This window comes from Adiantum capillus-veneris, chromosome 3, assembly GCF_014529385.1.
Source record: "Adiantum capillus-veneris isolate H3 chromosome 3, ASM1452938v2, whole genome shotgun sequence".
Classification (NCBI taxonomy): domain Eukaryota; kingdom Viridiplantae; phylum Streptophyta; class Polypodiopsida; order Polypodiales; family Pteridaceae; genus Adiantum; species Adiantum capillus-veneris.
The window spans coordinates 78,562,178-78,687,818 of NC_140933.1; the positions used below are offsets into that span (position 1 = coordinate 78,562,178).

The window sequence follows — 125,641 nt, forward strand, 5'->3', positions numbered from 1 at the left end:
GGGTCGTTGGCAAGATGGAACCCCTTCCCATTGCCACATGCTAAGATCCTTTTGCCATTCCTATATTAACACAACCAATCATTTAACTCGTATTGCACGCACTCACTTTCTTTGTTGTTGTTGCTGCTTCCAAGCATGGCTCCCATGCGGAGCTATACAACCCCTAGAGGCTCTTGCCTCCTCTCACAAGAAAGCATGGCTCTTCTTCTCCTTGTTTTCTTTGCAAGCGCATGTGAGCTTGCTATGGGAGCTCAATACACCGTTGGGGACACTGGATGGGGCTTAGGCAATGACTTCGCAGGCTGGGCTTCCCAATTCAAATTTTATGTGGGCGACGATCTTTGTAAGTGCTCTTCTCCTCTCTTTGTTGTGCATGGTCTCACAAAGTTGGCTCCTTTACAATCCATTTGCCTCTAGGCTACACTCCTATGGGCAGCCTCTTTTTTACTTCCTGAAACACAAACCACTTCTCTTTCTTGACCATCCCACATGTGTACAATGTACATGTACACAAACACAACCACACATGCTCTCTCTCTCTCTCTCTCTCTCTCTCTCTCTCTCTCTCTCTCTCTCTCTCTCACACACACACACACACACAAAACAATCTTTTTTTGTTTTTGCAATACTCACATAAAGTGAGTTAGATTATATTAAAAAAGCAAAAAATCATCATACACATACCATGCACAGACCATGCCTTGGCATCACAACATGACATACTAAACTACATCATCCCGGGAGCTTTTACAGGGAGCTCCCAAACCCGGATACATGAACAACCACAACCACACACACAACAATCTTAAGGAAATGGATCTAGGAGTGTGTCGCATGTGTCGATTTTTGGATGCTTATCAATGGGAATCGCTTTACAAGTATATGAAACACCAAAGCACAACATAATTACTTGGTTAAACCCACCATTAGCTATTCTTTTATGCATTACTTTGTGAGATAGCATTGTTAATTTTATGATAGTGTTTAAACATAACATGTAGAGACCTACAAGCCTTCCCTATTATCTATCAGCATGTGAGGTGTTGTTTCTATGTGTTAGAGAGAGAGAGAGAGAGAGAGAGAGAGAGAGAGAGAGAGAGAGAGAGGAAGGAAGAAGAAGAAGAGAGTTTTAACGTTGTAGGAAACTATCCCGAGAGAGAGAGAGAGAGAGAGAGAGAGAGAGAGAGAGAGAGAGAGAGAGAGAGAGTAACAACAAGATGAAAATCAATCTGATCATCATGTAATTAATTCTAATTAATATATGCCTCTCTCGCTTCAATTGCAGATTTTTCTTATCCTGCTGGGCAACATAGTGTTTTACTTGTAACTGAGGAGGATTACAAAGATTGCAATATAGAAAGACCATTCACATCTGATGATGGAATGGGGGACATGCTTATAACATTGGTGGATGCCCAAACCTACTATTTTATATGTGGGGTCCCTGGCCATTGTGAGCAAGGCTTGCGATTAAAGATTGAGGTTGAGAATGAAACACCTTCAACAAGTAAAGAGCCACCACCCCCTGATGCGACAGTACATGATCCACCACCTCCTGATGTTGAAACACATGAGCCACCACCCCCTGATGTTGAAACACATGAGCCACCGCCTCCTGTTGTTGAAGAACATGATCCACCACCTCCTCATGCACCAGAAGAAGAACGAAGCCCACCACCGCCTGAAGCAAAAGCGGATGATTCAAAATCAAGTCCACCTTATTATAGCCAGTATAACACCTTCCATCGTAACTCATCACCACAACTTTCTATTGGCACCCTAACCTATGTGGCAACAATGTTCTTATCCCTAGCATGCACACTCTCCTTGGTTTAGGCTTGGAAATTGAGCTCTCCCTAGTGTGTCGTGTCCAAAGCATGCCTTCTTTATAACAAAGTTGAGCTCTCCCTAGTGTTTCTTGCCCAAAGCATGCCTTTATTATTATAAGGAGTCTTGAGAAAGCTCCTCTCATTGCCAACATGCCCTCCTAAGATGACAGGTTTAAAGAATACTAAACCTCTCTTAAGATTTGTAATAAAAGGTCAAGTTTGATTGTGTGTATAGTCATACTACTCCACCCCCAAAACAAAAGAGTTGTATTTGTAATCATGCATTGAAGAGATAAAAGGAATGTTTCACGTTGACAATTTGTCTTTCGCGTTACAAGATTATGTATGCAAGTTATGAGTAGCTTCCTGTGTATGCTCTGTGTCACAAGTTGTGTGCACGAAGGAGCTCACAATAGAAGCCACTCGGGCCTGAGAAATTTTAGAGGTTTTTAAAAAATGAAAAAGAGGTAAATTGACTATATTTGAAAGTTTTTACACTAAATTTCTCTCAAAAATGTAGGTTTGCTTACCTTCAGATTTAAAATTTAGAGGTAAATCTCAAGATTTGTAGGTGGCATTACATCAAACCTAGGTTTCTTTAAGCAGCGGGACACATATTCGAGCTCAACAAGACAACAAGCACTCTCATCAAGCCTTACTCGGTACAATCTTTCTTCATTAGAGGGAATCTAGGGAGATACCTCCCATGGATTTTAGGACAAAAAGGGGGGAGATACACGTGGAGAGAAGAAGAAGAGTATTTTAACGTCCTAGGAAACTATCCCAATAGACCTTAAAGATCTATCCAACGAGAAGAGTTGAAATCAAGACGTGACAACATCGTAGGAAACTATCCCAAGAGACGTTAAAGATCTATCTGACGAGGAGAGTTCAACTCAAGACGTGACATGGAAATGGCATAACCAATCTACCATACTTGGGATAATGGAGAGATGGATTCGAGGGAAGTGACACGTTGGTGCTATAGGTAGAACCAAACATTCAAAAATCTAACATATATAATGGAGAGATGGATTCTAGGGAATTGATAAGTGGGTGCTATAGGTAGAACCAAACATTCAAAAACAAAATTAAAACTTTTATTTCAATTAAGTAAAAACGATAACAATGGCAACCGTCGCGTCGACGTGAGGACACAGAGATTAGAGCGACATGAGGTTCCTTCGGCCAACACCCCTCCCTCCCCCCCCCCCCCCCCCCCCCCTCTCTCTCTCTCTCTCTCTCTCTCTCTCTCTCTCTCTCTCTCTCTCTCCAAAGGGTATGAGAGTTGATAATAGAGCGTGCAACGTTGTAGACTAAGCGGTCGTGACGTTGCCCTCAAACACAAGCTTGAGGGATTTTTATATATGCCAAGCTGGCCTGCAATCCCTTGCGCATGGTTTTCATAATGAGGACAAGGAAACCAAGGAAGCAAGCACCTTGCTCTATTCTTCATGGACGTAACAAAGGATATGATTAATGATTAATGTGTTATGTCTGATCTCCTGCAAAAACAAGCATGTTCCAGCTTTTGTGGAGTTCTATTAAGAAAGGCATGTCTCTCTCTCCCATGCGGGCCGCTAGCCGTGCTGAGGTATGAGCATCTCTAGGAGATGCAGCTTCAACTTTGTCTTTCACACCAAAATAATTTTAATTTCTTAGATGGCAAGTTGTTTGCGATTCGGCGATCAACTCGAGACCAGGTCCGTTTTTAACATTCAAGATCAAAGGTAATTGCATCTACTTCCTCGCTTCTCCTTTTACAAGGCACATAACTGATTGCTTTTTGCAATCTCATTGTATTTAGTGTACACTTCACTTCTCTGTCGATGTATGACTTTTTGTTTCTATTCATGCAAGGTGTGTGTTGTCCATAGTTGGCATTGCACTACATGCGTTCAAAAAGTACAGATCCATGTCGATTTACCTTTTGACATCAAACTTTTTTTATCTTTTCTTTATCACCTAATATGATATGAGATCTGCATTCTTAATTGCCGCCTCAAAAACATTGGGATCTCTTTGGTCAGTACTTGCACGAAATCTTCTAAAAGCTGCTTAGTTTTTTAGCGTATAGAAAATCTTCTTTAAAGATACCATATAAGCTGGTAGTGCTTTTAAAAAGTCCTTAGAATGCCTATCAAAAAATAGGACCTACTGGCATACATCATGTTATATTAACCGTATTCTATATATCACCACCAACCCTGTAGCCTACAATGCCTAATTACGTCATTTTCAAAGTTGTCTCCATTAATTCCTTCTCTTCTGTGCCAACTGGCTAATGGATTGCAAGTATGTGTGGTAGCACTTTGTATTATATTTCTTCATCTTGCAGCACCAGTACAAATTCAATCGTTGCAATCATTCTATTACTGGTATACGTCACCCAATTGCCACTGTCAAATCCAAAAGATGGTAATTGACTTCTCTTGCTTTTGCAACCTGCACATTGTAATATACATTGTTGCGGTGAAGCGGATGAGGGCCCTAATTAATTCAATGTCGCCACCTGCACCTTACTCTCTCGCCTCTCCTCTCTCTCTCTCTCTCTCTCTCTCTCTCTCTCTCTCTCTCTCTCTCTCTCTCTCTCTCTCTCTCTCTCTCTCTCTCTATGTTGTGCCATGTTTGGCAAATGAAACATAACAACATACAACGTCATGAAATACCCTACTCTACTCATAGGATAAGTTGCTCGCAGCATATCATGGGTGCAACGTGGAAGTTGACTATGAGGTGCAGGTTCACGGTTATATTGAGATCAAAGCTACTTGCAAGATAGTAACACAAAGCACCAAAGGACATGGAAAGATAGCACCAAGGTCGTTTACAAGGTATGGGTTATCATAGTATTAGAGGATTCTATCAGATAGTGATAGGTGGGAACTTAGGGCTTGGCGAGTATATCAATCATTGATGTTGCACCTCATAGGAAGTTCATGATAGGAACCAGACCCAATAGTACGTACAAGGGTTGTGCATAATTTGAGGGACTAATTGTCAGCCTTAAACTACTCCATGCAAAGCTATCACAAGAGCACTCACAAGTTGATGGCATTGTGGCAACATGTAACCCTTATTAGCCCGTTGGGAAGTAGTGAGTGGGAGGCTGGAGTAATTTACTACTTGCATTAAAATTCTCTCCCATTTTTAAATGTGGAAGAGGTAAATTTAAAGGTGAAGTCTACCACTACAGTGCAGCGCCATATAGATGTGTGATCCAATATACTAAGGCCATAGCATGTGTGATCCAATATACTAAGGCCTCGCTCTGAAAGAAATTGAGAGATTTCTAATGAGAAGGAGAGGGAGACGCGGATATGTAGTAGTTTTATTAACACGCGTGTGCACACACTCATACTGAAGGCTTCTACTCTACTCGCTCTACTTTTAAAAAACTTATTAATTAACGCCGAATATTTGGCTCCACTTACGCGGCCCCTTTGTACCTCCCTCCCCCTGTGCGTTCTGCAGTGCCTCACCCCCTAGCCTCCATCGCTCTCCTTCACTCTCTCTACATAGCCTGTCATGCCTTCCCACTCTTTCTCATTGCTTGCGATTGCTGCACATACGGATTGAGAGAGAGGCGAACTACCTACTCGCACGAGAGAGAAAGAGGCGAACAGCCTCTGCAGAGAGAGAGAGAGAGAGAGAGAGAGAGAGAGAGAGAGAGAGAGAGAGAGAGAGAGAGAAATCTTCCTTCTTCCCTTGGCCCGTCCTCCTCATGTTGCCCTTCAACAACGAAACCCTCTCCATCGAGGAGCGAAAGAGCGCATGCTACAAAGAACTCAATGTAGTCCTCATGCACGAGTTGCAGTTCCACTGGAACTCTTAACTCCAAGAGCTGAGAGTATCTTTGAAGATTCTGTCTCTCATTTCTTTTTGATCACAATGTGTAAACGTACACACACACACAGAGAATATTTTCACGTAGTAGGAAACTATCCTGAGAGAGAGACAGAGAGAGAAAGAGAATGAGTCGCCAGCAGAGCCATGACCTTCGCTTGCTTCGACGAGTGCCCCAACTACTCCTAGCCGCACGTTTTCTGGCCATGGCTCCCCCCCTCCCGCACGCTTTCCAGTTGGACCCTCGCCATGCCGCCAACCACGCTGTCTTAGGTACTTCCTCTATTGAATACGACCCGACACTCATGGCCAGCGTTTTACGCGATGTGCTAACTCCTGACATCAACGTCAAAGGTGAGCATAAGGTTACCTTGAAGCCAACAACAGTCTGGCCGCACCTGTCCATATTCAAAGACAGGGCTGTGGTTCTCTTCTTCACAGGGGAGTTACCTACAATGCAAGATATTGGATATAATATCGACATTGGCTTCAAGAGGGCTGCTGTGGACAAGATATTTTACTCAAGTACAGGATTGTTCGAGATATTGTTTTACAGAAAAAAGGATCAGTTAGCCTTTCTGTCTGTGTCCACCATTGTGCTTTGTGGCTAGATAGTGCACATTATACCTTGGCAGCCATTAAGCAGATTAAAGACGAGCTTCTGACCAAATGCCTAGTTTGGGTTGAATTCGTTGATCTTCCCACCTTCCTGTGGCCTTGTTTAGGGGAGCTGGCTAAATCATTGGGAAAAGTCTTGTTCTCCCCCAGCATCCTTTGGCAAACCGACCACAAGTTTCCCGAGACCCTTGAAATCGATCTCGAGACAGTCGGAAAGTTGGTCATCTATTTGAAGTGGGGTAGTCTTGCATGCTCTTGATTTCATTGCGGTCAGTTGGGCCACTTTTCTAAGAACTGCCCCACAATGCTCTCTCCTACAATAGATCTCATCCCCTCTTACCTTGGAAGCAAAACAATGGTTCCTCGGTAGTAAATCTTTGGGAAAACTCCTCAGACAGAGAGAAATGCTTCTCCGAACCCTGAACCCAATACCCCTATCACCCCCGCCTATGCAAGTGCACCAGGGGCAGCTAAACCCACCAATCCTAGCAACAAATCAGTCAATTTCAAGGGGAAAACAACCCTGTTCAAAACCCCATGTTCCAACTCCCCAGTACCCTCGACATCAGCTAAACCTAGAGGTATTCCGGACAAGGGAAAACGGGTAGCAACAGATAATGAAGGCTTTACTCCATCTAGGAAAACCTTCAAAAGCAGAGGTTTTTCATCAGGTTATACATCCATGAAGTTTTATAATGCCCTCATGGAGGACATGCCATCCCCAGAGACTTTAGCAGTTGTGGATACCATTTTGGTTTAGCACGAGTCCACCAAAAAACAACAAGGCTCCCAAGATAGATCTGCGACTCAACTCGAAGTCAATATGGTGGACACTGATAGCGAAGGAGACACACAAATTGTTCAAAGCTCTCAATGAAATTAGCCACATACAATGTGAAAGGGTTAAATGATCCCTCCAAAATCTACACTTTCAACCGCTGCCTTCTTTCTATGGATTTAGATGTATGTTTGGTACAAGAGCATAAACTTCATCATCAAGCTGGCCAAACCCTGCATTAAAGAGGGTATCAATGTTTCTATGGAGGTCGTTCCTCCTCCTACTCAGGTGTACTGACATGTATAAAAAGCTCTCTGCAACCCATTTGGCTATTAGACCACCCCACTGGTCGCTGCTCTATATTTTCGATCGCATCCCCTTGGGGGCCTTTGACCTTGGTTAATGTATATGCAAACAACAATGCAGGTTCTCGTACCTAGCTATGGCAATGGCTGAAACATTGCGAGCTCTCCCAAGGCCTCTTAGGAGGGGATTTCAATATGGTATGTCACTCTGAGGACACTACTTCTCCTGCTACTATTCTCTCTCAGGCTGAACGGGATTCTTGGGAGGACATGCACTCCCTCTACCTTCTGTCCAATTTGTGGACAGCTACTGGCCACACACCTTAACCCTTCACATTTCACTCTCAGGCCCACTTATCCTCCTGGTCGCGACTCGATCAATTCTACTTCATACTGCAAGATTGGCTGCCATAGTGGATATATAGATGTCCCTTTCTGATCACTTCCCTGTTTTGCTCACATTGGCTGATTATGAACAAATGGATATGTCCGATGTTGGATTCATGCAGCCACTTATGGTTAACAACACATTGCTTGACCATCCCATATTTGTTTCTGATGTAAATTCTCTCATTGATGAAATACGTCAAGGGGAAGTGGATGCGTTATGCGCCTGGAATTGTTTTTGCTCTGGCATGCAAGAATGTATACAACATGTGGGAAAATATGTAGCCAGGCAAAACAAATATAAAGTGCAGCATGCTTTGGTCACTATCCAGAACATTATGCAGACAGATGTTTCTCGTCTCAATATGAGACTGAACTGCATACTCTAGCTGAAGCAAGACAAATTTTTAGAGTGCATGACTCAGACATGGCTAAAAGAGCACGATTTCTTTGTCGTCAAGTAGAGCTCAAGGACACTTCTGGATCCTCCAGGGGTTTCTTCTCTAGACTTAAGCAAAAGCACAAACAGGAATGCATAACTCAATTGATAGCTGACGATGGGAGAACTCTCACTCAACCCAAAGAGTTGATGGCGGAATGTAAAAAGTATTATGAGGGGATTCTAAATCAAGGTCCTGAAACCTCTACAGAAAGACAACAAGCGATGCAATCCTACTTCATAGTGTAGATCCGTGGTTAGCGATGTCGACTCCAAGAGGCTCGAACTGCCCTTTCAAAGAGAAGAGCTGAAATGGGCTCTCGAGAAACTTCCTAATGACAAAACACCAGGAATCTGTGGACTGTCTAAGGAATTTATTGTCAAATTTTGGGACAAGTTGGAATTCATGATCACCTCGCTTATCAACCTCATTTGGTCTAGTCAACACATGGATCCCTCTCTCAAGCAGGGTACCATTAAACTTATACCCAAACAAGCATTATGTACTACTCTAGCTCATTGGAGGCCCATCACTATGATGCCCATACTGTATAAAATTTTGGCTAAAGCCATTGCTACTCAGCTCTCTCCATTTTTGCGAAAATTCATTCACCCTGCACAATCAGGTTTTATCGGTGGCAGATCCATATATGACAACATTCTTATTGTGATGCTAGGCATTGAGACAACTAAGTCCACCAACCAGGGAACCGTTTTACTTCAGCTAGATTATGCCAAGGCATTCGATACGGTACAATGGGATTTTATCTCGCTGGTTATGTTTAAGCCTGGACTTGGGCCCAAAATGGCTAGATGTATATACTTGCTTGGGGAGGGAACTATCTCCAGAATTATCATCAATGGGAAACTTTCAGACAGGCTTGAGATTTGCAGGTCAGTCAAACAAGGCTGCCCTCTAAGCCCCTTGATGTTTGTTGTGGCGACACACCCTCTGTACAGATTTTTACAAATACAAGCTGATGCTGAGAGTATACAAGGTGTAAGGATTGGCACTGAACATTTACTTGCATTGGGGTTTGCTAGTGACACTGTCTCCTTTTTGAAAGCTACTAGTGTCAATCTAGCGAAATGTATGTCATACTTGGGGTTATTCTCCTTTGCTGCAGGATTGAATCTAAATCTTGGGAAATCGTGTCTCATCGACATAAATGCTAAAAAAATTGATCAGATCTGGGCAGGCAAACGAATCCCGAGAGGCACTATATTCAGGCACCTGGGATACCCTCTTGGGGTAGATGTAACCACTGGCCAACAAACCTCTTGGGTCTTACAGAGGGTCCAACACAAGGAGCCTCATGGCATTGTCAAGAATGGCCGATACACGTTCGCCTTCGGATAGTTCAATCTATACTTTTGTCCTACATAATGTTTTTCTTGCTCCTTATTGCGTGGTCAAAAACTTCTTTGGCTGCCTTTAAATCATGTATTTTGATATTTTTTTTTGGCAAATGGCACTCTGCATGGATTGCTTGGTCGCATATTGAACAGCCCGTTGGCCAAGGGAGGCTCAGATCTACACACGCATATGCAGGCTAGGAGAGCCACGATGTTGAAGCATATGCTTTGCAGGGATATTGTCTGGTCCAAAATTATGTGGGTTTTGCTTGAAAAATCTGTAGCATACTATCATGGAACTTGGGATGTACCTTCATGGGATAAACTCTTCACGGCAATTCCTGTCAAACTCCCCTCCAAAACAGCCCAACTACTAGTTAGTAGTTGGAAGCTAGTATGCTCTCACCTTATATGGAATGGTCGTGTGCGCAAAATACTTGCTCAGATGAAAATTGAAGGACAGTCGAGCAGGGAAGCGGACGGTGAATGACAGCTTGCGAAAGGTGGCATCGAGCAGGGCCGCGAGGAGATACTCTCTCTCTCTCTCTCTCTCTCTCTCTCTCTCTCGGTGATCTGCAGAGTGGGCCACGGCTACAGGTGGATGGCATGCGCTGATTGTGTGGCTTATCATGCAGAGCAAGGGAGGAGGCGTCTTGACTGACGTGCTTGCAACAGGGAAACAGGAGCCAGGACAACCGGAGGAAAGAGGACCGACAGTCTCTCCATCGTTTGATGCTACTAGAGGTGATGGCGATACGAAGATAGAAGCATGTGTTCATCTCACGAAGTGTGGCAACTCATGGACATGTTGTACGATCCTCTGCAGGGTGTGTGCGAGCGCACCTTATAGCACCACGCGCGCGTGCGTGTAAGCACCTCAGCACAAGGAGACCTACTCTCAACGATGAAGGCCGCCTGTCCCGATGCAGGCGAGGGGAGGAATATTGTGCAGGGCAACGATCGGACTTGCATTGTGCGTAGGCAGGGTTTTCCCCTTTTTCATTTGAATTGGAGATTCCTTTTGGAATCTTTGTGGCTAATTAATGGTTTCTTGAAAGTAGACCCGGCAGGCGTCATCACTATATGGCACGGCTTTGGTCAAGGGGGATCTAGGGCCCAAATTTGGGGGCGTCAGGCGGCTTTAATCTCGGTCTTTGGATCACGTAGTGAACTTGGGGTAAAAATGACGTCTCAAGTTCACTCCTAGTTCACCCGCTTCGCAAGGTGTGGGTCGAACCTGGGACGTTTCGGTTGCCACACGAATGCCCTACCACCATGCTAGCGCGCATCACTGTCCATGTTGGCATGGCACATGATCATACCTTAGTTTAGGCGTCCCTAGTTCACCCCCAGTTCACCCACCCCTAGCTTACCCGCCCCTAGTCACCGTTAATTCACCCTCAGTTCACTCCCATTTCACCCACCCCTAGTTCACTGTGTGATTCAATGGCGGAGGATAGAGCCGCGTCGCGCCCCCAAATTTGGGCCCTAGATCCCCTCTGACCCGGAGTCGTGCCATATAGTGACGAGGCCCAGTAGGTCTATCACACGTGTCGGCGACAGCAATGGTCATAGACTCATAGGCTGAAGGACTCTCTCTCTCTCTCTCTCTCTCTCTCTCTCTCTCTCTCTCAACAAAGAGAGTTTATAAGAAGGTAGTAAACGGATCATTAGCATTTGCAATATCGTTCTTTGAGTAAATAGATTGTTAGAGCTTGCAATACTGTTCTTCAAGTCAAGTGATAATTTTTACTTTAATGTATGTCTCCTTGTGTTGTGTTAGCGTATGCTCATACAAAAGGATGCATGCAGAAATAATGTACTTTGCACAATGTATTTTTTGATACATGTCCCCCACCTATATCTCTTACTGCACAAACTACTACTTACGAGTTTCAAACGAGTAAAAAGATTGGTCAATGGGGCAGTGTGGACCACTATGCACTTCAAGAGGATATATATGTCCACAAATGACTTATCCTCTTTAAGCCAAGGAAGCTTTGCACAATGTCTAGCCAAGGAAGCCCTGCACAATGTCTAGCCGAGGAAGCCCTCGACTATTTGCGAATAGATGCAACAAGAGGACATCTCTCTCTAGATGCAATCACTTTTATCAGTTCCCTTACTCTGCCAACCATAATGTAGTCATCGAGGCTTGTAGATGGATGAAAACCAAATATATTTTGATATAATGAGGAAAAATATGTCATTTTAGGGAATGAAGAACTCTAAACATGCATTGTCATTTGTTTTAGACTTGTAAGAACGCTTTTGGACAAAGCTATAGCCTCCTCCTCGGTGAAGCTTTAGACCACATGCTTACCATATATTGTTTACCTCTCAAAGCCCAAAAGCTTTAGACCACATGTTTGCCATGTATTGTTTACCTCTCAAAGCCCAAAAACTTTTGGTTCACTTTTTTGCGCAAAATGTGGTCTTTGGGTTGTGGAGCAAGGGATCCTCTCCAAAATCCAAGGGAACGCTCTAAGCTATTTTCATCGGATACAAAAGAAGTACTTCACTTCAGATGTAGTCACCTATGAGCTTGTATCTCAAGTTGTAGCCCTTAGGATGCATTGAATAGAGGATATGTGAAACAAGGACACGATGAGGAAGCGATGGCCTTTTTTGTCAGCAAGGGTTTCTCTTTGGATGCAAACACCTATGGTTTCCTGTCATGCTATAGTCTTTTGGGATGGGTTAACCACAAGATATGTCAGGCAAGGGAAGGAAGAGGAAGCTCTTATCTAAAATGCATTGATTGGAGGAAGGTTTGGGTTGTTTTCATGGGATGCAAAGAAAGGAATTCTCTTCCGATGAGATCGTCTATGAGCTCAACCCTTAGGGTGCTTTGATTTCATGACTTTTCCAACAAGCACACACATACACGTGTGCGTACACACACACACACACACAACATCTTATTCTAAAGAAAACTCTAAGCTTAATGTGAAATTCAAATTTACATTAGTAATTATATTGATATACAAAAAAATCATTGTGCAAATAAAGCCAATAGACAAATTTTGTATGAAAAATGTTCAAATTTCTTGAATTTTTTTTACAAATACATGTAATCAAATATAAAATTTGAAGTATAATAACTATTTACATAGAGTGGATATTGCTAACAAATTATAAAATCTAGATAAATTTAGTGCATGTACACTTAATTATAATAGAAGTTAGAATAGCAGATAGTGGGAGAGGGATCACTCCTCAATCATATCCCCAACTTAGGGGCTATGGCCAACTCCAACCCCCACATGATTTTTTCCCCAATCCTATCCCCAACTTAGGGGCTATATCCAATTCCAACCCCAATGTGCTTTCTCCTCCAAAGTTGCATTTATCCTCCAAACGATACTTGTTTTGTATCTCAAAAAGTGCTCACAACAGCTCTATCCATGTATATGTTAGCCGTTGCTAACATTCCCCCTTCCTAATTTGGTGCACGTCTTCATGTGCCGCTGAAGCAGAGCATGGTGACATGATGGAAGATACATCCTTGGAAGGATTGTTAAGCTATCAATAGATAAAACAAGTAGTAAGTATCAAAGACCAATAAATATAAATAAAACATGAAGTGCAATGAAAGTGAATTTGCTTCCAAAAGATGGGGCTAATCATAACCAAAAACTAAACAACATAAAGGAAAAAAAACGCTTAAACTATTATCCACTAAAAAATCTAGGTTTATGGATGCTAAGTTAACCAATTGTTGGAATTAGGGTTGCACAAAAACACACACAACTTGGAGAAGACAAAAGAAGCTCAAGGCACACAACAGAGAGTGTATTACTTAGTGTGCAACGGAAAGATAAGATAGCCCTAGAGTGATGGGTGTATATACAATGCACGGGGGAAAAAACCTCCAAGTGAGGAAAAAAATGCCACGACGATCCTAAGTGTGTTCATACACATCACTACCACATGTATATGATAACAAATCCCCCTAGGAGTGATGCAATGAACGAAAGCTAGCGCATAGAGTATAGGGAAGGGCCATGTCCTGAGGACATGATCAGTCCACAAAGGGGAGTAAGCCCAAAGCTTTGCGAAAATCTTCAAACTTCTCATGAGACAATGCCTATGTGAAAAGATCTGCAAGGTTGTCCTATGTTGGCACATAAGCCAAGCTTATCTCTCCTGTTGAGAGCTTCTCCCTCACATAGAGGTAATGCACCTCAATGTGCTTTGTGCGAGCATGAAAAATTGGGCTCCTCGCTAAGCCTTCTGCAATTGGTCGTTCCATCGCCCCTTCCCAAATTGATGAGGGCACACACATCTGAACTCGCATGTTGCTGCTTGAAGTGCAGAGACAAACAAGACTTTGTGGTTGTGTAGGAGAGCGAGTGGTTCCACTGCATGAGGCATTGGTTGCAGCAGACACAGAGGGAGAGAGAGAGAGGGAGGGAGAAAAAATAAATAATGAGTCGTGTTGAGCGGCTTTGATGTTGGATGGCGGTGATATCTACAATTGCTACGTCGCAATGGGGAGTCTAGGTTGAGTCAAGAGTGCTGAACACAGAAGCCTTTGAGGTGACAAAAGTGAGCATAAAGTTGGTGATGATGTGCGGCTCTCAAAGTGGATGGCACAAGGAAGTGGTGGATGAGATAGTATGGCAGAGCGGCTACTATGCCTACAAAAGAGGGTAGGGAAACAACGACTGCAGTCATGCAGGTGTGGCCGCAAAATGAGAAGGCCAGTAGTCATTCGTTATCAAGCGGTTGATTGCCATACAAAAAATAAATAAAATGTGTGGTGGTGGGGAGTGTGGATGGCAGAGTGTGTTTGCATCACCAGCGTGGGGGTTGTAAAGGAGAGAGAGTGAGTGAGGTCAACTCAGAGACAGATTAAGTGAGAGTCTTAGGGTTTGTTCTACTCCTAATGAGGGGTGGAGAGAGAAAAACAAAAAAAAGGCTCGAGCGACTGGTCGAAAGAGAGGTAGAGATGTCAACATGTGAGGTTACGCTAGTTGGATGTTTGTAGTTGGGTGGTTGGTCAAGGGTTTCAGAGCCCAAAGGTGTCAAGCGGGTTTGCTGTAGCCAGTTCTGGGAGTTTGGTGCATGGCAGCTCTAGGAGTCGCAGTTGTGGTTTGACGACAATAGGAGGTGTTGGGCGGCTCTAATGAGAGAGAGAGAGAGAGAGAGAGAGAGAGAGAGAGAGAGAGAGAGAGAGAGAGAGAGAGAGAGAGAGAGAGAGAGAGTTTTTGACTGTTGTCATTGGTAGTGTTGCACTACAAGGGCCGCATCTGGATGATAGAGTTAGTTATCATGCAAGTCTTGCACACTAAAGGTCTCCAGCTATGTGTAGTTTATGGGTGTAAAAGGTGCGGTCGTTATGAGTTTCCGACAAGGGACAGAGAGTGAGAGGGGGATGAACGGGTGCATGGGGGGGGGGAGAACGGGTGTAAGTTGGGTAATTCTTGACCGCTCATAGAAAAGGGGGATGGTGGATGACGTGCAGTCTGAGGTGATGCTACAACTGCATGCAATGGCCGATGGGTAGGTTCCAACTGTTGTTGCAGCAGTGATGGGCATTGTTGGGTTTGCAACTAATCTTGAAGTGCATGTTGCGACCGTCTTGTTCTGGTTCAACACTTAACGAAGCTGAGGTCAAGCCCAGCCCAGCATGATGCAAAGTTATGCTGAGAGGCAAAAAAGAATAGATAGTACTGATCTCCGTGCCGCGATCGACTCCCACGATAGTTTGGAGGATGCAAACAAATAATAATAAAAATTTGATGGCTTTATCTTTTCGAACATGAAAATTTCTCTATTTCACCCTTCTGTTGAGGATCTCGATTTCCTCTTCTCGGATGAGAGGTTGTGAGTTGAAACCTTATCTAATTAATCTTAGAAACCGCCCGCGTCAAAACTTCTTTATTTTTCTCCTTCTTTCTCTCCTTCTAATACGATTCTTGCAATGTCCCTTCCGGTGATCCCTATGACAAAAAACATATCCTCTTTTCGCATTCTCCTTTTTCTACAGTCTCTGTCTCTACTTTATTTTAATTTACCTTAGTCGAGATCTTATTTAAGTTAACCATGTTCTAGTTCTATATTACATCATGATCCAAGTGGTTGGGGAAGACAAATCAAACATATAACTTTTGATCAAGAATCAGCTTAATAAAACACATAGAGTAAACACAAAAACTTAGCTATAGTATTTAGTCATCATGAATTGCTTCAAGGCCATGTTTATTGTGCTCATAGGAGCGTATTGCTAGCTCTTCAACAATTGGATGGCATGGAAGGCCTTGTAAAACACTAAAAACCATATACTACAACCATGAAATGCATAAATCTACATACCTGGAAAATCCCTTAGCACATAATCAACGATGTATGCGAACAAAGAGAGATAGAGAGAGGGAGAGAGCACACGGGCGCACCTCCTAGAGCAGAGTGCTACGCCGGCATGGCGAGAGAGAAGAGAGGAGAGCAGAGAAAAGGTACATAGGCACTGGGTGCAATCTCCCTCATGCAAGAGTGACCATTTTCCTCTTGCACATATTTACTTTATAGATTTCTTGAATGATCAAAGTGAGTACAAACTGGCCGGTCGGTCATAAATGGCCAAAGCTCATAAAGAGCACTTGAATAATAAAATGTATTAAATGTATATCTATTCACATAGGCCTTTGCTTGGTTAAGCCTTTTCCACCTGTCAGCAGAGTTGTAGTAAATACCAAAATGTCAATTCAAGTCCATTACACTACATTTGCCTCATTAGAATTTACATTCAAACTTCCACCATTCAAAATAGGCAACAAAGTGTCATAAATGTCCTGTGAGCTTACATTACTGTCTCTAATACATGATAGCAAGGGGCTGAATAGAATCTTCCATAAACACAACATCCCATGTGAGACCAAGATACGCTTTGTTTGCAGATGATACAACCTGCAACCTTTGCTTTTAGCACTATAACCAACAAAAATGCACTTGACATCCTTATCATCCAATTTTCTGTGCTGCATTTGTTGCACCAAAGCATATGCCAAACATCCAAAAACACGCATGTGCTCAATAGAAGGCTTTATATCATGCCATGCTTCATATGGAGTCATAAACTACAACTCTTTTGTAAGACACCTGTTAAGTACATAAGTGGCACACATAATAGCCCCAAGCCAAAACGAATGTGGTAAAGCTTAACTTTTGACCATACATCGTGCCATTTTTGTAAGAGACATGTCCTTTGGAAACTTTGAACTTTGAATCTTACCCAAAATACAGCCTTCACAAACATGTTTGACAGGTGCTTCAAGAAGTGGCAAAGAAGCAACCATATTAGATTTCTACAAACGTAGCAAACTGGAAAAATTTAGATGCCTAAAATGTGCATGCCAAAGTTTTGCATCTGAAATAGCCTTGGAATCCACAACAGCATTTGTAAAAATTTTCCCACACTTGTTGTGCAAAGTGAGCTTATACAGCCCACGACATAAAATGCTAGATGCAACAATTTCATCATCAAAACTGAGATCATGTATTGTACATCTATCATCAACAAATTTGACTACAAGACCAAGTCTAGCAAGTGCAGCTACAGACAAAAGATTCTTCTTGATCCCAGGTATATACAATGCATCAACAAGTGTAAAAGAACTGCAATTTTCACTAGTAAGCACAATCTTTTCAACTCCCTGAACCAGATAAGAGGCATTGATGGCACAAGTGACTAAATTCCCATGAGGACCAAACTCAAGAGAGGTAAATAAATCATGATGTGAGGTAATGTGCTTTGTAGCACCACTGTCAAAATACCACCATGTGAATCTGCAACAATTGACATGCACGTATCATGGACAGAAGGATCATAAGTGCACTCTTCACTAAAAACCCATTCTGCATCAACATCAGCATCACTGTCTCCTTTCACAGAAGACTCAACAATAGCTGCATTTGAAGTGAAACCAACATTTGTAGTGGAACCAACCTCTTTCTTCTTAGCCTCTTTGGCCTTCAACTTAGGACGTTGCTTGATCAAGTGATCGGCAATAGGCTATGTGTTACTCACCTATACAATAAGAAAGTTATGTATGAATCCCATACTTCTCCTTATGCGGGGCATAGAGGGATTCCATAATCTACTCTTTGAGTAATAGAATATATTTAGGATGGCCTACCATGAAAAGTAAACATACCATGAAGTCTTTCAAAATTTGTGGTATGTCGAAAGTCAAAATTTGACTGAGGGAAGCAACATGGATTGTTTCACTTGACAGGCTTAGCAAGAAAACACACTCTATGCCTGTCAAAAAGACTATTAAGGCACATCAAATGGCAACCCTCTTTAGATTTCAAATTTTCAAGTATCATGGCTTTCCAACATCCATAGTGTCGGACAAAAATCCTAGAATGACCAGTAATTTCTAGAAGGGTCTCTTTGAGAATCTAGGAAGTAGATTAAATTTCTCTTTCGGCCTATCATCCACAAATGGATGACCAAAGTGAAATAACTAATCTAACAATTCTTGATCTACTAAAAGCCTATGTCATGGAAGTATATCAATGTTCTCAATGATAGAAGTACCTACCTCTTATAGAGTATGCGTACAATGATATTGTACATACTTCTATGGGGAAAGTACCTTTTGAGGTTAAAGAAGGAAGATCCAAAAGTCCCTTACTACTTAAAGTGAATGGGAAGATATTTGCTACTGATGAATATAGCCGAGACCTATAAGAATCTTTTACAAAGATTAAGGGGGTTAATCCATCTCACAGGAAAGGCAAAAAGGGATGCTGCTAATAAGCACAGAAGAGCCTTAGCCTTTAAGGAAAATGATTGGGTCTTGCTAAAGTTTCTCAAAGCTCATATTGAGGCATACTACGGGCAAGAGTCCTACGGACCACCAAGAGTATGATGCTAAACTAGGAAAAGATACTATGGTCCTTAAAATTCTTCAGCCAGTCAATGAGATGGCTTATCAATTAAAGTTGTCCAACCATTGGCTCATGCACAATGTTTTCCATGAGAACCTACATAAGTCTTACAAAGGAGCACCATCAAAAGAAGTAATAGTTGCAGACCCTCCAAAAATCGAAGAGCAAGAAGAAATACTTCAATCTAAGTCCATCCTATGACATGAAGACAAGGTATTGAAACAATAAGATTATCTGATGATATGTTATTAAGTTAAAGAATTATCCTGTTAAAGATGCTAAATGGATGCAAGGAACCTAGCTTAAGGATAATATGAACCTTGTCAATGCTTACAATGCTGCACTAGAGTAAGCATATGAAACTGCATTTTAAATGAATAATGTTTTTGTCTCATAAGACTATTTCTCTTTTTATTGTGCACAAATTTAAGAAGTATGCATGCTTAGGATCATGTTTGTGGTGATGACGTCTCCCAAACACCAAGTAGAACTTCACTCTACTTTGGAAGTATGATATGGACTAAAGAGCAGACATGCTTGCAGCAGCTATGCGGCAGCTATATCTCCCAAGCACCAAATGGATTAGTCATCCATCTTGGAATGATGTCGTAGGGTAAAAAGGGATCCTCTACCCGCTAAGACAAATTGACTAATGACTATGACTTTATCTCTTTTACCTCATAGTCGAGGACGACTATGATTTCAAGAGAGAGGTAATGTCATTAAATATCAAATATCTAACCAACCCAAATGATTTTCTCATATTAAACTGATCATTTAATGTGGGATAATAAACGGGAACAAGGGTTAGAATATAGACATGTGCTTAGGGATCTATCTCAACACGGGGCCAATGGTAAAGGGGCCCAAATGAGAGATGGTATGTCAAAGAGCAAGGTTAACTAATGGAGATTAAAAGACCTTAGGGTTAGCTTCATTAAAGACCTCCAATGGTTAGTGTTAAAATTCCTTTGACCTTAAGCAAGCTAGAGGTGGGAACCCGACCTAAACTTGTCTTTGACCTTAAGCAAGCTAGGGCTGTGCTTGAGGTGGGAACCCGACCTAAACTTGCCTTTGACCTTAGGCAAGCTAGGGCTGAGCTTGAGGTGGGAACTCCACCTAAGGTGCTTGTCATGCTTGATGACTAAGGTACTTGAGGGACTTGTCATACTTAATGAGGAAGTTTCTTTAGAAGCTTCCTATGCATGGGGGGTAAGATGCTTGAGTCTAAAAGAGACCCTACACACTTAATGAGGAAGTTGCTTGAGAAGCTTCCTATGCATGGGGGGTAAGATGCTTGAGTCAAAAAGAGACCCTACACACTTAATGAGGACGTTTCTTGAGAAGCTTCCTATGCATAAAAGTCCCAAAGTTAGGGGAATTTTGACCTAACCTTCCACTCACCCAAAGGGCACCCCTTTTCTAAAAGGGCACATGGGACACATGTCAGACTCTCACTAATCTTAATCACATGGGGTGCTTGGATGCTATTGGTTGGGCTAAAGAGGGGTCCAATGAGCTTCTACTTTCATCCAACAAATATCTAGATATTTTCAAGATCTCTCTCTCTCTCTCTCTCTCTCTCTCTCTCTCTCTCTCTCAGGGGTAAGGACGACACTTGTCAAAAATCTACCCATGTACTTGACTGCATGTTGCAGGTGATTGGCTAGGGGGAGAGGGGTCCAATAAGATTGAAGCATGTGGAAAAGCTACCACTCACCCAAAGCAAGGAGGGGGGGTGCTAGGGGGATATACTCCACACACACACTCATTTGGAAGGGCATTCTCACTTGGTGAAAGTTGAGGAACACCACCTCCTTCTCCAAGCTTGTGAGAAGTGAGAGCCTACACCAACACTCTTGGCTATTGAATGCAAATCCAACCAAGAGCCATGCTTCAATGCTTAAGCTTGCCATCTTCTCCATCTTCATTACTATGCTATTATGTATGCTAGCAAGAAGAGTGATGATAAGTGAGGAACTATTTCTTTCTCCTATGGAATGTTTCTTCTTCCTCTTCCCTACCCCCATTCCCCGCTAGCTCTCTCCACCTTCGAAGGTGTTTGAGCCCTTGGGACTAAGGCTTGGGATAGTTAATGCTTTCTACAAGTTTATGTTATGCTTGTGATGCATGAAACTTTCCATCTTCATTGCATCACGTAGGCCACAAGGAACACAAAGATTGTATTGTACCAAGTCTCTCTTGATGGGAGAAACTATAATACAAATGCCTATTGGAGGGGGGACCGGCATCCGGTCCTCAACTATTTTCATGTTCTCTAAAATCTCTCTCTTGCAAAAGTATTGTTCATGCTAAGTTAACTAAATACCATGTTTATGTTGCTACCATCAATTAAGTTCACCCGCTATGCTCACAAAGTAATCTCACAAAAGTGCTTTATCTAATTTCCTAATTCCGCTACTCTCAAAGTTCATAGGCCATTTCCATTACACCCCTCCAACTACTTGATTTCTTTTTAGCAGTTATTGAAGTACTTTGCTAATATTCCCAAGTCACTGCTCTTCTTCTTGGACTTTTTAGAGCCCAACTAGTAATGTAGATTCTCTCTCTCTCTCTCTCTCTCTCTCTCTCTCTCTCCCTCTCTCTCTCTCTCTCTCTCTCTCTCAAGTCAAGCACAAACCGAGTGGAAAGCAAGGGATTTGCTAGCCCCGTCATTCTAATTGTTGGCTCCGATCCACAGAAGCATCGTCATTGACCACGTTGAGTACTGGACAAAGAATGAAGGTTGCCCATGGTCCGGACAGTAATTAGGCTGCAATGGGTTGTACATAGCAGGCAGACTCTGTTAGGGCAAAGCTGACCTCGAACTAAGCAGGGGGTAGATAGAGCATGTGGGCACAATGATGATGAGGACCCGTGGGTGGAGGTGGTGCGAAGCCTTGGGAGGACATTAGTGGCACAAAGTACATTGAATTGAGGAGGGGGTAGATAGACACAATGGACAATGATGAGGAGTCGTGGGTGGCGGTGGTGCAAATCCTTGGGAGGACATTAATGGCACAAAGGGGGAGGGTTATCGTGGAGTACGGGCATAGGTAGACTCAATGGATGAGAATAGTTGAATAGTTTAATGGGGACGAGGGTAGTGGGATGGGCTACATAGGTGGTGCAATAGCTTAAGGTAAAATTCTGGCAAGAAAAGTGTCACGTGGAGAGACTTGCCCCTCTAGGAAGTGGCTTTGTTTTTAACAGTTACTGACAATACTTGGCTAGGTCACCGCTCCTCTTCGTGAAATTTTTAATGCGTAACCAGTAGCATATATTCTCTCTCTCTCTCTCTCTCTCTCACACACACACACACACACACACGCACACAAATCGAATGGAAATCAAGGGATCCACAGATGGTTGGATCCTATCCATAAATGCAACCCCCATTGCCCACATTGGGTACTGGACAAAGAACGAAGGTTGCCCATGGTTCAGACAACAATTAGACTTCAATGGGTTGCATACAGCAAGTGAAATGGGGCGAGAGAGCTACCATCCAATTGAGCTAGGGGTAAACAGAGCACGTGGACACAACACACAATGATGAGGAGTCATGGATGGTGGTGGTGCAAACCCTTGAAAGGACATCACTGGCACAAATGGGGAGGATTGTCGCGGAGTACATGCATAGGTAGACCCAATGGGTGAGGATAGTGGAATAGTCTGATGGACGAGGGTAGGGGGATGGTAGGCTACGTAGATGGTGCAACAACTTAAGGTAAATTTCTAGTAAGAAAACTACCACATGGCAAGACTTGCCCCTCCAACTATTGGCTTTAATTTTAATGGTTAGTGAAAATAATTCTCTAATACTGCAAGGTCACCACTCCAACACTTGGACTTTTTACTGCCCAACCACTAGCGTAGATACTCTCTCTATCTCTCTCTCTCTCTCTCTGAAAACTTTTAACATCATAGGAACCATGCCAAGAGACCTCAAAGATCTTTCCAACGAGGATTGAACTCAAGGTTATTCAACTTTCATCTTCTTATTCATAACCCCACAACAAACCCTTGAGAAGAAACTTTTGAAATCGTAGAAACAATTGCAAGAGACCTCAAAGATCTATTCCACGAGTCTTGAATGCAAGACCTATTACTACAACTATGGGTCGATTGCTTTGAGAAACATCACTTATTTCATATGCATATAGCTGGTTTTTGTTGTTTCCTGACATGTGTTTAGCCCTTTGCACCCTACTTTTGCTCGGTAGTATGTCATGCTTACTTGGACAATATTCTATACTATAGTATAATGGCAAAGAGGATGCCCTTTACAGCCAATATGTGCGACTTCCAGGCAAGGAGAATTGTTGGGAGAGTGCAAGTTTGTCCGTTTATATTTGAAGACATAATTTAATTTGGTAAAGTGACCTCTCAAATTAAGATAAGGCTCATGTATTCACGAGAGAGAGAGAGAGAGAGAGAGAGAGAGAGAGAGAGAGAGAGAGAGAGAGAGAGAGAGAGAGAGAGAGAGAGAGAGAGAGAGAGAGAGAGAGAGAGAGAGAGAGAGCTTTTGTAAAATGGGTAAGGGATTCACTAGGTTTTTTTCACGAGTCACCGAATGAGTGCCTCTTGGCATATGCTATCACCTATTTGTGCAACTTGATGGCATGTGGTCATGTGCACAATGATTAAGGGCTAGGTCTCTCGGAAAGAAATGTTGATCTCTATAATGTGTTGGTTGACATGCATGACAAATGTGTGTTACTCTTGAAAGCACATACCATTTTGAAGAGGTTTATGGCTGAGATGTGGTGTCTTAGAATATATTATTTGCATAAGATGTATGGTAGGGCTAGGTAGATAGGAGTGGATTGTTATCCTCAACTGCATAGCGAGATTTTCTTTGTAGACATGCAATATCTTGCACTTTGAAAGCACGTGGAATTATTCAAGTAAGTTAACAGAAAACAAATTCATGACAAGATTGTTCTTAAGGGAATTTTAGAAAATTAAGTTTGGCTACAATTGATTCAATCGACATGTCAAAAGCATAGAAAGTGCTTGAATAACATCATGTCCATGATTGCGCGCCCCACATTTTCCTCCTCCACCATTGATCACATCTGAGCATGCCCGTGTGATATAGTGATGAGGGTTGTCTTCTAAAATGCATAACTTACATGATGTACATCTGTTACCATATACATGTGGTAGTGATGTGTGTGAACACATTTAGGACCGCCGGGGCATTTTTTCCCTCTTCAAGAGGTTTTTTCCCCCCGAGCATTCTATATACGCCCATCACTCTAGGGCTATCTATATCTCCATTGCATACTAAGTAACACACTCTCTATTGTGTGCCTTGAGCTTCCTTCGTCCTCTCCAAGTTGTGTGCGTTTCTCTGCAACCCTAATTCCAACAATTGGTATCAGAGCAGGTTGTGTCCTCCTGGGCTCAGTCGTCAGCTGCTCCAGCACACGCCTGCTCACTTTCTCCGATTACAGTGAGGTTTGGTGAGCGTTCGCAGGTCGACAAATATTTCGGGATAGCTCTTAGAGCTTAGTTTGCTCAGATTTTTTATTTGGGCTCATTTCGGCCTCCGTTTCCACTATAGGCAGTACTGCACAGGCTATTTTGTCATTTTGTGCAGAATTTTTGTTAGTGCCGTTTTTTGCATAACAGGTGCCTTACAGTCTTCTACGGTTTGTGCTATATAGCACGTGTTGTTCCCGCTCTGTTTCTCCTATTTTTAGGCAGTTTTCACATCAGGTGCAGCATTTACCATGGCTGACAACAACAACACAGATGTGTTCAAGATGTTTGTTGCTTAGGACAGGTTGCATGGGGAAAATTACCCTATGTGGGCTTATATGATGCAACACGTTCTTGTGTCAAACAACGTCTGGCATATTGTGCAGGGCATTGATGTACGTCCTGGTTCTGAGGATGTAGGCGATGTTGAGGATGTTGCAGGTCTTGCCGCAAGGATTGCTGCTGTTAGAGTTGTTTTGCCTACGACAGAACAAGCTCGTTGGGATGTTAAGGATGCGCAGGCTCATGCATTGATTGCGTTGTCTGTGAAGCGCACCATTGTTCCTCACATCCGTTCAGCAAAATCTGCAAAACAGGCTTGGGATATTCTAGCAAGTCTTTATGCAAGCCACAATGAGGCTAAAATTGCTTTGCTGCGTAAAGAGCTGGAGTCAAAGATTATGCATGAGGAAGATGATATGGACACTTTCCTTGCTAGTGTCAAGGATATCAATGAGCAACTTATTTCTGCAGGAGAAGTCATTTCAGACAGTTCCCTTGTGCAGACTGTTCTTGATGCCTTACCAGATTCTTACCAGACTTTTGCTAGTACTTGGAGACTTATGACCCAAGGAAATCCAGAAGTTGTCAAGTTTGATGCATTATGCACATTGCTGTTGCAAGAGTCACTTTCTAGAAAAAACAGGACTAGACAGTGTGCAGTTGAACAGGCTTTTATTGCTTCTCAAAGAAAGGGTGGTAACAGCAATGCAGCCACTTCTTATGGTTCTGCTCCCTACGAGTGGCAAAACTTCTGTTCCTAATGCTTCTGATGGCAACACTTCGTCGGGCAATTCTTGTGACAAGGGCAAAAAGAAGATGCGTTTCCATAATTGTAAACCTAATGATCACTTGATCAAGTCGTGTCCTAAGTTGAAGGCCAAAGAGTCTAATAAGAAAGAGGGCGGTTCCACTGCAAATGCTGGTTCCACTACAAATGCAGCCATTGTTGAGTCTTCTGTGAAAGGAGACTGTGATGCTGATGTCGATGCAGAATGGGCTTTTAGCGCAGAGTGCACTTACAATCCTGATGTCCATGATGCATGCTTGTCAGTTGCTGCAGATTCACATGTGTGGTATTTCGACAGTGGTGCTACAAAGCACATTACCTCACATCGTGAATTGTTTACCTCTCTCGAGTCTGTCCCTCATGGGAATTCAGTCACTTGTGCCAACAATGCCTCTTATCCGGTTCAGGGAGTTGGAAAGATTGTGCTTACTGCTGCAAATGGCAGTTCTTTCACACTTGTTGATGCACTTTATGTACCTGGGATCAAGAAGAATCTTTTGTCTGTATCCGCACTTGCTAGACTTGGACTTGTAGTCAAATTTGTGGATGACAGATGTACAGTTCATGATCTCAGTTTTGTGATGAAATTGTTGCATCTGGCCTCTTGTGCTGTGGGCTGTATAAGCTCACTTTGTATGACAAGTGTGGATAAAATTTTGCAAATGCTGTTGCAGATTCAAGGGCTATTTCAGATGCTAAACTTTGGCATGCACGTTTTGGTCATCTGAATTTTTCCAGTTTGCTGCGTTTGTAGAAATCTGATATGGTTGCTTCTTTGCCGCCTCTTGAAGCACCTGTCAAACATGTTTGTGAAGGCAATATTTTGGGTAAGATGCAGCATTCTAAGTTTCCAAAGAATGGTTCAGTTCGGGCCACATGCAGGTTGCAGCTTGTGCATAGTGATGTTTGTGGGCCCATGCAAACTCCATCCTTGGGCAATTACCTTTACTTCGTGACTTTCATTGATGATTACTCCAGGCATGCATGGGTATTTCCGCTTAAAGCGAAGTCCGAAGTTTTTATGTGCTTCAAACAATTTCTGGCTATGGCTGAAAATGTCTCGAAATGTACTATGGGCACCCTCCATTCCAATCGAGGGGGGGGATTATATGTCTCATGAATTTAATGCATTTCTGGCTAGTCGTGGGATAAAACACCAATGTACAGTGCCTTATACACCTCAACAAAATGGTGTTGCTGAGAGGAAAAACAGGTCACTGACGAAAATGGCACGATGTATGGTCAAAAGTCAAGCTTTGCCGCATTCTTTTTGGCTTGAGGCCATCATGTGTGCCACTTATGTACTAAACAGGTGTCCTACAAAAGCTTTGTAGTCTATTAGTCCATATGAAGCATGGCATGATAGAAAGCCTTCTATTGAGCACATGCGTGTTTTTGGCTGTTTGGCATATACTTTGGTGCCACAAGTGCAATGCAGAAAATTGGATGATAAGGCTGTCAAATGTATTTTTGTTGGTTATAGTGTTGAAAGCAAAGGTTACTGGTTGTATCATCCGCAAACAAAATGTATTCTGGTTTCTTGGGATGTAGTGTTTGTGGAAGATTCTGTTCAGCCCTTGTTGTCATGTACTAGAGACAGTAATGTAAGCTAACAGGACATTTATGACACTTTGTTGCCTCTTTTCAGTGGTGGAAATACGAATGTAAGTTCCAATGAGGCAAATGTACAGCCTATGGGGGTTTCTGAAAATGTTTTAGATCAGCCTATTACTGATGCAGATGTACATGATGTACTTGATGAGGAAAGGGCTGAAAATGAGCAGGCTAGAGGTATGCCAAAATGGCTAGTGCACACTTTGCGTGACAGTAAATTGGATGCACCTTTGTCTAGTCGTACTCGTTCAGGCTCTCGCCATGCATCTTATGCATCAGATTGTTATGCTTTGGCTGTGTCTAGCTTACATGATGTTGAGGAGCCTCTGTCTTTTGATGAAGCATAGAATTCAAAAAATTGGATGGCTGCCATGCAATCAGAATATGATGCACTTATAGAAAATGACACATGGACTTTATGTGATTTGGATCCTGGCAAAAAGGCCATTGGTACGAAGTGGGTTTACAAGTTGAAACGCAAGCCAGATGGTGAGATCGATCGCCATAAGGCTGAACTAGTTGCAAAGGGTTATGCACAACAAAATAGCATTGATTATGAAGAGACTTTTGCTCCCACTTGTCGTATGACTACTGTGCGTTTTCTATGTGCATTGGCAGCTCATTTTGGTTGGGATGTACATCAATCAGACATTGTTACTGCTTTCTTGAATGGTGACATATTTGAGGAAGTTTATGTAATGCAACCTCGCGGTTTTGTCATAAAAGGACAAGAGGACAAAGTGTGCAGATGTAAGAAGGCTTTGTATGGGTTGAAGCAATCCCCTCGTACTTGGTATGAGAAAGCTGACACTCATTTGGTGAAACGAGGCTTTCGTAACAGTCCAACAGAAAGCACATTGTATGTAAAGCGTGAGGATGATGTACTTCTCATTGTGGTTCTTTATGTCGATGATTTGTTGATCACTGGACCAAATGAGAGACATATTGCTAAATTTAAGGCTGATTTGAATGCTACTTTCAAGATGAAAGATTTGGGGCTGTTGCATCATTACTTTGGTATACAGTTTAAGCAGTGTGATGGTGGTATTGCCTTGTGTCAGAAAAGTTACATAGAAACACTGCTATGTAAGTTTGGACTTGAGGAATGCAAACCTATTGCCACCTCCATGGAGACAGGTTTGAAGTTGAGTCTACATGATGATGGCGATCCTACTGATGTCACTCTTTACCAAACTGTTGTTGGCTGCCTCATTTATGTATGCAACACGAGGCGAGATATTCAGTTTGCAGTCTCACAGGTTAGCAGATTTATGCATAGCCCAGGGTCTAAGCATTGGCAGGATGTCAAGAGGATTTTCCGCTACCTGAGTGGCACTTTACATCTTGGCTTGTTTTATCCCAAGGGAGGTCATTGTCGCTAGACTTACATGCTTTTTCATACTCAGATTGGGCTGGTTGTTTTGACACGCAAGTGTCCACAAGTGGTTTTTGTTTCATGCTTGGCAGTTCATGTATATCATGGTTGAGCAAGAAGCAACCTACTGTGGCCACTTCGAGTTGTGAGGTTGAGTACAGGGCAGTCTTCACAGCTACGGTTGAGTGTGTATGGCTCAGACGCCCTCTGGCTGATTTGGGTGTTGGACAAGATACTATCAACACTATCTACACTGACAGTCAGAGCGCATTGGTAGTTGTGAGGAACCCAGTTTTTCATGCTCGCACAAAGCACATTGAGGTGCATTACCACTATGTCAGGGAGAGGCTCTCAGCAGGAGATATCAACTTGGCTTATGTGCCAACACAGGACAACCTTGCAAATCTTTTCACAAAGGCATTGTCTCGTGAGAAGCTTGAAGCTTTCCGCAAAGCTTTGGGCTTACTCCCCTTTGTGGACTGATCATGTCCTTAGGGCATGGCACTTCCCTTTACTCATGTGCCATCTCTCGTTCACCACATCACTCCAGGGGGGATTTGTTACCATATATATGTGGTAGTGATGTGTGTGAACACATTTAGGACCGCCGGGGCATTTTTTCTCTCTTTAGGAGGTTTTTTCCCCGAGGATTGTATATACGCCCATCACTCTAGGGCTATCTATCTTTCCATTGCATACTAAGTAACACACTCTCTATTGTGTGCCTTGAGCTTCCTTCGTCCTCTCCAAGCTTTGTGCGTTTCTCTGCAACCCTAATTCCAACAACATCCAATCATTGGGATGAGCTTCCGATCTCAAGGGTTGTTTCTTGCGCATATTTGAGAGCATCTCTAAGATGGGGACAATGCATAGAAACTTAAGGTTATTTTCACTAAATCTAAAGTTGAGCCCCCCTACACGCATTCACTTATTTTTATATCTTGAATATTAGCCATATTATGTAAGGAGTTGACAATTGTCATCTGAATGGTGAGATTAATGTCTTGGCTCTTCAAAAGAAAGGTAGATTTTTTGCAATAGTTTTGGTAATATGTTTCTAGATGCGTTTACTTATGAAGGCAATAAATTTATTTGATGAGTATTCCATCCATAATTTTGTTTCTTAGAATGCCCCAATCATAGGAATATGCCCAAAGGGAAGGACTATATCATATTTGTCTATTTTTGCGGTGGATGCAAACAGATGATTGTTTGTAAATGCAATCATCAAAGCTCAATTTTGTAGGCATGTGGAATCATCAATAAGTTAGCTTGGGTAGTATGGGTGCATTTCATGCATTTGTCTCCACCCTATCTCTCTTTGTATAGAATCCATCGCCGGAGTGGGACATACCAATCGGTGGCTCAGCTTGGACCACTTTTCAATACCCCCCCCCCCCCCCCCCCCCCCCCCCCCCCCCCCCCCCCACCCCCGAACCCCCTCTCTCCCCGACCTTGGAGTGGGACAAACTGGCAGGGAGGTCGATATGGAACACTAGTTATATGAATGACATCTCTATTACCATCCCAAAACAACAAAATAGAATTGTAGTCAAGCCAAAAAATTCAATGGCCCCTGCTCTGGCCCATCCAATTCTCCACGCCTAGTTCACCCCTAGTACGTACTTAAAAAGAACCTCTAATTTGTTCATCAGCAGCATGCGGAGAGAGTTCATGGGCGGGGTGCTACGTTGTAGAGAAGTGCTGGTGTTCGCTGTGTTAACAAGGGCTTTTCTGTTCGCTTTGATCCTTCTATGGACGGTGCTTGGTCGCCATTACGACTCTTCAGCTCTCCTAAACCCACCTTGCCTACTTCCATCTTCTCGAGAGTATGGCCCTCCTCTGCTTCCCAAGCTCAGTGAAATCCTCGAGAAGTTCATCGTTTGGGATGGCGTCTACTACATTCGGATTGCAGAATGTGGTTATGAGTACGAGCAGACCTTTGCCTTCCTCCCAATCTTCCCCCTTGGCATTCGCCTTATTGCTGACACTGGTATATATCCTGTCCATTCATATATATATATATATCTTTTTTTTTTAGTATAAGAGAGAGAGAGAGAGAGAGAGAGAGAGAGAGAGAGAGAGAGAGAGAGAGGAGAAGAGAGTTATAATGTCATAGGAACAATCCCAAGAGACCTCTGATGAGCTTGAGCTCAAATCTGTTATTTAGAGGGAACTTGGATAACCAATCTATCACGCTTGGGTGATAGAAAGGCTCTTCCAGTTTCCTCTTCTTCTTCACACACACACACATACCCATGAGAGAAGAAATTTTAATTTTATATACACACACACATACACAATAAATAAATAAATAAATACATGTATGTAGCTTCTTTTAGTATATGAATATGTGTGTGAGAGAGAGAGAGAGAGAGAGAGAGAGAGAGAGAGAAGAGAAGAGAAGAAGAAGAAGAGAGTTATAATGTCATAGGAAGAATCCCAAGAGACCTCGAAGATCTATTTGATGAGTCTTCAGCTCAAATGTGTTATTTAGAGGGAACTTACACACAACACACACACACACACACACACACACAAATATATACACACACACACACACACATATAGAGAGAGAGGTAGCTATATTATTAACAACTTTTGGAGGCCAAACTCAAACCTGTTGGAATTAGGGTTGCAGAGAAACGCACACATAGCTTGGAGAAGACGAAGGAAGTTCATGCCACACAATAGAGAGTGTGTAACTTAGTGTGCAATGGAAAGATAGATAGCCCTAGAGTGATGGGCGTATATACAATGCTCGGGGAAAAAACCTCCTAAAGAGGGAAAAAATGCCCCGGCGGTCCTAGTGTGTTCACACATCACTACCACATGTATATGGTAACAAATCCCCCCTGGAGTGATGCGGTGAACGAGAGCTGGCACATGAGTAAAGGGAAGTACCATGCCCTAAGGACATGATCAGTCCACAAAGGGGAGTAAGCCCAAAGCTTTGCGGAAAGCTTCAAGCTTCTCACGCGACAATGCCTTTGTGAAAAGATGTGCAAGGTTGTCCTGTGTTGGCACATAAGCCAAGCTGATCTCTCCTGCTGAGAGCCTCTCCCTGACATAGTGGTAATGCACCCCAATGTGCTTTGTGCGAGCATGAAAAACTGGGTTCCTCGCAACTGCCAATGCGCTCTGACTGTCAGTGTAGATAGTGTTGGCAGTGTCTTGTCCAACACCCAAATCAGCCATAAGGCGTCTGAGCCATACACACTCAACCGTAGCTGTGAAGACTGCCCTGTACTCAGCCTCACAACTCGAAGTGGCCACAATAGGTTGCTTCTTGCTCAACCATGATATACATGAACTGCCTAGCATGAAACAAAAACCACTTGTGGACACTCGCGTGTCAAAACAACCAGCCCAATCTGAGTATGAAAAAGCATGTAAGTCTAGCGACAATGACCCCCCCTTGGGATAAAACAAGCCAAGATGTAAAGTGTCACTCAGGTAGCGGAAAATCCTCTTGACAGCCTGCCAATGCTTAGACCCTGGGCTATGCATAAATCTGCTGACCTGTGAGACTGCAAACTGAATATCTGGCCTCGTGTTGCATACATAAATGAGGCAGCCAACAGCAGTTTGGTAAAGAGTGACATCAGCAGGATCGCCAGCATCATGTAAACTCAACTTCAAACCTGTTTCCATGGGAGTGGCAATAGGTTTGCAATCCTCAAGTCCAAACTTACATAGCAATGTCTCTATGTAACTTTTCTGACACAAGGCAATACCACCATCACTGCTTAAACTGTATACCCAAGTAATGATGCAACAACCCCAAATCTTTCATCTTGAAAGTAGCATTCAAATCAGCCTTAAATTCAGCAATATGTCTCTCATTTGGTCCAGTGATCAACAAATCATCAACATAAAGAACCACAATGAGAAGTACATCACCCTCACGCTTTACATACAATGTGCGTTCTATTGGACTGTTACGAAAGCCTTGTTTGACCAATTGAGTGTCAGCTTTCTCATACCAAGTACGAGGAGATTGCTTCAACCCATACAAAGCCTTGTTACATTTGCACACTTTGTCCTCTTGTCCTTTTATGACAAAACCGCGAGGCTGCGTTACATAAACTTCCTCAAATATGTCACCATTTAAGAAAGTAGTAACAATGTCTGATTGATGTACATCCCAACCAAAATGAGCTGCCAATGCACATAGAAAACGCACAGTAGTCATACGACAAGTGGGAGCAAAAGTCTGTTTATAATCAATGCCTTTTTGCTGTGCATAACCCTTTGCAACAAGTCGAGCCTTATGGCGATCGATCTCACCATCCGGCTTGCGTTTTAACTTGTAAACCCACTTCGTACCAATGGCCTTTTTGCCAAGAGGTAAATCACATAAAGTCCATGTGTCATTTTCTATAAGTGCATCATATTCTGATTGCATGGCAGCCATCCAATTTTTTGAATTCTGTGCTTCATCAAAAGACAGAGGCTTCTCAACATCATGTAAGCTAGACACAGCCAAAGCATAACAATCTGATGCATAAGATGCATGGCGAGAGCCTTAACGAGTACGACTAGACAAAGGTGCATCCAATTTACTATCACGCAAAGTGTGCACCAGCCATTTTGGCATACCTCTAGCCTGCTCATTTTCAGCCCTTTCCTCATCAAGTACATCATGTACATCTGCATCAGTAAATAGGCTGATCTAGAACATTTTCAGAAACCCCCATAGGCTGTACATTTGCCTCATTGGAACTTACATTCGTATTTCCACCACTGAAAAGAGATAACAAAGTGTCGTAAATGTCCTGTGAGCTTACATTACTGTCTCTAGTACATGACAGCAAGGGCTGAACAGAATCTTCCACAAACACTACATCCCGTGAAACCAGAATACGTTTTGTTTGCGGATGATACAACTTGTAACCTTTGCTTTCAGCACTATAACCAACAAAAATACATTTGACAGCCTTATCATCCAAGTTTCTGCGCTGCACTTGTGGCACCAAAGCATATGCCAAACAGCCAAAAACATGCATGTGCTCAATAGAAGGCTTTCTATCATGCCATGCTTCATATGGAGTAATAGACTGCAAAGCTTTCGTAGGACACCTGTTAAGTACATAAGTGGCACACATGATGGCCTCAAGCCAAAAAGAATGTGGCAAAGCTTGATTTTTGACCATACATCGTGCCATTTCTGTAAGTGACCTGTTTTCCCTCTCAGCAACACCATTTTGCTGAGGTGTATAAGGCATTGTACATTGGTGTTTTATCCCACGACTAGCCAGAAATACATTAAATTCATGAGACATATACTCCCCCCCTCGATCGGAACGGAGGGTGTCCATAGTACATTTCGAGACATTTTCAGTCATAGCCAGAAATTGTTTGAAGCACATAAAAACTTCGGACTTCGCTATAAGCAGAAATACCCATGCATGCCTGGAGTAATCATCATGGAAAGTCACTAAGTACAGGTAATTGCCCAAGGACGGAGTTTGCACGGGCCCACAAACATCACTATGCACAAGCTGCAACCTGCATGTGGCCCGAACTGAACCATCCTTTGGAAATTTAGAACGTTGCATCTTACCCAAAATACAGCCTTCACAAACATGTTTGATAGGTGCTTCAAGAGGCGGCAAAGAAGCAACCATATCAGATTTCTGCAAACGTAGCAAACTGGCAAAATTCAGATGACCAAAACGTGCATGCCAAAGTTTTACATCTGAAATAGCCCTTGAATCTGCAACAGCATTTGTAAAATTTTGTCCACACTTGTCATACAAAGTGAGCTTATACAACCCACGGCACAAAAGCCCAGATGCAACAATTTCATCACCAAAACTGAGATCATGAACTGTACATCTGTCATCCACAAATTTGACTACAAGTCCAAGTCTAGCAAGTGCGGATACAAACAAGAGATTCTTCTTGATCCCAGGTACATAAAGTGCATCAACAAGTGTGAAAGAACTGCCATTAGCAGCAGTAAGCACAATCTTTCCAACTCCCTGAACCGGATAAGAGGCATTGTTGGCACAAGTGACTGAATTCCCATGAGGGACAGACTCGAGAGAGAGACAATTCACGATGTGAGGTAATGTGCTTTGTAGCACCACTGTCGAAATACCACACCTGTGAATCTACAGCAACTGACAAGCATGCATCATGGACAACAGGACTGTAAGTGCACTCTGCGCTAAAAGCCCATTCTGCATCAACATCAGCAACACAGGCTCCTTTCACAGAAGACTCAACAATGACTGCATTTGTAGTGGAACCAGCATTTGCAGTGGAACCACCCTCTTTCTTCTTAGCCTCTTTGGCCTTCAACTTAGGACACGACTTGATCAAGTGATCATTAGCTTTACAATAATGGCAACGCATCTTCTTTTTTCCCTTGTGACCAGAATTGCCCGACGAAGTGCTGCCATCAGAAGCATTAGGAACAGAAGTTTTGCCACTCGCAAGGAGCAGAACCATAAGAAGTGGCTGCATTGCTGTTACCACCCTTTCTTTGAGAAGCAATAAAAGCCTGTTCAACTGCACGCTGTCTAGTCCTGTTTGTTCTGGAAAGTGACTCTTGCAACGCAATTTGCATAATGCATCAAACTTGACAACTTCTGGATTTCCATGGGTCATAAGTCTCTAAGTACTAGCAAAAGTTTGGTAAGAATCTGGTAAGGCATCAAGAACAGTCTGCACAAGGGAACTGTCTAAAATAACTTCACCTGCAGAAATAAGTTGCTCATTGATATCCTTGACACTAGCAAGGAAAGTGTCCATATCATCTTCCTCATGCATAATCTTTGACTCGAGCTCTTTATGCAGCAAAGCAATTTTAGCCTCATTGCGGCTTGCATAAAGACTTGCTAGAATATCCCAAGCCTGTTTTGCAGATTTTGCTGAACAGATGTGAGGAACAATGGTGCGCTTTACAGACAACGCAATCAATGCATGAGCCTGCGCATCCTTAACATCCCAACGAGCTTGTTCTACCGTAGGCAAAACAACTCTAACAGCTGCAATCCTTGCAGCAAGACCCGATTGACTAACCCCTATTGCAACCATGTCTATTCGAGATCATTCAGACCAAAATGCTGCAGTCATTTCGTCTATCAGTTCCTGCACTTAAAAACAAGTCAAGAACAAATCAGTTTCATATTCAGGAATTCTTTTTCATAAAGTCATACAGCAGAATACTATCTGCTCTCAGTATCCCTGAAGCTCAAAGAGACATCAGTGACTCTAGTATTCTAAAAATCAAGGCATCTGTTGACAAAGGAGCGGAATAACTCCCCTCTTGTGCAACCTACTGCACTAGATCTCCGGCCAAGCTGAATTCTGGGTTCCATTTGGAATAGACTATGCTAAACCAAAAGCTTCAAGGTAAAGTTTCACAATCTGCGGAATATCTGCTAGGTCCTCCTCCTCCATCCAATTCGCATCCAATGCAGGATAGTTCTTGAATTTAACCAAGAACTGCCTTCTGACTTCACCCTTATTCTTTGTGTCCTTATGTGCCAAAATCTGTTCAGGAACAAGGATCTCCTCGTTTTCCTCCACTTCGGGTTGCTCATTGGGCTCCCTATCGTCGGGCACATCACCTTTAAAAGGTTTCAAGAGACTCACATGAAATGCATTGTGAATCCTCAAGCGTCTGGCAGTTTCAGTCGAAAGGAGACATCATTGATCTTTTCGGAGATTTGGAAAGGTCCGTAGTATCTCATACTAAGCTTTGGTAAAAGCCTCTCCTTCTTTCTCAGGCGTGCCTTCTCAAAACGTACGAGCACCCAATCATCCTCCTTCAATGTCAAATCGCGACGATGGCGATCCGCTGCCTTTTTCTGTCTTTCTTGAGATTTCTGCAAAGCCTCGTGGACCTTGGCAAAAGCCGTGTCCAAGTCGCGTGTATACTCATCGGCTTTAAAAATCTTATCTTTCGTGCTTAAGAAGGGTGGAACCTTCGCAACACCTTCAATAATCTCAAATGGCGCCTTCCCTGTCGAAGAGTGTATTGTGTTGTTGTAGGCAAACTCCACCAAAAGTAGATACTTTTCCCATTGAGTCTTTTGATCCGAGATATAAGACATCAATAAATCTAAAACCACCGAATTAGCAATCTCTCAATTGCCCGTCAGTCTGCGTGTGGAAAGATGACGAGAACTGTAACTGCGTGCCAATGTTCTCCCAAATTGCCTTCCAAAACAAACTCGTAAATCTGGGGTCCCTGTCGGAGACAATCGTCTCGAGCATGCCATGTAATCTGAAAATCTGGGCCACAAACAGTCTTCATTGGAATGAAATGAGCCTGCTTGCTCTTGAGTCGCGGCCAAAAGAAGTATCTTTCTACCCCTTTCATGGTGGTAGCAATGCCCTGGTGACCCGTAAAAGGCGGACAGTGTCATTCAGTCATAACCTTTTCCCTCAACGGCTGTGTAACGCACAACATGGTTTTTCTCATCAAGTAGCCATCCCAAATGGAATATCCCGCTACTGTCTCCCCATCCCGTATTCGTGTGAAAAGGTCTGCAAAATCTAGATCTGTGGCATACTGGTCGACCATATCCTCGAAGGTCCTATGATGTATCGCGGAAATAGCCAGAACCAACGGCTTCCGAGACAAAGCATCTGCCACCAAATTCTTCTGTCCCTGCACATGGACAATTTGGAAGTGAAACTGTGACAAGATGTTTGCCCACCGCATCTGCTTTTTCGAAAGCTGCTTTTGTGACAAGAAGTAGCGTAAACTCTGATGGTCTGTAAAGACAGTAAAATTTGCTCCGAGTAGGTAATGCCGCCACTGAGTAAGAGCATGGATAACTGCCAAAAGCTCTTTCTCATAAATCTGTGCTGTCAATTCCGGCCTTGAGAACAATCGGCTCTCGTAAGCAATGACATGGCCTTCTTGCATAAAGACCTTACCCAGACTACGATCACAAGCATCACAATATACTTCAAATGACTTCTGCAAGTCCGGCAAAGTCAACACTGGTCCCGTAGTCAATTTCTCTTTCAATGTCCGAAAGGCAGTCACCTCTGTGGGTCCCCACGAGAAAGGGACTCCTTTCTGTGTCAAGATATGCAAAGGGGAAGCAACCTCTGCAAACTTTTGAATGAACCGCCTGTAGTACGAACACAATCCCAAGAAGCTTCTAACTTCATGGACATTCGGGCCAATCACGGATAGTCTCTATCTTGGCCGGATCCATCTGCACTCCTGCTGCTGTTGACACAATGTGTCCCAAAAAGTGCATCTCTGGTAGGAAAAATTCACTTTTCTTCGCATTAATCACTAACTTGTGATCTCGTAATGCCTGAAAGACTTGAAGCAGATGATCTCTATGTTTTGCCTCATCCTTGGAGAAAACAATGATATCGTGAAAGAAATTGCCAACCAATAGCCTGTACTTTCGAAAAATCCCGTCTATCATCCGATTAAATTTCGCAGGAGCATTGGTTAAGCCAAAAGGAATCACCAAAAACTCAAATAACCCAAAAGGCATCCGAAAGGCTGTCTTGTAGACGTCTCCCGGCGCGATTCGGATATGATGATATTCACTTTTCAAGTCGATCCTGCTAAAGCACGAGGATCCTTGAAGTCTGTCAAGTATATCATTGATTCTAGGAATCGGAAATCTGTTCTTGATGGTTATTTTGTTGAGAGCTGAAACCGGCCTGTTCAATCCAAAAAGGGCGGTAGACTTTACTTTAAACCTTGATTTAGCTTTCACCCATTATTAGTCGTCTATTTTACCTGTACTTTCAAGACACAACAAAGGGGAGAGGGATACAGGCTGCTAGATTGCACCTGTATGAGTAGACAGACACCATATTGGCCCCTAACTTAGGCGCCCCTTTCGGTATTTCTTTATTGTTCAAAAGAGGGAATAAACGCTGTGGTTCCTACAAGCTGCCCCGCACAAACTCGGCTGAATTTCCACTGTTCCAGCCTGATTTCGGCAGCATAACTGTACTAGAACCCTTCACGGTCAGTATTCCCACGCATTGACTAACTTTCCCGACGCATACGGGCACTTTGCAAAACCTGGCGAGAATCTGCAGCACGCTGAATTCTCTGTTTTCAGCCCTGAAAATGCTCCAGATCGCCTGTACAGCGGTCCCCTTGCGTCCCCGAACCTCCTGGGGGTATTAGGGTCCGTTTAGGGCCAAAACCCTAAACCTGCAAAAATACACAGCAGGCTGTAATTCACTGTTTCGGGCTCCGTTTCGCGTGCCGGTCGCATCCCTAGCAAGTCCTCGAGCTCCCGCACCTGTAGGGCTACTTGCCCTTTGAATCGGACGAGATTTCTGGCGTGAAACCTCTCCGAATTCACCTGTACCTGCGGGGGGATTAGCCGCTAGCTAATCCAGTACCTGTGCAAGAGGCTCTTGCCTCGGCAATCGCGCATGAACCCACACAACTGTACATTGGTCAAATGAAGAGCCCACTAGAGGGGCATAACATACTGCCAAAGGGGAGAGAGAGGGCAGTGCGTAGCGTGCAGGGCATCACTCCTGGCACCGCACTGTGCATAAGAGGGAAAGCAAGCACTCCATAGCTCTTAACCTGTGACAGAGACTTGCAAAATGAGCCTCCCAACTATAAATCACGTTTTTGCCTTCTCTATAAGTAGTAAACTGGCCTCAGAGTGCCAAGTGTCACTCATTTGTGCATTTTCCCGCTTTAGACCCTCGGGTCTAAAAATATCTCACCTGCAGCCTCTGTTGACTTGGCCACAGAGTAACAAAATGATCCCCATGTCAAACTGCACGTAATGACGCGAAGACATTTTCAGGTCCCAAAATAGCAGTTCCCTAAATTTTAGGAGATGCTGCCATTGTATCTTTCTAGGTCATCCGACCCTCTTTGTACACTGTGGCCACATCCAAAACTGAAATGTAGCCTCTGTAGCAAAGGATTCCACTTTGGCTAGTCAATGACCCCACTTGGCTAACCATAGTCCTTGTCCAACCTTAGTGCTCTCTTGCCCTCAGGCCTGGACTCCCTCTGGACAGTTCCACACTAGCTATGCAATGCAGGGCAGTTAGATTTCCCGAGGGGTGTTTCCAAAAAGTGAAAGTAAATAGATAATAAGAAAGAAATCAACAAAAAGGATAGATAGTAGTCACACGCTGGTGACATACCCCCCTCTTGAAATCTCAAACGTCCTCGTTTGCATCTATGTCGTCCATGCTTACTGTCAACACTGATGTATTCAACACATGTCGACACATATACGACACATACATGCTCATTGTCAACCCTGGTGTATTCAACACCTCGTCGACTCATGTATTGCCTGCGTGTGAACCCTGTCCCAATGACATAGTGGTAGCTTCGCACTCTGCCATTGCTTTGAGTCACTAACTTTCCAATGACAAAATGGTAGCTGCACATTTTGCCACTGTCTTATAGTACACGTTGGATCCCGTAACACTTTCGAGCATACCCAAACCGACAGTTTAAGAATGCAGTTACACATGTACTCTTCAATAGAAGTAATCACTGTATCCTTGACAAACTGACAAGAAATACTCACTTCTATAGCACTAACCAAACTTTTGGACATTCCATAAGAGCAATTGCCAAACTGACAATCTGTACAGCTCTAACATTCATGTAACAGGTATTTCATTTGAGCTCACTTTAAATACCATGTACATCATTTGTTTCAGAAGCCATTGTCACACTGACAATCCATTTAGCTTTGAAACTCAAGGGGTCAAGGTAGGTTGCAAATCGAAGGCTTCCAGGTAAAGTGATAACACAGTTGGTGACTCTGCAAGTTCACCTTCTTCCATCCACTTAGCATCCATTGGTGGATAGTTTCTGAACTTTACCAAGTAACGCCTAGCAACCTTGCCTTTCACTTTCCTTTCTTTGTGTGCCAAAATCTGTTCAGGGACCAAGATTTCGTCAAGTTCCTCGACTTCCGGCTGATCTTCAGCTGGTATATCTTCTGGCACATCACCCACATAGGGTCTGAGAAGACTCACATGAAACGCATTGTGAATCTTCCAACTGTCAGGCAATTTCAGCCTATATGCAACATCACTGATTATGTCGCATACTTGAAAAGGCCCATAGTAACGCATGCTGAGCTTTGGAAACACTCTTTCCTTGCCCTTCATCTTCTTTAACCTTGCCTTTTCAAACCGTAGAAGCACCCAATCACCAAGTGAATATACCACTTCACGACGGTGACGATCAGCTGCTTTCTTTTGCTTTGCCTGAGTTCTTTCTAAGGCCACTTTGACCTTCTTGTACATTTCATCCATGTCTTGAACATACTTATCTGCTTCAAATATCTTGTCCTTTGTATGCAGTATGGGAGGAATTTTCTTGCCGCCTTCAACTATCTCAAAAGGTGCCTTGCCAGTTGATGAATGCACTGTATTATTGTATGCATACTCCACCAATGGCAAATACTGCTCCCACTTTCCTTTATGCTCTGACACATAGCACTTCAGCAGATCTAGGACAGTAGAATTTGCCTCTTCCGACTGCCCATCTGTTTGAGGATGAAATGACGAAGAGAATTTGAGCGTGGTGCCCATATTCTCAAACAAACCTCTCCAGAACAAACTTGTCATGCGTGGATCACGGTCGCTAACAATCGACTGTGGCATGCCATGATACTTGAAAATATTGCTCATAAACAAGCGTGCCATCTGATCTGGCTTTATCTTCTTCCTGACAGGAATAAAATGAGCCTGTTTGCTGAATCTGCAAATAATGGTCCAAATACCATCATTTCCTGTCTGCGTTCTTGGAAGATCAAAGATAAAATCCATAGCAATACTTTCCCATGGTTTATCTGGAATAGGTAGTGGTTGCAATAACCCTGGTGCCTTTTGCCTGTCAAACTTGACCTTTTGGCATATTAGGCATTCTCGCACAAAGGCATCCACATCCCTTCTCAATGTAGGCCAATAGAAGAATGTCTCAACCGCTTTAACTGTAGCATCGATACCACGATGCCCTGCATACGGTGGGACATGACTCTCTTCCATAACTTTGCGTCGCAATGGCTTTGTGACACACAATCTGCCATGCATCATCATGAACCCGTCTTTAAGAAGATAGTGTTCATGACGTTGTCCATCCATTAGTTGCTCGAAGACCCTTGCAAAATCTTCATCATTTGCATACTGTTCTCTCATATCATCAAGTTCATGATGATAAGGAATCGACACAGCTGAAATTTGTGGCTTCCTTGACAAGGCATCAGCCACAACGTTCTTCTTGCCTTCCACATGCACAATCTGAAAATGGAACATGGACAAGATATTTGCCCATCGCATATGCTTTTCAGATAACTTTGTCTGTGTCAAGAAGTATCGCAAGGTCTGATGATCCGTTTGGACAACGAAGTCTGCACCTAGCAGGTAGTGTTTCCAACTTAAGAGCGCATGAATCACAGCCAGTAACTCTTTCTCATAGACCTGCATGGTCATCTCTGGCCCTTGCAAAATTCTGCTCTCATAGGCTACTACCCTGCCATCTTGCATTAGCACTGCACCAATGCTACTACCGCAGGCATCACACTGGACCACAAATGACTTCCTAAGATCTGGCAACACAATGACTGGATCCGAAGTCATCTTTTCCTTTAAGAGATTAAAAGCTGAAATCTCTTTTTGTGTCCAACTAAAGGTGACTGCCTTCTTTTGAAGAGCATGTAAAGGTGAAGCAATCTCAGCGAAATTTCGGATAAACCTTCTGTAATAGGAGCATAGTCCCAAAAAGCTTCGGACATCATGCACCGTCTTCAAATTTGGCCATGACTTGATCGCTTCAACTTTTGCAGGATCCATTCTGACACCATCCTTTGAGACAATGTGTCCCAGAAAGTGAATCTCTTCCAGAAAAAACTCACTTTTCTTTGCATTGATGAGCAACCTATGACTGCGTAGCTCTTTGAACACAATGGCCAAGTGATGCCTATGCTCCTCTTCATTCTTTGAGTAGACTATCATGTCATCAAAGAATGTACCAACAAACTGCTGGTGTGGACGGAAAATTCTGTCCATCATCCTATTAAACGTAGCAGGAGCATTTGTGAGACCAAAGGGCATCACTAAAAATTCGTAAAGGCCAAACGTTGTTCTAAAAGCAGTCTTGTGCACATCCTCTGATCTAATGCGGATCTGATGATACCCACTCTTTAGATCTATCCTGCTAAACATAGCTGCTCCTTCTAATTTGTCCATAATATCATCAATTCTAGGTATAGGGAACCTATTCTTGATGGTATTCTTGTTCAGTGCACGGTAGTCGATGCACATACGCCATGAGCCATCTTTTTTCTGCACCAACAATACTGGAGAACAGAATGGAGATGAACTGGGCTGAATCAGCCCTTTTTCTAACAGCTCCTGTACTTGGCCCATTATCTCTTTCTGCTGAGCCGCACTAACCCTGTACGGAGGCTTATTTGGTGGGCTACAGCCTGGCACCAAATCTATCGCATGGTCCTCGGGTCTCTCTGGCGGTAGTTGAGACGGTAATGAATCGGAAAAACAGTCACTATACTGTTGTAAAAACATTGACCTTTCTTTATCTAGCACAGATAAATTTGATTCATCACAATCTGACACTTCACGTGCAAAAACCAAGTACGCAGAAAGATGCTTTTTCATTACAGAAGTAATAGCAGAAGCTGATACAGTAGGAATAGACTCCCCTTTAAGCTTTACATCCAGAATGTGAGTCTTTCCCCTGCTCTGTACAGTGATCTTTTTGTTGTAGGCATCCATGATTCCCTGTACACGAAACAACCAAGGAATACCTAACAACACATCACATCCGTCCAGTGGCATGATGTAAAATTCTTCAGCATCTACATAGGACTGGATATGTAGACGCAACTTTCCAATGATGGGTGTCACAGCCTCTGTATGGCCAGGACATGCCAAACCTGCCTCTGCTGTATACCCCATCTCTTCAGGTCTGATTCCCAACTTTGAAGCCAATTCTGGGGAAATAAAGTTGGCTTTGGCACCTGGATCAAAGAAGATAAGCACTGTTTGATCCCTAACCTTTCCCCATGCTCTGCAAAGCTCACTTGCATCTGAATTTGGCTTGTCGCCCACCATATCTGGCACTAGACCAGCCATGGGCTTCTTTCCCTTCCTGTCCTCCTTGTCTTCAGAATCAGCTGGCCTTTTCTTTGTAGGACAGTTGTAAGCAATGTGGCCAGGCTGCTCACATATAAAGCATTTGTTCTCTGTCCTCAGGACCTTCTTTTGCTCTTCTGACTTGCGAGGAAAACGTCTTTTCCATTTCTTTGCTGGTCCTTTTTCTGATTCAGCCGTAGCTTTGTCTTTCCCTGCGTTGGCTGACTCCTGAGTCCCTTTAGGAGCCTCATTGGGAACGTGCTTCTTGGCTGAATTTTTCTTGCCTGATCCTGCCTTGACGCCAGTGTTAAATTCACAATCTTCTCCCTTGAGCAAACCATTGCCAGTGTTTGCTACCTCGATGAGCTGCGTCAAAGTAGTGACTTTTGTCTTCGTGCAGTATTTTCTCAATCCTTTGGGTAGGCCACAACAGTATTTTTCTATCTGTTCTGTCAATGGCACAAACCTATAGGAAGTTACTGGAAGTAGAGCTTTCCAAAACTTCCGATTGTAATCATCCAGATTTCTGCAAGTGGCAGCATTAAGCTGGTGCCATTCTGTCATGACATCTGCTTCGAAATCATCAGATAACCATGCTGCTGCAAAAATCTGCTTGAAGTAAATCCATGTGGACGGAGCTTGCCCTTGAAGCAATAAAGTTGTCCACCATTGTCCCGCATTCCCTGTCAAGAAAGTGGCTGCCTTGCGGACCTTTGAAGCCTCTGTAAAGTTTCCCCCTGCATAGGCCTTGTCAAACTGCTGGAGGAATGAAAGAGCCTTCTTCCTGTCATCAAACCCTGTAAAGGTCGTGAATGACACACCTTTGCCACCTTCTTTGTACGGAGTTGGCCTCTCCAGCGGCGTTAAATTGTCATATGGAAGTGACTGAAACATGGGAACACTAATAGGGTTCATCTGTGTTCCTTGGCCGCTATTAACTTGACCTGGAAATGCCATATTTGGCTGCTGATTTGTAATTCCAGCCATGCCAAAATTTGCTTGTGGCATCCCAAATTGTCCCTGAGTGCTTTGAAACCCTGGTTGCATACCCATGACACTGTACATGGGGTTAGGCATCATCGTTTGAGCACCCGCAAACACTGTTCCTGGCGTATAAAACTGATTTCCAAGTGCATGACCAGCCATGCTCTGAAATACCGATCCACCTCCAAAATAGCCAGGGTGTACTGAAGGTGGTGGGAAGACCTGTTGCATAGCCTGTAGGTTGCTTCCCTGCCCATTAGAACCAGCTATAGGCTGCTGAAAGGTGGCGGGCTGAATTGGTACAGCTTGAAAAACTGGCATCTCAGCCACCTGTTCTTGCACCTTAGGCATACGTTGTGGAGACTGCATGTTCTCCGTCAAGTGTACAGGTGTTTCCATTGACTGTGCGGTATGAATCACCTGTGTTCGAGCCTTAACAGGCTTTTGAATATGATCCAGTGACCCAACTTGCTGAGACGGAACCGGAGGTTGCAGAAAGGCTAAAAACCTCGGATTCTGCATTACTTGTGTGAACATAGCCACAGCAGTAACCAACTGGGTCCTGAATATATCATCATCAGTCTGTGGTGGTCTTGAGGACTCACCCACTTCATGTGTCTGTTGACCCTGTGAAGAGGAAACCTCTTCAGTCACATCATCTGGTCTGTCAGCCATAATTACAATTCCCTGTGTCTCGTCTATGATCCCCTGTGTCTTCAAGTCCAAAACTGACCAAGGCTCACTTCTATGGGAAAAAGTGATTTTATCCCGTCGATGGAACCATGAAACCGGCCTGTTCAATCCAAAAAGGGCGGTAGACTTTACTTTAAACCTTGATTTAGCTTTCACCCATTATTAGTCGTCTATTTTACCTGTACTTTCAAGACACAACAAAGGGGAGAGGGATACAGGCTGCTAGATTGCACCTGTATGAGTAGACAGACACCATATTGGCCCCTAACTTAGGCGCCCCTTTCGGTATTTCTTTATTGTTCAAAAGAGGGAATAAACGCTGTGGTTCCTACAAGCTGCCCCGCACAAACTCGGCTGAATTTCCATTGTTCCAGCCTGATTTCGGCAGCATAACTGTACTAGAACCCTTCACGGTCAGTATTCCCACGCATTGACTAACTTTCCCGACGCATACGGGCACTTTGCAAAACCTGGCGAGAATCTGCAGCACGCTGAATTCTCTGTTTTCAGCCCTGAAAATGCTCCAGATCGCCTGTACAGCGGTCCCCTTGCGTCCCCGAACCTCCTGGGGGTATTAGGGTCCGTTTAGGGCCAAAACCCTAAACCTGCAAAAATACACAGCAGGCTGTAATTCACTGTTTCGGGCTCCGTTTCGCGTGCCGGTCGCATCCCTAGCAAGTCCTCGAGCTCCCGCACCTGTAGGGCTACTTGCCCTTTGAATCGGACGAGATTTCTGGCGTGAAACCTCTCCGAATTCACCTGTACCTGCGGGGGGATTAGCCGCTAGCTAATCCAGTACCTGTGCAAGAGGCTCTTGCCTCGGCAATCGCGCATGAACCCACACAACTGTACATTGGTCAAATGAAGAGCCCACTAGAGGGGCATAACATACTGCCAAAGGGGAGAGAGAGGGCAGTGCGTAGCGTGCAGGGCATCACTCCTGGCACCGCACTGTGCATAAGAGGGAAAGCAAGCACTCCATAGCTCTTAACCTGTGACAGAGACTTGCAAAATGAGCCTCCCAACTATAAATCACGTTTTTGCCTTCTCTATAAGTAGTAAACTGGCCTCAGAGTGCCAAGTGTCACTCATTTGTGCATTTTCCCGCTTTAGACCCTCGGGTCTAAAAATATCTCACCTGCAGCCTCTGTTGACTTGGCCACAGAGTAACAAAATGATCCCCATGTCAAACTGCACGTAATGACGCGAAGACATTTTCAGGTCCCAAAATAGCAGTTCCCTAAATTTTAGGAGATGCTGCCATTGTATCTTTCTAGGTCATCCGACCCTCTTTGTACACTGTGGCCACATCCAAAACTGAAATGTAGCCTCTGTAGCAAAGGATTCCACTTTGGCTAGTCAATGACCCCACTTGGCTAACCATAGTCCTTGTCCAACCTTAGTGCTCTCTTGCCCTCAGGCCTGGACTCCCTCTGGACAGTTCCACACTAGCTATGCAATGCAGGGCAGTTAGATTTCCCGAGGGGTGTTTCCAAAAAGTGAAAGTAAATAGATAATAAGAAAGAAATCAACAAAAAGGATAGATAGTAGTCACACGCTGGTGACATGAGCTCTATAATCTATGCACATTCTCCAAGATCCGTCTTTCTTCAAAACCAACAACACTAGAGAGCAATACGGTGAAGTACTAGGTTGGACAAGACCCTTTTTCAAGAGGTCTTTTACTTTTGCTCATAATCTCTTCGTTTTGGGCTCGGCTCACACGGTTCGGTGGCCGGTTCGGTGGCATGCTTCCAGGAATCAGATCAATAGTATGATCTTCAGGACGAGCGGGTGGTAACTCGCTTGGCAGTCCCTCTGAGAAGCAATCGGCATGAGAGTGGAGAAAATCTTGGCGTTCTTTATCAAGTTCAGACATATTAGTCCTATCCTCATCACTCAACTCTTTCATAAAGATCGAGTAAACAAATAGAGTGGATTTTATTAACTTTGAAATGGCCGAAGCCGATACAATAGGGATAGACTTGCCCTTAAGTTTAATGTCAAGTATAATGGTTCTGCCCTTCTCTGTGGTCAGTGTCGCTTTCCTCGCCCGATAGTCGACCACGGCGTTGTTCTTGTGGTACCAGGGAATTCCCAAGAGAACATCACAACCTTCCAAAGGCATTATGTAAAAGTCCTCATGCCCCAAATTACCCTGACATATAATGGCTACGTCTTTGCCGGGTGCCGCTAGAACTGCCTCTGCAAGCGGTCCCATCTGATTGGGAATGATCTCTAGCCACGCCGCCAATTCGGGTGAAATGAAGTTGGCCTTGGCTCCTCCATCAAAAAAGATCAGGGCTTCTTGGTCTTTCACTTTGCCCCAAGCTCGGCAAAGTTTTGTATTCTCGTCCAACGTGCTGGGATCGGTACCCTCGCAATCTGGAACCAGTCTTGTTTTCATCTTGCCTTTTCTTCCACGTTCCTCAGCTGCTCTCGAACTCTTAGGCCTTTCGTCGTCCTTGTTGTTCTGTTCTTTCTGTGCCTTTTTAGGGCACTTCGCGAAGATTTGTCCAGTTTCCCCACATCCAAAGCACTTTCCTTCCCTGATGTAGCGAGCCTGCTCCTGAGGAGTAAGCTTGGGTTGTGCATCTTTCTTTTCTGGGTTTCTCTTTCTCTTTCTACTTTTATTTGTTGAAGTTTGTTTGGCTCTTTGTGTCATGATCTCATCGGTGGGGTAGGTCAAACTGCCAAAGTAAATAGCAAAACCCCGTTTCGCATGACTCATCAACTCCTAAATGGAAGCTGACTTTTGTTCTAAGCAGTGATCTCGGATCTCTGTAGGAAGACCCAAGGTAAACCGCTCAATCTGTTCCTTGAACAAGATCTTCTTAAATGAAGAGGCAGGTAGAAAAGAGCTCTAGAATCTCTCGCAATAAGCGTCCACTGTATCCTTCTTGGTCATCCGAAGATGGTTCCAAGCAGTTCATCTATCGCGTTCATACTCTGGAGTCAGCCAAGAAGAAATAAAAAGCCTCTTGAATTTCAACCATTTAACTGGCGCAGTCTTGTTTAATAGAAGCGTGGACCACCAAGTTCGAGCATTCCCCGTAAAGTAAGAGGCAGCTCTCCGAATCTTAGAGTGCTCGGAGTAACGCCCTCCCATGAAAGCGATGTCAAACTGCTGTACAAAAGACAAAGCCTTCGAAGCATCTCTATAACCAGAAAACGTGTCAAATTTAATTGACTGTCCACCTTCCTTAAACTCTCGGACTTTCTTGCTTTTGTCTTCCAGAAAGTCATACTGGTTGGCTTTGTAGAAATTCTTCTTCTTTGCATAAAAGCTGCAGTCATTCGAGTCCGAACTAGACGAGTCCTCTGTAGAACTGTCAACCATAGGGCGAGATTTAGACTTCTTTGCCTTTTTCTTGCCCTTTCCGAAGCGTTGCTTTTTGCTTCGCTTTTTACCCTTTCTGTCTTCTTCGCTCGAGTCAGATGAATTAGAAGAACTGTCAGAAGAAGAACTGGGTACCCCTTCAAATCGAACACGCTTCCTCTGCTTTCTTGCCTTCTCAAATGTAGACTGACGACTCAAATAACCTAGGAAGTCAGTGCCTTTCTTCTGCTTTTTACCGTGCTTTTTAGCTTTGTTCTGCGCGTCAAAAAGCTGAGCACTTCGTGCATCAACCACCTCTTCTAATTCTTTCTCTGTAAACTTCTTGGGAGTAGGAGGTTTCTTGAGAGCGGGTTTTCGGGATGGTTTTGTGGTTTTCTGCCACTGCGTGTGCACCTCATCGAAAGAAGTTTGGCTCATATATTTTGCAAATTTCGGGTCCTTCGCAAAATTAAGCATCATCTTTGTTGCATCGCCGATCAATTGACGACGTTCCATCTCCTGACGCTCCGCCTGAGTAGGCCGAGGCGGGCCATACTCCTTGCCTGAATCTTCGTTGTGATCCCTTCCCGCATCTTCGGATGCAGAGGGAGTCGATTGATCTTTGCCTGAAGCCATAAGTGCCGCAAAAAAAAAAGGATCGGATTTCCCGTAGAAGAGAAATCGGCCGTGCTCTGATACCATTGTAGCAGACTTGGACACTCCAAGTCGAGAATCTACCACGACACCACAAATAATCACTTCAAACAATTCACAGTTCACAATTGATTCCACACTGGCCAGGCGGACTTCCGTGCTTAGAGATATTGGCCCCAAAGATTGGCGCCCCTTTCGGTATTTCTTTTTGTATTGATATGTGTTCAAAGTACAAGAGTGCGGGCAGGCGCTCACACTCAGACTCTACGTCCAGATATTCTGAGTTGTGAGTGGCCTTCCCACTTATTTAAAGAGTACAAGGGATGCCAAAAGCAGAGCCCCAAAAGCTGGTCAAATCAAAAAGCCCTCATAAAATTAAGCCAAGGCTCCTTCTCTCTCTTATGCTTTAATAAAGCAAGTTAATCTCTCTCTTGCTGCCTTGCGTGGAATAAAGCAACCTCAGCGTAAGCTTTTCCACCAACGCTAGCAGCTAGCTTAGCCCAAAAAGCAATAAAAAAAACCAACCGCAAAACAGTGCCACGTCATCACTGCCACAAATTGCGGGATTCCATACAATTGCCACGTGTCCCCTGCCGTACACAATCCGCCATGTCAGCAATTCCAGCAGTATTCCTGTCCGGCAGCCAGCAGGGAGTGTATGCGTGTGTACACTGGGCAGCCACGTCACTAGTTTGTGACATGAGGGGTGGTTGCATACATGTAAATATGCATGCATGCACACCGACATACATGCACACGTATGCATATATACATATATATGTCTACAACCTAATATACATGCATGCATGCTTGTATGTGTATTGATGAGGCGTATAAGTAACAACTAGTACGTTAAGTACTAATACCAGTACGCGTATTTATCGTACGGTATGTAAAGAATGATAAATATGAGTTTCGAATGAAACCTTGACCCGGACTATGAGACAAACCATTGTACAACTGTTGTATCTCCTCCACAAAAAAGAAAAGAACTAAATGAAAGCTAGGGTAAAGGAGCCGGTTTAGAGATGCCCAAATTGGGCGAGGAGTTGCAAAGGCTTTGTCTAATGGTTTGGAGCTAGGAGGGGCTTAGTCAAAAGCGTTGTGCTGCAGCATTTGTAGCAAAGACGCCATCGCGATTGTTTGACGGATGACAAAGATTGAGCAGTTCTTCGCATTCTCATGTAACAAAAATAAGTGCCAAAGGGACGACCTCCAAGGGGGGGTTTAAAAGCCAAGTTGTCAACACCTCCATCATCCCAAACAGAAAAGAAAAGATGAATGAAAAATCTAAATAAAAGCTAGGGTAAAGGAGCCGGTTTAGAGATGCCCAAATTGGGTGAGGAGTTGTAAAGGCTTTGTGGAATGGTTCGGAGCTAGGAGGGGCTCAGTCAAAAGCGTTGCGCAACAGGTATTTGCAGCAAAGACGCCATCGCGATCATTTGACAGATGACAAAGATCGAGCAATTCTTTGCATTCTTGTGTAACAAAAATGAGTGCCAAGGGGACGACCTCCAAGGGGTTTTTTTGTCAAAGTCGACTATGCGGAAGCGTAGAGAGAGAGAGAGAGAGAGAGAGAGAGAGAGAGAGGCACGCAACTTAGAGCCAAAAACAGAGAATTACAACTTGTTCTAATTTTTTGCATGTTTAGGGTTTTGGTCACTTTTGATGCCAAAATGTACCGGGAGCTTCTGGGAACCTAGGGAACTGTCATACTGGTGTTTTGGTGCATTTGAGAGGCACACATTGAGAATTCAGCGTGCTGTAATTTCTTGCCAGGTTTATAAAAGTGCGTGCATGGGAAATCACCGTTTACTTGGGTTTTTGTTTGTGGAGACTTCTACTGCTGTTATGCTCCCGAAATTGGGCTAGAGTAGGGGAATTTCAGCTCGATAAAAGTGGGACAGTTTCTATAACTTTATAGGTATTCTCAAATGCAATATGAATAAAGAAAACAGAAAGGTACGCCAACCTTTGGGGCCAACATGGTGTCTTTGTCTACTTGGGAGCACTCTATCTACCAACTCGTGAATTGTTTTGAAGTGGTGAATTCCAATTACATGTTTATTTGTGAAGAAAGGTAATCAGGCAAGTCGGTGGCTTGGAGCTTAAGTGAGGGGCCCAAAAATTTGTTCAAGGACCAAACTCAAGGCCTAGCGCTTGTCCAAGCTGATGTGAAGGCAAAAAAATCCCCCTCCTTCCTCAAGAAGCCCACGAGCCCCCCATAGCTCAAGAGGAGAGAGCTTCTCTCTCTCACAAGACTTAATGATAAACCCTTTCCCATCCTCCTTTTATACCCTTTCCTTTGAGCCACTTTCCCCTAGCATGCACCTGCAATCACTTTCTAAGTTGAGTCTGTGCACTTCGTATGCTCATAATTCATGATGTACAAGTCTGATTCACGAGCTATAAAGCACGGCTGAAAACATTTATTTAAAACCATGTCTTGGGAACTCGAACAACCCAAAACGTCAGCATCCAAGCTTGGCAAAATCACACCTTTGTACATGAATTTTTACATGGTCACTTCCAAAACTTGTTGGGCTATTTACACATATATACATAAGGCTAGTGGGCAAGTTTTTTGGCACGACCTAGTAACTTACAGCTCTCTCAAGCCCACAGCCTCCAGTTGCATGTCTCAAGAGTTGCTGGGTCAGAATCTATGACACAAGTCCTCCCACAGATGCCCACAACTTTGATCCTCTGAAAACAACACTCTGCAACCTGTGGGGCCTCGACTGAGACTATGTGTAACCGACCCTCACCCTGTAGCTTGAAAAACATGGACGGTATCGTCTCTGAGCAAGCCCGAACTGCGATGAGGACCGCGAGTCGCGTGAAGGCCCCCATCCATCTGGGCACTACTGACTTGAGAGATGTAAGCCACTTAGCAGATACTGCCTTTGTGATGTCCTGGCACATGCTCTGTACCCTTCTCATGCCCTGTAGCTGGATGCTCTGAAGCTCCTCTGACAAACCTCAGAACTGTAGCTAGTCACCCAAAGTGCGTGCGGGACCCTCTGCCATGGGACCCCAAGAGACATGAGGCCTACTACCAACCAAGTGGCCTCTCTGAGTGCTGACCATGGGGTTTCAAACAAGGGGCTGTCTCAAGTGCTCCTCCGTGCAAGTAGGCTGGTGCTGCTCCAGGCCTCTCCGCAGTTGCTCCCAGGAACGAAGAAGGCTCAAAGCAAAACGGTCCTCTAGTCTCCTGCTTAGGCCAACTCTACGCATCTCTGTGAAAATCCATCTGGTGGAAGGTCTCCAAGGGCCTCCAGCATGAGGCACTCTAGCTCTAAGCCACTGAAGCAAAAACTCCTTTCAGGGCTCCTCCCCTGGAAGCAGTCCTCTGACAACAAACTTCCCAAGAAGGGCTCTGCTTTGCTGTGCAGGGTCTGTGATCCCCAAACCCCCCCGGAGAACAAGGTAGAGTGATGACCTGTCAAGCCACTTTGGCCCGGGCTATCTGGGTATCGCGCCCTGACCAAAGGAAATTCTTGATCAGCCTCTCTACCTGGCTGATGCAGGAGCTCAAAAAGATCCAACAAGATGTAATGTACCACATAGCAGCCAACAGCACCTGGTTGGCCACTACAACTCTTCTTGCCAAAGAAAGTCATGCCGAGCTCCAATGTAACAGCTTCCTCCTGATGGACAGGAGGAGGGGAGCAATCTGCTGCTCAGGAGACAAGTCCAAGCCAACCTGACAGTGAAACTAACGAACACAGTCCCTGGGGGGATCCATCTGAAACCCTCACCTGGCATCTAATCAGGCGTCGGAGCACTGCCAACCGAGAAAGCCACTGTCTTTCTCCAGTTGATCAGTGCGCTTGATGTATAGCAAAAGGTCTCAAGAGCCTGCTCACACCTTTGTAGGTTGGCCTCCTGGTCCTCCAAGTACAAAGCTGAGTCGTCTGCAAACTGAGCATCCAGTAGCTCATTGCCAAGAATAGGAAGCGCTAAGCCAATTAAACCAACCTACTGTGAAACCAAAAATCTGCTTACTGCCTCAACATAGAACAAAGAGAGGAAGGGGGCAAGAGGGTAGCCCTGTCTGATCCAACGTGTGAGCATGAACCGGTCTCCTCTACCTCCTACCAAAAGCACCTGGGTAAGGTGGAGCGGAATGAATGTTTGAACTTTGCTCAAGATCAGTGTTCGCTTAAAAAACGCTAGTCCTGGGATCTTCTGGCGATGTTGGGTTGGATAAAAAGCACTAGAAGTTGGGGTTGATGGAAAACGCTAGGCTAGGGGAAATCTTGCTTGGAGGGGAAACCACCAAGGGGTTCTTACTTGAGAAGTTGCCTGTTGAGCTTGGGCTTCTGCTGCCTCTTCTACCCATTAGTGCCAGTCTAGGTTTGCTTATATACAAACTTACTCAATTTGCCCTACCTACTTTCCAACAAAAGTCACTTAAAAATAATAAGTGAAAAATGTCAAAAATAGGGAAAATAGGCTAAATGAACTAGAAAATTCCCGTGAAGGATTCTGATGGGAATGCTTATGATCATGCTGTGTGCAACCAGAGGATATGCATCTACACTAAGTGACTGGGCATACACGGTCTGCGAACAGACTCACAAAAGTGCTAGATCACTTCTAAATCTGGACTGACTGAACCCTTGTCATGAGGTAGCTTGTCCACGGACACATAAAGTTGGATGTGTCACGTGACATCCCCTCCTTTTCAAAGTGAGGTACTGGTACTGAACTGTATGGCATCGAGGGAGATCGCCAATAGCATCTGGAATCCTAGAAGGGACTCTTCGTCGGCCCACTCTGATGTGTGGGTCGTGCGGTACTTGAACTTCATAAAGGTTTGCAACGCTTGCTTCTTTGGGCCGCGCCGAAAGCGACACAAAGTCTTCTATGGCTCCTTCGATGCATTAACTTCGTCGAGAGTCATGCTTCTTTCTTCTTAAAGAATCTCCATGGCTGAAAATTCCTGAAACCATTTCTAGCACAAAACCATGAACATACCTATTCCATGTAAAGTGAGTGGAAAAAATCGTGTCGTCCTAATAGACTGTGCATTCAATGTAGATGAACAAAGAGACGGAGTGCCAAACCGTTCCCCACACACACGCAACCAATGAGATCGAATCTTTCTCTTATGATCTAAAGCAATCAACTGTGGCAATTCACAATGGAAATGCCCATGCTTGGTGCTCATACTTTCTTGTGCTCTTTCTACGACCGTGTCATGCCAAGGAAGAGACATGGAATGTGACTTCCTTGAATGCATACTTTTCAGCTTTTCATGAACAATCCGCATACATTCGTGCTCATTCATGAGTGAAACGTGCTCAACGTACAATATGTCATGCATAGGAAAAGGGATCACATAAAGACGTTGACTAAAATAGAGGAAATGATCACGAATGAAACACTCGAACAATGCGTGCGTATCAATCATGCGAACACATAATACTTCTTGTAAGGGTTCTGTGGACCTAGACTCGAGAGCCAAGATCGATCCTTCGTGATTGATCGAATCTGCAACGAGGTTAGCTTCGCTAGAAAAAGCATTCACTAACACATCATCCTTGTGAACAATCACATCATCTTCATGAAAATCCTCATGCTTGTGAGAAATCACAGCTTGATCATCATGGAAGTCATCATGCTTGGCATTGCCAACCAAATCATCATGCACATCATTATCATTCAATTCATCATGCTTCTCATAATGATGCAAATCCTGTGTGTCATGCTTTGGAGAAGAAGAGACTGAGAGAGTCTCCTTCTCCTGAATCCGTTCAATCTTTGCCTGCACAATAGCAAAGAGAGAGGGAGAATGAACAACTTCCTCTCCACGAATGACAATGGGAGAGTCACTTCTTCCGTCCTTAATGAGAGAGTGCAATGATCACGAACAAAGTGAGTGGACACTGTGCGTACAAGTGTATGAGACTGAGAGATAGAGAGACAATTTTTTTTTTACGGAAAGCAGCTTGTTGAACTGTAAACAACACACCAAGACACTCTTTTGTGATGAGAGAGTCCATACCAAGAGCAAAGCCAGAGACCTCGAGAGGAGATTTCTAACTAACCTCTAGGCGGGCTCTCTCAACAAGAGAGGGACTGATCACATCATTCATACTGCCTGGGTCAAACAATATGACAAAACGTTGCCCCGTCATATGACCATAACATTTAATGAGAGACTCATCAATGGGAGGGTCAGGAGAAACTTGGGGCACGCTCGTGTTGTCAGTGATTGCATTGACAGAGGAAGTGGGTTCTGTGGATTCTTTAGATTCATTAGAGTTTAGCTTAGGACATGTTCTTTTTATGTGACCCTTAATGTGACAATGAAAACAACGACCTTTCTTAGAATAAGTGCTTTGCTCTTCCGACGTGATGTATCCTCCTAAAATTCGTTGGGCTACCATTTCATATGGAGTAAGCTTAGGTTTAGCAATTGTGTTAGCCTTACCCTTAGGTTCATTGGAAGAGTTCTTTTCTGAGAGACTGTTGGAAGATTGGTTAGAAGAGTTACCGTTCTTACCATTCTTACCGTTCTGAGGGTTCTGAGAAGTTTGAGAGGTACTTGTGGAAGTCTTGTTCTCCTTAGGCTTTCCTTTGTTGTGCTTCATCTCCTGTGCGAGAGCAATCGCTACCGCCTTGTTGAGATCGATTGGATCAAAGACTTCTACATCAAACTTGATATAGTCGTCTAATCCAAAAAGGAATGTCTCCTTGCGCTCCGCATCCGATTTGCGTAATTGAGTGCCGAGCTGCAAAACACGATTAGAGAAAGACATAACCGGCATACCATTTTGCTTGAGAGAGCGCCAATCGTCCTTCAATCGTGCGAGGTACTAAGGTGGCATAAACCGCACCTTCAGCTTGTCTTGGAAATCAGCCCAATTGAAGGAAAGGGGCGTGAATTCGTCGGTTTTCTCTAGGTGCGCGGCTAACTGTGACTCTTGTCATGCGTGGTACCAATTGATGGCATCGCCGGCAAGGTACATAGCTGCCGTCAAAACCTTGCTATTCCCTGTCTTCTTAGTTGTCACAAAATAAGCATTAAATTGATGCAACCAAGATGAATCACCGTAGCATCCATCTTACCATCATACTTACTGAAAGTCAACTTTTCTGTGACTGGGTTGTTGGAATCCGCATCGTGGCTTGCGCCACTTGAGGAACTCCCACGATCTTTGGTTGGTTCGGACTTCGAGGCAAGTACTTGTCGAACCAATTCTTGAGTGCAGAGGTCTCTTTGAGCCTCACGCTCGGCCTCCAAGGCCGCTCTTTGAGCCTCCCGATCGGCCTTCAAGGCCGCTCGTCTTGCTTCCGCTTCCTCCTTTCTTTGTGCTTTTCTTTCGTTTCGTTCATCGCGCTCGCATTCTAAAGCAATGCGAGTCGCTTCTTGTTGTATTGCATTTCTTTCATTTCGTTCTTCACACTCGCGTTCCAAAGCAATGCGAGTCGCTTCTTGTTGTGCCAGCGCAAGGCGAGTAGCTTCGCGATTCGCTTCTTGTTGTTGAGCCATCATGTCCAACATCAACTTGACCATCGCCTCCATGGAAGTTGGTACAACTCGTGGCGTAGATGGAGAAGAGGGAGGGTCGGAAAAATCTCTTGGTGGGGAGAACTCTTCGTCGCCTCTCTCATGCTCATCACTTGTATGCGAAGTATCCATTCCGCTTCGGGTGATGACCATGCACTATGATCTTTGGTTCTTAAGTTCACGAGGAACTTAGGGTTCTTGAGGTTCTTGAGGGTTTTCTTTCGCTTGCAATCTGTGTTTGAGAAGGATCTTTTCTTCACCCGAGTTCTACTCTTTTCTGCGGGCGCACCCATTGGCGGCCTTGCGCTCACACCAAGGTTGCTTTTTCCCACCTCACATTGATTGGCCGGCCGCTAAGTGCACGGTCCGCTCTCAATGAGTGAAAAGAGGCACAAGGGGAGGCTGAACAAGCCCTTCTTTCTTGGGATTCCTGTCACTCTTCAAAAACACGATTAGGAATCGACACGCCCAAGCGTACTTGGGTTCGTGCGATCGCAACAAGCAAAAAAAAAATCTTGTGATTCTTGTGGTTCTTTCCTTGAGTGATACAGAACACTGCCAAAGCTCTGATACCAATGTAAGATGCGGCGGAATGAATGTTTGAACTTTGCTCTAGATGAGTGTTCGCTTCAAAAACGCTAGTCCTGGGATCTTCTGGCGATGTTGGGTTGGATAAAAAACGCTAGAAGTTGGGGTTGATGGAAAACGCTAGGCTAGGGTAAACCTTGCTTGGAGGGGAAACCACCAAGGGGTTCTTGCTTGAGAAGTTGCCTGTTGAGCCTGGGCTCCTACTGCCTCTTCTACCCATTAGTGCTAGTCTAGGTTTGCTTATATACAAACTTACTCAATTTGCCCTACCTACTTTCCAACAAAAGTCACTTAAAAATAATAAGTGAAAAATGTCAAAAATAGGGAAAATAGGCCAAATGCACTGGAAAATTCCCGTGAAGGATTCTGATGGGAATGCTTATGATCATGTTGTGTGCAACCAGAGGATATGCATCTACACTAAGTGACTGGGCATACACGGTCTGCGAACAGACTCACAAAAGTGCCAGATCACTTCTAAATCTAGACTGACTGGACTGACTGAACCCTTGTCGTGCTGTAGCTTGTCCACGGACACATAGGGTTGGATGTGTCACGTGACAACCTGGCTGTGTGCACGTCTGTAAAGAGTTGACACACCTCTAATCCAGGCATCTGAGACTGACTGGACTGACTGAACCCTTGTCGTGCTGTAGCTTGTCCACGGACACATAGGGTTGGATGTGTCACGTGACAACCTGGCTGTGTGCACGTCTGTAAAGAGCTGACACACCTCTAATCCAGGCATCTGAGAAGCCCATCCTGCGAAGAGTGCCCTCCAAAAAGTCCCAGTCAACTCTATCGTAGGCCTTCTCAAAATTGAGAAGAAGAATCACCAAATACTCCCCACGGAGGCGCGCGAGGGCAGATGCCTCCCAAAAAGTAAAGATGTTGTCAAGGATACTGCGCTTCTTGACAAAACCTGTCTGAGTACCATGTATAATGCTCTCTAGAAGTGGCTGAATCCTCAAACTCAAAGCCTTGGCAAGAATTTTGTATGCTAAGTTAAGGACGGTGATGGGTCGCCATTGCCGAATCTCATCCAAGGAACCACGCTCCTTGGGAATGAGGTAGATCAAACCCTCACTTATGCTGTCAGGCATCTCTCCTGTGTGTAAGATGTATTGAAAAGCGTTGCAAAGGTCTGAGCCAAGCAAGTCCCAGTACTCTAAGAAAAAACTGGGAGTCAAACCATCCTCACATGGACAGCTACCACGGGGAAGTGCTCTGAGGGCCACGTGGAGCTCCTCTAGCTGAAGAGGCAGCTCAAGCCTTTGACGCATCTCCTTAGTCACAGACTCACAAGACAAGGCATCTGTGCCTAAACCAGCTCTCTGCATGCCTCCCGACGCTCCGACTGAGGCTTTGCTGACAACATGTCACGGTAAAAGTTAGTAGCAACTGCACGCATGTCCTCTGGCTCTGAAGCAACTGACCCGTCAAGCCTCCTCAACTGGCTGACACTAACATGCGCATGCCGGGGTCCCAAAGTCTCAAAGAACGCCCTCGTAACTCTGTCACTCACCTGGGTCCACTAAGAAGCTTGTCGATGGAAAGCAAACTCATGACGTCTCTCCTCTGTGCTGGCAAGCTCCTGGCAAGCTTGATGCAACTGCTCCTCCAACCAGGGACTGTCTGGGTGCTGCTCCTGTATCCTCAGCAGGGAAGCAACGCCTCGTCGAAGACGTTGCTCCTCTCTCGCTGCAGCCAGGCGGGCCGTAGACTCCTGAAGAAAGAAACGGCTAAGCTGAGCAAGTCCAGAGGCCACTCTGTCAGCAGGAGAGTTCCGCGTGTCCAAGCCCTTTGTCCAAAGGGCCACCACTCGCTCTTTGAGCTCAGAGTCCAGCAAGATCCTCTCAGGGATGCGTAGCATCGTGCTGCCCCTCCTCTGTCTATCTGTCACTGGTGCATGGTTTGAAAGGGATGTCCCAGCTAGGATGCAAACTGACCCACCCCAGTTACAAATGCGGTCAAGCGATCTATCCTAGATAGATTCACTCCTCCAACTCTGCGATCATAACGGGAGAAAACCAGGCTGTCAGGGGGTCGTACAAAACGTGAGTGTTACCAAACATCAGAAACCCTCATAGTCATACAAAACCGCTCCCAGGCTGCCAGCTCAGCTCCGTGTACCGTGACATGGCCACCTCCAATCCGATCAGAGGGGTCCTCCAACATGTTGAAGTCCCCCCCAACACACCACTGCTTTGCATGCGGCAAAGACTCCACAACCTGAGACCAGAACTCTGCCCGTGCACTTGCCACATTGGGCGCATAAATGTTCATGAAACCCATAAGGCAACCGTGAACCTGCATAGTAATCCAGTGAGCCCTGCCTGGCACAATAATCCCTCTGCCCACAATAGCTTGCTGCAAAGAATTGGCAATAGTCATGCATACCCCTCCCTGGATGCCTCCAGGTCCAAATTGACCAAAACGACTCGTAGGGACCACACAAAATCTGACCACACCGTCTAATGCGGCTCTCACAAAGATGATGCTCCTGTAGCATAAGAATGTCAATCTCACCACCCACAAGACATCTCTAAAGCTCCTGATGCAGCGACACTGAAACTGGGGCCCTCCTAATCCCTGCACATTCCATGAGATGATCCTCATGGAGTCAGTGAGAAGAAGAAGAAGAAGAGAGTTTTAACGTCGTAGGAAACTATCCCAAGAGACCTTAAAGATCTAGCCGACGAGGAGTTGAACTCAAGACCTGTTATTCAAGAGGGAAATGGCATAACCAATCTACCACACTTGGGTGATAGAAAGGTTATACCATTTTCCTCTTTTTATTAGCGCGCACACACACCCACACACACACCCAAGAAGAAGAGAGTTTTAACGTCGTAGGAAACTATCCAAAGAGACCTTAAAGATCTAGCCGACGAGGAGTTGAACTCAAGACCTGTTATTCAAGAGGGAAATGGCATAACCAATCTACCACACTTGGGTGATAGAAAGGTTAGACCATTTTCCTCTTTTTATTAGCACACACACACACACACCCACACACACACCCGAGAAGAAGAGAGTTTTAACGTCGTAGGAAACTATCCCAAGTGAGAGAAAATAGATGTTGCAACAGCAGCCAACCTCGCTATCTTTGAGGCCGGTTTGGATGGGGAGTAATCCACATCCGAACGACCTCTAGAGTGTCTTGCCCAGGCCCAAGCCGAGCGTGTAGCCTGAAGGGCTACATCCTCTGTCCAAGAATCCTCATGTACAAATACATAACAAGGAGGGCTCTGAGTGTCAGCAAACAAATGCACCACAATGTGCGTGCAACCTGCTGCATCCGGAGGCGTCACGCTGAACTTGGCAAGAGGCCAAAGTGTCTGTATCAGATCTGTCACCCCTAAGTCCCCTGTGTGGTGTGAGAACTCAGTAGCGTGAATCAGGAGCCAGTCAAGAACTGTGCAGGGTCCACCCTATGGGATCCGTACCCCACAGCGAAAAGGAGAAAACCCATCGCGCTGTCCAAAGTCTCACTGCCTCTAGCTGCAAGAAAGAGGACGTGGACTCGAAAGCAAACCTCCTCCAAGTCAGGAGAAGAGTCACCCAGGAACCGTGTGAAGTTGTATTCGAAGAAGTCCCAGCGTCTGCGAATGTCAAAGCTAGTCAAACCTCTAGGGACTCCTGCAAAAAGAGAAGTCTGCACCAAAAAAAGGGGCCTCAGATGGGGCTGTCCCTCTCGAGCCACACGGCTCGTAGCGAAAGCACTACCAAGAGATTGCCTCGCGGAAAACACATGTCCAGTCCCCTGCGTCTGAGGAGGAGTGGAGGGGGGGTCAGGAGACGAGGCTGTGGGCTCCACCAGGGAGAGAGAAGGGACGGGAGGTGGAGCGGCAACGTCTGAGGGGGAGGTGGAGGTGGAGAAATTGAAGTGGACGGAGCCTCCTCAAGCGGGTCCTGCTGAAGGGGGTCAAAATGGTTCCCAGTCGGAACCCACTGCTGCTGAGCTACAGAAGGTCGGCCACCAGGGGGAGCCGTGGGGCGAGTGCGCCCTTGTTGGCGGCAGCCAAGCACTTGCTGCCAACCGTCTGCTGTTTAATCACTAGTCTCAGTCCAGGTACCAGCCTGTGCGTCCTGTGTACCTGGCTGCTTGGCATGCTGAGCCTTGGAGGAGTTTGTCTCGCGGCCACCAAAGTGGAAGGTCATTGGTGTCAAGTGAGTCTACAAGATGAAGTACAAATTAGATGGGTCTTTGGACAAGCACAAGGCACGCCTCGTTGCCAATAGCTTTTCTCAAAAACCAGGCATGGATTATGACGAGACCTGTGCATCTTTTGTAGGATGGCGACTATTCGGATAGTTTTTGCTCTAGCAGCCCATCATCGATGGCCTGTATTTCAGATGGATGTGTAAAGTCGGCCTTTCTCAATGGCGACTTAGAGGAGGAAGTGTAGTGGAGCAACCTCTAAGATTCTCAGTTCTAAGTTCGAGCGACAAAGTTTATAGGTTGTGGAAGGTTCTTTATGGCCTGAAGCAAGCTCCTTGAGCGTGGTACCAAAAGATTGGTTTTTTCTTCCTATGACATTCCTTTCATCGTTCTTCTCGAGTTCTAGATTTATATTATTTTAGAGAGAGAGGATTGATGACACTGGTTATCCTCTATGTGAATGATCTTGTGATTATAGGTACCCATGATCCGCATATACATAGTACTATGGATGAAGGTGCAACAGAAGTGAATGTTGTACTTTGCTCAAGATGAGTGCTCCGAACTGTGCTCAAGGGCTCCTTTTACTTATGGAAGGGAGAGCCTTCCGTTCCTTTAGTGAGAAAGTGCAATGGAGACAAACAATGTGGTGAACACTGTGAATGAAGGTGCATGAGACCGAGAGATAGAGAGAGAAGAATACGACACCAGAATGTTGTCAAACCCTCCTCCGAAGGCCCCACTCTCTATGGCGAGACCGGTCTACTATTGATTGCACAAATCTCTACAATGCTTTGGACTTGCCGACGATGTCGACGATGATGAGGACGACGACGAGACGGGCTGAAATCTGAAAATGCTAGTGGCTGAAATCTGCAAATCTTTATCTACTGAATTCTGACTCTATGTCGGTGACGACGATGATGCAATGACGACGCGTTGAAAATGCAGATGCTGAAATCTGCGTTTCCCGGGCTGAATCTGCAAACTACGCTGGGTCTGACCGTGCGGCGAGGATCTGCTGCGGGAAGGTGAGATTTGCGAATTCTGGGGGTTCTGCTGCGGTGTCTTGATGCTGAAAACTGAAAACGCTGGTGCTACTTCTGATTCCATCGCGATGAACTGCAAAACGCTAGGTTGCTTGCTGCTCCAAAAACGCTAGGGCTGAAAACTGTCCTGCTTGTGGAAATCTGCTAACGCTAGGGCTGCTCTGTGGTCTTGCTGTCGCCAGGCTACTGCAATGCAAAAACGTTGGCTGATCTTGGTGCAAAACGCTAGCTTGTTGCTGATGCAAAAACGCTAGGTCTGCTAGATGGGGGTCCTACTGAGAAGGTGCCTGTTGAACGCGAAGTTCCTGCTGCCTCTTCTGCAAGAAAGTGCTAGCGCTAGGGTTTCTTATATACTTGCCAAGTCAAATTGCCCTACCCAGTTCCCAACAAAAGTCACTTAAAAATAATAAGTGAAAAGTGTCAAAAATAGGGAAAATAGGTCTATGCACTGTAAAAATGCTCCTGATGGAAATCTGATGATCATGTTGTGTGCAACCAGAGGATATGCATCTATTCTAATTGTCTGGACATGACGGTTTGCGAACAGACTCACAAAAGTGCCAGATCACTTCCTATTCCTAAGCTGACTGAACCCTTGTCATGAAGTAGCTTGTCCACGTACACATTGGGTTACATGTGCAGGTGACAATGGAGACCTTGGCAAAGGAGTTTGAGATGATGGATCTAGGCTTGCTTCTTTACTTTTTTGGACTTGAGGTATGGCAAACAAAGGGGGGCCATGTTTCTCTCTCAGGAGCGCAATGTCTAAGAGTTGTGGAAGCATTTGGTATGGCCGAGTGCAAACCTGTCTCTTCTCGGATTAATCCCAACCAAAAGTTGTCACGGTATGACCCCTCATATGTAGCTGATGCTACCAAGTATTGAAAGCTGGCCGGTTCTCTTATTTGGTTGTCAACATCAGTTTCATGGTGGGACTTCTGAGTTCATTTATGGAGAGACCCACCAAATCACATATGAAGCATTCTCTTTGAATCATACGGTGTTTGAAGCAGTCACAATCGTTGGGCATATGGTATGTTGTTGGAGGTACAAACATCAGGATTATTCTTTGAGGATAAAGTGATTCTCATTGGGGTGGTTATCTAGATGGACGATGTTTGATTACAAGTTTCACCGTTTCACGTGATATAGGAGCGATTTCATGGAGCAGCAAGAAGCAACCTACAGTTGCCTTATCATTCACATAGGCTGAGTATCAGGCTGTTTGCAGTGCTATATATGAGTTGGCGTGGTTCCAAAGGTTGCCTTTGGATTGGTTTTCCATAGTAGACGATCGCAATTTACTTTGATAATGAGAGTTGTATAGCCATTGCAAGGAACCTAGTTTTCATGTCCGGACCAAGCATATGCCATTTAGAGATACACTATCATTTTGTTCGTGAGAAGACCACTATTCAACTTGAGTAGTGTTCTATGTCAGATACCATGTTGATATCTTCACAAAACCTCTACCACAAGCAACATTATCCCTTCATGCCAAGTCCTTTGGATTGATTCCCCATCTAGGAGATGAGAGGGGGTTGAGTTACATCTTTTGTCCGGTGATGGGACCAATATCTCCCAAGAGCAATTTAGAGAGTGAGGGCTATTTTGTGGATGTGCTCAACGGTATTTGAGGTAGACGCTCCTTTTCCGGCGGTACAAGCCATGTATGTGTCCACCCGGTAGGTTGGCATGAGGCAGGACCCCTGTTCCTAGCGTTCCCCAAGGTCAAAGTCTCTTATTTCTATAGTTTTCCAAGTGTCCGGCCGGGGACTGGATTTGGTCCTCTCGCCAGTTGGCAAGTTTATTGTCCTCTTAGATGATGTGGCATTTTATCTCGGCGCCCCCCATTAATGTGGGTCGTCGGGTATGAGATGTGAGTGAGGCAGATATGTGGGGTCCCTATAAGGACCCTTGCCCCCCCTTGTATCATTCATTCAATCATTTGCCGATTACTAGCGTTCTGAGACTTGACGTTTTCTCTTTCCACCTCTCTCGAGCACTTCTCTTATTGCAAGGTTTCTCCTCTCTCTATCATTTTGCTATTGGCAACATTCTCTCTCTCTCTCTCTCTCTCTCTCTCTCTCTCTCTCTCTCTCTCTCTCTCTCTCTCTCATAACAGATCTTGAGTTCAACTCTCCTCGTCGGATAGATCTTTAAGGTCTCTTGGGATAGTTTCCTATGATGTTAAAACTCTCTTCTTCTTCTTCTCTCTCTGTCTCTCACTTTGCAATCTGACTTCCCTCTATGTAGCGTCCTCTGTAGGTGCTTTGTGTGTAGAGCTTGCATGTGTGTGCTGCCTAGCATAGTTACAGGGAATGGCCAGTTTCAAGTCTCGGTTCCCTTTTCCATTCTAACTTCCCGTTCCGAATCCCTGTGGCGTGTTTTAGACAGTAGGTTTGCTCGCAATTGTAGACTTGATCGCTATCCAATTCACCTTTTCCATTGCACCTTTCTCTTCTTCTCCTCTCTCTCTCTCTCTCTCTCTACACTGTGCTCCCGTGTCACCACACCTTCTGTTGCACTCTGGCATGGTATCAAAGCCTCGGGTCGTCTACGCCAATCTTGCGATAGGGAGTGTGTGAAGGGCGGATTGGGGGGCGTTTCTTCAGCCAGCAGGAAGGCGACTGGTGGCAGCGTTTTCATTAAGGAGACCACCTCCGGGTCTGTGTTATTGCATTTGCGGGGGGGGGGTGACGGTTGTTTGCGTTGGGAAGCTGCTTGCAGCCTTGAAGCCGGTTTGTATCTATCTATGGAGGGTCCCTTTGCGACCTTGGAGTCCCTAGACCATGGCACCGATGAAGGAAGTTGCAGAGAGTTCTCATGATGTGGACGACACAGTCGGTGTGCTTGTTGCAGTGCTGGATTGGACTTTTCATATTCCTTCTTTTCTCTTGGATGGAGGCTCCAGATCTTGGTCTTGTTGTGTACCTAGGATATGAGAGGGGGTGTTGGAGTTTTGGAGGTGATCTCTTGGGTGCTCTGTCTAGACTAGTGAGAGGGATTCTTTGTGGCTGTGCTTGGTCTTGTGAGGCTTTTCTGAAGTCTAGGCATGGTTGGGGACTTTCTAGTTTAGCATTTGTGGGCATTTTTTGCGGGCGCCCTATTTTTATGCAATGACTTCATAATCTGCAGATTAATGGGTCATGGGGTATTTGGCTGGGTCGGGCATTTCATTAGCACCCAGGGCCCCGCGGGGGGGGGGGGGCGGGGGGGGGGTGGCATTAAGGTAGATTGTGCTAGTCTTTTAGTCTCTCTTGCATAGTTTTCCATATGTCAATCGGACTCGGACGGGTACAGAAGTAAGAAATAAGAATCGATCAGACCCCTTGAGGATTCCATACGGCACACTAAACAGAGTAAACATATAATACTCAAAACAATACAAAGGAGCATAAAACCATAGAATACAGTGAAACACCATAGAAACTTTAGAATTTAGCTCAACCCAGGTCAGTCATCATAGTACATAAGAATGATCATCATAACTGAGTCTCATAGTATATAGTGGTTGTTCTTAATTACTGGGTAAGTCTGAAAAACCCAACCATACGTCATCAGACTCGGTGGAGTCCAGTAGTTTGGTTCCTTGGCTCTCTCTATATATCTATATATTGCAATAAGTATAAATGAGCATTCACCAAGTAGAAGGAACAATGTTGTGAAAGGTCATACAAGATCTTTGCATGCAGTTTGACTACAACGGATGATAATCACCCAAAAGTAATGCCTTTGTTTAAATTTCTAATAAAGGTTCTAGAAAAACCTACATTTATTTGCACACTTTACCCTGTAGATGGAGGAGAGCTTAATTTAGCTTTTTGTACTAAATGTGACAGCATTATCTGGATTGATACCGTTCGTTGGCTATAGGGCCACTCTTTTTGTATCAGCCTTTCTTCTCAACATTAGTGTGTTTGTATTGTCTGCACTATTCTTATACAAGTAAGCAGTTTTCTTCTTGGGCTTCTTAGTAACATCTAAAATTTAAATACAAGGCTTGAAGGTGAAGCAAATAATTTCCTTTTGCATGGCAATGCAGAATCTACTCTTGTCTAACCTTTCTAATTGTAAATTGTTTCACAGGGTTTCCTTCATAGTATTGAAAGATGAAAGGATGGCTTATCAGTCAACAGCTCTTTTTTGTCTTAACCCAGCATCTATTTTCTATGCATCAATGTAAGCTAACAAGGATTGTGTTCAATGGTTAAGTAATTTGATGAAGGCTGACTTGGTGCCATTATGATCCAGATACTCAGAGAGCCTTTTTTCGATTCTTACTTTTGCTGGGTTGCTGGAACTTCAGTGTGGTTCTCAATGGAGGTCTGCATGTCTATTTGCCATCTCTGGTGGTGTGAGGTCCAACGGTGTAGTGCATGGAGGCTTCTTTCTCTTCCATGCCATACAAGAATCTTTCAAGGCTTTTTGTCAAAGGCGCTTGAAGGTCTGTTCTAATTTAAACTATCAAGTTTTTGAACACAGAATTGCAATTCTTGCATTGTGTTTGTGTGTGCGTGCACGCGTGTGTGCACATGCACATGTTTTTTTAAGCTGTACATGACATTTCATGTGCATGTGTTTGCTCTCTTGATGTTTACCACCAGTAATAGAGTGCACAAAGAGAAATGAAATGAAATGTTATATTAACGTCTTCAAAAGGCCAAAATGACCTATGAGACCAATCTGTTACAAAATGGTGAATCTAATACCATGTCTGGATACAAAAGAACTAGATACTACTACTAGAATCCATCCTCATCTGCACTCTGGATATCGAGAGTGTATGGCACAAATCCTCTGCTGTAGACTCCGTCGATGCTGTGTAGCCCCTCTCCTCGATCATGGCCGTCTGGATCTCTGTAGCTCCACTGCTTGGTTGATGAGAGTGCCGGAAGTGGTCGAAATGAGTGTGGGCCGAGCTCTGCAATGATGACTGCTCCTCTGGCTGTCCCATATCTAGTGAAAAGAAATCTGTAATCTGTCTCTGGGACTGTCTCTCTCTATCTCTCCCCAGTAAAGTGTCTCTATATTTGTGTAACTCAAGTAGATATAGCCCAAGACATCTCTGATCCTTATAACTCATGACCCTAGAGAAAGGACCGAAACCCTCTGAATAAGCAATGGAAACTGCCCCGACATATGTAATGTAGCTCTATCTCTGGCTCTAACTGGCATAAGCGGCATATCCTGCTTTTTGCTGGTTCCCTCTAAATCTACCAGTCTCAATCTCCAGCTGATGTGAGGATGTGCGTATCTGACCAATGGCACACCGCAAACCATGAGAGAGAAATGAAATGATATATTAACGTCTTCAAAGGCCAAAATGACCTATGAGACCATCAGATACAAAGTGGTGAATCTAATACAATGTCTGAAGTACAAGTACAAAAAGTACTGAAAGTAAAAATGAAAACTGAAAATGAAGTGTGAAATCTGAAATCTGAAAATGTAGAATAGGCCCTCAATGACAATCTGGGTGTCGTGCTAGAATGCCTCTGATCCTCTGCTGGAGTCTCTGTCGATGTAGTGTGCTCCTGTGTCTCGGTCGTGGTCGTCTCGATCTCCTGAGTTCAATCGCCCTGTCAATGAGGGTGCCTTTCGTATGAATGCGGGTACAACCCTGTGCTGGTGGTTCTCTTGGCTCCCTCGATCCAAGAGAGAGAGAGAGAGAGAGAGAGAGAGAGAGAGAGAGAGAGAGAGAGAGAGAGAGAGAGAGAGAGAGAGAGAGAGATGATGAAATGAAATGTAATATTAACGTCTGCAGAAGGCCAAAATGACCTATGAGACCAAAAGGTTACATGTGGTGAATCTAATACCAGGTCTGGGTACAAAAAGTACAAAGAACTGAAAAGAAAATAGTGGGTAGGGGTGGGGTGAAAGCTGATACAAGGGGAATACAAAGGGTGAGCTGATACAATGGAGCTCTCTGAGAGTCGAGGCATCATATACATGTACATCAGTATCCAAAAGGCTATAGAGATTCAATGTCCTCCAACATAGGCACTCTGTCGGGACGGCTCGTATGTCGCGCTAGTATGGTGTGGATCCTCTATCGCAGTCTGCGTTGATGTCGAGAGGGCCCCCTCATCCGTGGGCGACGGGACCGCCCCAACTCTATCACCCGATCAAGTAGTATGCCTCTGGTGCCTTTTGTGTTGTTATGTTGTTGGGGCTGCTCGGATTCTTCTGTCTGTGACTGAAAGAAATCTGTAATCTTCCGCTGTTGCTGGATCTCTCTCATTGTGCCCCTTTTCAAGAGGTCCTCTCTGTGTTTGCAAATCTCCATCTCTAGCTGATGTGGGGATGTGCGTATTTGACCAATAGCACATCGTATCCCATGGGATAGATGAGTGTCCATGTATCCTGGTCTGATCACAAAACCATCCTCCGTGAGTTGGAGAAGATGCTCTCTATAGAAAGTCATCTTCGTACCTAGCTCATGTGTAGGTTGTATCCATGTCCTCTTTGTACCTAGCTCATGTGTAGGTTGTATCCATGTCCTCTTCGTATCCAGCTGAATCAAGTCCTGTTTGATGAGCGTGGTAATCTCTGCCCTAGTGAGGGAGATGGAGGGTGCATCCAGAGAGTACTGAAATGGGGGTAGCCGATCCATCTAAAGCCATGTAACTGAAACCAAGATGCCATCTCTGCATACCAACATGATCTATCTCCCTGCAATGCCAGCTGTCGCGAAGACTCTAGTGCTAATCGAGCATATCTGTCTCTAGGGAGAGCCCAAGTGCTATGCATAAATGAAATTGATCGAGTGAGTGCCTCCACTACCAATGGAGGAGCAACGAGCTCCGCCCTAACAATGTCATGTGGTACTGAGGCCTTGGCCCTAATCATCCGAGAAATCATAGACACCAAGGGCTTCTCCATACATCTCCATCCATCAGTACTGCCAGCTCTGCTATGATGATCAACTGAGGGGCCCCATATCTCCACTCCGTACAACATGGCCGAAGTGACCAAAGTGTCAAAAAGCCAAAGCTTTGTCCGAGGTTCCTGGAAACGAACCTGCGAACATATCCTCTCAAGTCTCCCCAATGCTGCTGTAAGGTGCAGCGGAATGAATGTTGAACTTTGCTCAAGATGAGTGCTCTAAACTGTGTTCAAGGTTCCTTTTTTCTTACAGAAGGGAGAGCCTTCCATTCTTTAATGAGAGAGTGCAATGGACACGAACAAAGTGAATAGACACTGTGCGTGAAGGTGCATGAGACTGAGAGATAGAGAGAGAATACGACACTGGAAAGTTGTCAAACCCTCCTCCAAGGGCCCCACTCTCGATGGCGAGAGTGGTCTACTATTGATTGCACAATCTGGTACAATGGCTGATGCAAATCTAAATGCTTGCTATGTCGATGTCGACGGATGGACGACGAGGACGAGGCTGAAGATTTGGCGTTTTCCACTCAGCTATACCAGTGTTTGCATCAGCAAATTCAGCGGTTGAAGACCTAGCAAAGACAGCATTTTTGGCATACAAAGACACAGTAGCAGATCAGCCCCGACTTGGTGCAACAGTACGAGTTCAAAGCATTCAGTTTTCAGCCATAGTAGGGGTTCTGGTTCAAAAACGCTGAAGCTACTGGCTGAAATGCTGGTGCAGGAAACGCCAACTGCAGGGCTGGAAAAACGCTGAGTAGGCTGGCCTAAAAACGCTAATTGGCTGGTTCAAAACGCTGAAATGCTGAGTCTTTTGCTGGCTGAAAACCCTTGCTGAAAACGCCAAGGATCAGGGCTGAAAACGTTGAAGTGGCCTTGTGGAAAACGCCAAGCTATGGGGGTTCTTGTCTTGCTTGAGAATCGGCCTGCTGAGCAATGCTCCTGTTGCCTCCTCTGCCAGAAAGTGCTAGCTTTGGTTTGCTTATATATTATCTTAGCAAAATTGCCCTACCTAGTTCCCAACAAAAGTCACTTAATAAGTAAGTGAAAAATGTCAAAAATAGGGAAATTAGGTTTAATGCACTGGAAAATTCCCTTGATGGATTCTGATGGGAATGCTGATGATGATGCTTTGTGCAACCGGAGGATATGCATCTAATCTAAGTGTTTGGACATGCACGGTCTACGAATAGACTCACAAAAGTGCCAGATCACTTTGTATTATCGACTGACTTGACTGAACTGAACCCTGGTCATGCTGTAGCTTGTCCACGGACACATAGGGTTGGATATGTCACGTGACATCCCCTCCTTTTCAAAGTGAGGTACTGGTACCGAACTATATGGCGTCGAGGGAGATCGCCAACTGGGTCTGGAATCTTAGAAAGGACTCTTCGCCGGCCCACTCTGATGTGTGGGTCGTGCGATACTTGAACTTCATAAAGGTCTGCAATGCCTTCTTCTTTGGGCCGTGCCGAAAGCGACACAAAGTCATTGGTAGCTCCTTCAATGCTTCAGCTTTGTCTATGGACGTAGGTCCACCTTCTTTAAGAATCTCCATGGCTGAAAATTCCTGAAACCACTTCCAACACAAAAACATGAACATACCTATTCCATGGAAAGTGAATGGAAAAAATCTCGTCTTCCTCAAAGACTGTGCATGCAATGTAGATGAACAAATAGACGGAGTGCCAAACCGTTCACCACACACACGCAAACAATGAGATCGAAGCTTGTCTTGCTGATCTAAATCAATTAACTGTGGCCATTCACAACGGAAATGCCCATGCTTGGTGCTCATACTTGCTTGTGCTCTTTCTACAATTGTGTCATGCCAAGGGGAAGAAACATGGAATGTGATTTCCTTGAATGCATACTTTTCAGCTTTTCATGAGTAATCCGCATACATCCGTGCTCATTTATGAGTGAAACGTGCTCAACGTACACTATGTCATGCCTAGGAAAAGGGATCACATAAAGACGCTGACTAAAATACAGGAAACGATCACGAATGAAACACTCAAACAATGTGTGCTGACGAATCATTCGAACACATAGTACTTCCTGTGAGGGTTCTTTGGACCTAGGCTCGAGAGCCAAGATCAGTTCGTCATGTTTGATCGAATCTGCCTGGGGGGGGGGGTTGTGGACCTTGACTCGAAAGCCAAGATAGATTCTTCGTGATTGATCGAATCTGCAACGAGGTTAGCTTCGCTAGAAAAAGAATCAACTAACACATCATCCTTGTGAACAATCACATCATCTTCATGCAAATCATCATGCTTGTGAGAAATCACATCTTGATCATCATGCTTATCATAATCATGCAAATCTTGTGTGTCATGCTTTGGAGAAGAAGAGACTGAGAGAATCTCCTTTTCCCGAATCTCTTGCATTTGTGCCTGCACTTGAGAAAAGAATCGGAACAAGGGCTTTCCTTTCGTTGTGCTCATGCTCTATGGCTGCCATTCTTTCTTCGTGTTCACGCTCTATTTCTGCTTTTCTTTCTGCGGCCTCCAAGCGTGCTTGCACGCGCTCACGCTTAAAGTCGGTCATTCTTTCTGCTTCTCTTGCTTCGCGTTCTAACTTCCTTTCCATAAACAACTGCTTCAACTCCTCCATAGGAGTTAGTGCAATCCTTGGCGTAGATGGGGAAGGGGGAGGGTTGGAAAAACCTCCTGGTGGGGAAAATTCTTCTTCGGCTCTCTCATGCTCATCACCTCCAAGCGAAGTATCCATTCCGCTTCGAATGATGACCATCCACTGAAGTCGTGGGTTCTTAAGTTCACAAGGAACTTGGGTTCTTGGGGGTCTCGGTTCTTGGGGTTCTTTCGGTTCTTTCGGTTCTTTCCGTTCTTCTTTCGCTTGCAATCTGTGTTAGAGAAGGATCTTCTCTTCACCCGAGTTCTCCTCTTTTCCGTGGGTGCACCCCTTGGCGGCCTTGCGCTCACACCAAGGTTGCTTTTTCCCACCTCACGTTGATTGGCCGGCCGCTAAGTGCACGGTCCACTCTCAATGAGTGAAAAGAGGCACAAGGGGAGGCTGGACAAGCCCTTCTTTCTTGGGTTTCCTGTCACTCTTCAAAAACACGAGTAGGAATCAACACGCCCAAGAGGACTTGGGTTATGTGCGACCGCAACAAGCAAAAAAATTTCTGTGGTTCTTTCCTTGAGTGATACAGAACACTGCCAAAGCTCTGATACCAATGTAAGGTGCAGCGGAATGACTGTTGAACTTTGCTCAAGATGAGTGCTTCGAACTGTGCTCAAGGTTCCTTTTTTCTTACGGAAGGGAGAGCCTTCCGTTCTTTAATGAGAGAGTGCAATGGACACGAACAAAGTGAATGGACACTGTGCGTAAAGGTGCATGAGACTGAGAGATAGAGAGAGAATACGACACCGGAAAGTTGTCAAACCCTCCTCCAAGGGCCCCACTCTCGATGGCGAGAGTGGTCTACTATTGATTGCACAATCTAGTACAATGGCTGATGCAAATCTAAATGCTTGCTATGTCGATGTCGACGAGTGGACGACGAGGACGAGACTATGGCTGAAAACTGAATGCTTCGAACGTCGTCTTTGTTGGGTCTTCAACCGCTGAATTTGTTGATGCAAACGCTGGTATAGCTGAGTGGAAAACGCTAGATCTTCAGGCTGAAAAACACTAGGGGTTCTGCTTCAAAAATGCTGAAGCTACTGGCTGAAATGCTGGTGCAGGAAACGCCAACTGCAGGGCTGGAAAAACGCTGAGTGCATTGGAAAATTCCCTTGATGGATTCTGATGGATTTTGATGGGAATGTTGATGATCATGCTGTGTGCAATCGGAGGATATGCATCTAATCTAAGTGTCTGGACATGCACGGTCTGCGAACTGACTCACCAAAGTGCCAGATCACTTCCTATTCTAGACTGACTTGACTGAACTGAACCCTGGTCATGCTGTAGCTTGTCCACGGACACATTGGGTTGGATGTGTCACGTGACAGCTGCATAGGCTCTGGTAAATCGCGTATCTGCTGGACGCCTCAGGGGAAATACTGGACCATTGAAAACCGCCCCAAGATAAGTGTATGTATCTGCATACTCCACAGTCTCTCGACCATATGTAAAAGTGGGGGCGGACCTCCTTACCCACTGTGCCGTTGTAAGGTGCAGCGGAATGAATGTTTGCACTTTGCTCAAAATGAGTGCTCCGAACTGTGCTCAAGGTTCCTTTTGTTCTTATGGAAGGGAGAGCCTTCCGTTCTTAATGAGAGAATACTATGATCACAATAAAGTGAATGGACACTGTACGTGCAAGTGTATGAGATTTGAGAGATAGAGAGAGGAGAGATACGACACCAAAGACGTTGTAAAACCCTCCTCCGAAGGCCCCACTCTCGTCGGCGAGAGTGGTCTACTATTGATTGCACAAAGTGGTACAATGACGATGCAATGGACTGATGCAACTTGGAACTATGTCGGTGACGACGACGGTGATGATGAAGTTGACCTAAGGGCTGAAATTTGTAGTCTTTCTACTGCTGTCCAAAAATGCAATGGGCTGAAATCTGCGATTGAGCCAAAAACGCTGATTTTGGGGCTGTTTTCTGTGGGTCTTTGATGCTGAAAATCTGCAGGTTTAGGGCTGAAAACCGAGGCTCCTAAATGCTGAAAACTGATGTCTTTATCGGCTGAATCTGCTACTTCTTGTGGGTTGAATCTGCTAGTCTTCTATTGCTGAAAACGCTGCTGAAATTGCAGCCTTTTGATGGTAATGGAAACCTTGCAATGCTGGGGCTGAAATCCAAAAACGCTAGGTGCGATGAGAACCAAAAACGCTAGCAGGCTGAGGTTGTACTGCAAATCAAAAACGCTAGGCTGATGTTCTTTCCGGCGACGATCTGATGCAAAAACGCCAGGGATAGGAATCTGCTGCTTGGAGAAAAACGCCAAGGCTTGGGATCTTGCTTGGAGGGAATCCACCAAGGTTTTGCTGAGAAGTTGCCTGTTGAGCAAGGTGCTCCTGCTGCCTCTTCTGCCAAATAGTGCTAGCTTTGGTTTGCTTATATGTTTTCTTAGCAAAATTGCCCTACCTACTTTTGTTGGGAAGTCACTTAAATTAATAAGTGAAAAATGTCAAAAATAGGGAAAATAGGCTAAAATCACTGAAAAAATCTCATAACTGATTCTAATGGATTCTGATGGGAATACTGATGATCATGCTGTGTGCAACTAGAGGATATGTATCTACACTAAGTGGCTTGGCATGCATGGTCTACGAATAGACTCACAAAAGTGCCAGATCACTTCTAATCTATACTGATTGGACTGACTGAACCCTGATCATGCTGTAGCTTGTCCACGGACACATAGGGCTGGATGTGTCACGTGACATCCCCTCCTTTTCAAAGTGAGGCACTGGTACCGAACTGTCTGGCGTCGAGGGAGATCGCCAATAGCATCCGAAATTCTTGAAGGGACTCTTCGCCGGCCCACTCTGACGTGTGGGTCGTGCGGTACTTGAACTTCATAAAGGTCTGCAACGCTTGCTTCTTTGGGCCGCGCCGAAAGCGACACAAAGTCTTCTGAGTCTCCTTCAATGCTTCAACTTTGTCTATGGACGTAGGTCCATCTTCTTCAAGAATCTCCGAGGCTGAAAATTCTTGAAACTACTTCCAACACAAAAACATGAACATACCCATTCCATGTAAAGTGAGTGGAAAAAATCTTGTCTTCCTAAAAGACTGTGCATGCAATGTAGATGAACAAAGAGACGGAGTGCCAAACCGTTCACCAGACACACGCAAACAATGAGATTGAATCTTTCTCTTATGATAAAGCAATCAACTGTGGCAATTCACAAAAGAAATGCCCATCCTTGGTGGTCATACTTTCATGTGCTCTTTCTACTACTGTGTCATGCCAAGGAAGAAACATGGAATGTGACTTCCTTACATACATACTTTTCAGCTTTTCATGAACAATCCGCATACATTCGTGCTCATCCATGAGTGAAACATGCTCAACATACAATATGTCATTCTAGAAAAAAGAATCACATAAAGACGCTGACTAAAATACAGGAAACGATCATGAATGAAACACTCGTACAATGCGTGCGTATCAATCATACGAACACATAATACTTCCTGTGAGGGTTCTTTGGACCTAGGCTCAAGAGCCAAGATCGGTTCTTTTTGAAGGGGTGCTTTGGACCTAGGCTTGAGAGCCAAGATCGGTTCTACGTGACTGATCGAATCTGCAATGAGGTTAGCTTCACTAGAGAAAGTATCAACTAACTCATCATCCTTGTGAACAATCACATCATCTTCATGCAAATCATCATACTAGTCAGAAATCACATCTTCATCATGCAAATCATCATGCTTGTCATTGTCATCCGAATCATTATGCAAATCATTGGCATCCAAATCATCATGCTTATCATTGTCATTTAAATCATCATGCTTCTCACAATCATGCAAATCGTGTGTGTCCTGCTTTGCAAAAGAAGAGACTGAGAGAGTCTCCTTTTCCTGATTCTCTTGCATTTGTGCCTGAACTTGAGAAAAGAGTCGCAAGAACTCTTGCATTCTTGCTTTGTTCTCGCGATCAAATTTTGCTTCTCTTGTTTTGGCTTCCAAGCGTGCTTGCTCGCTCTCATGCGCTATGGCTGCCATTCTTTCTTGGTATTTGCGCTCTATGGCTGCTATTCTTTCTTCGCTTTCTAACTTCTTGTCCATCATCCTCTTGTCGAAAGCCTCCATAGGAGTTAGTGCAATCCTTGTCGTAGATGGTGAAGGGGGAGGGTCGGAAAAACCTCGTGGTGGGGGAAATTCTTCTTCGCCCTCTCATGCTCATCACCTTCAAGCGAAGTATCCATTCCGCTTTGAGTGATGACCATTCTGCAATCGTGGGTTCTTGTGGGTTCTTAAGTTCACGAGGAACTTGGGTTCTTGCGGGTTCTTGAGGGTCTTAAGGTTTTCTTTCGCTTGCAAACCGCGTTTGAGAAGGATCTTCTCTTCACCCGAGTTCTACTCCTTTCTGCGGGCGCACCCCTTGGCAGCCTTGCGCTCACACCAAAGTTGCTTTTTCCCACCTCACGTCGATTGGCCGGCCGCTAAGTGCACGGTCCGCTCTCAATGAGTGAAAAGAGACACAAGGGGAGGCTGGACAAGACCTTCTTTCTTGGGATTCCTGTCACTCTTCAAAAACACGATTAGGAATCGACACGTCCAAGCGAACTTGGGTTCGTGCGACCTCAACAAGCAAAAAAAATAATTCTTCTGATTCTTGTGGTTCTTTCCTTGAGTGATACAGAACACTGCCAAAGCTCTGATACCAATGTTAGGTGCAGTGGAATGATTGTTTGCGCTTTGCTCAAGATGAGTGCTCCGAACTGTGCTCAAGGTTCCTTTTGTTCTTATGGAAGGGAGAGCCTTCCGTTCTTAATGAGAGAATACTATGATCACAATAAAGTGAATGGACACTGTGCGTGCAAGTATATGAGATTTGAGATATAGAGAGAGAAGAGAGATACGACACCAGAGACGTTGTAAAACCCTCCTCCGAAGGCCCCACTCTTGTCGGCGAGAGTGGTCTACTATTGATTGCACAAAGTGGTACAATGACGATGCAATGGACTGATGCAACTTGGAACTATGTCGGTGACGACGACGGTGATGATGAAGTTGACCTAAGGGCTGAAATTTGTAGTCTTTCTACTGCTGTCCAAAAATGCAATGGGCTGAAATCTGCGATTGAGCCAAAAACACTGATTTTGGGGCTGTTTTCTGTGGGTCTTTGATGCTGAAAATCTGCAAGTTTAGGGCTGAAAACCGAGGCTCCTAAATGCTGAAAACTGATGTCTTTATCGGCTGAATCTGCTACTTCTTGTGGGTTGAATCTGCTAGTCTTCTATTGCTGAAAACGCTGCTGAAATTGCAGCCTTCTGATGGTAATGGAAACCTTGCAATGCTGGGGCTGAAATCCAAAAACGCTAGGTGCGATGAGAACCAAAAACGCTAGGCTGATGTTCTTTCCGGCGACGATCCGATGCAAAAACGCTAGGGATAGGAATCTGCTGCTTGGAGAAAAACGCCAAGGCTTGGGATCTTGCTTGGAGGGAATCCTCCAAGGTTTTGCTGAGAAGTTGCCTGTTGAGCAAGGTGCTCCTGCTGCCTCTTCTGCCAAATAGTGCTAGCTTTGGTTTGCTTGTATGTTTTCTTAGCAAAATTGCCCTACCTACTTTTGTTGGGAAGTCACTTAAATTAATAAGTGAAAAATGTCAAAAATAGGGAAAATAGGCTAAAATCACTGGAAAAATCCCCTAACTGATTCTAATGGATTCTGATGGGAATACTGATGATCATGCTGTGTGCAACCAGAGGATATGCATCTACACTAAGTGACTGGGCATGCACGGTCTACGAATAGACTCACAAAAGTGCCAGATCACTTCTAATCTATACTGACTGGACTGACTGAACCCTGATCATGCTGTAGCTTGTCCACGGACACATAGGGCTGGATGTGTCACGTGACAGCCGTGGTGTTAAACACCATTACCTTGGTCTTACCAAGGTTCACAGACAATCCATTGTCCCGTGCAAATCCATGCATTGCATCCAAATGACGTTGCATCCCCTCTGGAGAATCGGAGATCAGCACAATATCATCAGCATATAATAGCAACGGAATCCATGTCCCTGCAAGCTGGGCACCTCTATCACCCTCTGTATGTGCATAATTTGAAAACTCATCTACATATATCCCAGAGAGAGTCGGAGATAGGGGACAACCTTGCTTCACCCCAATGGTGGAGTGAACCATGTCGGACATGCCCTGAGTAGTGCGTACCTGTCCTACCACTGTCCTGTATAAAGCTAAGATCCCCCATATTAGCTCTGTGGGCACCCTCATGTCTTGCAATCTGCGTATGAGTCTGGCTCATGGCACTGTATCAAAGGCTTTGCGAAAATCCACAAAGCTACAATATATCCGCCTGCCATGGTGTCTACCCTCCTCAATAATGGCTCCGAGTGTCAAAATCTGGTCAAGAGTGGAGAAACCTCTCCTGAACCCTACCTGTTCCGCTGCCCGTATGCCCTCTCTCTCTGCCCATCCACTCAGCTCATGCTCAAGAATTGATGCATATAGCCTAGCCAGAGTGTGACCAACCATGATGGTTCGGTAATGTCCGGGAAGCATAGGATCTCCCGACTTGAAGATAGGCAGAGAGAGAGAGAGAAGAAGAAGAAGAAGATTGTTTTAACATCGTAGGAAACTATCCCAAGAGACCTTAAAGATCTATCCGATGAGGAGAGTTGAACTCAAGACCTGTTATCCAAGACCACACTAGAGAGAGAGAGAGAGAGAGAGAGAGAGAGAGAGAGAGCATGGTGCGAACCCTAGCAAGACCCCTATCCTAACGCTAATCGCTTCTTTTCTTGCGTCCCCTCACCCTCGCGTTGCGTTGTCTGCATCCTCTCACCCTCGCCTTGGTTTGCCATCGCGTCGCTCGCTACTGCTTGCCTCGCGCGTTCGCAATCTGCACTGCCCTTCTGCCCGCGCCCTGCTCTGCCTGCCCCGTCTACCCCCTCCTGCCCGTGACCTGCCCTGCTTGCCCTCCCTGCCCGTGCCCTACCCAGCAGCCCTCGTTGCCCATGCTGCCCACCCCTATCTTGCATGCACAGCCAGCCAAAGGTGTTGTCACACTCTCGCCCTCACCTGCCCTCACACACACACTCACACATTTAGTGCAGACCCTCATTCTTCTTCACACTTACTCCCGCACTCATCACATTCCACCCTCTATCTCTCACCGCCATCCTCTTTAGGGTTCAAATAGGAGTATTAATTTCATCGGCTCTCTCAAGTATTATGGCACCTTGTATGGTCATTTCAGAAGATCCACATCGCAAAATTGGTGATCGTAGTGAAGTTCTCTCTCAAAGAGGGGCTGTTGGCCTCTTGGTGGGGTGTTCGCATGCTCGTTTCAACATGCGGGAGTGGCTCTCATGCACTCTAGCTGGTTCGGATGCAAAGTGGAGGATATCATCTTGCTCGGTAGAGGTACTTTCATTGCTATTTTTTGTCAGGTCTCGAAGTATCCAGTAAAAATAGCTTTTCCAAAGTTGCCTGCACACTTTTGGTTGCCAAACATGTTGAGGCAGGTGGGTTCTATCTTTGGCATACTATTCATGGACTGAGTGCACATCCAGACATCTGTGCCATCTTTAAAGGTGGCTACTATCCCTTCCACAGTTTTTCAGATACTATCACTTTTGAGTGGAAAATTAAAGGCCCTTGGCCTACCAAAAGCATCTCATATGAAAAGCATCAAGTCTAGAAGCATCTGGTTCAAAAGCAAGCGCCTAGAGGGTTGGTCCGTACAGCATGCAACGTCAACGCCTTCTCTACACAATTTACTCGTGTATGTGTGTGTGTGTGTGTTGCTTTATTTTAATCTTTAGGCCCCATCGGCCAAGGTTTTGCAAGTTGTTGGGGAATCTTAACCCATTTTAATTTTGGCCACTCGGCCGAACTTCATAAGGTGGAATCGCTTCTCTTTCTTCTTCTTCTTCTTCTTCTAGTTTTTAGGCCCCTCGGCCAGGATCTGCAAAACTCAATCAAGTTTGTCTAAGACCCGAAGGTCACTCAGATGTTCCTAGTGCCACATCGATGATTACAAATGCAAGTACAGGACATGAAAAGGAGAGAAGGTGTGATCACAGCATAGAGAAATTGGCATGGACCACCTTTATAGAGTCTGTGACTGGCCAAATGAAAGCAATGATCAGATGCATCCATGACCTAGACGCAAAAACCCTAACCCTAATACTCGTCACAATATGACTCTGAGGCTGTTTAATGTATAGCAGCATGAAGCCTTTGTGCGAGCAGTGAGAATAAGGAAGCTTGGGTTTATCCCACTCTAATAGGCTCTTGGGAGGTGTCAAACTCTCATGTACTGATTAGTTTTATCTTGGCGACCTTGTGGGGGCTAGAGGAGGTTTCACTGATATTCTGGTCAGTGCCTTCTCAGAACAGGCACTAATGGTTCTTGTTATTGAGGAGGGAGGGAAGGGGGTGAGCTAGGCACTTACGATCCTTGAGGGTATGCTCTTAGATGAGAGTTTGTTAGAGAATCTAGAGGAGATCTGGCAGACAATGATGAACAGGGATGGGGATATAGCTTTGGGAGTATCGAAAAGTTATAGCAGAGTTGAGTCTGGCAGACAATGATGAACAGGGATGGGGATGTAGCTTTCAGGGTATTGAAAAGATATAGCAGAGCTGAGTAGAACCTTTCATGAGTCTGCTCATGCACAGTCAATGGAGAGAGAGAGAGAGAGAGAGAGAGAGAGAGAGAGAGAGAGAGAGAGAGAGAGAGAGAGAGAGAGAGAGAGAGAGAGAAATGAAATGATATATTAACGTCTACAAGAGGCCAAAATGACCTATGAGACCAACTGATTACAATGATGAGTCTAGTACCAAGTCTGGGTACAAACAAGAAAACTACAAACAAAGAACTGATAGGAGTGCTACCGACTCCTATGGGTGGCTGGTAGGCTGAGCAATGGTATCATGCCATAAAGGTACAAAGTGGGGATCAGTGTCACCATGATACAATATAGCAGTAGCATGAAGCCTATCCCAATCGACATTCTGGGTGTCGTGCTAGAATCCTGTGGATCCTTTGCCGCAATCTCCGCCGGTGCTGCGTGGCTCCCCTCCTCAGCCGCGGTCGTCTCGATCTCCCTAACTCTATAGCTCGATCAATGAGAGTACCGCTGATGTGTGTATGGGTGGGAACCGAGCTCTCTGGTGGTGGTGTCCCCTCTGACTTTGTGGTACTCAGACTGAAGAAATCTGAGATGCGTCTCTGGGACTGTCTCTGTCTTTGCCCATTCAATAGAGCGTCTCTATGTCTCTGAATCTCAAGTAGGAATAATCCGAGACATCTTTGATCCTGGTATCTCATGACTCTGTCTAACGAGTCAAAACCATCTCTGAATAGACAATGAAAGCGTCCCCGTATCTCATAGTAGACTGTGCATCGACATATGTAGTGAAACTCTGTCTCTGGCTCTGCATGGCATAACTGACATATCCTACTGTCTGCTGGTATGCCTCTGAATCTACCTGTCTCAATCCCAAGCTGGTGTGAAGATGTGCGAATCTGGCCAATAGCACATTGTAACCTATGAGATAGATGTGTGTCCATGTAACTGGGCCGTGTGACAAATCCGTCTGTCGTGAGTTGAAGAAGATGTTCTCTATAGAAAACCCTCTTCGTACCCAACTCCCGTGATGGTTCTATCCATGTCCTCTTGCTATCAAGCTGGATAAGATCCTGCCGAATGAGTCTAGTAGTCTCCATCCGTGTAAGAGCCAAGGATGGTGCATCAAGAGAATACTGGAAAGGGGGCAGCCTGTCCATGCTGAAACCATGCCTCTGAAACCATGTGCTCATCTGTGCATACCAACATGATGTATCTCCCTGTAATGCCAGCTGTCTGGATGACTCGAGAGCAAGCCTGGCATACCTGTCCCTGGTGGTGTCCCATAAGCTGTGTACAAATGATACTGACCTGGTGAGTGCCTCAACCTCCATAGGTGGGGCAGCCAGCTCCGCTCGTATGATGTCATGTGGGACTGAGGCCTTGGCTCTAATCAGCCTAGAAATCATAGATATCAGGGGTCTCTCCATATTAGTCCATCCAGCACTGTCAATAGACGGTCCCCAAACCTGAACCGCGTAGTGCATAACTGAAGCAACCAAAGTATCGAAAAGCCAGAGCTTTGTTCGAGGTTCCTGGAACTGAACTTGCGAACAAATCCTCTCTAAACCACCTAGGGCTGCATAGGCACGAGTCAATCTAGTGTCTGCTGCCACTTTCAGTGTGAACCTCGGTCCACTAAAGACCACCCCAAGATATGTGTATGCATCAGTGTACTCCATACTGTCCTGTCCATATGTGAAAGTAGGTGCTGATCTCCTAACCCACTGTGGCGTGGTATTAAATACCATGACCTTGGTTTTACCAAGGTTGACAGACAATCCACTATCCTCTGCAAAACTATGCAATGCGTCCAAATGTCTCTGCATACCCTCTGGCGATTCTGATATCAACACGATATCGTCAGCATACAATAAAAGAGGGATCCATGTCCCTGCAAGCTGAGCACCTCTATCTCCTCCTCTGTCAATATAATCAGAGACCCCATCAACATACATACCAAATAAAGTAGAGGACAATGGGCATCCCTGTTTCACTCCGATGGTGGAGTGAACTATGTCGGATATCCCCTCTGATGTGCGTACATGACCCATCACTGAACTGTACAATGCCATGATCCCCCACATCAGCTCTGTGGGTACCCCCAATTCCATAAGCCGGTGCATCAATCTGGCCCTCGGCACTGTGTCAAAGGCTTTGCGAAAATCCACAAAGCTGCAGTATATCCGTCTACCATGTGCTCGACCCTCCTCAATGATAGGTCTGAGTGTAAAGACATGATCTAGTGTGGAGAAACCCCTTCTGAAACCAGCCTGCCCAGGTGCTCGTATGCCCATAATCTCTGCCCAACTGCTCAGCCTATGCTCGAGGATGGATGCATATAACCGTGCCAATGTGTGTCCTACCATGATAGTACGGTAATTCCCCGGCACTGTGGGGTCATCTGTCTTGAAGATAGGTACAATAGTAGATAATCTCCAAGACTCAGGGAGACCCTCACACATGACACGGTTGAATAGCCGTGCAAGCATCTCTGCCAACAAATCCCCAGCATGTATAATGTGCTCTGCTACCAAACCCTCATGATCCTGTGCCCGTTTGGTCTTCATCCTGCCAATGGCCTCTTGTACCATCTCAGTGGTAAAGAAGGTGCTCGTAGCCGGACATGGCTGTGGTGGGTCTGGTAATGGTGGTTGTCCAGGTACAGTTTATAAAGATGTTGCATACTGCCCCCATATCTCTGTAGAAGTAATCACTGGTGGGGGAGACTTCTCATGGAATAGACGCCAAGCCTCTCCTGAATCTCTACTAAGGAAGAGCTGATATAAATCTTGCTCCATCTGGACCAAGAAAGCTCGCTTCTTCCGCCGCACTAGTCGTCGTGTAGCAATGCAAGACTGTCTATAGGTGATCACTCCCAATGTCAGGTCCCGCTGTATCTGAGCTCTCCTCTGTCGACACTCCTCATCATACCAATTGTTCTGAGGCATGTGCCCAGAACGACGTCTCTGCCCAGGCTGACTGTGTGGATATGCCTCTGTTGCTGCCCCATGTAATGTCACTGTCAGCATAGATGTGATCTCCTCCACTGTGTATACTGGCTCTGATGTGCATAAAAGCCTACGTATCTCCTCTACATAGACTGAGTCAGTCTCTGGTGTAAAAGTATAGCGTGTATGTCCACCACCCCGTGAGGCCTGAGATGTATTGTACTCAAAGGAGACTGATAATGTTAAAAGTGCATGATCTACTGCTATCCCAACTGGCCTGGACCCCACTGTGAAATCCTGAATGTGAGAGATAAAGCTCGGATGTGTCAGAACATAGTCTACAGTGCTGGACCCATGTCTATGTGGAAAACAAGTAAAACCTGTAGACAATGGGAAAGTCGTTAAGCCATTCAGTATGGCTAAACTGTGAGTAGTCGTCATCTCTCTCAGGTATCTCCCATACTCTGTATGCTCTCTGTCGTGTGAGCATCTCTCAAGTCCCAACTCCTCTGGCTCTAGCTCTCTAAGCATCTCCTCTGATGTGTCATAGAAGACTGTCTGTGAGCTGCCTGTACGGGCATTGAAATCCCCCAGGAGTATGATGTCTCCATCTCTGGAGAACTCCCAGATATCATCATCAAGTACAGAGTAAGGAGACTGTCCTCTGGGTGAAGCATATACTGAAGTGCTGGGAGGAAAATAGCATATGGCGATGTACAAGAAACGTCCAGTCTCTGCCCTCAGCCTCACCCACAAGTATCTGGCCTGATCATCTCTCCGAACTATGTGCAATAGTGGTTGGAGCTCCTCTCTGAAAAGAACTGCTACACCTCCTGATCCTCTAGTCCCATGCGCAGTTCTGGTGCATGTGCTACAAGCTGTCTCCCATCTGTATCCTGATATGTGCGGCATCAACTGTCCTGGAGCCTGATGAGTCTCTGAGTAGAAAACAATGTCTCTGTCTCTGAAGCTATCCTCAAAGGCCCCCACATCAAGTCTATACGAACCATTACAGTTCCAAACTGCCATCCTGAGAGTGGTCCCATAGGTCTCGCACCGTCATGTAGAGCGGTGCTCTGTAATCACTACTCGTCCATTTCTGTAGAAAGCTAACTTCCCCTTCTCCCTTGCTGCTATAATCTCTGGCATGACCTCTCTCATATGTGCAAGCTGTGAGAGCGTAAGATCATCTCCTAAAAAGATACCTGTTTTCTTGAGGGTTGGCCTCTTCTTTAAAAAGTCTTTCTTTTCTTCCATGGAGGGAAAGCGCAAAATGAGAGCCCGTCCCTTTGAACTCTCCCCATTACCTTCACTCTTCTTGCCCACTCTCCAAGCTTGTGTGTGCGAGGGCTTCTCCACCCCCATCATGGACATGAGGCTCTTCACCTCTTGGTCCACCATATCTGAATCTTTTAGGCCGGTCACTCTCACGTGTAGAGCGCGTACCCTTCTTCGTTGTTCCTCTTCTAGTGTTTTGTTGATGATGTCGGGTGTAGTCGGAATTTCCTTGCCCTTTCCCTTCTTGACAACTTCAATCCATTTTTCAGACTCGTCCATTTTCTTTTGCGTTTTGGAGAGAACCTCCACCCATGAGGTCTTCATTTCTCCTTCCTCCTTTATTTCTTTGACTTGTGCTCGTATACTATTCAGCTCGTCAATCATTGATGGCTGAATTTCCCCATCTTCAAGGCGTCTTCCCTCTTTGGTCTCTCTCGCGCTGCTGCTGGGACAGCGCGCACAAACTCCCCCCACCTCCCGCCCATTTGCTGCTGTGACAGCGCAGCAGCAGAGCACAGAGAGAGAGAGAGAGAGAGAGAGAGAGAGAGAGAGAGAGAGAGAGAGAGAGAGAGGGTGCGCCAGTGCGCTGTGGTGCTGAGGCTGAGAACTTGCGCGCTGTGGTGCTGAGGCTGAAATCTGCGCGCTGTGGTGCTGAGGCTGAGACCTGCGCGCTGAGTTGCTGAGGCTGAAGCCAGCTCGCGCTGAGTTGCTGAGGCTGAAGCCTGCTCGCGAGAGAGAGAGAGAGAGAGAGAGAGAGAGAGAGAGAGAGAGAGAGAGAGAGGAGGAGGAGGAGGAGGAGGAGATCTGACAGACAATGATGAACAGGATGGGGGATATAGCTTTGGGGGTATCGAAAAGTTATAGCAGAGTTGAGTCTGGCAGACAATGATGAACAGGGATGGGGATGTAGCTTTTAGGGTATCGAAAAGATATAGCAGAGCTGAGTAGAACCTTTCATGAGTCTGCTCATGCACAGTCAATGGAGAGATGGAGAGAGAGAGAGAGAGAGAGAGAGAGAGAGAGAGAGAGAGAGAGAGAGGGAGGAGGAGGAGGAGGAGAGGAGAAGAAGGAGGAGCAAGAGGAGGAGAAGAAGAAGGAGGAGAAGAAGGAGGAGCAGAAGGAGGAGAAGGAGAAGAAGAAGAAGAAGAAGAAGGAGAAGAAGAAGAAGAAGAAGAAGAAGATCAGCCCTAGCATTTTGCAAGAAATGAGCATCAGCATGGAGCACTTAGTATTGAGCATTTAGCCATTGTCTCATCATTTTTGCAAGTTATTAAAGCAAATATTTTCTCTGACAGTTGAGCAAGGGGGCCCTTGAGGGTGGTTGGGACCCAACATGCGGTATCATCTCTCTCTCTCTCCCCCCCCCCCCCCCCCCCCCCCCCCCCCCCCCCCCAACCTGTTCACGCGATGCCATCTCTCTCTCTCTCTCTCTCTCTCTCTCTCTCTCTCTCTCTCTCTCTCTCTCTCTCTCGCGCTGCTGACAGCCCTTCCCCCCCTTCGCGCCACCCGCCAGCTCCTCACGCTACAAACAGCAATGGTCTCGCTCTATTGGGCTGCCCATTGACATGGTCTTCCTCCATTGGCCTACCCATTGACACCTTTCACATGGCCTTCCCACTGGCTAAAGCCCGCCTCCCTCTCAACATGAAGTTCTCGATCACCAACAAGCGGATATCAACACTTGAGGCTGAAGTGAAGGAGTGGAAAAAAGAGATGGATGCAACCTTTCTTTGAAAGATGAAGGAATGGAAAGAGAAGAAGAGGAAACTATGCGAAAGGATTTCTCGCGTCGAAGAGCAAGCGGCTTCAAAGTAAGCCCCAATCCGAACTTTCCAAGGTGAACTTCTTACAGCAAAAAGTGGGCGGCTCGAAAAAGGCGAAATCCAGCCATCCATGATGGAAGAATTGAATACCATGAGAAGAAGAAATACGGGTTATTAAGAAAGATGAGGAGAAGAAGTCATGGGCCGCAGTCATCTCCGCAACACAAAAGAAAGTAGTGGAGGCTGATAAATGGATTGGGGTCGCCAAGAAAGGGAAAGGTAAGGAAGCTTCTTGTACACCCACTCTTATTAACATGACCCTCAAAGAGGAACAAAGCAGGAGGATGAGGGCTCTACATGTGAGGGTAACTGGCCTCTAGGACATAAACAATGTGGAAAAGAGGTCACAAGCCTCACATCCATGATGGGGGTGGACAAGCCTTCACACGCAAAGGCATGGAGAGTGGGTAAGAAGAGTGATGGCCTGGGAGAATCTTCAAAAGGGAGAGCTCTCATACTAAGCTTTCCCTCCTTGAAAGAGAAGAAGGAATTCTTGAAAAAGAGGCCTACTCTCAAGAAGACAAGTATTTTCCTCTGTGATGATCTCACTCTCTCACAGCTTGCGCATATGAGAGAGGTAATGCCAAAGATTACGGCAGCAAGGGAGAAGGGAAAGACAGCCTTCTACAGAGATGGTTGGGTGGTGATTGTAGAGCGGCGCTCTACATGACGGTGTGAGACCTATGGGACCACATTGAAGATGGCTACTTGGAATTGTAATGGATCTATGAGGTTGGACGTTGGTGTCTTTGAGGACAGTTTCAAAGATAGAGACATTGTTTTCTTCTCAGAGACTCATCAGGCCCCTAGACAGCTTATGCCACATGTGGTGGGATACAGAAGGGAGACAACCCACATAGCAGTCGAGTATGGGAGTAGAGGTTCAGGAGGAGTAGCAGTGCTATTTAGGGAGGAGTTACAGCCACTACTACATATTGTACGGAGAGTTGATCATGCTAGATACATGTGGGTGAGGTTGAGAGTTAACACAGGCCGATTTTGTACATTGCCATATGTTACTTCCCCCCAGTACGTCAGTATATGCTGCATCCAAAGGACAGTCGCCTTTCTCTATACTAGATGATGATATATGGGAGTTTTCTAGGGATGGTGATATCATCCTCCTAGGGAACTTCAATGCCCGAACGGGCAATTCTCAGACAGTCTTCTAAGACGCTTCAGATAGAGAGCTAGATGTGGATGAGTTGGGGCTTGACAGAGGCTCACATGATAGAGAGCAGACGGAGTATGGGAGATACCTCACGGAGATGATGACTACACATGGGTTAGCCATACTTAATGGCTTGCAACGATTTCCTGGAGCAGCCGGTTTCACGTGCTTTCCACACAGACATGGGGCCAATACAGTGGACTATGTTATGGCACAGCCGAGCTTTATTCCCTATATTCAGGATTTCATAGTGGGAGCCAGACCAGTGAGCTTAGCAGTGGATCATGCTCTTTTGACATTGTCCGTTTCATTTCAGCATATTACAGCCAGACATCCGGCGGCAGGTCACATACCCATTCTACATTTACACTAGAGACTGACTCGGTTTATATAAAGGAGATCTATTGCCGTCTATGCACAACTGGTCCTAGCCAGTGTAACAGGGAACGGGCGGCCAAACGTTCCGAAACGGTGTTCGGACGAGTCTCGTTCCCGAAATGAAGTCGAGAACGGAACACTGTTCTGGAACGGGGTGTAACCAGAATGGTGTTCCAGAATGGGGAGAAACGGGACAGAACATGAGACCGAACGGCGAAACGGGCAAAAGTAGGCATTTGGGGGCAGATTTGGGGCTGTTTGGGGGAGATATTTGGGGCAGTTTGAGGGATGGTTGGGGGGCAGATTTGGGGTTGTTTAGGAGTTGATTTGGGACTAAGCTGAATGGAGGAAATTTAAGCCTTACTTTAGTCAACCGTTCCGGCCCTGTTCCCGTTCCGGCCCCCCTCCTCCTCCCTGTTTCCGTTCCATTCCGGATCCTCTCGTTCCTGTTCCCCATTCCCGTTCTGGGTAACTATGGTCCTAGCCTTTCAGTGGAGGAGTGCACCACTTTACTGACTAAGACACTACATGTTGCAACATCATAGGCATACCCACACACTCGGCACGGGTCGGAGGCAACATTCTGGGAGTATGCCCCAGAATAGTTAGTATGATGAGGAGTGCAGAGAGATGAGAGCCCAGCTTTAGAGGGATCTTCTTTTAGGAGTCATCACTTACACACAGTCTCGGATTGCTTCCCGGCGCCTTGTGCAACGGAGGAAACAAGCTTACTTGGCCCAGATAGAGCGAGACTTGTATCAGTTGTTCTTGAGTAGAGACTCAGGAGAGGCATGGCGATTCTTTCACAAGCATTCCCCACCAGTGATTACTTCTCCTGATGTGTGGGGCCCCAGACTAGTTAGTATGATGAGGAGTGCAGAGAGATGAGAGCCCAGCTTTAGAGGGATCTTCTTTTAGGAGTCATCACTTACACACAGTCTCGGATTGCTTCCCGGCGCCTTGTGCAACGGAGGAAACAAGCTTACTTGGCCCAGATAGAGCGAGACTTGTATCAGTTGTTCTTGAGTAGAGACTCAGGAGAGGCATGGCGATTCTTTCACAAGCATTCCCCACCAGTGATTACTTCTCCTGATGTGTGGGGCCAGTATGCGTCATCGTTATATACGGTTCCTGGACAGGACTCCCTTCTAGATGTTACAGAGCCATGCCCACCTACCAGCACCTTTTTAACCACTGAGATGGTAAAGAGAGCCATTGACAGGATGAGAACCAGCAAGGCATATGATCATGATGGTCTAGTAGCAGAGCACTTTATACATGCTTGAGATATGCTCGCTGAGGTTCTAGCAGTGCTGTTCAAACATGTCATGTGTGAGGGGCTACCTGAGACTTGGAGGTTGTCTACTATTGTGCCTATCTTCAAGGCAGGTGATCCTACTGAGCTAGGGAATTATCGCACTATTATTGTTGGGCACACATTGGCACAGTTGTATGCATCCATTCTTGAGCAGCAGTTGAGTAATTGGGCAGAGGGTGAGGGTGTACGGGCAAAGGGCCAGGCCGGTTTCAGGAGGGGTTTCTCCACTCTTTATCATATTTAGACACTCAGAGCCATCATTGAGGAGGGCAGGTCACATGGGAGACGGATTTATTGTAGCGTTGTGGATTTCCTCAAAGCATTTGACATGGTACCGAGAGCTCGATTGATGCACAGACTGCAGGAGATGGGGGTGCCCATAGTGTTGATTTGGGGGATTATGGCTCTATACAGATCAATGATGGGACATGTACGCACCTCGGAGGGGGTATCTGATTTGTTCACTCCACCATTGGGGTGAAACAGGGTTGCCCATTGTCTCCTACTCTATATGGTATGTATGTTGATGAGGTGTCTGATTACATTGAGAGAGAGGGTGATAGAGGTGCCTAGCTGGTAGGGACGTGGATCCCATTGTTGCTATATGCTGATGATATTGTGTTGATCTCCGACCCACCAGAGGGTATGCAACGACAGTTGGATGCATTACACAATTTAGCAAAGGATAGTGGATTGTCTGTAAACCTTGGTAAAACCAAGGTTATGGTGTTTAACACCACACCACAGTGGGTCAGGAGATCAACACCGACTTTCACATATGGTCAGGAGATTGTAGAGAATACAGATGCACACTTACCTTGGGGTTGTCTTCACTGGGCCGAGGTTTTCTTTGGGGAGAGCAGCAGAGACTAGACTGACTAGAGCTTTTGCGGCCTTGGGAGGCTTGGAGAGGATGTGTTCGTAGGTCTAGTTCCAGGATACTCGGACAAAGTTATGGCTCTTTGATACTTTAGTAGCCTCATCTATGTTGTATGGGGTGCAGATATGGGGACCTTCTGTAGGCCAGGATGGTTGGAGATGTATGGAGAGGCCCTTGGTATCTATGATCTCTCGACCTATCAAAGCCAAGGCTTCCTTACCATAGTCACCACCCAAAACGGAAACGGAAAAACCGGTGTTTCGGGAGTTTCGCTCGAGGCAGAAACAGTTGAGAAACGGCACTTTTTTTTTTCAATTTGTGAACAATGTATTTTATAAAACAAGTAGCCTAGAAGGGGCCATAGGTGTATTGAGAATTGAAAAATGAGAAGAGCTAATTCAAAAGTTTTAAACTTAATGTTCAAACATTTAACACAGACAATAAAGGGAAAAGGTGCATTTAACACTTGGTTTTGCAAAGCTTAAATGGCAAAGCTTAGAATGTATTGTGGGAGATTAAGGAAGTGTATTTACCAAAGTAGGTGCACAATTCCCATCCTTCTCCCACCATGAGATAGGCTGGAGCTGTGTGTGTCGAAGCTTTGCAGTGGCTCGTTCAAAATGACTACTTTGATTCCGAAAGGCCAGCAAATCATCTTCTATTCTTCTTGCCATCGCTACATTACCGTGCATGTACTTCGCCACATACTCTTGAAATCCCTTGTCTAGCTCATCTGACACAAATTGGTCTTCACTACCCCAAATTGCACCTTAAAAAAAAATGACATTGCGAAACGCCGTTTCAGCCGGTCCGGAACGGTGGAGAAACTCCGTTCCCGTCTCCCCCCTACGAAACGCCGTTTCTGTGACTATGCTCCGTACCCCATGCTATTATTCAAGCAGAGCTAGCTGCCCCTCCTATGGAGATTGAGGCTCTTATCAGATCAGTCTCCTTTGTGCACAGCTTGCGGGATACTACTTGAGACAGACATGCTAGATTGGCCCTTGAGTCTTCCAGACAGTTAGCTCTTCAGGGGGACACTTCATGCTGGTATGCACAGATGACATTATGGTTCCAGACGCATGGCTTCACCATGGACAGGTTGCAAGTACTCTCTTCAGGCACCCTCGATGTCTAGCTCAAATCATGATGTCATCTTCACATACCAGCATGATGTGTCTCCCGCCATGGTAAGCTTGCCTAGCAAGTCAGGCATATCTATCTCGGGGTAGCGTCCATATACTATGGAGAAACAATACTGATCTAGATAAGGCCTCAACCACGATTGGTGGTGTTGCCATCTCTGCTTTGATGATCTCATGCGAGACTAAGGCCATAACCATAATCATCCTAGCGATCATGGATATTCACGGTCGCTCCATTGATCTCCATCCCTCATATGTGCGTCCCAATCTGCTGTGATGATCAAATTTGAGTCCCCATATCTATTGAAACTAGCCCATAGGGCGGTAGACTTTAGCTTTTACCCGAATCTTTACTTGAATAAAACACTTTACGACACAGAGACACTTCACAAATAAACCTGTGATTGGAATTTAACACTTGAAACGAAAACACGGCTTGGGAGCTAGAGTGCTTCCAAGCAGACAGCGACACCTTGTAGGCCCCAAACGTTGCACCTCTTTTGATATTTCTTTATTCTTATTGCAAATAAACGATCCGAACGCTTTCACCTAACTTTCACCAAGCTGTCTAAACCTGTCCATGGCTGCAATTGCAGGTTTTTAACCCAATTTTGCTAGCATAAGCAAAACCACTGTAGGTCAAAAGTACACGTCAAGACACTTTCCCTTGCGATTTGGAAGCTTTTTAGTGAGCTGCAAGTCAATTTCAGCGTGCTGTAATTACTTGTTTTGTCACTGTCAAGTGCCCAAAGCCCTGTTTAAGCATCCCAAGGCTTTCCCAAGGCTCCCCTGGCGATGCCGTGCGGTTCAGGTGCGAAACCCTAAACCTGCAAAAAAAAACACAGCAGGCTGTAATTTTCTGTTTTGGACCGTTTTGGGTGGAGCGAGCACGTCTACACGTGTCTCAGGTGCTCCCGCACGCAATGGGAGAGTTCCCCTTTGAATCGGACGAGTTTTCAAGCGAGAAAACTCTCCAACTTCGCAATCCTTCGCGATGGAGCTGTGCGTACCTATGGGGGATTAGCAATTAGCTAATCCGGTTCTTGTACAAAAGGCTCTTGCCTTGGCAAATGCACATAAAACCCCCAGAACTATACATGGTCAACTGAGAAGCCCTACTAGTAGGGCATTACCATATGTGCAAAGGGAGGAAAGAGATGCACGAGAGCAAATCATCGCGCTGCATGAGACAAGGGAGAAGGCAAGCTTTCCATTAAAACTATGATCACCTACACCCGCTACTCACTGTAGTCACTTATGAACTCCAAAATTCACTCCTCTCAAAAATGGGCGCCCCCTCATGGATGAGGCTTTTGGAGAGTGTGTGCGGCCTGCAAGTTGCTCTCCTACTGCCATGTGTCCAATTTGCCTCTAATTTCCTAGTACCCACCAACTTATAAGTGTCGCGTGGGGCCTAAATGACTTTGAACTGAGCCTAGCCAACCTTTTACTGCTCAAATTTCAATGCCGACTAGCCCGACATCTTGTGGCGACCTACCCTTTCCGACTGCAATAGTCGTCAATAGTCTCACACTGGCCACACAATGTCCGGCCATTTGTGACTTCAACAAGAGGGTCCCAAAAATCAAATAAAAATCAAGGGAAAGCAACCAACAACTAAGGTTAGTGGTTGCCACAACATCGTGACATACCCCCCTCTTGATGTAACAGACTTGGACACTCCAAGTCAAGATTCTACCGTGACACGACAAGAATTAACTTCAAAACAGTTCACAGTTCACAATTGATTTAACACTGGCCCAGCGGAGTTCCATGCCTAGAGATATTGGCCCCAAAGACTGGCGCCCCTTTCGGTATTTCTTTTTGTATTAATTTGTTGCCAAAGTACAATAGAGCGGTTGGGTCTCACTCTCACACTCTGCGTTCAGATGCTCTGAGAAGTGAGAGACCAACTGCACTTATAAAGATTTTAGAAGGGATGCCAAAAGTAGAGCCCCAAAAGCTGAAATAATCAAAAGCTTGTTCTCTCTCTCACAAGCTCCTTGAGTATACGCTCTGCCACGTGACTGCCTGCCTCCAAAACGTGTTGTGAATCGCAGAGACTGTACGGCAGTGCCACGTCAGCAGGTTTCCGTATTCCCGGATCCGTACAGTGCAACCACGTCATCATTTTGCCAGTAGGGCATTGTTCCATGCCAAGAGAGGGTGTGTGTGTGTGTGTACTGGACAGCCACATCACTGGGTTGTGACATAACCCCCCTCTTTAAAGCATTGTAATCGCCCTCGATTACGCTTGCAAAACAAATAGAAGCCATAAATTGTCTTAGCAGACACTGACTGTTAGTACCGACGCACTAGGAACACACATCTAGCACATGTACCAATCGACAGTCACATCTCACGACATCACATGACAAATCACATTCAAAATTCATTCGGATCTCAGACCATGATTTATCGGCAATGCAATTAGCAATCGCATCTAGATCCACTCAGGACCTCATAGATGCCCGATTAACTAATCCCTATTGCAACCATGTCTATCAAGATCATTCGGACCAAAATGCTGCAGTCATTTCGTCTATCGGTTCTTGCACTTAAAAAAGTCAAGAACAAATCAGTATCATATTATCGGGAATTCCAGTTCATAAAGTCATTATAGCAAAATACTGTCAGCTCTCAGTATCCCTGAAGCTCAAAGAGACATCAGTGACTCTAGTATCAAAAATCGAGGCATCTGTTGACAAAGGAGCGGAGTAACTTCCCTCTTGTGCATACCCGCTACACCAGATATCCGGCCAAGCTGAATTCGGGGTTCCATTTGGAATAGACTATGCTAAACCAAAAGCTTCAAGGTAAAGATTCACGATTTGAGAAGTATCTACTAGGTCTCGCTCCTCCATCCACTTCGCATCCAATGTAAGATAGTTCTTGAATTTAACCAAGAAACGCCTCATCGCTTTACCCTTAATCTTTCTTTCTTTATGTACCAATATCTGTTCTGGTTTAAGGATCTCCTCGTTTTCTTCCACTTCTGGTTGCTCATCAGGCTCCCCATCTTCGGGCACATCGCCTTTAAAAGGCTTCAGGAGACTCACATGAAAAGCATTGTGAACCCTCCAAGTTTCGGGCAGCTTCAGTTGGAAGGAGACATCATTTATCTTTTTGGAGATCTGGAAAGGTCTATAGGGCAGCTTCAGTTGGAATCATTTATCTTTTTGGAGATCTAGAAAGGTCTGTAGTACTGCATACTAAGCTTTGGATAAAGCCTCTCCTTTCCCTTTTTCTTTCTCCGGCGTGCCTTCTCAAAACGTAAGAGCACCCAATCGTTCTCCTTCAATTTCAAATCGTGACGATGGCGATTTGTTGCCTTTTTCTGTCTTTCGAGATTTATGCAAAGCCTCGCGGACCTTGGCAAAAGCCGTGTCCAAGTCGCGCGTGTACTCATCAGCTTCAAAAATCTTATCTTTCGTGCTTAGGAAGGGTGGAACCTTCGTAGCACCTTTAATAATCTCAAATGGCGCCTTCCTCGTCGAAGAGTGTATCGTGTTTTTGTAGGCATATTCCACCAAAGGTAAAAACCGTTTTCCCATGAAGTCTTCAACAAATCCATGTAACTCTAAAATAGCAATCTCTAATTGCCCATCGGTCTGTGGGTGGAAAGATGACGAGAACAGCAATCGCGTGCCAATGTTCTCCCAAATAGCCTTTCAAAACAAACTCATGAATCTGGGGTCCCTGTCAAAGACAATCGTCTCTGGCATGCCATGTAATCTAAAGATCTGGGCCACAAACAGTCTCACTAAGGGATTCGGCTTGACTGTTTTCTTCACTGGAATGAAATGAGCTTGCTTGCTAAATTTGTCAGTAACAGTCCAGATACCATCGTGACTACTCTGTGTTCTCAGGAGATCAAAAATGAAATCCATTGCAATACTTTCCCAGGGGCGGGTGGGTATGGGTAAAGGCTGTAACAATTCCTGAGCTTTATGCCTGTCAAACTTGACCTTCTGGCATACCAAGCAACCAGCACAAACTCGTCCACATCCTTCTTGGGTCTCGGCCAAAAGAAGTATCTCTCTACCCCTTTCAAGGTGGTAGCAATGATGCGGTGACCCGTAAAATGTGGACAATGACATACGGTCATAACCTTTTCCCTCAACGACTGTGTAACGCACAACATGGTTTTCCTCATCAAGTAGCCATCCCGAATGGAATATCCCGCTACTATCTCCCTGTTCGGTATCCGAATGAAAATATTTGCAAAATCTATATTTGTGGCATACTGATCGACCATATCCTCAAAGCTCCTATGATGTATCGCAAAAATAGCCAGAACCAACGGCTTCTGAGGCAAAGCATCTGCAACCAAATTCTTCTATCCTGCACATGGATAATCTGGAAGTGAAATTGTGACAAGATGCTCGCCCACCGCATCTGCTTTCCTATAGCTGCTTCTGTGACAAGAAGTAGCGTAAACTCTGATGGTCTGTGAAGACAGTAAAATCCACTCCGAGTAGGTAATGTCTCCAATGAGTAAGAGCATGGATAACCGCCAAAAGCTCTTTCTCACATATCTGTACTGTCAATTCTGGCCTTGAAAACAATCGGCTCTCATAGGCAATGACATGGCCTTCATGCATTAAGACCTCATCCAGACTACGACCACTTCAAACGACTTCTGCAAATCCGGCAAAGTCAAAACTGGTCCTGTAGTCAAATTCTGTTTCAATTCTTGAAAGGCAGTCACTTCTGTGGGTCCCCACGAGAGGACTCCTTTCTAAGTCAACAAATGCAAAGTGGTAAGCAACTTCTGCAAACTTTCTGATGAACCGTCGATAGTAAGAACATAAGCCCAAGAAGCTTCTAACTTCATGGACATTCTTCAAATCGGGCCAATCACGGATAGTCACTATCTTGGCCGGGTCCATCTGCACTCCTGCTGTTGAGACAATGTGTCCTAAAAAGTGTATCTCTGGTCTCGGCTCACACGGTAAGGTGGCCGGTTTGGTGGTGTGGTTCCAGGTATCAGATCAATGGTATGATCCTTAGGACGAGCTGGTGTTAACTCGCCTGGCAGGCCCTCTGAAAAGCAATCGGCATGAGTGTGGAGAAAATCTTGGCATTCTTTTTCGAGGTCAAAACATATCCGACCTTCAATCACCATTCAGTCCTTTCCAAAAAGTAAAGAAACTGAATTTCATCAAGTACAATGTTTGTGCCCTTCATTTGTCAAAGTCGCTTTCTCGGATCAGTAGTCAACCACGGCGTTGTTCTTGTGGTACCAAGGGATTTCGAGTAGGATGTCACAACCTCCCAAGGAATTACGTAGAAATCCTCGTGCCCTAAATACCTCTGACATTGCAAACGAAGTTTGCCAATGATCGGTGTAATGGCAATATCCCGTCCGGGTGCCGCTAGAACTACCTCCGCCTGTGGCCTCAGCCTGTCGGGCATAATTCCAAATCGAGCCGCCAATTCAAAGAAGTTGGCAATGGCTCTTTCATCCAAGAAAACAAGCTTCATAATCTTTCACTTTGCCCTAAAAGCAGCAAAGTTTTGTACTTTTCATTCATTTGATTCGGTTCAGGCCCCACACAATGTGGTACCAGTTCTGCTTTCATCTGCCTTTTCTGCCACGTTCCTCAGCTGCTTTCGAACCCTCAGACCTTTCTTCATCCTGTTCATTCAGTGCCTTTTTAGGGCACTTTGCGGAAATGTGTCCAGTTTCCCCGCATCCAAAGCACTTCCCCTCTTCGATGTAAAGAGCTCTCTCACGAGGAGTGAGTTTGGGTCGTGCATCCTTTTCTTTCTTTTTCTTTCTCTTTCTACTTTCATTATTCGAAGTCTGTTCGGTCCTTTGCGTCATGATTTCATCAGTGGGGTAGGTCAAACTGCCTGAATGAATGGCAAAACCCCGTTTTGCATGACTTTATCAGTTCCTAGATGGAATTTGACTTTTGCTCTAAGCAGTGATCTCGGATCTCTGTAGGAAGTCCCAAAGGTAAACCACTCAATCTGTTCTTTGAACGAGATCCTCTTAAATGAAGAGGCTGGTAGAAAAGAGCTTTAGAATCTCTCGCAATATGCGTCCAATGTATCCTTCTTGGTCATCCGAAGATGGTTCCAAGCAGTTCGTATGTCGCGTTCGTACTCTGGAGTTAGCCAATAAGAAATAAAAAGCCGTTTAAATTTCAGCCATTTAACTGGCCTGTCTTGTTCAATAGAAGAGTGGACCACCAAGTTCGAGCATTTCCCTTAAAGTAAGAGGTAGCCCTCCGAATCTTGGAGTGCTCTGAGTAACGCCCTCCAGAGAAAGCTATGTCAAATTGCTGTATGAAAGCCAAAGCCTTCGAAGCATCTTTATAACCAGAAAACGTGTCAAATTTAATTGATTGTCCACCTTTAAACTCTCGGACTTTCTTTCTTTTATCTTCCAGAAAGTCATATTGGTTGGCTTTATAGAAGTTCTTCTTCTTTGCATAAAAGCTATTGTCGTCAAAGTTCGACCTATCCGAAGATGAGTCCTCTGTAGAACTGTCAACAATTGGGCGAGATTTTGACTTCTTTACCTTTTTCTTGCCCTTCCCGAAGCTTTGCTTTTTGCTTCGCTTTTTTCCTTTTTTGTCTTCGCTCGAGTCAAAGGAGCTAGAAGAACTCGAAGAAGAAGAAGAAGAAGAACTGGGTACTCCTTCAAATCGAACATGCTTCTTTTGCTTTCTTGCCGATGCAAATGTAGACTGACGACCCAAATAACCCGGGAAGTCAGCGCCTTTCTTCTGCTTTTTGTCGTGCTTTTTGGCTTTGTTCTGCGCGTCAAAAAGCTGAGAAATCCGTGAATCAACCACCTCTTCTGATTCTTGCTCTGTATACATCCTTGGAGTAGGAGGTTTCTTGAGTGCCGGTTTGAGGGGTGGTTCTATGGTTTGCTGCCATTGTGCATACACCTCGTCAAAGGAGGTCTGGGTCATAAATTTTGCAAATTTCGGATCCTTTGCAAAATTTAACATCATCTTTTCTACATCGTCGATCAATCGTCGACACTCCATCTCTTCAAGCTCCGCCGGAGTAGGCCGAGGCGGGCCGTACTCGCCTGAATCCTCTTCGTGATCTCTTTCCGCATCTCTGGATGTAGAGGAAGTCGACTGATCTCTGTCTGAATCCATAAGTGCCGCGTAAAAAGGATCGGATTTCCGAGTAGGATAGAAATCGGCCGCGCTTTGATACCACTGTAATAGACGTGGACACTCCCGGTCAAGATTCTACCGCGACACGACAAGAATTCACTTCAAAATAGTTCACAGTTCACAACGGCGGAGTTCCGTGCCTAGAGATATTGGCCCCAAAGATTGGCGCCCCTTTCGGTATTTCTTTTTGTATTAATCTGTTGCCAAAGTACAATAGAGTGGTTGGGTCTCACTCTCAGACTCTGCGTCCAGATGCTGTGAGAAGTGAGAGGCCAACTGCACTTATAAAGGTTTTACAAGGGATGCCAAAAGCAGAGCCCCAAAAGCTGAAAAAAATCACAAGCCTGTTCTCTCTCACAAGCTCCTTGAGTAAATAAAGGAAAAGCTCTCTCTCTCTCTTTCTCAGCTGCCTTGAGTAGCCAAAAAGCTAGCCAAAAGACTGTCGTCCGTACACTCTGCCACGTGGTTGCCTGCTCGCAAAATGCTCCATGAATCGCGGAGGCTGTACGGCAGTGCCACGTCAACAGGTTTCCGTATTTCCCGGATCCGTACAGTGCAGCCATGTCATCATATTTGCTAGTAGGGGAGTGTTCCATGCCAAGAGAGGGTGTGTGTGTGTGTATTGGGCAGCCACGTCACTGGGTTGTGACACTTGAAATCACAAACGTGCTCGATTGCATGCAGATATACATGCCATAGATGGTTTAGTGCGATTAGCACCCTTTTATCATCACATGTATCCGCAGGAAAGGTCATGAAACATAGATACTAATGACTTAATGAAACCTTCATTCTTTTGTCATTTCATCTACGATAGAAGTGAGCATAATACCTTTAACATTTGTAGAGCAGTGTACACTTCTATTGCACTGAATCCGTATGTACATTTGATATGCTAGCTCCATTATTGCCCCTCTTTCGAACACGTTGAGTTGGGGCATACGTAGGTTGTAACCCAAAGGCCTCAAAGTTGCAGTACATTTGGTGACTCCAGCAGTTCACATACTTCCATCCACTTTGCATCCATAGGTGGATAGTTCTTGAACTTCACCAAATACCGTCGTGCAACTTTTCTATTGACTTTTCTTTCCTTATATGCCAAGATTTGCTCAGGTGCCAAGATTTCATCAAGTTCCTCAACTTCTGGTTGATCCTCATCTGGCATATCGTTTGATACATCACCCACGAAGGGTCTTAGAAGACTCAGGTGAAACACATTATGAATCTTCCAAGTATCAGGCAATTTCAGCCTATAGGCACTATCGCTGATCTTCTCAAGTACTTGAAAAGGCCCATAGTAACGCATGCTGAGCTTTGAAACAACCTTTCCTTGCCCTTCATTTTCTTTAACCTTGCCTTTTCAAACCGCAAGAGTACCCAATCACTAGGTGAAAACAACAATTCATGTCGGTGACAATCAACAACCCTTTTCAAGCTTTGCCTGAGTCTTCTCCAAGGCAAGCTTGATCTTCTTGTACATTTCATCCATGTTGTCTGCATATCGATCTGCCTCAAAAATCTTGTCCTTTGTGTGCAAAGTGAGAGGAACCTTTTTGCCACCCTCAACAATCTCAAAAGGTGCCTTGCCGGTTGACAAATCTACCGTAGTGTTGTACGCATACTCAAGCATGGGTGGATACTATTCCCACTTACCCTTATTATCTGACACATAACACTTCAACAAATCCAAGACAGTAGAATTAGCCTCTTCTGACTGTCCATCAGTTTGTGGATGAATGAGGAGGAAAACTTGAGCGTGGTGCCCATGTTTTCAATTTAGCCTCTCCAAAACATGTTCGTTATACGAGGATCACGATCACTCACATTAGACTGTGGCATACCATGGTACTTGAAAACATTGTACATAAACAATCATTCCATCTTATCAAATTTTAACTTCTTCCTGACATGAATAAAATGGGTCTGCTTGCTGAACGTGCAATAATGGTCCATATACCATCATTCCCTGTCAGCGTTCTTGAAAGATCAAAGCTAAAATCCATAGAATACTTTCCATTTGGAATAGGCAGTAGCTGTAACAACCCTGGTGCCTTTTGCCTGTCGAACTTGCCTTTTGGCAAATTACGCATGCTCGCACAAAGGCATTCACATCTTTCCTCAAAGTAGGCGACTAAAAGAATGTTTCGACCGCTTTCACTATTGCATCTATACCATACGGTGGGACGTGACTTTCTACCATACCCTTATATGGCAATGGCCTAGTGACATCATCGTAAAACCGTCCTTGAGGAGGTAGTGCTCATGGCGTCGCCCATCTTGCAATTGTTCAAAGATCCTTGCAAAATCTTCATCAGTATCGTATTGATCCTTCATGTCATCAAGCTCAAGATGATAAGGAATTGACACAATTGATTTGTGGCTTTTTAGATAACGCATCAGCCACAACATTCTTCTTGCCTTCCACATGCAAACTCCCCTAGTTTGAAATTGGGCACGACACACGAGAGAATCGCTTAAAATATTTCACAATTTTATCACACTTTCAAAACAGAATCGACACGGCCCGGTGTAGTTCCATGCCCAGAGGTATTGGCCCAAAATCTAGCGCCCCTTTCGGTATTTATTTTTATATTAATGTTGGAGCAAAGTACAATTCCCGCGGACCTTCTCTGCTCAGATGCTCATCAGCAAAAATTGAGTGAAAGAGGGGCCTTGGGTTCTTATTTAAAGGTCCTTGGCCTCAAAATCAAAAGCAAGTACATGAAAAGTTGCAAACTCAAAAGCATTGGACCAAAAGCAGCCAACGGAAATCCGTAGAGCCTGCCACGTGGCGTGTCAGCACAAAATGCAGAGATCCGTACTGCTACCACGTCAGCATGCCAGTGCAATTCCCGGTCATCGGTACAGTTCTAACACCATCAGTTTGTGGCATACCCCCCTCTTGAAAGAATTGTAATCGCCCTCGATTACACCCGCAAAATCAAACATAAGCCATAAACCAGTTCAGTAGACATTGTCTCTTAATTACCGACGCACTAGACGACACAAATCCAGCACTTTTACAAAGACGACAGTCGCATCACATCACATTTAAGTCATATCACATAAAATCCATTTAGATCTAGGACCATGATTCTTGGCAACTTGTTTATTAATCGCATCTAGATCTACACCGGACCTCACCGATGTTGGATTAACTAATTCTTATTGCGATCATGTCCATAGATTTCTCAAGACCAAAATGCTGCAGTCATTTTGTCAATCATTCCATCTCTCAATCCTGCACTCAAACACAATCACATGTGTGAGTAATCAAAAATCAGATTCATTTCCAGGAGTTCTAGTTCATCAATGAGACACTGAGTTCATAGTGAACAAAGTGTTTCAATCATTCAGTCTAGTCATCTTATTGCTGTGTAGTCATCTCATCCTTTGGGAACTCTTGATGCACTTACCACAGTTTCCAGTCAATCATTCATCATCATCATCATTCAAAATTCACAATTCTTATCTCGAATGGTGATCGGGTTCATTATGGAGCTGTCAATGCTATTCATTATCATCTCATTCTCGATTTTACCTATTAGTTGTACACAAATAGCAAGATCTTCCAAAGCACATTAATTTCACATAAATTCAGAGTCATCTTCAAGAATTCCTATTTCAAAATTATTCATTCATAAAGCAAAAATATTGTCAGCTTATGAGTATCTCTTTTTCAATTTTCTATCCAGTATCTATTTTGGAGCGAGTATCTCCTCACCCAATTCTATTTGAGTCTGTCGGTCGTTCTCATTCTTGTGCCTTTTTGGGGCACCGCGTAGATGTATGTCCTTGTTCCCCACAGTTATAGCACTTTCCAGTCTTGAGGTATTCGACTTTCGGTTCGTCTATCAGTCGGGGACGTGCATCTTTCTTTCCTCTTCTTCTGTCTCACTTGTCGAAGGTTGATCTGTTGGATAAGTCAGGTTACCTGAATGTATAGCAAACCCTTGCTTAGCATGTCCCATCAACTGCTGTATGGACTCAGGTTTTTGTAACAAGCAGTAATCTCGTATCTCTTTGGGCAGTTCACAGTAAAATCGCTCGAGTTGCTGCTTAAATCTTTTTAAAGGATGAAGCAGGTAGAAAAACATCCCAAAATCTCTCGCAATGAGTATCCAGAGTATCTACCTTCACCATCCGAAGATGATTCCAGGAAATAAAAAGTCTTTTGAACTTAAACCACTTTGTCAGTGCTTCTTGTGCTCTCTTGGTGTGGAACTCCGCCACTCCACGTCTCGTGTCGTGCATCTCTTTCAGTTCAATTGTTATTTGAAGTTCTTAAAGTTGTTTAGTTAGTTCTTTTCCGTTGGCACGTGGTGCCCGTCCCCGTGGCAATGGTATCAAAGCTTCTAGCGTGTACTTGTCTGAAAGGATACTGGTCCTACCTAAGAGCGGACAGAGCAAAGTGTTGCTTCCAAGTTTTACAGTGTATTTTATAAAAGAATCTTTGTGCCCCGATCCCAGACGTATTAGTCACTCCCACGTTCTCCCGTCTTCATCGCTCTGACTTACAGGGTATAAGCCATAAAGATCACTTGCAAGAGAAGGATCAAAGATTTTTCAAGAAGTCGTTTTTCTTAAAGGTAGTGCCATGCAATGGTGGATGTCTATAGCTACCAAGCGGCTCACTTCAAGGACTTGGCAATGGTAGAGCCTATCATAGGGACGGGCCCCACGTGCCAACGGAAAAGAATAGACTGAACAACTTTTAGCACTTCAAATACAACTGAACTGTAAGAGATGTGCAACACGAGACGGGGAGTGGCGGAGTTCCACCCTAAGAGAGCACTGGCCCCAAACCTTGGCGCCCCTTTCGATATTTCTTTATATTGCTTCAACTCAGTACAAGCCGGTACTCCACGCTTTGCACCTTCACCCAGAAGCGTGCCAGAGAATGAGCCCATGACACAAATTTAAAGGCCCTTGGCCTATGGAAAGCAGTTACATGAAAAGCTTCAAACTCAAAAGCATCTGGTCCCAAAAGCTGTCAGCACGTTTTGCGAAAATCCGTATAGCTGCCACATCATCAGTGTAAAACGCGGAAATTTGTACAAGCTACCACATGGCACTGCCAGTACAAATCACGGCCGTCCGTACAGTTGCCACGTCATCATCTTCTACGTTGTGTGTGTGTGTGTGTTGGTTCCGCTTTATTTTAATGGCTTTAGGTCCCCTGGGCCCTATCAGACAGGGTCTCGTTAGTTGGTGGGAACTTGTCTTTAAAAATAGGCCACTCGGTAAAACTTTGCAAGTTGGTGAAACTTCTTCTGATGCTTCTGCTTCTTCTAGGGTTTAGGCTTCTCGTTCGGGATCTGCAGGTTGGCTCCGTTCTTCAGTGGCTTGACACGTCAACAATTTGTGACACTAGTGGTGCGAGAGCTTCAACCCTTGTGCAAGACCTCCATAAAGCCACTATGTGCCAAAATCCACCCATGATTTTGGCTAGTCCAATGGGGCAAGTAGAGCAACCACACTTGCCAAGTCCAATGGTGCAAGAGCCTCAATCCCCATTCCAAGAAGCCAATACATGTGAAAATCTGCTCGTGGTTTTAGCTAGTTCACCACAACAAAGGAAGGAGCCCGAGGACAACCTACCTGAAAAGTATGATTGGATAAGATCAAAGTTTAGAGGCTTCTTCCAACAAGTGGAGTTGTTTATATGCATGAAACCAAAGCTTTACCTTGATGGTGCTTCTCAAGTTAGTCTCATTGGTGCACGTCTCTCAACACGCTTTGGAGAAGTAGTTGTCGAAACCAAGCTTTGCAAGCTACGACAAGGCTATCATCCTTCTTCATTCAATGGAGAAGGAATGGGAAATCTTTTCTTTGAGGGTATTTACCATTGTTATGGGCTTCCAGGTGGCATTGTTTCAGATCAAGGACATCTTTTCTTTGAGGGTATTTACCGTTGTTATGGGCTTCCAGGTGGCATTGTTTCAGATCAAGGACCCCATTTCATATCAAGCTTTTGGAAAGGCTTGTTCAAGCTTCAAGGAGTAAAGATTAACCTCTCTTCATCCAATCATCCACAGAGTGATGGACAAATAGAGGGGGTGAATCAAGTCTTAGAGGAGTATCTTCGATGCACAATCAACTATCATCAAGAGGATTGGGTAGAATTGTTGGCCCTGGCTGAGTTTGCCTATAGCAACACTATTCATGGTTCTACTCGACATACCCCATTCTTTGCCAATCATAGCCAAGACCCAAAGATAAATATCCATATGAATCACAAAGTGAAGAGTCCGATTGCCACACGTTTTTTCACACACGGACAAACCATTTATCAAGGATTGACAAGGGACATTAGAGAGGCTCATTTCACGTATAAGAGTATTGCATACAAACACCAAATGCAACATCCACCATGTAAGATTGGGGATCAAGTGGGGCTTCTTCACCACGATCTACATTCATCTCACCCTTTGCAAAATTGCATTATCAAAGACTCGGACCATTCAAGATAATTGGCGTCGCAAAATTGCATTATCAAAGACTCGGACCATTCAAGATAATTGGCGAAGTGAATCCAATCACATATCATCTCCAGTTTCCAGAGTCTATGCAGATTCATCCAGTCTTCCATGTTTCAATGTTGAAGCCTTGTCATTGGTCCAAACTTCATGAGTATCATCAACATCCATCAAGCGTTGCTCCCATGCCAAGGAGCAAAACCGCTCCTCATGGAACTCGTCGCTAGAGGATGGGGTAATGTCACAGATGCTTGAGAGTCAGTCTTCTTGTGTTCCCGAACCCCTACAAGGAAGCACTAAGAAAGTCTTGGAAGAAGATTGAAGAAAAAGAAGAATCTGGAAGGTCCTAGAAAGTTCTAGAATCTTGAAGAATAATCTAGAAGGTTCTAGAAAGTTCTACAAGCTTGAGGAAGAACCTAGAAGCTTCTTAACCTCCTTAAGCTTGAGGAAGCACCTGGAAGGTTCCTAATCTCCTTAAGCGCTAGTATAAATAGAGGTCTTAGGCTACAAGCTCCTCAGTCTTACCAACACCAATTGTGAGACTCCTACGAGGTAAGCCCTCTCCTAGTTCTTGTCTTGTTATCAAGTCTTGTTCTTGTAATCAGTCTTCTCAACACTAGTTATGAGGCTCCTGCGACATACGTCATCTTCCAATTCTTGTCTTGTTTTCGAGTCTTGTTCTTGTAACCAAGTCTTGCCTTCTACTCGAGTCTTGTAATCCAAGTCGTGTCGTAATCGAGGGCGATTACAATTCTTTCAAGAGGGGGAGGTATGTCACGAAGTGACGACGTGACATGATCTAAAGGATCTACTCCGGACAAAGAGGGGCCCAAACCCTAGTGAAAGAGGCCGATGAAGTTTTACTAAACTTACAAGGCTTACCGAGTGGCCCATTTTTTAAGTCGGTTCCACCAACCTATGGGGACCCTGTCCGACGGAGCCTAGGGACACTAGACATAAAATGAAGCAGAACCACACACACAGTCAAGCCTTGCATAAAAACGTGATTATGTGGCAGCTGAACGGACGCCCGCCAATTGTGTTGATGGCGTGGCAGGCCGTACGGACCCACGTTTTACACTGATGACGTGGCAACCGTACGGATTTCATGTATTGCTTTTGGCTAGGGGGCTTTATAAGAGTTGCCAAGGCCTCTTTCCTGCAAATTAGCTTGGGAGTGCTGTTGAGAGAACAGGACCCTCGGACATTGTACTATCATCTATGTAAGCATAATAATAAAGAAATACCGATAAGAGGCACCTGTCTTTGGGTCCAGTCTCTTGAGGCACAGAATTCTACCGTGCTGTGTCGTCTCTCTTTCAGTTTTCTCACGTGTGTTGCATCAGATCATCGGCTTGGAGTGATTAAGTCTATTACACCTAGATCAAAGACGTTGCAGCATTGTCCTCCATTGCTCACTGCCAGATGTTGATAACTAGGGGCAAAGGGCTGAGGTTTGCATTGACGAGACTTGTCAGGTAGGGCTGCCCACTTGCGTCCTTCTTGTCCTTTGCAAAGGCTTTGAGTGGAGAGATCTCGCGGCTCATGATTTTGGGATACAAATGCCTCTTAACGAGGAGTTTTTGGACCTGAGGAGAGGCGGGTCCCCTAATGAGGGGTTCAAATGGATCCCCCCCTGGAACAGAGATATGATCCTTGGGTTGCTAGGCCAAGTTTAGTTTGACACCAGAGCAGTAGATTGCCCCCCTCCTCTTGAGTACATTGAATCTCGGCTCGTCTGTCCTTGGCGGAGCACATTGTGGTGGCCAACCAAGTGCTTTTGGCAACGATGTAGAACATTACCTCTTGTTGGATGTTATCAAGTACTTGCATAGACTGTATACAATAGCTTATGAGAAACTTCTTATGGTCTGGCAGAGATGGACAGCCGGCACACGCCAAAGTTTCTTGGTCGGTCATTACACTGCCTACCGCACAGAGTGGACTTGGGCTCCCAGCTCATTGATCGTGCCTTGGAGAGTGGGGCCGGGAAGTTCATTGTTTGCAGTAGAGGCTAGCGCGTTAGCTGTAGGCTCCCAAGCTCTGGGGTGAGCCCGTATCAGCTCTATCGCTGGGAGGTGAGTATGATGTCCGCTCCCTATGCACGTCTTTGTTTGAGTATGGCTTGTGTCATGCCATGTGTGCAGGATGGATCTGGCGAGGGACTAACACTTTGGGAGTAGCAGGTAGTGGTGGAGGGGAACTCCGAGGCAGGGTGAAATGCTGGCTCCTTGTGTGGTTTAACTTAATTGAACTCTTAAGTGGGATGCTTTGGGAGACCCTAGACTACCTGGTATGGGTCATAAATGAGCTCGAATAGAGTGGCTCGCACCATAGTTACAAGGAACAGAAAATCAGAACGCGGAACGAGGAATGGAAATGGGCATGCACGGTCATTCCTTGTAGCGGATACTCACGTCTAAAACATGGAATGGGGAAGAGAAGCCTGAAAATGGCCATTCCCATTAAATATGGCCAAGGTGGATAGGTATGATAAATACGGCACGAAAAAAGCAATAAAAAACGTTGTTAAGTATGGGTGATCACTACCAGTACGAAAAATACGCCAAGTATTGATTACAAATAGACGTACATGTCTACTTAGGCGTGGCTGATGAGTGCATATAAGTAACAACCAGTACGTCAATTACTAATATCGTACGCGTAGTTATCAAACGGTATGGGAAGAATGATAAATGCAAGTTTGGAACGCAACCTTACTACGGCTCACACACTGGCGAGACCACCCAAGTAGACCGACAAAGTGGACCAAATTGACCAGCTTAGACTTGCAATAGGTGCAACCAGTAGAACAAGTCCAGCAGTTGACGAGCTTAGCAGGCAGCAAGGTAGACCTTGTTGAGGGTCTATCCAAGGTGACCTTTGGAACCAACTCTGAGTGAGGCTTCAGTGGAGGTCCCACTGGGTATGCCAAGAATGAGAGCACCTGTGCCAGAGAACTGTTCAAGGTGCTCGATGCGTGATGTGGGTACCCTTGGAGCAACAGGTTCCAAGTCTCACACAGTGATGAGAACCAACACAATGATGACAACAAAAAAAAAAATTTGAACTGAACTGAAATATGCTGAACATGGACAATGGGTCACAACCATGGAAGCAATAATAGGCACATAATGATGCACAACGTGACCTCAATACTTTGAAGTGAATCAAGCTCAAGAGACTAGCTGGCAGCACCACTCAGTCCAGACCATGAACCATGACTCAGGTACTAGGGGAGATAGTGCAGGAGGCCAAGTGTGATCGACTCTGGTACAAAGTGCGTGTTGAGGCTAGATAGTGCAGGGCAAGTGTGCTGAGTGAAGACTGTGTAGAGACTGGAAACTAGGCTGCTAAGACAAGACCCTTAAATCGAAGACAATGGTGCATAAAACTGATTTGTCTTCAACATTAGATAGCTAATATGGACAAGAACAAAATATCTCTCCCTATCCCAGAGGGTTGATTTAAAACCGTGTATGCTGTTTGAGTGGTACGTCAGGTAGGCTCAAGGCCATGTTGATGGCCTGGCTACCACTCACCCATCTCCCTCAAGTGCCCGTTCAGTAGTGTCATGGCCATTGAGTCATCCCAGAAGTCGAGGCCTACTAGTCCAATGAGTCTAGAGACTAGTGAAATGCATATGTTGGTACTTCAATGTAGACAGTCCAACTAAACTAAGCACTGTAACCGAGCTACAACTATGTATACAGATTCCCAGCCTATAAGAGTATACGGAGTCTATCACAGAAATAGAGAGTCGCTCCTCCAGTCACCGCTACTCTAGTGGAGGGTGACAGCCCAGCTCACAGACGTCTGCCACAATACCAGTACTGCACCCACCCCTACCCAGAGAGGAGTCACACTACTGCAGGAAGAGATTGTCAAAGCCCAAAGGCCGGTGGCAGGACCCCTGGCGGTGGGGCTACACAAGAGAAATAAAATGAAATGAAATGTAATATTAACGTCTTCAAAAGGCCAAAATGACCTATGAGACCAAACGGTTACATGTGGTGAATCTAATACCAAGCCTGTGTACAAAAAGTACAAAGAACTGAAAAGAAAATAGTGGGTAGGGGTGGGGTGAAAGCTGATACAAAGGGAATACAAAGGGGAGTTGATACAATGGAGCTCTCTGACAGTCGAGGCATCATATACATATACATCAGTATCCAAAAGGCTATAGAGATTCAATGTCCTCCAAGGTAGGCACTCTGTCGGGACGGCTCCTATGCCGCGCTAGTATGGTATGGATCCACTGTCGCAATCTGCATCGATGTCGAGAGGGCCCCCTCATCCGTGGGCGATGGGACCGCTCCAACTCTATCGCTTGATCAAGCAGTATGCCTCTGGTGTTGTTATGCTGTTGGGGCTGCTCGGACTCCTCTGTCTGTGACTCTAAAGAAATCTGTAATTTTCCGCTGTTGCTGGATCTATCTCGTTGTTCCCCTCTTCAAGAGGTCCTCCCTGAGATCAGAGAGATTTTGAGACAACACCAGAGAGCCAGATGGTAGAGGGTGGAGCAGGCTTTATCAAGACCCTGCTGCTATCATTCGTGGACTATTCTCTCCGCGTCCTTCAATGCTCCCATGCAGGATGTCCTAGTGCATGGTGTGCTTGCCTGCGTGCTTATGTGTGTGAACGTGGGCAAGAGGGTGTAGAGACATGATTGGACCATTTCTTTTATCATCAGATTTTGAGAGCAAAAGAAGACATTGCATATTTGACTGACTTGCTCTGGCTTAGATGGCAGTACGAATCATATGCTCTGCCGTCCTTCAAAGTGCTATTGTGTTGGGCCCATTTATTGCATTCCAGGCTTTTGGATTCTCGAGGCTATGTTGGAAGGGAACAGAAGGCACATATGGCCGACCATGGTGTACTAGGAAGCTACCATACTTGTATGGTTTTGTACAAAGCAATTATTGGTAATTTGTGGTTTACCGCTCACTGAATTAAATGTATGACTGTTGATTATCTACATAAAGAGTTGCTCTAGAACTTGCTCTTATCCCCTTTCAAATTTCAGGGATGTTGGATTCTTAAGATACTTCCAGTTGAAGCAGCTACCTAACTTTCTTCTAGCATCACCGATGCTCTCTTTGGCAGTTGGGTCAATTGTTTGTTATGTTTGGCACAGGCCAAAACTCTTTTTTACACTTGGCCTATGCTTGGATTCTGCTGCACCAGCAAATATTGTGGATAAACGCAAGCAAATGAAATCCAAATCAATGGGATTAGTACCCGTAATTCATAAAGGTGAGTTTTTTGCCCCTCTTTAATCTGTAAGTTCAGACTTTTCTGACCTTATGAAGGTTCATACAATGTTTTTGCAAATGATTTACATAGTGTTCCATATAAGTTGCTAAGAAAGTGTTCAATGTTGTTGTTAGATTCTAATCTTAAGTGGAGAGGGCAAAATAATTCCCTTATGAATGCTGAAGATGATAGTGCAAAGATGGGTGGTTTATCGGAATCAAATGACAATATACATGGAGGAGCATTCTTTTCCCCTAAAAATATTCCTTTCTTGATAGAGTTGGGATTCATGGCTTTGGTTGCTTGCTTTGTCATGCATGTTCAGGTATGTGGGGCATTTAATACTCTTTTCTAGTATACTTTGGATGCTTCTGCCTCTTCTCAATAACAATAACAGCAAAGAAAACTTTTCTTTTCAGGTTGCAACAAGATTTCTTTCAGCTAGCCCTCCCATATATTGGTTTGCGGCTCACATTACCCAATCTCTATCGAGCAGGCAGTGCTTGGCTTATCTTATTTGGGGAACATTCATATTCTATGTGTTGTTAGGATCCTTATTGTTTGTGAACTTTTACCCATTTACATGAGAGAAATTCCGCGTGATACATGTAATTCAAAACTTTTTGCTTCTACAGAATTGGCACATCTTCTTTGCGGCACATCATGTTTTATGTCTTATGGCAGGTGGTTGAGGACTTTAATCATTCACATGGAGGGTTCACATTAGCTCAGCAGTACACCCACATAGCTGTCAGCCAAGCTTTCGAAGATGGATCTGGTTTGCAAGCTTGAAATGCATGGTGTTTTGAGTACTCCAAATGCTACAATGCCATGTCTTGGCATGAAAGGGAATCTTGCTGACTTTGTTCTTTGAACGTTCTTTGAACAACTTCAATCCTCGACACTTCTGTTAGCTGTTATGTGTACTAATATGAATACAGATGCATAAGCCAAATAGATCACTGGTAATTGGGAATTAGTGGTAGTGTGAGTTGGTGAAAGCAAATGCACAGTTGCATCCATTAACGCAAGTACAGAACAAAGGATTATGGAAGTGTGAATTCTCAATTCTATCTAATTTGACGAAATTGGCAATTGGGAAGACTAGAGGATGGAGCTAACGAGGTTGGTGAGGGCCTCTCATTTCCACGTGCAGTCAATTAAATTCTCACTTTTGAGGCATATCTAGGAGATGATGTATCCTCATATGCCAATTTTCTTCTTGAAAGAGGGAAATACACTCGAGGATCGGCCAATTTCAAGGATTGTTCCTCTTCTTTTATGGCATTATCCTACCTCTTGAGATGTTTTTATATGCTTTCAAGATGCTTTATGCGGGATTTCTCTCGCAGCTCTTTGAGTAGTAGTACTATTGAGATCTAATGATGATAGTGTACTATGTAGTCAATAGTTTGCATGTCATGGATGACTACCTTGAGCATATAACTTTGACTTGCCTTTATGGTTGAATCTAGGATTCGTTTAGTTATATGTTTGACTGTATTTGCAGACATGCGAATTCCGCATGTTTCTATTGAGTTGCACCCATTTGTTATAGTGGAAACTATAAAGGTGCATATGCTTTATCATCCACCTGTTTGTTATATGAATTCTTTTATAGAGCTTTTGTTTGTTGGCTTGCCTAGGTATATTTTGATTCTTTGTCAAACGATAAGAACTCCATATGGAAACCTTTGTGTGAGGTGTATGTGGTGTTGGGAGCATATATTAATACCTAGTTGAACACTCCAGGGGTCACCTAATATATGTACCTATCACGTGGGTACAACATTTCTAATTTAAGTAATCATCACTATTCATTTACAAAGGAGTATTACATAAGCAACTTCAAAAAAATTATAGATTGACTAGGAAAAGGATGTGTTATAGTCTTGGACAATTCACGAGTAAAAGATGTTGATGATACCATGATTTTAAATGTATCCCTTGAACACATACATTATTGTAGTTTTTAATAGAGATAACCCTCGAACATTTTAGGCTCATTATTGCTCGTTGGATTTATTGGAGATTGTACTACGTATGATGAAGTGGTTGTTGGAATATCTAGTCCATGCTATGCGTGACAAATAGATTGTCTTGTGGATCACGACCATGAGTCTATAACTTGGCACTTTAGTTTAGGAATGAATCAGGGAATTTCCTTGATTCATCCAGGTATATGGTGACCCTGCAACTACCTTCTGTCCCTATTTATTTTTTTTCTATTTAAGTCCCTTTTTTTTTGTATATAAGTTTTTTATTGTGGTTCTAGGTTTCATTGTGACTTAGTTTAGCCTACATTTTGAAACCATGTCAAAAACTCAGCATGTATACTTTTTTGTTGGTGTATGCTCGTGTTTATGTGATGTTGGGAGCATATATATGTTATGATGAAGCCGATGATTTTATAGTCTTGTAGATGAATACCAGGAGTCTCTATTTGCACTTTTTTGGTGCGGTGGATCTAGGCTGTTCTTTGATTCATCCAGTTATAAGCTATTAGCAAATATAAAAATTCACAGTGTGAAGTTTTCAATTAAGTTGCTCTAGTCTTTAGAGGTGTATAAGCAGCCTTTTTGGTGTATTAAGTCTTTCAACCTAAAGCTCTAGTGCTAGGCTTGATTATGGCTCAATTTGCCTGGCATCTCTAGACCATGACAAAATGTAGATCGTAGACTTTCATGTTGATGTTTGCATGTGCGAATGTGCACACATGTGTGTGCGTGCGCGTGCGCTCGTGTTTTGGAGTATTAATCTATATACTTTATTCACAACCTGATCAAAAGATTCAGAAAGAGAATAGACAAAGGTAAATAAAAATGCATACATACTTTTTTTAGTAAATATATGTACATTTGCAATAGAATTTTGATGTTTTAATTACATTTTTAAGAATAAAAATGAAGTAGTTGTCGTACATGTTTTTTTGCTTAGTTTGATTGAACAACATTTGAATTCCAAGATAAAAAAAAGTCAAAATCTTTACCTGCAACCATCATGCAAACAAAAAAATCATTAGCATTTTTGTTTTAGGCATGGAATGTGGGTATAGGATGGACACTGTTGTTGTCATCTATGTCTCTCTTATCCAAGCATTCAAATCTGTTCTATGACAAAGGTGATTCTTGTCTAGAGCCATGTATGGCGGCATCGAGTAGATACTCTAGTAATGTGAAAAAGTAAATTTATCAGAACGTAGATCTTAGCTAGGTATTGACAGGAAAATATTCTTTCCTTCATGGCTAAGAAACTAACCTTCCAACAAAGAATCGTCTATGAGGATTTAGTGCATGAAAAACTCCTCTTTTTTTTAAGGTTAATTATAAGTGTAAACCATTTATATAGTTAGTAAACTGCTTGGTCTAGCCATTCTAAAACACATCTCTATGAGTAGAAGATAGTTCTAGTCCGCTATAATTATCAATGTGCATTTTTAATCAAAGTAAGTTTTAAGAAGATATGCGCTCATTTTATGGTGTTAGAATAGAGTAAACCTTTTTTTTAAAACTCAATATTCATGTTTAAGAACTTATATTTCTATAGACGGTGTAAAATTCTAAGCAATTAAAAAATACTTCATATGTTTAAATTGCTCAATGAATTCAATTAACAGAACTACATATAAATGCAAGACTCCCAAAAAAAACAAAAAACACAGGGCATTTTAGGCCAAAAATTTTTCTAATCTACCTAGGATGCTGAAGCGGATGAGTTAGCATCATGAAAGATCGAGTTCTACACGATGTTGATTTTTGGCCTTGATAGTACTCGTAGCCTGAATGTGCCCGCAATAGGTTGCAGGTTTTGAAACCAATTAGGATTGCTAGATTGCGACCTATTCGATTATGCTAATAAGCTTCTTAGTTAATGAATAAAAGCTAGCGTGTATCTTTGTAACGCCATATCCGGGTAATCCCGTTATTGCAATATCGCAAAGAATCAAAATTAAGCTTGCATGAATTTGCACTGAGAGTGTGTATGTGGGCACGACATGGTTAAGCCCTCCTATCTATATCGAGTTGGCATGTATGTGTGTGTGAGTGTACAAAATAGAGGGGGAGAGAGAGGGGGGAGGGGGGTGGGGGGGATGGTGAGGGAACGACTTCAATTCTGTTGAGTCCAGAATTGCCTGCGAATGCGTCCACAAGATTTTGTTTTTTTTTGGAACCGGCTTGTAGGTAAAAATAATTTATCTTCGTTTAGCACCGCCAAGGGAGATAGGTAGTACAATGTTTGTTCACACCAAAAGCCCCTTACACTCTATATCTTGTTGTAAAGTCCCCTGTATATGGTTCCAGTAACGTGATTTTTATCGTTAGATAAGTTGTACTAGTCGTAAAGGGTACTCCATTTAGTAAAATTTTGGAGTTAAAAGTATGCTCTATTTTAAGCACATCTAAGGATAAATGTTGACACTTGTTGTTCTTTGAGACATTTATTGTTTAAGCTAAGAATATCATCCATATATCTTGCAGTATGTATAAATTGTGTAAGTTTCTTTTGTTTCAAATTTTTGTAATTGTCTGATATACCATTTGTATTCAAATAAGCAAGGTACATATTACATAATATTGGTGGACACGAGAATCCCATAGGAATTCTTTTTTGTTGTTTAAAGCACTTTGCTCCAAGCTGGATAAAGCTATTATTGAGAAGTCAATAAAGGTAAATTATTAATTCCATTTGGTTAAAGTGAAAAGGAGCATTGTGCGTGTATTTTTAAACCCGTATTGGCTCCCTAATGATATTTCTAATGGTATTCCTAATGGCTTCAAATAAATTAGAAGATATTTCTAATTCAAAGATTCCCTCAACAACAACAAAAACGATGTGCTAGTCTATAGCATGTAGCAACGGGTAATGACGAAGCACGTAGATTTGCAACAGTATTAGCTGGGAAGGACGGATACAACATTGAGAGAGAGAGAGAGAGAGAGAGAGAGAGAGAGAGAGAGCGCAAGGACACTTTAAAGAGAAGAAAATGCTACAGGAAAAATAAAGGATAAGAGAAACACCTCTTTATAAGGTCTTTTGACTTTCCACCTTCATATGTCTTTCGACTTTCCACCTCCATATATCTTTTGAATTTCCACCTTCATCTATCTTTTCATTTTTTAAACTCGCCCTTCACTTATGCACGTAATATGTTTTGAAAGCATTTTTATTTTTTTGAGATTGGGGAGACCTAATGATAGAAATAGCCAAGAGATGTTTTTTTGCTCTATTTTCAAAGGCTAGATCAATCGGTTCTTCTAAAACAAAAAGTAAACCAATAGGTCCAAAAATGGGAATATTTTTGTAGCATTGTGTAATGTCTGAATAGACTTGTGTAATTTGTTATGGGAGGTTTAAGAATAGCTCGGTACTATTCTTAATTATCCAAAAGGGATTGTAGTCAATTCCAAGAATCTCACGAATTGTTGTTTGTTTAGCTGCATAGTGGTGTTCTGGTTCTGTTAGGACTAAATCAAGACATTTAGTCATGCAATTTGTAATTTCTATGTAAATGTCATTTGAGGCATTAGAGATCCATCTAAAATTATGTTTGAGTGCTTTGTAAGTTGGAAAAAGAATAGGAAGTTTTTTGTTAGTAGGATTGTAACCTAGTTCTTGAAGTTGTGTTGTAGTAACATCCCAATATCATTAGGGTTGAGAGAGGAAATGGAGAATTTGTTCCCATTCAATCTTTCTAGTGCTGCCAAGTGCACTAGGTATTTACACATGATTGTAGTTGTATTTCCAGTCTTGTCCAATCCTACAATAAAGATTTGGATGCTAGATCTCTGATTTTTGTGAGTATATCAAGAGTGTACCAAGTAGTATCAATACTAAGCCACTGTGAGTTCAGGTTTACTACTTTGTTCGAGAAAGTGTGAAAAAGTAGTTGAGAGAGGTTATGGATCACCTCTGACTCCAATTGGAGTTTAGCAACCAAGTCGGTTAAACAATTAAGAAGGGCAGCAAAAGCTAAGTGAGGGTCAAGTGGAGGAAGGGCTATATGATTCAATCCTTTATTAAGAAAAGCCCAAATATCATGATCCTCGCAAATGTCTAGGTTTGAAGTACAAATGTGTGAACCAAATTTATCAAATTGTGATGTAAACTCAGGATGATTAATGCAATTACAAGTAGGTATAATATGTAGTCTTAAAAAGTCAGTATTGTAAAACCAAATTTTTAGTGGAAATATGTACTTCTAGCCAAACATAACTAAACTAAGTAGTGAATTATTACCAAAATTATGATGAAATATTTCCATGAAATAGATTTAGGTGGGTATAATTCTAGAATTTTGTTAAAAAAGACCGCATGATCAAACCAAATGATACTTGACTCGCAAGCAACTTTGTTGTCAAGGAATTTACAAGCACATTTGATACAAGGCATGTAAATATTTCAAACAGAATCTGAATAGTCGTCTACATTTGGCTTAGAGAAGGCCATAATACCCTTTGTGCATCCATAAATCCCAATATTAGTGAATCATTTGGCCGGATCCAAAAAAAATTATGGCAAAGGAAGCATTGATTAACTCTCCTTTATCCAAGAATTGAATGTCTTTAAGAATTTGAACCAGACACTGATCCATGCAGGCAGCAGGTAAGTTGGCTAAAAATATCCAAGAGTCAAGTGAGATAGGAGCTAAGAAATCTGTGTTGGGCAGGGTCCAAACTTGATTGTCTACACTTGCCCCTTCCACGTCAACTTGTTTTGAAGGAAGAAAAGGAAAGCATTTTGAGACTTTGGGGACCATCTCCAGACAGACCCGGCAGTTGTCATCCATGTCCCTATTATCCAAGCATTCAAATGTCTTCTATGACAAAGGTGATTCTTGTCTAGAGCCATGTATGACAGCATCGAGTAGATACTCTAGTATTGTGAAAAAGTAAACAAAATTTATCAGAATGTAGATCTTAGCTAGGTATTGATAGGAAAATATTATATCCTTCATGGGTAAGAAATTAACCTTCCAACAAAGAATAGTCTATGTTAAGAGGGGTTAGTGCATGAAAAACTTCTCTGTTTCTTTTTAAAAGGTGTTTCTTTTTAAAAGGTTGATTATAAGTGTAAAACATTTATATGGTTAGTAAACTGCTTGGTATAGTCATTGTAAAACACATGTCTATGAGAAGAAGACATAGTTCTACTCCGCTATTATAATTATTGATGTGTGTTTTTAATCAAAGTAAGCTTCAAGAATATATGCGCTCGTTTTATGGTGTTAGAATAGGGTAAACCTCAATACTCATGTTTAAGAGCTTGTATTTCTATAAATGGTGTAAATTTTAAGCAATTAGTACTTTGTATGTTCAAATTGCTCAATGAATTCCATTAACAGAACTACATATAAATGCAAGGCTTCTAAAAAACCAAAAAACACAGGGCATTTCAGGCCAAAAAAAAAAAATCAAATCCACCTAGGATGCCGAAGTGGATGAGTTAGCATCATCAGAGATTGCGTTCTCCGCCATGTTGATTTTTGGCCTTGATAGTACTCGTAGCCTGAATTTAGAAATTGTACCAAACTATTGCAATAGGTTGCAGGTTTTGAAACCAATTAAGATTTCCTGATTGCGGTCTACTTGATTATGCTAATAATCTTCTTATTTAATGAATAAAGGCTAGTGTGTATCTCTATAATGTCATATCCGGGTAATCCCGTTATTGCAATGTCGCAAAGAATCAGAATTAAGCTTGCGTGAGTTTGCACCGAGTGTGTGTATGTGGGCACGACATGGTTAAGCCTTGCTAAGTCCTGCTATATATAGCAAGCTAGCATGTGTGTGTGTGTGTGTGTGTGTGTGTGTGTGTGTGTGTGTGTGTGTGTGTGTGTGTGTGTGTGTGTGTGTGTGTGTGTGTGTGCGCGCGTGTGTGTGTGTGCGTGTGTGTGTGTGTGTGTAGAGAGAGAGAGAGAGAGAGAGAGAGAGAGAGAGAGAGAGAGAGAGAGAGAGAGAGAAAGATGGATATATATATATATATATATATATATATATATATATATATATATATATATATATATATATATATATATATATATATATATATATATATATAGAGAGAGAGAGAGAGAGAGAGAGAGAGGGAGGGGGGGGAATGGAGAGGGATTGTGAGGAAATGACTTCGATTCTATTGAATCCAAAACGGCCTGCAAATGCATCCACAAGATTCCGTTTTATTTGGAACCAGCTTGCAAGTCAAAAATAATTAAATTATTTATCTTCGTTTAGCACCGCCAAGGGAATTAGGTAGTATAATGTTTGTTCACACCAAAAGCCCCATACCCTCTAACACGGAAAAAAAACTCCTTTACAAAAACTTGTCGAGTCTTTGCCTCATTCCGATTGTCTCAAAGGTTAAGATTTTAGTGGGTTAAGTAGGAACCGGTAAACAACATATCCTGTATGGTCTGATAAAATCATGTGTGATGGCCGTAAAAAAGGATAAAAGGCTCCTATTTACTGTATACCAATTTTGTCTGCATATTGTACATTTAACAAATAAAAATAGCACTTCCTTAAGATACTTTAAGATACTGATTCAAGGTTTGTTTTGAATTTCCAAAAGTAGAGAGAAGTTAACAATGTGACCTGGCAGGTTTTAAAAAAAACCTTTAGGCCGAGAGTCCATAGTAATGTTTGGCTATAGGAGTGATCACTATGTTTTGTCAATGACCATTGTGTGTGTGTGCACGCGCGCGCGCTTTAAGAGAATTTGTTGACACCCAATATTGGGCGCGCTTTAAGAGAATTTGTTGACACCCAATATTGGGCACTAATAACGTTGGTGACACAGTCCTTAGCCAATATCATAAGCATGATGAAGTTGATGGTCTTGTGTGACTACTACTAGTTTTTAACTTGCAATTCCATGTAGGCTTGAATCTCCATTTTTCTTGATTCAACTAGGCATGTGTTCAAATTTTTTAGCACACACTAATTTTTACATTGCTTGAGAAGTGTTTTTAGCCTACGTAAGGTCTTAGCAATGCTTGGAACACCTGGGAACAAGCGCGGACCGTTGGATAAAGCTTATCGATTATTCCATATGGCAAGTTAATTAGGGAAGAATGGGGTAACTATGGTGGGCCCTGGAGGAAATGTTAGGATCTCTAGTGGGTGCAAGAGTGTGGCATTCATGGTGTGGGTGTGTGTGGAGGTGTGTGTGGGGGTGTGTGTGTGTGTGTGCGAGAGAGAGAGAGAGAGAGAGAGAGAGAGAGAGGGAGCAGAGAGCAAGACTCAATGTAAACTCAAATGATTAACTAGATTATTCTTGATAATGCGTAAGAAAATGGAAATAAAAAGCCTCTTATATAGGCTCAAAAGAGGATGATATCATAGTTTGTGTCACAAAGTAACACATCATTGCTTGCATCACTTGTCCTAGAGGTGGAAAGCTACACATGCTAACACATGGGTCTACACATGTGTTTTGCCACACAGGCATTGATTGGACTAGGGATAGTGTGCATTTTGAGTTGATGCACACATCTAGTACCATATGCCCAACAAACCTCTCTGTGGGTTTTGGACTACTACCTACTGCATAGAGATCCGTTCACACAAACTAATGAGAGACACAGATTGGTAGTCACACACATTATTTCCACATAGGCTACATTAAGTGGTATCATGATACAACGTCACATAGATTTAATAATTAGGTCATGTTATCTCTCAAGGTTGTATCCCTATGGATCCAACAAAGTTAGAGGTAATAAAAGGATGGCCTAACCCAAGGAATCTACATGAATTACAAAGCTTTATTGGTATGTATGCATACTATAGACGGTTCATGGAAACAAATAGCAGGACCATTACATGACTTAACAAACAAAAACGTTAAGTATTCATGTACTGCAAAGGAGAAAAATTCTTTTGAGAAGCTCAAAGAGAAGCTTACCTCTCAATCTGAACTTACGCTATCGGATCTCTCAAAACCATTTGAGGTGATGCTTGTAGAGATCTCCTTGGAGCAGTTTTGCTTCAAGAAGGACATGCCATAGCATACAAGTCGAAGACTCAATTCCGATGAGCGAGTGTTGGGAATATAAAAAAAGGAGCTACTAGCTATTCTACATGCCCTTGACACATGGAAGCATTATCTTTTGGGGATTCCATTCATCCTACAAACGGATCACCAAAGTCTAAAGTACTTCATGACGCAAACCAAGATTTTTGACAAACAAATGAGGTGGGAAAATTTTCTTTCAAAATTTAATTTCCATATTACTCATGTTGCTGGCAAGCACAATCAAGTGGCCAATGCACTATCACGAAATCAAACGTAAATGCAGTGTCTATAGTAACTCACAATGATTTACCTTCTATGATAGATGAGTATGTTATTGACCTTGATTTCAAGGATATAATGCCAACCATTGCCTTAGGGAAGAAATAAGAATCGTTCACCTTGCAGGACGGTTATCTTCTCCATGGCAATAGGCTATGTGTTACTAAATCCCTTCGTAAGAAAGTAATGTATGAATCCCATGCTTTAGGGAAGAAAGAAGAATTGTTCACCTTGCAAGATGGTTATATTCTCCATGTCAATAGGCTGTGTTACTAACTCCCTTCGTGAGAAAGTAATGTATGAGTCCCATGCGGTGCATAGAGGGATTCAACCTACTCTTCAAGAAGTAGAGACGTATTTCTATTGGCCTACCATGAAAGTAGACATACAAGTGTATGTTTCAAAATGAGTGGAATGCCAAAATGCTAAGTATGATAGAGGGAAGTAGCATGGATTACTCCAGTCATTGCCAATTCCTAATTCACCATGGGAGAGTATATCCATGGATTTTATCTTTGGATTACCCAAGTCTATCTATGGGAGTATGGACAATAGTTGAGAGGTTTAGTAAACAAGCACATTTTATACCTATCAAAAAGACTATTAAGGCACATCAAATGGGCACCCTCTTCATATCACAGATTTTCAAATACCATGGTTTTCCAACATCCATAGTGTCAGATAGAGATCCTCAAATGACTAATAATTTTTGGAAGGGTCTCTTTGAGCATCTAGGTACTAGGTTAAATTTCTTTTCGGCCTATCACCCACAAACGGATGGCCAAAGTGAGATAGCTAACCTTACAATTTTAGATCTACTCAAGACCTATGTTGCGGAAGTAGATCAACGCTCCCAATGGGAGAAGTATCTACCTCTTGTAGAGTATGCATACAATAATACTATCCATACTACTGCATGGAAGGCACCCTTTGAAATCATTGAGGGAAGACCTAAATTCCATTGCTACTTAAGGTACATGGGAAGATCTTTTCTCCTGATGAGTATAGCCAAGACCTACAAGAATATTTCCAAAGATTAAGGAGGCTATATCCATCTCTCAACGAAGGAAAAAAACTGCTGCTAACAAGCACAGAAGGGCCTTAATGTTCAAGGAAAATAATTGGGTCTTACTCAAGTTTCTCAAGGCTCGATTGAAGCAAACTATGGACAAAAATCCTATTGGCCACCAAAAGTATTATGCTAAGCTAGCAAAAAGATGCTATGGTCCTTTTCAAATCCTAAAACCAATCAACAAAATGGTCTATCAACTAAAGTTGCCAAGTCACAATGCTTTTCATGTGAGCCAGGAAATTAAGCAACAACATGCAAAGTGCGAGGCTTTGTAGAAGGTTTATCAAATTAGAGTTTTTACTTGCTACTACATTGCAAGGACTTAAATTCCATCCAAAATTCATTATCAAGTGAGAATTTGCTTTTAGTTTCTGAGAAAAATGGCACAAGCACAACAAAAGGTTGAAAATTTCATAGTTTTTACTACTTTTAATGTGTTTTTAACCTATAATTTGGAAAGAATCAAGACTTCTATCCCATTCCATAGCCTACAAGTTGCATTAGATCTACAAACAGGAACCAAGGGCCAAGGAGTTGGTTGTTACCATATACATGCGGTAGTGATGTGTATGAACACTTAGGACCACCCGCGCATTTTTCCCTCACTAGGAGTTTTTTTCCCCCGTGCATTGTATATACGACCATCACTCTAAGGCTATCTATCTTTCCATTGCACACTAAGTAATACACTCTCTGTTGTGTACCTTGAGCTTCCTTCATCTTCTCCAAGTTGTGTGTGTTTTCCTGCAACCCTAATTCCAACAATTGGTATCAGAGCAAGTTACATCCTCTCGAGCTTAGTCACCACCAGCTCCAACACACGCCTACTCACTTTCTTCGATTTTTATGAGCTTTGGCAAGCGTTTACAGGTTGAAATTTTTTTTGGGTAAGCTCATAGAGCTTGGTTTGCTCCGATTTTTTATTTGGGCTCATTTTCACCTTCGTTTCCACTACAAGCAGTACTGTGCAGTCTATTTCATCATTTTGTGCAAAAATTTTGTCAGTGCCATTTTTTGCATAACAAGTCCCTTACAGTCTTTTATGGTTTGTGCTATATAGCATATGTTGTTCCCACTTTGTTTCTCCTCTTTTCGGACAATTTTCACATCAGGTACAACATTTTCCATGGCTGACAACAACACAAATGTGTTCAAGATGTTTGCTGAGGATAGACTGGATGGGGAAAATTATCATGTGTGGGCTTACATGATGAAACATGTCCTTGTGTCAAAGGGAGTTTGGAATATTGTGCAGGGCATTAATCTACGTCTTGGTTCTGAGGATATAGGCGATGTTGAGGATGTTGCAGGTTTTGGTGGCAAGATTGTTGCTGCCAGAGTTGTTTTGCCTTAGACTTAGCAAGCTCGTTGGGATGTAAAAGATGTGTAGAATCATGCATTGATTACATTGTTTGTGAAGCGCACTATTACTCCTCACATTCGTTCACAGTGAAATCTACAAAACAGGCTTGGGATATTATGGCTAGTCTTTATGCAAGTCGCAATGAGGCAAAAATTACATTCTTGTGTAAAGAGCTGGAGTCAAAAATTATGCATGGGAAGATGATATGGACACTTTCCTTGCTGGTGTCAAGGATATCAATGAGCAACTTATTTCTACAGGTGAAGTCATTTCTAGTAGTTCCCTTATGCAAATTGTTCTTGATGCTTTGCTAGATTCTTACCAGACTTTAACTAGTACTTGAAGACTTATGATCCAAGGAAATCCAAAAGTTGTCAAGTTTGACGCATTATGCACATTTCTATTGCAAGAGTCCCTTTCCAAAAATTGGACTAGACAACGTGTAGTTGAACAGGCCTTTATTGTTGCTCAAAGAAAAGGTGGTAACAGCAATGTAGCCACTTCTCATGGTTCATCTATGAGTGGTAGATCACATGTTCCTAAGCTATTTTTCAATCTTCTTTGAAAGGAGACATTGATGCTGATGTTGAGGGCTTTTAGTGTAGAGTGCACTTATGATCCTTTTCTCCATGATGCATGCATGGCAATTGTTGCACATTCACATGTGTGGTATTTTGGCAATGGTTCTACAAAGCACATTACCTCAAATCATGATTGTTAACCTCTCTTGAGTCTATCCCTCATAATAATTCAGTCACTTGTGCCAACAATGCCTATTATCCAGTTCAGGGAGTTGGAAAGATTGTGCTTATACTGTTGCAAATGGCAGTTCTTTCACACTTGTTGATGCATTGTACGTACCTGGGATCAAGAAGAATCTTTTGTCTGTATCTGCAATTGCTAGACTTGGTCTTGTAGTCAAATTTGTGGATGACAGATGTATAGTACATGATCTCAATTTTGGTGATGAAATTGTTGCATCTGGCATTTTATGTCGTGGGCTGTATAAGCTCACTTTGTACAACAAGTTTGGGTATAATGTTGCAAATGTGGTTGTGGATTCTAAGGCCAATTCAGATGCAGAACTTTGGCATGCACGTTTTGGGCATCTGAATTTTGGCAGTTTCTTGCATTTGCAAAAATCTGATATGGTTGCTTCTTTGAAGCCTCTTGAAGCACTTGTCCAACATATTTGTGAAGGCTTTATTTTGGGTAAGATGCAACATTTAAAGTTTCCAAAGGATGGTTCAGTTAGGGCCACATGCAGATTGCAGCTTGTGCATAGTGATGTTTGTGGGCCCATGCAAACTCCGTACTTGGGCAATTACCTTTACTTCGTGATGATTACTCCAGGCATGCATGGGTGTATCCGCTTAAGGCGAAGTCCAAAGTGCTTTTGTGCTTCAAGAAATTTTTGGCTATGGCTGAAAATGTCTCAAAATGTACCATGGGCACCCTCCGTTCTGATCGAGGGGGGGAGTATATGTCTCATGAATTTAATGCATTTCTTGCTAGTTGTGGAATAAAACACCAATGTACAGTTCCTTACACGCCTCAGCAAAATGGTGTCGCTGAGAGAAAAAATAGGTCTATGGAAATGGCAAGATGTATGGTCAAAAGTGAAGCTTTACCACATTCGTTTTGGCTTGAGGTTATTATGTATGCCACTTACGTACTTAACAAATTTCCTACAAAAGCTTTGCATTCAATGACTCCATATGAATCATGGCATGATAGAAAGACTTCTATTAAGCACATGTGTGTTTTTGGTTGTTTGGCATATGCTTTGGGGCCACAAACACAGTGCAAAAAAAATTGGATGATAAGCTTGTAAAATGTATTTTTGTTGGTTATAGTGCTGAAAGCAAAAGTCACATGTTGTATCATCCGCAAACAAAGCGTATTTTGGTTTCACAAGATATTGTGTTTGTAGAAGATTTTGTTCAACCCTTGCTGTCATGTACTAGAGACAATAATGTAAGGATGTCATGTACTAAAGACAATAATGTAAGCTCACAGGACATTTATGACACTTTTCTACTAAAGACAATAATGTAAGCTCACAGGACATTTATGACACTTTTCAATGGTGGAAGTTCAAATGTAAATTCCAATTGGGCAAATGTACAACCTAGCGGGGGGTTTGAAAATGTTACAAATCAACCTATTATTGATGCAGATGTACATGATGTACTTGATGAGGAAAGGGATGAGAATGAGTAGGCTAGAGGTATGCCTAAATGGTTGGTGCATACTTTGCATGATTGTGAATTGGATGCACCTTTTTCTAGTCGTACTCATTCAGGTTCTCGCCGTGCATCTTATGCATCAGATTGTTATGCTTTGGCTATGTCTAATTTATGTGATGTTGAGAAACCTCTGTCTTTTGATCAAGCATAGAATTCAAAAAATCGGATGGCTGCCATGCAATCAAAATATGATGCACTTATAGAAAATGACACATGGATTTTATGTGATTTGCCTGCTGGCAAAAAGGCCATTAGTATGAAGTGGGTTTACAAGTTGAAACACAAGCCGGATGGTGAGATTGATTGTTATAAGGCTCAACTTGTTGCAAAGGGTTATGCACAGCAAAAAGGCGTAGATTATGAAGAGACTTTTTCTCCCACTTTTCATATGACTATTCTGCATTTTCTATGTGCATTGGCAGCTCATTTTGGTTGGGATGTGCATCAGTCAGACATTGTTATTGCTTTCTTGAATGGTGACATATTTGAGGAAGTTTATGTAATGCAACCTCGCGGTTTTGTCAAGAAAGAACAAGAGGATAAAGTGTGCAAATATAAGAAGTATGGGTTGCAGCAATCTCCTCGTGCTTGGTATG

The 125,641-nt window shown here is 44.0% G+C and overlaps 2 protein-coding genes across 4 annotated transcripts; both read left to right on the forward strand.

Annotated features, from left to right (window-relative positions):
• Positions 1–41: 41 nt before the first annotated feature.
• On the forward strand, positions 42–2,147 carry LOC147461160 (blue copper protein 1a-like). Its single transcript, XM_086508782.1, has 2 exons — positions 42–343; positions 1,286–2,147. Exons 1-2 carry the CDS (start codon positions 136–138, stop codon positions 1,834–1,836), a joined length of 759 nt encoding a protein of 252 aa, XP_086364908.1. The 5' UTR covers positions 42–135; the 3' UTR covers positions 1,837–2,147.
• A 27,424-nt stretch (positions 2,148–29,571) lies between these two features.
• Positions 29,572–111,451, forward strand: LOC147461161 (transferases, transferring hexosyl groups). Of its 3 annotated transcripts, none has more exons than XM_086508784.1 (9): positions 29,572–30,000; positions 65,923–66,028; positions 66,170–66,262; positions 66,335–66,527; positions 109,556–109,710; positions 109,839–110,068; positions 110,203–110,393; positions 110,488–110,676; positions 110,753–111,451. In XM_086508784.1, the coding sequence occupies exons 1-8, from the start codon at positions 29,667–29,669 to the stop codon at positions 110,653–110,655; spliced, it is 1,470 nt and encodes a 489-aa protein (XP_086364910.1). In that variant the 5' UTR covers positions 29,572–29,666; the 3' UTR covers positions 110,656–110,676; positions 110,753–111,451. The 3 variants fall into 3 exon arrangements, with proteins under 3 accessions (XP_086364910.1, XP_086364911.1, XP_086364909.1); XM_086508785.1 differs by having other exon boundaries at positions 29,573–30,000; positions 109,556–109,737; positions 110,488–110,564; XM_086508783.1 differs by having other exon boundaries at positions 29,574–30,000; positions 109,556–109,737.
• Positions 111,452–125,641: the final 14,190 nt, after the last annotated feature.

What these genes read in the sequence shown, in the direction of transcription:
- LOC147461160 (XM_086508782.1), top strand. Translation starts at nt 136, where the DNA reads ATGGCTCCCATGCGGAGCTATACAACCCCTAGAGGCTCTTGCCTCCTC. An exon ending in TTATGTGGGCGACGATCTTT is followed by an intron (nt 344 to 1,285) that starts GTAAGTGCTCTT and finishes CTTCAATTGCAG; the next exon opens with ATTTTTCTTATCCTGCTGGG.
- LOC147461161 (XM_086508783.1), top strand. Translation starts at nt 29,667, where the DNA reads ATGCGGAGAGAGTTCATGGGCGGGGTGCTACGTTGTAGAGAAGTGCTG. An exon ending in TCTATTTTCTATGCATCAAT is followed by an intron (nt 66,263 to 66,334) that starts GTAAGCTAACAA and finishes ATTATGATCCAG; the next exon opens with ATACTCAGAGAGCCTTTTTT. An exon ending in GCTTTGTCATGCATGTTCAG is followed by an intron (nt 110,394 to 110,487) that starts GTATGTGGGGCA and finishes TTTTCTTTTCAG; the next exon opens with GTTGCAACAAGATTTCTTTC.